Below are 144,179 nucleotides of genomic sequence, written 5' to 3'. Positions count from 1 at the left end.
ACAACAAAAGGAAAGTGTTGACTGAACATATATACTGGCGTCCTCACTCTTTTATGTTAGTGTGACTGTAAATGGTCCAAGTCGGACCGAAATGTTGTCGTAATCTTCTCCCATGTGCGGGTTATTTGTGTATTGTTCCAGTCACAGTATTGTGCCTTTTTGCTCTTTCTTTAAGTAGAAGTTTGTAAGGTTTAGCCGCCATCTTACGTGTTCATGGGAAAAGAAATTTGCAATACTGCCGGAGAACCAAAGCTGAAGTCTTTCATTTGAGAGTCATAATAAGGAAGGCAGCAGCTTCCTCCGCGTGCCAGCTGCCCAACAAGCTCTTGCTGGGAGAGGCTGGTAACTCAGAGTTAGAAAAGGAGAGAGGATACCTTAAAAATAATGAGAGAAATTGGGAATATACGGTATCAAATGTCCGAATTTCTAAAAAAACGAAACACTCGCGTGTAGTGAACAATAACACCTTAATACATGTTCAGCATTCTGTGCTGATCAGTGTTGAACATTCCGTGCTGTATGTCTGACCTGTCTGACACAGTACACAACATGTCTGACACATTACACAACCTGTCTGACACAGTACACAACCTGTCTGACACAGTAGACAAACTGTCTGATACAGTACACAAACTGTCTGACACAGTAGACAAACTATTTGACATGGCCAGGAGCTGGCCAAGAGTTGCGAATCAACTCCCTGCAACCACACATAGACGAGTATAGTACCCAAAATAACACAGCGAAGACCCACTCTATTTACCATGCTTGTCTAACACATATTTTTATCGTTTCACTGGGATATTCACTTGAGAAGTGATCCACAGACGCCTGTGACCACAGACGAGGGTATAGTCATTCAACTAGGTGACATGGTAAACAATTATCAGAAAAAAAGTTTGTACATGAGAAGTGTACTACCACCTGAAGAGTATTGATGTACTGACAACCTACACTGGTCGTAGGTTTTTCTTTTTTCAATATACGAATCGTTTGGTGATAGATGGAGGGAGGGAGGGAGGAAGGGTGAGAAGTGGATGGGAGGTGGGTGGTGGGTGGGCGTGAGTCAGGCAGAAGAGGGCGGCTTCACACAAGGGCGCCGCCACGCATGACTCAAGGCAGCCATGGGTGTTGGAGGTCAGGAAATGAAGTGCAGGTGGTGAGGAACTTTTGTTTCTGTTTAAGTGGTTACCACTTTGTGATTGGGTTGGATACTGTTAAGGTGGTGTAAGCGAGTAAGATGGTGTGGGTAAATCTGGAAGACTGAGTTATGGGTGAATATGGGTAAGTTGTTCCAAGGTAGTTCTTTCACATTATTTCATTCTCAGTCTTGAGACTCAGTCCCTGGACCCATTATGGGCCTCTGTTACAATATAACTATGGGTTGACTACCATTCACGAGATGGTCATGGGTTGACCACCATCCACGAGATGGTCATGGGTTGACCACCGTCTATTGGATGACCACGGGTTGTCCACCATCCACAGGATGCTCATGGGTTGACTACCATCCATGGGATGGTCATGGGTTGACTATCGTCCACTGGATGGTCATGGGTTGACTACCGTGGACGGTCATGGGTTGACCACCATCCATGGGATGGTCATGAGTTGACCACCATTCACGGGATGACCATGGGTTGACTACCATTCACTGGATGACCATGGGTCGACCACCATTCACTGGATGACCATGGGTCGACCACCATTCATGGGCTGACCACCATTCACTGGATGACCATGGGTTGACCACCATTCACGGGATGACCATGGGTTGACCACCATTCATGGGATGACCATGGGTTGACCACCATTCACTGGATGACCATGGGTTGACCACCATTCATGGGATGACCATGGGTTGACCACCATTCATGGGATGACCATGGGTTGACCACCATCCACTGGATGACCATGGGTTGACCACCATTCACGGGATGACCATGGGTTGACCACCATTCACTAGATGACCATGGGTTGACCACCATTCACGGGATGACCATGGGTTGACCACCATTCACGGGATGACCATGGGTTGACCACCATTCACTGGATGACCATGGGTTGACCACCATTCACGGGATGACCATGGGTTTACCACCATCCACTGGATGACCATGGGTTGACCATCCACTGGATGACCATGGGTTGACCATCCACTGGATGACCATGGGTTGACCACCATTCACAGGATGACCATGGGTTGACCACCATTCACTGGATGACCATGGGTTGACCAGCATTCACGGGATGACCATGGGTTGACCACCATTCACTGGATGACCATGGGTTGACTACCATTCACGGGATGACCATGGGTTGACCACCATTCACGGGATGACCATGGGTTGGCCACCATTCACGGGATGATCATCATTCACGGGATGACCATGGGTTGACCACCATTCACGGGATGACCATGGGTTGACCACCATTCACTGGATGACCATGGGTTGACCACCATCCACTGGATGACCATGGGTTGACCACCATCCACTGGATGACCATGGGTTGACCATCCACTGGATGACCATGGGTTGACCACCATCCACTGAATGACCATGGGTTGACCACGGGTTGACCACCATCCACTGGATGACCATGGGTTGACCACCATTCACTGGATGACCATGGGTTGACCAGCATTCACGGGATGACCATGGGTTGACCACCATTCACTGGATGACCATGGATTGACCACCATTCACGGGATGACCATGGGTTGACCACCATTCACGGGATGACCATGGGTTGACCACCATTCACGGGATGACCATGGGTTGACCACCATTCACGGGATGACCATGGGTTGACCACCATTCACGGGATGACCATGGGTTGACCACCATTCACGGGATGACCATGGGTTGACCACCATTCACGGGATGACCATGGGTTGACCACCATTCACTGGATGACCATGGGTTGACCACCATCCACTGGATGACCATGGGTTGACCACCATCCACTGGATGACCATGGGTTGACCATCCACTGGATGACCATGGGTTGACCACCATCCACTGAATGACCATGGGTTTACCACCATTCACGGGATGACCATGGGTTGACCACCATTCACGGGATGACCATGGGTTGACCACCATTCACTGGATGACCATGGGTTGACCACCATCCACTGGATGACCATGGGTTGACCACCATCCACTGGATGACCATGGGTTGACCATCCACTGGATGACCATGGGTTTACCACCATCCACTGGATGACCATGGGTTTACCACCATCCACTGGATGACCATGGGTTTACCACCATCCACTGGATGACCATGGGTTTACCACCATCCACTGGATGACCATGGGTTTACCACCATCCACTGGATGACCATGGGTTGACCACCATTCACTGGATGACCATGGGTTGACCAGCATTCACGGGATGACCATGGGTTGACCACCATTCACGGGATGACCATGGATTGACCACCATTCACGGGATGACCATGGGTTGACCACCATTCACGGGATGACCATGGGTTGACCACCATTCACGGGATGACCATGGGTTGGCCACCATTCACGGGATGACCATGGGTTGACCACCATTCACGGGATGACCATGGGTTGACCACCATTCACGGGATGACCATGGGTTGACCACCATCCACTGGATGACCATGTTGACCACCATCCACTGGATGACCATGGGTTGACCATCCATTGGATGACCATGGGTTGACCACCATCCACTGAATGACCATGGGTTTACCACCATCCACTGGATGACCATGGGTTGACCACCATCCACTGGATGACCACGGGTTGCACAATAAACCAACCACTTACAACGTATGGTTTATTTTTATATTTTACTGAATAAAATGTATGGTTTATTTTTTTATATTTTACTGAATAATTAATGCTAAGATACGAATAATTTAAACCTGACAGTACAGAGCTGAGACCATACATTTTACATACGTATAGAGCTGCGTCCAAACATGCTAGGTATAGTGCTGCACCAGCAACATTTCAGCATATTCACTGAGGTCAGATGAGAAGAGTTTAAAGAGCCTTCACATTTATGATGACAGAAATCTTGATGTGTTTACACTGGAGTTTGAACATCGCTTGTTTTCACCTAAGTGTGTTCGTGGGGGTTAAGTTCTGGCGCCTGTGTCAGGCACAGCAATGAAGGATTGGCTGACAATTATATGACTGGAGAGCAAAACGCCGAGACGCAGGGTATTACAAAGACACTCGCAACAGAGTAAGCAAAGAATAAAACGACACAACCGCCACTTGGGGTTAAACAATTACAAGGCAACGTTTCGCTCAAAGACAACCTGAAAAGGTGACATATATCTTTTGCCTTACACAAATAACCCGCACATAGGAGTGAGGAGGTTACGACGACGTTTCGATCCGACTTGCACCATTTACAAAGTCACACTAACAAAAAGGAAAGGAGGGAGTATATATAGGCCAGCAGACAGGGACGGGACAAGGGAGGTAGCAGGAAAGGAAGTAGCGAGGTAGAGGTGGTGGTGGTGGTGGTGGTGGTGGGTAGTAGTAGTAGTAGTAGTAGTAGTAGTAGTAGTAGTAGTAGTAGTAGTAGTAGTAGTAGTAGTAGTAGTAGTAGTAGTAGTAGTAGAGTCAGTTAAAGACTAAGAAAGGGAACCCACAAAGGGTAGGAACAAGAATACAGAGAGGGGGGATAACAATGGACCAAACACCCACGGCAGAAGAAAGAAACCCCAAAGGAGAAAGAGAAAAGAGGGAAGGGGAAGAGGGAGAAGAGGAAAAAAGAATCAGGATAAGGCACGGGTGTTCTGAAGTTTGCAGCATTTTACAATGTAATGGGAAAGGAAGGCATCTACAGAGACAAAGCCACGACTAAGATTCATACAAGGAAACTTGTGTATAAGGGATGATTCAACCAGACGACGACTGTGAAAGTTAGAAGTAGGGTAGATAGTTTTAGCAGAAGACCAGTCAATAAGATAACTGTGATCTCTGACATGACGGAAAAGAGCATTGTTGGTGTCGGCAAGTCTAACACTACTTTTGTGCTCCTTGAGTCTGTCAGAAAGACAACAGACAATTTCTCCAAAGTACTGAAGAGGACAAGAGGAACAAGAAATAGAGTAGACGTCAGGAGCATCTATTGAGGGAGGAGAGGTATGAACTAGATTGGTGCGAAGAGTGTTAGTCTGGCGAAAAGTAAGTTTGATGTCCAAGGAACGGAGAGAGTTGTTGAGATTAGAAAGACTGGAAATATAGGGAAGGCAGAGGACAGGAGAGTTCCCAGGAGTAGAGAGTTTGGGAGAGAAGAAAGTCAGTTTAGCACGTGAGAAGGCAAAGTCTGTGAAATGGGAAGGGTAGCCAAGACGGGAAAATGACTTTGTAAATGGTCCAAGTTGGACCGAAACGCCGTCATGAACTCCTCTCTCCTATGTTAGGGTTATTTGTGTACTGTTTCAGTCACTGTATTGTGCCTTTTTGTTATTTATCTTTTGTCTTCTATTTAGGTATTCTTGACCCACTGGAGTACCTTACCTACAGCATCCGCTTGGTCCTCTAATTTATGACGATCAATAGTTGAATACCATTTCAAGTGTTCTCCTGCAGTCCAAAAATACGTAGTCGACCCACAACCGTATTTTCTCCATGATTTAAGCTAATGTCATAGAATTCCGGGAGGGTCGTGAGACAGACTTTGCTTTCCCTAAAAATCGTGCTGACGTTCTCTGATAAAGTTCCCTCCCTCAGGGTTCTGGGCCAACCTCTTCCTCATTTCTTTGGATAATATACACGTCTGTGATACTGGTATGTAATTCAGCGTGTGTGTGTGTGTGTGTGTGTGTGTGTGTGTGTGTGTGTGTGTGTGTGTGTGTGTGTGTGTGTGTGTGTGTGTGTGTGTGTGTGTGTGTGTGTGTATTCGCGCGCGCGTGTAAAAATGCAATGCCATCCCAGACATTCAGACGAACCTGACGGGCATTTTAATTTAGGTGATAACAACTGGTGGAACACCTGCAGGAGGCACTATCACGCAGCGCACTGAAGGTCGCCGCCTATTCACGTCCTTAATTTCCTCTTCCAACCCCCCTCCCACTTACTGAACGTAACGCTCATTACTGCTTCTCGCTCTTAATGCCAATGATCGTCTCGGATTCATTAACTCGCCCCTCAATCATCTTCTTGTTCCTCTTATTTACGTTCCTCCGGAAGCCTGTCAACTGTAATTATTAGACTGAATCAAATCGTTTGCACTTAGTGCCAACAGTTATGGCCCACACTTAGTGCCAACAGTTATGGCCTACACTTAGTGCCAACAGTTATGGCCCACACTTAGTGCCAACAGTTATGGCCCACACTTAGTGCCAACAGTTACGGCCCACACTTAGTGCCAACAGTTACGGCCCACACTTAGTGCCAACAGTTACGGCCCACACTTAGTGCCAACAGTTACGGCCCACACTTAGTGCCAACAGTTATGGCCCACACTTAGTGCCAACAGTTACGGCCAACACTTAGTGCCAACAGTTACGGCCCACACTTAGTGCCAACAGTTACGGCCCATAATGTAGGGCGCCCCCAGCTTCATTATTCCGCTGTCGGATTCAAACGTCAACCAACTGGGCGAGAGGTTGACTCCAGTCGACCTGATATATTTGCACCTCTGGTTGAAGTCAGTCTCTCGCCAACAGGCTGAGTATATGCATACACTGACCTCACTTATGCGAGATACTGTATAAGCCAACTGCAGTGAGTGATATCTATTGGTCTATCACTCATTAATATTTTGCTGCTCTATCGCATTCTGCATATAATGTAGGGAGTGCATAGGCACTCAAAACTACCCTCTTCATATACATGTACTTTTTTTTGCCTTTCTTGTTGCTTATGTGGGGGCTTGAATTATGGCTAGGTACTAAAGGTCTTTCTTAGTGTACCTGTATTCGTAATACAAAGGCAAACACACGCCAGACATTTGTAAGCAGAGTTTGTGTAGAGTTGTGACTCATCTTGAGTATACCTGGAGAGGGTTCCGGGGGTCAACGTCCCCGCGGCTCGGTCTGTGACCAGGTCTCGCCTACAAGTCCACACTTATAAGGATCCAAGATCAGGTAGCTAATATGATGTGAACCAGATCATGATGATGTGAACCAGCTCCTGCTTTGTAAAGCATTCCACAAAGATGAGGTAGCTAATATGATGCGAGCCAGCTGATGGCTTGAGAGGGTCTGGTTGGCTAAGGCATTCCACAACTGAGGTAACTACCCAAGCCAGCCAACCCTCCCTCTGAACACTCAACCTGAACACTGATGGTTGATCAGGGCAGCAAGGGTGGTCGACTGACAGCTACATGGCTCCGGCCCACCGTGTTCTCCGCTGGCTGACACGACCTGCAGCTTCGTGGTTTTGTGGCGAAGTGTAGAATGCTGAGCGATTGTACAATAACCTAACATATATATAATGGCAACATTAAAGAGTAAAGCTTGGAGACGACACGCACAGAGGCACTAATGAGACGCACACAGGCAAGCACACAGGCGGTGATGACACGCACACAGCCACAACACTGCGTGACATAATGCACATTATCACTAACATCTATCTTAAACCACTATCATTGTGGGTGATCAGGCAAATCTTGCGTTAAACAACATTCCTGAAGAACAGTTAGAGCAGTAGGGAAGTGTGTGAGTGTGTCTGAGGTGTGTAGTAAGTGATCTTGTGACCTTGGTGGCTGCGGTCTGGCGGAAGAGACCGCTGTGATCACTGTTGTGGTTACTGTTGTGGTTACTGTTGTGGTTGCTGTTGTGGTTGCTGTTGTGGTTGCTGTTGTGGTTGATGTTGTAATTGCTGTTGTGGCTGATATGAATGTTGTTGTGGTCGATGTGGTTATCTTTGCGGATGATGTGGTTGATACTTTCTTGGTCGCTGTTGTGGATACTGTTGTAATAGCTGTTGTGGCTGTTGTAGTTGGTATTTTGGTCGTTGTTCCAGTTAGTGCTGTTGATGTGGTAAATGTTGTGGGCAGTATTGTTATTCCGCTTGCGGGCGCTATTGTGGTTACCGCTGTTGCCTTTGTGGTTACTGTTGGTGCCTCTGCGATTACTGTTACTGCTGTTGCTGATGTGGTTACTGTTAATGCTGATATAGTTACTGTCATTGCCGTTGTGGTTACTGTTGCTGCCGTTGTGGTTACTGTTGCTGCTGGTGTGGTTACTGTTGCTGCTGGTGTGGTCGCTGGTCTGATTACTGTTCACGCTGATGTGGTTGTTATGGTCGCTATTGTGGTTGTTGTGGTCGCCGCAGTACCAGCAGCAGGTGAAGTCAATCAGTAGCAGCAGCAGGTGGAGTCAACCAGTAGCAGCAGCAGGTGGAGTCAACCAGTAGCAGCAACAGGTGGAGTCAACTAGTAGCAGCAGCAGGTGGAGTCAACCAGTAGCAGCAGCAGGTGGAGTCAACCAGTAGCAGCAACAGGTGGAGTCAACCAGTAGCAGGGGGAGTCAACCAGCAGCAGAGGGAGTCAACCAGCAGGTGGAGTCAACCACCAGCAGCAGCAGCAGGGGGAGTCAACCAGCAGCAGCAGCAGCAGGTGGAGTCAACCATCAGCAGCAGCAGGTGTGCAAGAAGCGGAACATCCTGCCTGCCCTCACCCACCATGAACTCCCCGGCCGCAGGAAGTCACGCCAGAATTGTGCCTTATGAGGAAATTGTTCCACGTGGGCGCCAGTCAGACGTCCACCAGCTTGTATACAGCTGAGTATTGAGCCAGTCAGACGTCCACCAGCATGTATACTGCCGAGTCTTGAGCCAGTCAGACGTCCACCAGCATGTATACTGCCGAGTCTTGAGCCAGTCAGACGTCCACCAGCTTGTGTACTGCTGAGTCTTGAGCCAGACAGACGTCCACCAGCTTGTATACTGCTGAGTCTTGAGCCAGACAGACGTCCACCAGCTTGTATACAGCTGAGTCTTGAGCCAGTCAGACGTCCACCAGCTTGCATAGTGCTGAGTCTTGAGCCAGTCAGACGTCCACCAGCTTGTATACTGCTGAGTCTTGAGCCAGACAGACGTCCACCAGCTTGTATACAGCTGAGTCTTGAGCCAGTCAGACGTCCACCAGCTTGTATAGTGCTGAGTCTTGAGCCAGTCAGACGTCCACCAGCTTGTATACTGCTGAGTCTTGAGCCAGTCAGACGTCCACCAGCTTGTACACTGCTGAGTCTTGAGCCAGTCAGACGTCCACCAGCTTGTATACTGCTGAGTCTTGAGCCAGTCAGACGTCCACCAGCTTGTATACTGCTGAGTGTTGAGCCAGTCAGACGTCCACCAGCTTGTGTACTGCTGAGTCTTGAGCCAGACAGGCGTCCACCAGCTTGTATACTGCTGAGTCTTGAGCCAGACAGACGTCCACCAGCTTGTATACTGCTGGGTTTTTAACCACACAGACGTCCACCAGCTTGTATATTAATGGTCTTGAACCAAGCAGATGATCATCTAGCGAAATGCCTTGCTATTTTCTCTGTTTGGTCTTCCTACCTCTTCAGCAAAATGCCCTCTCTGTCTGAGAAAAACCATCCATCCAATACTTTCTTGCTTAATCTTTTCCGTCGTCACAAACATCTGTGCTGACTATCGTTTAGGATGCTGTTTACTATCTTTTTAAAAGGTGTCATATCCAAGGGCTTTTAGATTTCCAGTAGTGGTTAGCTGAATGTCTCTGCTCCGTCTCTCAAGACCCGAGAAGGCACACTGTCAGTTCCTATTGCTTTCAATATTTCCAGTTCACCTAGCTTCTTCACGTCATTTCCTCTTGTTCTACAGCCTTCATGGTCTGCCCTCTTTATTGCTCTAAGGCACTGCACTAATTGAAACACTTATTTAATTTTTCAAAGACCTCCTCGTCATTCCTTGCCAGCTTTCATTTATTTTTTTTATTTTTGCTTCCTTAGGTGCTATCCCTTGGTCCTATACTGTCATCTTCAGTCAAATGTTGCCATGTATTTGTTTCGTTTCTGACTTCACATTTAATGCTACGTCGATCTCATATAGTTGTTTTGCCTAGTCATTACATTTTCTTGCTTCTCGTTCATCTGCTCCCTGCCACATTTTCTTTTGTCCTCTGCTTTCCGTATTTTTTCCAGGCTCTGGTATTTTCTGTCGTCGCATCTCTATAACTGAAGGTGAATATATTCTCTTAGCTTTTTTGTTTCATCTACTTTTGGGAATAAATTTCTCCTCTGTTTCCCGGCACTTATATGCTTTACTATCCATCGTCTTATCAATTGTTTTATCTTCTACTTCCCTTTCCCACTGAACCTCATTCAGCAAGACTTTTGCACAGACTCCTCTTCTGCAACCTGCTGTGCGTGTGTGTGTGTGTGTACTCATCTATTTGTGGTTGCACGGGTCGATTCATAGCTCCTGGCCCCTCCTCTTCACTGATCGCTACTAGGTCCTCTCTCTCTCCCTGCTCATGGAGCTTCATCAAACTTCGTTTTAAAACTAATTATGGTTCCTGCCTCCACTACGTCACTTTCTAGGCTATTCCACTTCCTGACAACTTCATGACTGAAGAAATACTCCCTAACATCTCTTTGACTCATCGGAGTCTTCAGCTTCCAATTGTGAGTGACCCCCTGTTTCTGTGTCCCATCTCTGGAACATCCTGTCTTGTTCACCATGTCAATTCCTCGCAGTATTTTATATGTCGTTATCATGTCTCTCCTAATCCTCCTATCCTCCAGTGTCGTCAGGCCAATTTCCCTTTTCTTCGTAGGACACTCCCCTTAGCTCTAAGACTAATCTTGAGTAGGTGCTACCTACTCCAATATGGGCTTGATGAACGATTCCTTATTGAGGCATCGGAACGCTATTCTTAGGCTTGCCAGGCGCCCATATGCTGCAGCAATTATCTGGTTGATGTGCGCCTCAGGACATGTGTTCGGTATTATTCTCACCCCAAGATCGTTTTCCTTGAGTGAGGTTTGCAGTCTTTGGCCACCTAGACTATACTGTGTCTGCAGTCTTCTTTGTCCTTCCCGATCTTCATGGCTTTGCATTTAGCAGGGATAAATTCAAGGAGCCAGTTGCTGGACCAGGCTTGTAGCCTGTCCAAGTCTCTTTGTAGTCCTGCCTGATCCTCATCCGATTTAATTATCTTAATTTACTTCACATCATCTGCAAACAGGGGCACTTCTGTGTGTATGCCTTCTGTAATGTCATTCACATACACCAAAAACAGCACAGTTCCTAGGACTGACCCCTGTAGAAACCCGCTCGTCACAGGCGCCCACTTTGACACATCATCAAGTACCATGACACGCTGTTGCCTCCCTGTCAGATATTCTCTGATTCATTGCAGTGCCTATCCTGTTATGCGTGCCTGATCTTCTAGCTTTTGCATTAACCTCTTGTGAGGAACTGTGTCGAAGGCCTTCTTGCCGTCCAAGAAAATGCAATCTATCCACCCCTGTCTCTCGTCGTACTTCCGTTACCTTATCATAAAACTCAAGTAGGTTTGTGACAGGATTTTCCTTCCCTGAAACCGTGCTGGTTGTCGTTTATAAGCTTGTGTCTTTTTAGGTGGCATATGTCAAGTTCCTGCCCATGCTCCAATGACAGGGAGAACCTAAACGGAGATGGAGAACTGAGGTAAAGGTGAGGTAGGATTTAAGAGGAATGAAGTACACGAAGAGAAGCCTGAGGTAGAAAGGCTGGAGCGGGAGGAAAACTGAAGAGGTACAAATATGAAGGAAAATTGAATTACCGGAACAAGGAGGAAAACTGCAAGAGGAGTACAAGAAGAAAGAAAAACTGATGGAAGGATACAAGGAAGACTGAAGGAGGGGTACAAGGAAGACTGAAGGAGGGGTACAAGGAAGGATAAGAGTGAAGGAATACAAGAAGGGATGAAGACAAGAGATATAAAGAGGGAGGAAGACAAGGGGTACAAAGAGGGATAAGACTGAAGGAGTACAAGAAGGAAGACAAGGGGTACAAGGAGGAAGAAAATGGGTACAAGGATTAATAAGAATGAATGAGTTCAAGAAGGGAGGAAGGCAAGGGGTGCAAGGAGGGAGGAAGAAGCTCAAGCAGGAAGTAACAATCACGTTGTTGTGGTCATGGCAGACGAATTGACATATTTGTGTTTAGGTTAATGCCTTGCAGTGTCTTGTGCGCGCGCGCGTGTGTTTGTTTGTTTTACATTTCTTGAGCCTATATTCCATTTGTGAAATGCAGATGAATGGAAGAAACACATGAACAATCGTCGTGATGCTGCTGATGTTAGTCACACCCATCTACAACTCTATTACTGAACCAATGCTTTCTTGACCTGACGATAAAAATGTCATGACCTTCACCTGAGAAGCTTACCCTTTCTCCCTATATCAAAATACTTCCTTAAATTTTTTGTTATCTTCTGAAGAGGAATCCAGCTGGGAGTCGAAATAAACAGACCAACTTCATTTTCAGTGTTTCTGCCAAATAAAAATGTGTGTGTGGTGCCACACACACTGAAACTACAGTTATGGTTATGATTATTATTTTATTACTGCGAGGTTATCGAGTAAAAAAACATTTTTAATGTTAATAAAAAACTAATGAACAAAACTCTATTTATTCTCATATACAGTAAACATGCATCCTTGGCACACGGTTTGACAATATCTGAAATAAATCAATATTAATTTTACGGAATAGCAAAAAAAAAAAAAATGTACTCAGTTGCCCTAAACTTTGGGGTCACTGAGGCCAGGAAAAAAAAATACTGAAAGAAAATAAGAAATAATGCTTAGTAAACATTTTTACCATGCAATTTAGTCAGTAAATGTGCTTTACAGAATGAGTCTCTCTCTCAGTGTCTAAATGATCATGTGTCTTCCTAATCTTTCGTTTATTTTCAGTGCCAGGTAGTTTATCAAGATCAGGAACTTCTAGCTGGGAACTTAAACGACACAGTATTGGGCATCTTCCTGCCCTTCACTGGTTCAGTTTTTCTGTGGTATTTTATTTTCCACTTGACACCTAGAGAAGTATTCACTTTAGTTACAAAATGATGAGAGCACTATCAGTCTGGAAACAAACAAGTGCAGAGTCTTCTTTCTTAACATCTAACGGTACTGCTGAGTCTTCTTCTGAATCTTGGTACCGAAGATCACTGGAATCAACCTCAGGATGTGCAGCATCTTCAATGTCCGACTTTTCACTTTCTGATGGAGATTTTAGTGGCCTTTCCCTGCGTTTTCTTGTGCATTTAATACTGGTAACAGTGCTTGTTGAAGCTGCCTGACTTGCCTCAAGGTCTGCCAGTGTAACGCTGCCACCACCTTCAATAAAAGGATGCTTCTGAGCGAGGCTGAGTGTACCTGACACAAGACTATCGATTCTCTTGTAGATATTTTAAGAGGTCAGGACTCACAATTTTCCCTATTCTGATAATCCTCGGGATCATCACGCTGGATGTTTCTGAGTATACATTCAGGGTCCCAAGGATGTATGCCACAAGACCTGAATCCCGCAAGCGCAAGAAATTCCTACTTATTTTCTGCTTTCTGCATGAGCCGATTCACAAGTCTAGGGATCATTCATTATGGAAGTGTGGTTATATTTCTCCCAGCGTCCATCCTGCCAGTCTATTAGAACATTCCGCCACACTTTCTTCAGAGAACCGCCAACAGCATCATCTAGAGGCTGGAGCATGCCAGTGAAACTGGGAAACAGAAACACTGTACATTCAAGTATTATTTTCCTCTACTAGATTTACCACTTGGATGAGACTTGGGAAGATATGATATCTTCAATTAACAATTTGGGTTAGTCCAGTGGTAGCTTGCGGTTACAGAACTTGATTAAACGCTTTTGGAATCAATCTATGAACAAATCAGAACCACACCAGCCAGATTTTGACCAATTATAGTGAGCCTCAAGCAGCCCTCCAAGCAGCCACGTAACTTGAATGCGTTCTGCTTTGTTTACCTGGAGAGGGTTTCGGGGGTCAACGCCCCCGCGACCCGGTCTGAGACCAGGTCTCATGGTGGATCAGGGTCTGATCAACCAGGCTGTTACTGCTGGCCGCACGCAAGCGGACGTACGAACCACAGCCCAGTTGGTCAGATACTGACTTTAGGTGCCTGTCCAGTGCCTTCTTGAAGACAGCCAGGGGTTTACTGGTAATCCCCCTTATGTATGCTGGGAGGCAACTGAACAGTCTTGGGCTCCGGACACCTATTGTGTTCTCTCTCAATGTACTCGTGGCACCCCTGCTTTTCATCAGGGGAATGTTGCATCTCCTGCCGAGTCTTTTGCTTTCATAGGGAGAGATTTTTGTGTGCAGGTTTGGTGCCAATCCCTCCAGGACCTTCCAAGTGCATATTATCATGTATCTTACTTACCTGCGTTCGAGGGAATACAGATCAAGGGTCTTCAACCGTTCCCAGTAGTTTAGGTGCCTTATCGTACTTATGTGTGCCGTGAAAGTTCTTTGTACACTCTCCAGGTCTGCAATGTTGCCAGCCTTGAAGGGGGGCCGTTAGTGTACAGCAGTATTCCAGCCTAGAGAGCACAAGCAATTTGAAGAGAATCATCATGGGTCTGGCGTCCCTATTTCTGACCTAATACCTTCCCAACAGCAGTGACAGCAAACATTAAAGGAGTTGACAGTTTTGTGGTACTCATGATTTGCTCAGCGTGCTTAGCACCTTGTCTGAACAGCACGAGTGTTCTCATAGGATCATCAGTAATATCTGTTTCATCAAATATTACTGATGGAACGCCATCAATAGCCAAATGTATGGAACTACCTTTCTTTCCGACGCGGCACCTCTCTTGAAGCTGATGGCACTGTGTCAGGTTGCAATGACACTCAAGGAAAGCATATGCCAAGTCCTTACATGTCAAATTATCACTAAATACAGGAATGTTTCTCTTGTCTATTCAAATGATCTTGAGTGAGGTTGCGCAAATCGTCTGTTGTAAAAGCTAGGCCAAAATCTCTTAAAGTTGCAACATTCTGGACTATTATTGTAGATGAATGGTTCACAGAACTGCAACATATTTGGGCTATTATCATTATTATTTACTGTTTTTATATATTTTTCATGATTAATACAAGCAGTATGGCTCTGATACAGGAAGTAATGGTACGAGGAACCTCGTGCACAGCTACTTTGTACTGAAGTTATTGACGAAGCTGAAGCGTGTCGTGTGGGAAAGACCCGGTGATGGATGGGATTATCACCTGAGTATCTGCTAACACCTGCACCAGCTGCTGGTACAGTCACGACACACTATGCTTACCACCTGAGTATATGCCAACACCTGCACCAGATGCTGGTAATGCCACTGCTTGACACCTGAGTATCTGCTAACACCTGCACCAGCTGCTGGTACAGTCACGACACACTGTGCTTACTATCTGAGTACATGCCAGCACCTGCGCCAGATGCTGGTAATGCCACTGCTTGACACCCAAGTATCTGCTAACACCTGCACCAGCTGCTGGTACAACAACGACACACAGTGGTTGTGAGCGCATGCAAACACTGTTTTATACAGACGCACGTATACGACATACACTATGAGGGACCAGACTCGTGCGTGTGTACCAAGGCACGAACTTCAACTTACATTAACCACAGCACTGATTCCATCACAGTGAGATCTGATGTATGACTGATGTCGTCACACACACCTCTAGTGTCGCTACTACACTGTCAGCTTGCCTCACCACCTTGGCCCAAATTTGAAACAAAAAATATAAGAATGACATTAATGATAACTTGATGGCCACACACGAACACCTCTACAAAACTACAAGAACACCTCTACAAAATCACCCCTCTCCTCTCAGTAGAGTAGAGCTTTTATAAATCACACGCAGACTTACATTCAACACACAAATACTCCTGCAAGGAGAGGTGGAAGTCGGGGTTTGATCCATGTAAAGGTGAAGGTCGTATTAATACTGGCAGGCAGAGATGTCACCTGATCAAGAATTACAGTGTGGAAAAACAGTGGAAATTAAAATGAGTCAAGTCCTTAGACTGTTAATGAGGTTCGACCTACTCGGTGCATGCTGGAATGTTGCCTGGTTACAGGCAACATCCTAGCTTGCCAGGTTACAGGCAACATCCCAGCACGTCTGGTTACAGGCAACCTACCAGCACGCCTGATTACAGGCAACATCCCAGCTCGCCAGGTTACAGGCAACATCCCAGCTCGCCAGGTTACAGGCAACATCCCAGCACGTCTGGTTACAGGCAACATCCTAGCACGCCTGGTTACATAAGAACATAAGAAAGAAGGAACACTGCAACAGGCCTACTGACCCATGCGGAGCAGGTCCATGTCCCCCCCCGATTAGACCAATGACCCCCCCCGGATTAGCCCAATGACCCACCCAATCTGGTCACCTCCACTCAAGGATGGAGCACGGCACCAGACCCAGCAGCACAAGCTAGTCAGGTCCAACTCACACCCACCCACACCCACTCATGTGTTTATCTAACCTATTTTTAAAACTACACAACGTTTTAGCCTGAATAACTGTACTCGGGAGTTTGTTCCAGTCATCCACGACTCTTGTTACCAAACCAGTGCTTTCCTATATCCTTCCTGAATCTGAATTTTTCCAACTTGAAACCAATGCTGCGAGTCCTGTCTTGGCTGGAAATTTTCAGCACGCTATTTACATCCCTTTTATTTATTCCTGTTTTCCATTTATACACCTCGATCATATCCCCCCTCATTCTACGCCTTTCGAGAGAGTGCAGATTCAGGGCCCTCAGTCTATCCTCATATGGAAGATTTCTGATACATGGGATCATCTTTGTCATCCTCCTCTGTACGTTTTCCAGAACATTTATATCCATTCTGTAATACGATGGCCAGAACTGAGCAGCATAGTCTAAATGAGGCCTAACCAAGGATATATAGAATTGAAGAACAACCTGAGGACTTCTATTATTTAAACTTCTAGATATGAAGCCAAGAATTCTGTTAGCTTTATTGCGAACACTAATGCACTGTTGTCTTGGTTTTAGATTACTGCTAACCAGAACTCTTAAATCCTTTTCGCAATCAGTAGTATTAAGATCTACATTATTTAGTTTATATGTGGTATGGTTATTTACGTTGGTTTAGAAAGACACGTAAGCAAACACTATAACATATTTATTAGAAAACGTTTCGGTCCTGGGACCTTGATCACTTCTAACATACAGAGGTAGAAAGAAATTATATATATAGGCGGAGAGTGAGATGTGACGCACGTGACCTGAGGAATGTCATAAGAACATAAGAATGGAGGAACACTGTAGAAGGCCTACTGGCCCACGCGAGGCAGGTCCCCATCAAAACAACCTCTACCTATGATGAGGACGGGTAGACGATGAAATCATGTGACTCCTGTGTTGTTGGGTTGGTGCTGCTTAAGTATCATGTATGCCAATGTTTTTGAAATTTTGTAGTTTCCAGTGTTGCGTTCTATAGTGTCGGTGACGGCGATTAGTGAGGCTTCTAGGCACCGTCGGCGTCTGAGGTCTGGTTCGGTGAGAACGAGTTGTGCCTCGTTCCAGTTCATCAAATGCCCCGTGGAGTCTCTGTGGAGGACACAGGCGTACCTTACATCGTCTCTGTTAGAGGCATTTCGATGTTCATTCAGGCGGACTGCAAGATCTCTGCCTGTCTCGCCTACATATTTCTTGGGACAGAACCCACAGGGGATAGTGTAGACGCCTGCTGTAGAAGTTAGAGGTGTGGGGCTGCGTTTCGTAGTGAGGTCTTTGATAGATGATGTGTTTATGGTGGAAACGTTGATGTTACTCATAGCAAGTGCCCGGCGAGTATTCGTGGCAACATCGCCACATGGGAGTACTATGAACTGTTTAGGGGGCTGTTCCATGGGCGGTTTGTTGAGGATAGCTTGTGCCTTGAGTCTGCAATCTTGGATGAAGAAAGATGGGAAGCCATGCTTTTGTTTTTAACATTCAGGTTGGAAATTCGGGAGAGAAGGTCACCTGAGTGTTTGAGGTGGGCTTGACTGATGGTGCCCAGAAGCGCTGAAAGGTATTTGGCAAGGTGGCCGGCTAGTCTGTGTGGTGCACTCCCTATGCCCGAAGTGATAGGCCGTAGTAATCAAGCCCACCTCAAACACTCAGGTGACCTTCTCTCCCGAATTTCCAACCTGAATGTCAAAAACAAAAGCATGGCTTCCTTCGATGTCACAGCCCTCTTTACCAACGTTCCTACTGACGCTGCAATCAACATTCTGAGACAGAGGCTCACTGAAAACCACGACCTCCCTTTACCTCTTCTAGATTTCATCAATCTAGTGGAACTTTGTGTTAATTTCAACTTCTTCAAGTATCAGGACAACTGTTACAAACAATACTTTGGGATGGCAATGGGCAGCCCGCTTAGTGCTGTGCTTGCCAACCTCTTCATGGAAAACCTGGAGACAGAGAAATTCAGCACCCTCATTCCCAACACCGTTACCTGGCTCAGATACGTTGATGATATATTGGTTTTCTATCCGAGACGTCTCAATATCCAGGCCCTTCTCAACAAGATCAATGCAGTTGAACCATCAATAAAGTTTACACTTGAACTCGAAAATGATGGCAAACTTCCTTTCCTCGACGTTCTACTGTGCAGATCTCCCGACAGTGACAAACTTCTCTTCAAAGTGTATAGAAAACCTACCAACAAGGACGATCTTATACATTTTTATTCACACCAAGACACCCGCACTAAGAGAGGAGTCCTCATTGGCTTCTTCTTGAGAGCTCTTCGCATCTCCATCCCTTGTTTTCTAGAAGAAGAATGCACTTACATAACACAAGCCTTTACACGTCTTCAGTTCCCATCTTTCTTCATCCGAGATTGCAGACTCAAGGCACAAGCTATCCTCAACAAACCGCCCATGGAACAGCCCCCTAAACAGTTCATAGTACTCCCATGTGGCGATGTTGCCACGAATACTCGCCGGGCACTTGCTACGAGTAACATCAACGTTTCCACCATAAACACATCATCTATCAAAGACCTCACTACGAAACGCAGCCCCACACCTCTAACTTCTACAGCAGGCGTCTACACTATCCCCTGTGGGTTCTGTCCCAAGAAATACGTAGGCGAGACAGGCAGAGATCTTGCAGTCCGCCTGAATGAACATCGAAATGCCTCTAACAGAGACGATGTAAGGTACGCCTGTGTCCTCCACAGAGACTCCACGGGGCATTTGATGAACTGGAACGAGGCACAACTCGTTCTCACCGAACCAGACCTCAGACGCCGACGGTGCCTAGAAGCCTCACTAATCGCCGTCACCGACACTATAGAACGCAACACTGGAAACTACAAAATTTCAAAAACATTAGCATACATGATACTTAAGCAGCACCAACCCAACAACACAGGAGTCACATGATTTCATCGTCTACCCGTCCTCATCATAGGTAGAGGTTGTTTTGATGGGGACCTGCCTCGCGTGGGCCAGTAGGCCTTCTACAGTGTTCCTCCATTCTTATGTTCTTATGACATTCCTCAGGTCACGTGCGTCACATCTCACTCTCCGCCTATATATATAATGTCTTTCTACCTCTGTATGTTAGAAGTGATCAAGGTCCCAGGACCGAAACGTTTTCTAATAAATATGTTATAGTGTTTGCTTACGTGTCTTTCTAAACCAACTTGTCGGTATTTATTACCAAGGTTTATACCATGGTTATTTACCTCTCCAACATTTAGAACTTTGCATTTGTCAATATTAAACTGCATCTGCCACTTCTCCGACCATTGCATCAGTTTATTCAAATCATCCTGGAGTGCTCTAGTGCCCTCATTAGAATGAATTGGACGGCCTATTTTGGTGTCAGCAAATTTGCTTATGTCGCTATTTATTCCCTCATCTATGTCGTTTATGTAAATTGTGAACAACAACGGGCCCAACACTGACCCCTGAGGAACACCGCTTGTGACGTGCCCCCATCCTGATTTCTCCCCATTTATGCAAACTCTCTGCTGCCTATTTGTCAGCCATGCCTGTACCCAGGAAAAAAATTCTCCTCCTATTCCGTGCGCCTTAATTTTCCTCAATAGCCTCTGATGTGGAACTCTATCGAAAGCCTTACTGAAGTCCATATACACAATATCATATTCATTACCATGATCTACCTCCTCAAACGCCTTAGTGAAAAAAGTTAGTAAATTCGTAAGACAGGAAAGCCCCTTTGTAAAACCGTGTTGAGATTCATTAATCAATCTGTGCCTATCAAGATGGCTACGAATTGATTCCATAAATTTTCCCACTGTGGAGGTAAGGCTTATTGGTCTATAGTTCGAAGCCAAGGACCTGTCACCTGCCTTGTAAATAGGTACAGTGGACCCCCGGTTCGCGATGCTATCGGTATCCGATAAATCCGGTAACCGATGCATTATATCGCAGAAAATTTGCCTCGCTTCCCGATACAAAACCCGGTATGTGATGTGGTTCGTACGGGACGTGTCCATGTGTGGCCTGAACTGCCCCGTGTGTGCCAGTGTTTACAAGCCAGCCAGTGTGCGCGCATCTAGGGATACATTCGGTACATTCCATATATCCACATTATCACTGTTTTTGGTGCCTGTTTTTGGAAAATAAGTCACCATGGGCCCCAAGAAAGCTCCCAGTGCCAACCCTTCGAGACCAAGGGTGCTAATGACTGTTGAAATGAAGAAAGAGATAATTGCAAAGTACGAAAGTGGAGTGTGCGTGTGTCGGAGCTGGTCAGGTTGTATAGTAAACCCCAATCAACCATCTCTACTATAGTGAGCAAGACAACGGCAATCAAGGAAGCTGTTCTTGCAAAAGGTACAACTGTGATTACAAAACAGCGACCGCAAGTGTTAGAAAATGTTGAGAGACTGTTATTGGTGTGGATAAATGAAAAACAGATAGCAGGAGATAGCATCTCTCAAGCAATCATTTGTGAAAAGGCTAGGCAGTTGCATGACGATTTGGTAAAAAAAATTGCCTGCAACTAGTGGTGATGTGAGTGAATTTAAGGCCAGCAAAGGTTGGTTTGAAAGATTTAAGAATCGTAGTGGTATACATAGTGTGATTAGGCATGGTGAGGCTGCCAGTCCTAGTGGCATTAAAAGAAGAAGGGAAGTAACCCCGGAAAAGGACTTGCTACCTCAAGTCCTAATGGAGGGGGATTCCCCTTCTAAATTCTAACACCATCCACACTCTCCCCTCCTCCCATCCCATCAATCATCACCAGATCTTCATTAAAGGTAAGTGTCAATTATTCTTTCGTTATTTATTGTTATTGTTGTTATTAAGTTTAATGCAATAGAATAGTAATTACAATATTTCATGTGGTAAAAGTTTTTTTTTCATACTTTTGGGTGTCTTGCACGGATTGATTTGATTTCCATTATTTCTTATGGGGAAAATTGATTCGCTTTTCGATATTTTTGGTTTACGATGAGCTCTCAGGAACGGATTAGTATCGCGAACCGGGGGTCCACTGTATTACATTTGCCATTTTCCACTTATCAGGTACTATGCCAGTTTGTAGTGATATGTTAAAAAGATTAGCCAAAGGTATGCTAAGTTCCTCTTTACATTCCTTTAACACCCTTGCAAACAGTTCACCAGGACCTGGGGATTTGTTAGGTTTTAGTTTCTCTATTTGTCTGAGGACCATGTCACTAGTTACCGCAATCGTGCATAGTTTATTATCATCCTGTTCTACATAATCTATTATTTCAGGAATATCGCTAGTATTTTCCTGGGTGAAAACTGAGAGGAAGTAGGTATTGAGAATTTCACACATATCCTTATCACTGTCAGTGATCTGACTAGAGTTACTCTTAAGTGGACCAATCTTGTCCCTAATCTTACTTCTGTATACCTGAAAGAACCCTTTTGGGTTAGTCTTTGAATCCCTTGCGATCTTAGCCTGGTTACAGGCTAAGATCGCATGTAACATTTATGCCAATGGTTTTGCTATTTGGAAGCATACTGATTTAACTCTACAAAACCTAGGAACAACATCACAGAGCATCAGCAGCAGGAACAAACCCAAGACGGCACTGCTACACACCTTACCACAACTACCGGCACTGCCCACCACCACCACCACCACACTACCTACCGGCACACTACCCACCAACACACTACCCACCAGCCGGCAGGTCATCACTAGTCTTCAGACCATTTAAGGGATACAATCATTGCAAGACATAATGTTTGCAACAGGTAAGTGTCCCTTCCCACACGCTGATAGTCCCACGCTCATACATTTTATCCGCGGACACACTCCTGAGTGTTTTTCTTACGGATTTTTAAGAGCGTTCCACTGCTGTGACGAACCAAAACAAGTTGATCACTGAACTTATTACTTAGGTAAACAGACATATATGCATCTTAATGACATATATTAAGGCAACGTTTCGCCCACCAGGGAGCTGAGAGGATGGTATACCTAGAGAGGGTTTCGGGAGTCAACGTCCCCGCGACCCGGTCCGAGACCAGGCCTCGTGGGCAATAATGATAGAACAGATGGTCGTGTCGTGTGCTTGAAGTAAAATCTGTCAGAATCTCTGAGATAATGAAGCTCTCTCTGTCTATTCTGTATACGTGTTGGAGTCAGCCTTCATAGCTGTGTGCAGGGAGACGATCCTTGTATCTGTACAGGGATCATCTGCCCCCCGTGGCCCGGTCTCAGACTAGTGATCCTACATGACTGCAGATAACTTAAAAATCATACAAAATTTAACTAAAATTGGTCTCGCGTGAATATCTTTTACGCTATATTTTGTAAATGGTCCAGTGTTCGCTGCCACTAACACTGGATCACTACACTGACACTAAACCACTTACACTGGTCCAGTGTTAATAACAGCAAACAATGGACCACTAACATTGATCCAATAACACTAGACTACTAACACTGGTCCAATGTTACTGGCAGCTGCGCTGAAGCACACCCTAACACAAACTCGATAAGAATTAGGAGGCGGGTCTCGCCTTAACTTTATACACACACACACACACACACACACACACACACACTTAAGCAGAGGTATGATAAAGCTCACGGTTCAGGGAGTGACCTAGTAACGACCAGTGAAGAGGCGGGGCCAGGAGCTAGGATTCGACCCCTTCAACTTCAACTAGGTGAGTACTAGCTAAGAGGTATGTCTTACGAGGAGAGGTAACGCGAAATCGACCTAACGACACTGAAGGACAGGAGGGATAGAGGGGACGTGATAACGACATAAAATACTGAGAGGAAATGACAAGGTGGATAGAGACAGAATGTTCCAGAGATGGGACACAACAACAAGGGGTCACAACTGGAAGTGGAAGACTCAGATGAGTCACAAGGATGTTAGGAAGTATTTCTTCAGTCACAGAGTTGTCAGGAAATGGAACAACCCTGGAGAGTGATGTAGTGGAGGCTGGATCCATAAACAGCTTTAAGAAGAGGTATGATAAAGCTCATGGAGCAGGGAGAGAGTGGACCTAGTAGTGACCAACGAAGAGGCGGGGCCAGAAGCTGTGACTCGGCCCCTGCAACCACAAACAGGTGATTAAAAATAGGTGATTACACACACACACCATCAACAAAGTACTAAAGACGGGACACCACGAGTATCGTTTTGCCTAGATGCAAATAAATAATTACATACATCAACCTTCACAAACATCAACCCCACATACCCCAGCTATACACAGACCACAGATAAACAGAGGAATGAAATACAAAAGACAACGGTCTAGAGTCGGTGAAAAATACAGAGTAGCCTCACTTACAATGCTCCTCCTCATAGTACGATTTTTTTTTGTAAATGCGAGAGAAGCATCTAAAACTTAATACCGCGTGGAAAGGCCTTCATAATAGATTGGTTGGTTAATAGGGGTTTAAAACCTATCGACTATACTGGGATCATTCAGGCTGTACATAACCTCTTCACCCTAAAATAAGGATAAAAGTAAATTCTGAGCGTAAATACACAGAGAAATACATTTCTCAGTGTATACATTCATCGTGCCTTCACAGTACGCACTTCTCAAAGGAGAATGAAACTTACGACAACGTTCCGGTCCAACTTGTACTACTGACTAGTCACAGTATTCTTCCAGTCACGGGACTGTGCACATTTTCAATCGCATTCACGGAAGAATCACGCTATATAGAGGAGTTTTATAAGAGGTGTTACTGTAAACGAGAGGAATTTACTAGAGGCAGGAAGGCATCAGGTGCCTCGCTCACAACTGAGACGGAAGTGCTGCTGTGTCATTATGAACAAGGCCGAGGAGAGAATGAGTGGCAGCACTTACAACACTTATTACAGGAGAAACACTAAAAAAGCTTATTACTGTTATCACAGAATAATGACTTTTAAACAACAGTTACCACACTACAATCACTTAGAACAATTACCAGTTAAAATAACACGTACTAGAACTACTTAAAACAACTTACCACACAAGAAACACTTACAACAGTTACCACTTGAAACAAGTTATCATTTAAAATAAGACCACTTAAAACAACGGTTACCAGAGGAGAGCCATTTAAAATAACAATTATCATAGGAGGACCACTTAAAATAACAGGTACCACAAGAGAACTACTTATAAACAAGTTACCACAAGAAAGACCCACTTTTAAACAACAGTTACCACAGAAGAACCACTTATAAAGTCACCGCAGAAGTAAGTTTTTATTTAGGCTTTACAAACGTGTATGTCCTAGGTGTTAGGGATGACATATATTGTACATTATGTAGATTGAGCCTAGAACTAGCCAATAAATTAAAAAAAAAAAGGGGGGGGGGGTTATGGAACAACCCACTAAACTCAAACAAATTATTTAAAACAAAAGTTATTCTCTATCACAAATAAAAATAGCAAGTTCAAATAAGCCCACACACCAGCCCACACACCAGCCCACACCTGCCCACACACCTGCCCACACACCTGCCCACACACCTGCCCACACACCAGCCCACACACCTGCCCACACACCAGCCCACACACCTGCCCACACACCTGCCCACACCTGCCCACACACCAGCCCACACCTGCCCACACACCCGCCCACACACGAGCACACACCTGCCCACACACCTGCCCACACACCAGCCCACACACCTGCCCACACACCTGCCCACACACCAGCCCACACACCAGCCCACACACCAGCCCACACACCAGCCCACACACCAGCCCACACACCAGCCCACACACCAGCCCACACACCAGCCCACACACCTGCCCACACACCTGCCCACACACCAGCCCACACACCTGCCCACACACCAGCCCACACACCTGCCCACACACCTGCCCACACACCAGCCCACACACCTGCCCACACACCTGCCCACACACCAGCCCACACACCAGCTCACACACCAGCCCACACACCAGCCCACACACCAGCCCACACACCTGCCCACACACCAGCCCACACACCAGCCCACACACCAGCCCACACACCAGCCCACACACCAGCCCACACACCAGCCCACACACCTGCCCACACACCAGCCCACACACCAGCCCACACACCATCCCACACACCAGCCCACACACCTGCCCACACACCAGCCCACACACCAGCCCACACACCAGCCTACACACCAGTCCACACACCAGCCCACACACCAGCCCACACACCAGCCCACACACCAGCCTCCACACCAGCCCACACACCAGCCTCCACACACTAGCCTCCACACCAACCCACACACAAGCCTCCACACACCAGCCTTTAGACACACCAGCCTCCATACACGCCAGCTCACACACCAGCTTCCACATACACCAGCCTCCACACACACCAGCCTCCACACACACTAGCCTCCACACACACACCATCATCCACACACACCAGCCTCCACACACACTAGCCTCCACACACACTAGCCTCCACACACACCAGCCTCCACACACACCAGCCTCCACACACACTAGCCTCCACACCAGCCTCCACACACACCAGTCTCCACACCAGCCTCCACACACACCAGCCTCCACACCACCCTTCATACACATCAGCCTCCACATCAACTTCCACACACACCACCCTCCACACACACCAGCCCACACACCAGCCTCCACACACACCAGCCCACACACCAGCCTCCACACACACCAGCCTCCAAACACACCAGCCTCCAAACACACCAGCCTCCAAACACACCAGCCTCCACACACACCAGCCCCACACACCAGCCTCCACACACATCAGCCTCCACACACACCAGCCCACACACCAGCCTCCACACACACCAGCCTCCAAACACACCAGCCTCCAAACACACCAGCCTCCAAACACACCAGCCCCACACACACCAGCCTCCACACACATCAGCCTCCACACACATCAGCCTCCACACACATCAGCCTCCACACACACCAGCCCACGCACCAGCCACCACACACACACACACACACACACACACACCAGCCCACACACCAGTTTGGAACCCACACCTAGCCAAGCACGTAAAGAAACTAGAGAAAGTGCAAAGGTTTGCAACAAGACTAGTCTCAGAGCTCAGAGGTATGTCCTACGAGGAGAGGTTAAGGGAAATCAACCTGACGACACTGGAGGACAGGAGAGATAGGGGGGACATGATAACGACATACAAAATACTGAGATGAATTGACAAGGTGGACAAAGACAGGATGTTCCAGAGATGGGACACAACAACAAGGGGACACAGTTGGAAATTGAAGACACAGATGAATCGCAGGGATGTTAGGAAGTATTTCTTCAGCCACTGAGTAGTCAGGAAGTGGAATAGTTTGGGAAGCGATGTAGTGGAGGCAGAATCCATACATAGCTTTAAGCAGAGGTATGATAAAGCTCACGGTTCATGGAGTGACCTAGTAGCGGCCAGTGAAAAGGCGGGGCCAGGAGCTTGGACTCGACCCCTGCAACCTCAACTAGGTGAGTACACCAGCCTCCACATACACCAGCCTCCACATACACCAGCCTCCATACACACACCAGCCTCCACACACACCAGCCTCCACACACACCAGCCCACACACAAGCCTCCACACACACACCAGTCCACATACAAGCCTCCACACACCAGCCCACACACCAGCCTCCACATACACCAGCCCACACACCAGCCTCCACACACATCAGCCTCCAGAAACCAGCCCACACACCAGCCTCCACACACCAGCCCACACACCAGCACCCACACACCAGCCCACACACAAGCCTCCACACAGCAGCCTCCAGAGACCAGCCAACACACCAGCCTATACAGACTAGCCCACACACCAGCCTCCGCACACGAGCCTACACACTAGTTTAGACACACCAACCCCCACACACCAGCCCCCACACACCACCCTCCACACACCAGCCTCCACACCAGCCTCCACACACCAGCCCACACACCAGTCTCCATACACCAGCCCACAGACCAGTCTCCACAGACCAGACCGCATACCAGCCTCCACACACCAGCCTTCACAGATCAGCCTCCACACACCAGCCTCCACACACCAGCCTCTACACACCAGCCTCCACACATCAGCCAACACACACCAGCCCCCACACACCAGCCTCCACACACCAGCCTCCACACACCAGCCCACACACCAGCCCACACACCAGCCTCCACTCACCAGCCTCCAAACACCAACCCCCACACACCAGCCCCCACACACCAGCCCCCACACACCAGGCCCCCCACACACCAGCCTCCACACACCAGCCTCCACACACCAGCCCCCACACACCAGCCTCCGCACACCAGCCTCCACACACCAGCCTCCACACACCAGCCCCCACACCAGCTTCCACACACCAGACCCACACCCGCTGTGGCATGCGCCGAGTAGGTTACATTTTATTTTATTCGACGTTCGCCACAACCACTGGCATGCCCTCCCAACCAATGAACTGGCAATTCAAAGCACAGCATCTCTAGGGCCCCACTGTCTGTTTGTATACGCTGAAAATTTGAGTTCCTCTTGTTTTCAGGAATTAAAAGTACTGTATTATTGACTGTTGGTAAAGAGGTGACATGCAACCTTAATGACTCTTGTGTAGCGATAGGCTTTAAACCCAGCTTTAAGAACCCTTGGAGTAGTTGAAAAGCTTCAAGCCTAACCAGTTTAGCGTTATGATTATAATTGAACCCTAGCCTGAATAACCCTTGTAATAGATAGGCTTTAATTAAAGCCCAACTGACCAACCTAGTACTATTATTTTTATATTCATGGGAAAAGCGATAAACCCGTATGGGTCGTACAGCGCTGGGGAATATAGGAAGTAATCAGTGTTGATCCGAGGGAAGGGAGGTACGTCAAGGCCAGAACCAACAAAAACTTCTCTAATGAGGGTTTCCGCCGACGCTGGTCCACACGCAAGGCTCTGGCCCGACGCTGGTCCACACACAAGACTCTGACCCAGTTCCGGTCCGCACACGCACAGCTTGTCCTCTTAAATTAAAATCACGAATATCATTTCACTGTCGTTAAGAGTCAAATGGAAGACTGATCAAGCACCTTAAACTGTATGCGAAAACTCTACAAAGATGCTCATGGAATTAAAACGATGGGATGATTCACCGAAGCATACCGCATCGGTTACCGTGACGAGTGTTAAAATAATAACACATAACAAGGCGTCACTGGAGGTATCAGAAAGGGTAGACAGCAGAGTGGTAGACTTAGTGCTATGCTTAATATGTAGACTCCAGTGAAATGTAAGACTAGCACACCGAGATAATACAAAATTGTCGTGTAGTTTGAACAATGTGCGGGACATCGGTAGGCACGGTAAGTGGGCTATCATTGTATGAAGGATCAGGATGTGGTTCGAGACATCGTAAGTGATGGCCAGGGACAGGAAGATCGACTATGTGTCTAAGTTTAGTTTCTGGGAAGAACTGGGATAGAAAGTGGAGCTCATCCCGATTTTTCCAGTAGCCTGTGTTTCACTACAATATCGACATAAAGGAAAAAATATAAAAACTGGATCAAGAGGTGGTTATTAAGTTAGGCATTTAAAGCCAATAAGCGGTGGTAGTGTTTTTGTTTGTGGTATTTTATGTCAGAATATAAATTTTGTTTTTCTGGCTTGGATCTTTATCATATAACACACTCAGTGGAGCCTTTTGTTATAAGACTTCCCTTGGCTTCTAGATCCACCCCGTAAAAAAATTAAAGACATCATTTGACGTTATAGCAGGGTACCCACACGGCGCAAGTAACAGTGACTGGAGGTAAAACATTATTAAGGAAACCGTGCACTAGCTTAATGGACAATGCTACATGCTTTAATTAAAGTCCAACTGACCAACCTAGTACTATTATTTTTATATTCATGGGAAAAGCGATAAACCCGTATGGGTCGTACAGCGCTGGGGAATATAGGAAGTAATCAATGTTGATCCGAGGGAAGGGAGGTACGTCAAGGCCAGAGCCAACAAAAACTGACGTAAGAACTCTGTGATCGCGGGTTCTATCCCCACCCGTGGTATGGTTTGTTTTCAAGAACTAGAAACATGAAGCTGAAAAGGTGCAAACGAGAATTATGTAATTTTGCTGCCATTACTCCCAGAAGGGATTCCTTATTTAATACTGAGGAAAGCGCTCGTTGTATTGCCGGAATCTGCGAGGAGGTTTGCAGTCTCGTGTCCTGGGAGAAGCTGCCATATAAGAATAACGTTATGTAAAATTTTAATCGCTTTCCATTCCTAGGGAAGAAAGACGGTTTTGGATGAGGAGAGCTGTGGCTCCAATTCCTCAGAGCAAGAATCCTACACCAGCATCAAGGTTGGCCCCTTCAATAGTAGGGCAAAAATTATTGCTTGTGGGCCCTCACTAGTGGAAACTCCAAGAAAACATTTTTCCTCTTATAACTGCATTTTTCAAACATGTGGTCTCATATGTTGTAACGCATAAAATATTACTGTTGCTCGAGTGCATCTTAGGCTCTTCCATAATATTACCTTAGTGTATATATATCCCTCTTTTATCATTAATGGCGAAATTATTAAAATACTACCTGGTAGTTTCCAAAATTCAGTTATAATCCCTTTGTAGGTTTAGCGCTTCATTTTTTTATTATAATAATAATCAGTTATAATCAAATATCTCTTCAAATTTGAAAATTATTTAGGCTAGCTATAATAAACTGTAATTAAATATAATTAGTACAGGTGGTATTTTAGTGACAACAAACTGACAAGCTCATGAATAAGACACATGAGCAACACTTGGGTAACTTTAATGAGGGTAAAGTAGGGCCAGCCTATACATGCATAAATAAACACTTGCTTACCTCTACACCTACAAAAGGTAACTGGTAAGGCACTTGTGTCCCATTCCATGTGTCGTGACGGTGGCAGAGAAATGTGAAGGTTCTGCATTAATATTCAACCACCGGATAATGTATTTCTTCTTCCCGATACATGAAGGTTGCTCCCAGGTGTCTCCTGATAACTGCAGTTGGTGCGTGGTGGTTGAATCATGCACGTACGTTGAATGTTCATGGAAATAATTCCTGACCCGATTCATACTGAACGAACGTGACATTTTTATATTTACACTAGGCAACCCAAGGCTTGAGTTATACATTTTTTTATTACTATCATTTATATTCACATAAAAAGGTCAAACCCGTAATGGCCACAAAGCACCATTAAGTTGGAGGAAATCAGGCTTGAGTCAAAGGATAGCTCTAATGTAATTGATCAAGAACCCTTGAGCATCAAGGCTTCCCTCCCTTCCCCCCTCTTTAAGAGAAGCGTTTCAATTATATTTCTTTATGAAAAAAATTACATTTCTTGTTGTAACACCACTGACCATTACATTCCAATATATAGAAGTAGGCGTGAATGTTTTATATGGTGGCGGGATGTGTATTGTCTGAAACCAGATTAGGTGAGAATTCTAATAATTGATTACTTCTGTGTAGCAATAAGTTCACCAAATATACCTTGGTTCATTACAACACTGCTGTATGACCCTAGTGGGTTTAGCGCTTCTTTTGTTATTATAATAATCAGTACAACACTCGGCAGCAAGCATCTGTACATTGATCAGTGAATACAGATACCAATATGCAGCACAGACAGAGACTCACGAGCAGTGTACACTGTACTTCACATATCACTGTCCAATGTGCCTCAGTCGTGTACACTGGGGCTCGCACAGCAGTGTACACTGTACATCACAGCCGTGTACTGTACTGTGCGCATCGAGCCTCTTACGAGCAGTGTACACTGTGCCTCACACATCAGTGAACACTGTGTCTCACAAGAAGAGTACACAGGACCTCACGGTGAACTACATCTCACAACAGTGTGAACCCACGTTACTCACAAGCAGTGCACACTGTAAATTACACAGGAGTGTACACAGATCACTTACGAGCAGTGTACTGTTTTTTGCATAACAGTGAACAATGTACCTCGCATAGAAGTGATCACTGGGCATCACTTACGAGTAGTGTACACTGCACTTTGTACAGCAGTGTACACTGAGCATCACTCATGGCCAGCGCACTGCATCTTACAGCAGTGTGCATCCACATGACCCATGAGCAGTGCACACCGTACCACGCACAGCAGGGTGCTGTATCTCACAGCAGCGAACACTGTACCTCGCACAGCAATGTACACTGCCAGTGTACACCGAGCATCACTCACGAGCAGTATACAACACACCTCAACCCGTCACGCGTGTCATTCACACTGACAACCACAACAGCCACAGTCAGGAGGCGTGAGCCACAGTACGATAACCGCGGCCATGCCCACTGCCGGCAGCACCATGCACAGCATCCCCTTATCATTCCAGTGTTACTATCAGTGATTACTCATCAGGGAAGTGGTGAACCTGTAGGAAGGGGAATTGGCAGGTAATCATGTTTTAATCCAGGGAAAGCGAAGGTAGTTCCAGTTCCATGAATGATTAATGAACTGAGAATTAAAAATGGGACACCATGCAGCTAGAAACAGGTACTTACAAACTGAAAATGGGACACTATGCAGCTAGAAACAGGTAATTACGAATAGGTAATTATAAACAGGTACTGTACTTACAAATAGGTAATTGCTATTATCTAGGTATCCTCCCTGGCTGGTTGGTTAATGGGCGTTTAAAGCCTATCGACTACAATAGGGTCACTGAGGCTGCACGGTAATCTTTTTCACCACCAGACAAGAATAATCCTTAAAACTGGCATCGGCTGTCAGTATATGTACTCTGAGAGAAACATAACTTTCAGGTGAATAATAAATAAATAAATATATATATATATATATATATATATATATATATATATATATATATATATATATATATATATATATATATATCCCATGTCCTCCCTCTCTTGTAAGTATATTATAAATAAATTCAAACCTCGTTTCACGAATAATACAACAGTTTTCCAAGAGAGCGTACTGAAATAAGGATGAATTATTATGCGAGAAATTACCTGCATGAGGTTTACAGGGTATTACCTGAATTATTATATGCAAGTAATTTGGATGAGGTAAGTGGGACTTAGTCACAGTAAGTCGCAGAACTGTCACTCCCTCGATGCCCACTTCATCACTACTCTCACAAAAAGCTAGACCTGACATTAAATTAATAATTACAATATTAAAATGTGTGGACTGTATACTTTGGTTTACTTGCTGGGTACACAAAATATAACTATTAGTACAATACATATATTACAATGGTGTTATTAGAAAAGAAATTCGTATTACTACTTACCATTTAATTACTGGATCACATTTTTTATTTGTAACACGCCCTAACGCTACCCCAATAGCTAGAATTTACGATGGCGAATGCAAAACTACTATACATTATGGGTAAGCATCACTTAGCTAAGGTGTGCTGCTGGGAAGGATCGGAGTACCTTGTTTCTTCGTCCTTGTAGCCAAATTGTGAGGGTTTTACACATTTTATTCCAGTTCTTCAGCGGAAAAATGTCAGCAATTTCTAAATTATGGACTGAGTTCGATATAAACCAATTACATTGATTACATTGCACAATTAACAGACCAATGTTCACACATTCAGTTTCACTATGGCGTCTCCCCGTCCGCCTTGCGGCTGTTCCACATCCTCCCCCTCACTCGAAATTTCTCGAAGAGTCAGGTCAGCATCACATTTTAATACACAGTTATTATATTATTGAAATTTACACATGCTGAATTTAGGAAAATTCAAAATTTTCCACAAAGCTGTCATAAAGTTCTCTCTACAAGTGTGACTTCCTCGGGGAAATACGATTGGATGTGTTATGTTAATCAAGGGGAAGCGCTAAACCCGGAGGATTATACAGCGCCTGGGGGGGGGATGTGGAAGGCATTCAGGCTTAATTCGGGGAACTGGAGCACAGATCCAATTCCCTAAATCAAGAGCCCCTCACCAACATCAAGGAACCTTCCTTGAGGGGAAATACGATTGGAAAAGTACATAAACAATGGATAGCGCCATCTGTGAAGGCTTTTCACCTGCTGCTAAACTTTGGATGTAATTATTTCAGTCGCATTTATAAAAAATCCCACTATATAGAGGAGCTTTATGAGAGAGCTATTATTTTTTTCTTAATCTTTGAAGCCTCGTCGCAAATTCATGCAGTCACTTCCACTAATGAAGAGAATTGTCTGTTTGTGTCCAATGCAGTCTTCAATATAATGGTTTTATTACCATACCTGGAGGTTATTCAGGGGATCAACGCCCCCGCGGCCCGGTCCATGACCAGGCCTCCCGATGGATCAGGGCCTGATCAACTAAGCTGTTACTGCTGGCCGCACGCAGTCCGACGTACGAGACACAGCCCGGCTGATCCGGCACTGACTTTAGGTATCTGTCCAGCTCTCTCTTGAAGGCAGCCAGGGGTTTATTGGCAATTCCCCTAATGCTTGATGGGAGGCTGTTGAACAGTTTTGGGCCCCGGACACTTATGGTGTTTTCTCTTAGTGTACCAATGGCGCCCCTACTTTTTATTGGCGGCATTTTGCATCGCCTGCCCAGTCTTTTACTTTCGTAGGGAGTGATTTCTGTGTGCAGATTTGGGACCATTCCTTCCAAGATTTTCCAAGTGTAGATTATGATATATCTCTCCCTCCTGCGTTCCAACGAGTACAAGTCAAGTGCTTCCAAGCGTTCCCAGTAGTTAAGGTGCTTGACAGAACTTATACGTGCAGTAAAGGATCTCTGTACACTCTCTAGATCTGCGATTTCACCTGCTTTGTATGGAGATGTTAATGTACAGCAGTATTCCAGCCTAGAGAGAACAAGTGATTTGAAAAGGATCATCATGGGCTTGGCATCTCTCGTTTTGAAAGTTCTCATTATCCATCCTATCATTTTCTTTGCACGTGCGATCGTGGCACTGTTGTGATCCTTGAAAGTGAGATCCTCAGACATTACTACTCCCAGGTCCCTTACATTATTTTTCCGCTCTATTGTATGGCCGGAGTCAGTAGTATACTCTGTTCTAGTTATTATCTCCTCCAGTTTTCCATAACGGAGTAGTTGGAATTTGTCCTCATTGAACATCATATTGTTTACCGTTGCCCACTGGAAAACTTTGTTTATATCTTCTTGGAGGTTAACCGCGTCCTCAGCAGATGACAGCCTCATGCAGATCCTAGTATCATCCGCAAAGGATGATACGGTGCTGTGGTGTATATCTCTGTTTATGTCTGATATGAGGATAAGGAATAAGATGGGGGCGAGTACTGTGCCTTGTGGAACAGAGCTCTTCACTATGGCAACCTCCGATTTAACTCTGTTGACCACTACTCTTTGTGTTCGATTTGTTAGGAAGTTGAAGATCCATCTCCCCACTTTCCCAGTTATTCCTTTAGCACGTATTTTATGGGCTATTACGCCATGATCGCATTTGTCAAATGCTTTTGCAAAGTCTGTGTATATTACATCTGCATTCTGATTTTCTTCCAGTGCATCCAAGGTCATGTCATAGTGATCCAGTAGTTGTGAGAGGCAGGAGGAATGACTATTGAGACAACTATTGAGGCATGATTATAGCATGCTTGTGTCCAGTGGCGGGTACAAGCTTGATTAATTAGACACATGTGCAACTCCTCAATAAAGGTACCCAAGAGTTGTACATGTGTCTAATTAATCAACGTGTCGGTTCCCTGAACCATTCATCTACAGGGTACAAGCTTGACAAATATAAACATCGGAACTCGGAGTACATTTTGTGTGGATTCATTAATTTCCTTTTCACTGAGAAAGAGGCAAAGATGTAGTATAATGTGATCCTTTATAGACGTTTCGCTCACACAGTAAGCTTTTTCAGATCACGGAAACATCTCTTAATTTCTTTCTTACAGTGGTCATGGATAGTGATATAACTACCCAGATGGTTCCCACGTATTGCACATTCGTGGGGAACACTAAACCCCTGGGGATCATGCACCAACTGGAGAGTGGAAGGAAATCAGATTTGATCCGAGGAAGGAGGGCAGCAGCTCCAGTTCCACGGTTCAACAGCCCTTCACAAGCATTAAGGGATCCCCCTCCCAAGTCCTTGAACGGAGCCAAGACCTTTGCTCTTATAAACACATACTCTTATACTTAAGACTTTCCACAAAGTGTGAGAACAATAACAACTCAAGAACCCCAAGTGAACTGTATAGACCCTCGACCTGAACCATAAACACCGGGGGGCTAGTCTGAGGGACTGATTACTTCATCTTTCACTGTCTCCAGTGTATAGTTTTTCAAGGCTGAGGGACTGATTACCTCATCTTTCACTGGTGTATAGTTCTAGGTTGAGGGACTGATTACCTCATCTTCCACTGTCTTCTGTATACCATCTATCTGTATTGAACTGACAAAGCCTCTGTGTGGCTAAGCGTCTTCAAATATAAGATACCCAGGTGTTGCACACGTGTCTGATTCATCAGTAATACAATAAAATTAAGAGCTAAACCCGTATGGGTCATGCACCCCCCCCCCCCCACAGTCGCAAGACCATAGAGAGTGCAGCAGCAGTCAAGTCCTTCAACCATGGATGGGTTTAGCGCTTAGTTTTTATTATATAGAATAATAATTCAACCATGACTCAATCATAATTACTGTTACTTTAAGCAAATATGTTTAAATTTTTAGTCACATTGTTTTCTAATTGTAACATATAGGTAATGTATTTATTTTTGTTCACGAAAAGCGATAAACCCGTTAGGAAAACAGCGCTGAAAATTCAGTTAGGAAATAACTTTTTTACGTAAAACTCACAATTAGTATTTATGCATGAATGCATTATTATTAATAATTATTAATTCTTATCTATTATAATTATTTATTATCATATTCGTAAGATTATTATTATTATAATCAAGGGGAAGCGCTAAACCCGGAGGATTATACAGCGCCTGGGGGGGGGATGTGGAAGGCATTCAGGCTTAATTCGGGGAACTGGAGCACAGATCCAATTTCCTAAATCAAGAGCCCCTCACCAACATTAAGGAACCTTCCTTGAGGGGCATATTCGTAAGAAAACTCTAAAATAGTATGGGTTATCAAGCTATAATATGGCCGCTCACCCCAACGCTCACAAATTAAATGGCTATATATTATTTGTGTGATGGCAAGTGTCTGAAGTGTTGAAGTGTTCCAGGTGATCATGACATGACTCACCCGCCTCACCACAAGTGTTTCCTGCTGAATAAAATACCTGCTCTCAACCCGTGTGTGAATCCCATTCTTTATATTATTATTATTATTATTATTATTATTATTATTATTATTATTATTATTATTAGAAGTAGTAGTAGTAGTAGTAGTAGTAGTAGTAGTAGTAGTAGTATATTTCTTCTATTATTATTATTATTATTATTTACTGCGCAGTACTGTATGACCCTGGTGGGCTTAACGCTGTTTCGATTGTAATATTTATCACATTATTTTTATTATTATTATTATTATTATTATTATTATTATTATTATTATTAATATTATTATTATCTGTATATTTCGGATGTAATACTTATTTTAATATGAAAAAAATCGCTAAACTCATGCCAGATGTAATGAACCTTGACTCAACAAATCGTAATGACACGATTGCAAACAAACCATACCCCCGGCCGGGATTGAACCCGCGGTCATAGAGTCTCAAAACTCCAGCCCGTCGCGTTAGCCACTAGACCAGCTAGCCACAATAAGATTCATCCAACTAGGTATATTTCTACACCATAGGAAGGTTAGCACAGGCACCACTTGCATTTGTGGTCACAGTGGTGCCTGTGCTAACCTTCCTATGGTGTAGAAATATACCTAGTTGGATGAATCTTATTGTGGCTAGCTGGTCTAGTGGCTAACGCGATGGGCTGGAGTTTTGAGACTCTATGACCGCGGGTTCAATCCCGGCCGGGGGTATGGTAATGAACCTTGAGCGTACAAGACTTGTGTAACCTGGAGGTGGGCAGCACACTCACCTCACACACCTGGAGGTGAACAGCACACATACCTGGAAGTGGGCAGCACACTCACCTAACACACATGGAGGTGGACAGCACATACACACCTGGAGGTGGGCAGCACACTCACCTCACACACTTGGAGGTGGGCAGCATACTCACCTCGCACACCTGGAGGTGGACAGCACACACATACCTGGAGGTGGGTAGCACACTCACCTCACACACCTGGAGGTGTGCAGCACACTCACCTCACACACCTGGAGGTGGACAGCACACACACACCTGGAGGTGGGCAGCACACACACACGTGGACGTGGACAGCACATACACACCTGGAGGTGGGCAGCACACTCACCTCACACACCTGGAGGTGGGCAGCACACACACACCTGGAGGTGGGCAGCACACTCACCTCACATACCTGGAGGTGGGCAGCACACTCACCTCACACACTTGGAGGTGGGCAGCACACTCACTTCACACACCTGGAGGTGGACAGCACACACACACACACACCTGGAGGTGGGCAGCACACTCACCTCACACACCTGGAGGTGGGCAGCACACTCACCTCACACACCTGGAGGTGTGCAGCATACTCACCTCACACACCTGGAGGTGGGCAGCACACTCACCTCACACACTTGGAGGTGGGCAGCACACTCACCTCACACACCTGGAGGTGGACAGCACACACACACACGCACACACACACACCTGGAGGTGGGCAGCACACTCATCTCACACACCTGGAGGTGGGCAGCATACTCACCACAGACACCTGGAGGTGGGCAGCACACTCAACTCACACACCCGGAGGTGGGCAGCACACTCACTTCACACACCTGGAGGTGGGCAGGGTACTCACCTCACACACCTGGAGGTGGGCAGGACACTCACCTCACATACCTGGAGGTGGGCAGCACACTCACCTCACATACTTGGAGGTGGGCAGCGCAGTCACCTCACATACCTGGAGGTGGGCAGGACACTCACCTCACACACCTGGAGGTGGGCAGCACATTCACCTCACACGCCTGGAGGTGGGCAGCACACTCACTTCACACACCCGGAGGTGGGCAGCACACTCACCTCACACCTGGAGGTGGGCAGGACACTCACCTCACACACCTGGAGGTGGGCAGGACACTCACGTCACACCTGGAGGTGGGCAGCACACTCACCTCGCACACCCGGAGGTGGGCAGGACACTCACGTCACACCTGGAGGTGGGCAGCACACTCACCTCACACACCTGGAGGTGGGCAGCACACTCACGTCACACCTGGAGGTGGGCAGCACACTCACCTCACATACCCGGAGGTGGGCAGGACACTCACGTCACACCTGGAGGTGGGCAGCACACTCACCTCACACACCTGGAGGTGGGCAGCACACTCACCTCACATACCTGGAGGTGGGCAGGACACTCACGTCACACCTGGAGGTGGGCAGCACACTCACCTCACACACCTGGAGGTGGGCAGCACACTCACCTCACATACCTGGAGGTGGGCAGCACACTCACCTCACATACCTGGAGGTGGGCAGGACACTCACCTCACACTGAAATTAGTAATTAAGATAAACCTGAGTGGACTCATCCTATTGTGACATTCCTAGGGGAATGCTTAACCCGCAAGGGTTAAGCATTCCCCAAGGAATGACCGAGGAAGAGGGAGGGCAACTCCAGTTCCTGGGATCAGGAGCCCAACACCATAAACAATAGCAGTCGTCTTGAAAGGGTTGCCTCGTCAGGTTTAAAACACTTGAGTTGAATCTGAAATTTTGGCAGCAATATATTGTATTGTGCGTGACAAATTCAAGTCTTAGAATAATGGTAATAACTACTTAGTACATGAACTTTAATTTGTTCAAAGATAACTTATCAGTTTCACGCGTCATGTGTTCCCGAGATGATAACATCCTCGGCCTAGCCTCGCACCACGCCTCTTAAATTGATGAGAAAAGGTTAGAAGACTAGGCTGTTTTATTAAAATTTCCAGTAAATTGTCCATGCAAAAAAAAAAAAATCCTGTCGTAGTTATAAGATCATTTTAAAGGCTGCTCGAAATGCTCTGCATAACTAGAATTTTATCTAAAGAATGCCAGTAATAGCACCTCTTCCGTATCAATTGTAAACCATACTGGGTTTAGCGCTTGAATATGTAATAGTGTAAACCATACTTCGTAGAAATAAAGTTTATCATTTATCAGAAACGTAAGTAGAAGTGCAAAAGATTTGCCTTCTGTCTTACATGTTTATGAGATAGAGAACACCAGTACTCCTGCTATAGCGCAAAACATTTAACAGGCTTCTGATTCTAACTGAAGACGTATTAAGAATTTATTACTCCTGGAGTTTACCTGGAGAGAGTTTCGGGGGTCAACGCCCCCGCGGCCCGGTCTGTGACCAGGCCTCCTGGTGGATCAGCGCCTGATCAACCAGGCTGTTGCTGCTGGCTGCACGCAAACCAACGTACGAGCCACAGCCCGGCTGATCAGGAACTGACTTTAGTTGCTTGTCCAGTGCCAGCTTGAAGACTGCCAGGGGTCTGTTGGTAATCCCCCTTATGTGTGCTGGGAGGCAGTTGAACAGTCTCGGGCCCCTGACACTTATTGTATGGTCTCTTAACGTGCTAGTGACACCCCTGCTTTTCATTGGGGGGATGGTGCATCGTCTGCCAAGTCTTTTGCTTTCGTAGTGAGTGATTTTCGTGTGCAAGTTTGGTACTAGTCCCTCTAGGATTTTCCAGGTGTATATAATCATGTATCTCTCCCTCCTGCGTTCCAGGGAATACAGGTTTAGAAACCTCAAGCGCTCCCAGTAATTGAGGTGTTTTATCTCCGTTATGCGCGCCGTGAAAGTTCTCTGTACATTTTCTAGGTCGGCAATTTCACCTGCCTTGAAAGGTGCTGTTAGAGTGCAGCAATATTCCAGCCTAGATAGAACAAGTGACCTGAAGAGTGTCATCATGGGCTTGGCCTCCCTAGTTTTGAAGGTTCTCATTATCCATCCTGTCATTTTTCTAGCAGATGCGATTGATACAATGTTATGGTCCTTGAAGGTGAGATCCTCCGACATAATCACTCCTAGGTCTTTGACGTTGGTGTTTCGCTCTATTTTGTGGCCAGAATTTGTTTTGTACTCTGATGAAGATTTAATTTCCTCATGTTTACCATATCTGAGTAATTGAAATTTCTCATCGTTGAACTTCATATTGTTTTCTGCAGCCCACTGAAAGATTTGGTTGATGTCCGCCTGGAGCCTTTCAGTGTCTGCAATGGAAGACACTGTCATGCAGATTCGGGTGTCATCTGCAAAGGAAGACACGGTGCTGTGGCTGACATCCTTGTCTATGTCGGATATGAGGATGAGGAACAAGATGGGAGCTAGTACTGTGCCTTGTGGGACAGAGCTTTTCACCGTAGCTGCCTCGGACTTTACTCTGTTGACGACTACTCTCTGTGTTCTGTTAGTGAGGAAATTATAGATCCATCGACCGACTTTTCCTGTTATTCCTTTAGCGCGCATTTTGTGCGCTATTACGCCATGGTCACACTTGTCGAAGGCTTTTGCAAAGTCTGTATATATTACATCTGCATTCTTTTTGTCTTCTAGTGCATTTAGGACCTTGTCGTAGTGATCCAGTAGTTGAGACAGACAGGAGCGACCTGTTCTAAACCCATGTTGCCCTGGGTTGTGTAACTGATGGGTTTCTAGATGGGTGGTGATCTTGCTTCTTAGGACCCTTTCAAAGATTTTTATGATATGGGATGTTAGTGCTATTGGTCTGTAGTTCTTTGCTGTTGCTTTACTGCCCCCTTTGTGGAGTGGGGCTATGTCTGTTGTTTTTAGTAACTGAGGGACGACCCCCGTGTCCATGCTCCCTCTCCATAGGATGGAAAAGGCTCGTGATAGGGGCTTCTTGCAGTTCTTGATGAACACAGAGTTCCATGAGTCTGGCCCTGGGGCAGAGTGCATGGGCATGTCATTTATCGCCTGTTCGAAGTCATTTGGCGTCAGGATAACATCGGATAGGCTTGTGTTAGTCAAATTTTGTGGCTCTCTCATAAAAAATTCATTTTGGTCTTCGACTCTCAGTCTGGTTAGCGGCTTGCTAAAAACTGAGTCATATTGGGACTTGAGTAGCTCACTCATTTCCTTGCTGTCATCTGTGTAGGACCCATCTTGTTTAAGTAGGGGCCCAATACTGGACGTTGTTCTCGATTTTGATTTGGCATAGGAGAAGAAATACTTTGGGTTTCTTTCGATTTCATTTATGGCTTTTAGTTCTTCCCGCGATTCCTGACTCCTAAAGGATTCTTTTAGCTTAAGTTCGATGCTTGCTATTTCTCTGACCAGTGTCTCCCTGCGCATTTCAGATATATTGACCTCTTTTAGCCGCTCTGTTATTCTTTTCCGTCGCCTGTAAAGGGAGCGCCTGTCTCTTTCTATTTTACATCTACTCCTCCTTTTTCTTAGAGGAATAAGCCTTGTGCATACATCGAGTGCCACCGAGTTAATCTGTTCTAGGCATAAGTTTGGGTCTGTGTTGCTTAGTATATCTTCCCAGCTTATATCGGTTAGGACTTGGTTTACTTGGTCCCACTTTATGTTTTTGTTATTGAAGTTGAATTTGGTGAATGCTCCCTCGTGACTAGTCTCATTTTGTCGGTCTGGGGCTCCATGCATACATGTCTGAACCTCAATTATGTTGTGATCTGAGTATATTGTTTTTGATATGGTGACATTTCTTATCAGATCATCATTGTTAGTGAAGATGAGGTCTAGTGTATTCTCCAGTCTTGTAGGCTCTATTATTTGCTGGTTTAAATTGAATTTTGTGCAGAGATTTAAAAGCTCGTGTGAGTGTGAGTTTTCATCAGAGCTGCCTCCTGGTGTTATTACTGCAACAATATTATTTGCTATATTCCTCCATTTTAGGTGCCTTAAGTTGAAATCCCCCAGGAGCAAGATGTTGGGTGCAGGAGCTGGAAGATTTTCCAGACAGTGGTCAATTTTTAACAGCTGTTCCTGGAATTGCTGGGATGTTGCATCCGGAGGCTTGTAGACTACCACAATGACTAGGTTTTGGTTCTCGACCTTTACTGCTAAAACTTCCACTACGTCATTTGAGGCATTAAGCAGTTCTGTGCAAACAAGTGACTCTGCAATGTACAGGCCAACCCCCCCCTTTTGCCTGTTCACTCTGTCACATCTGTATAGGTTGTAACCTGGGATCCATACTTCGTTGTCCAAGTGATCCTTTATGTGGGTCTCAGTGAAAGCCGCGAACATTGCCTTTGCCTCTGCAAGCAGTCCACGGATGAAAGGTATTTTGTTGTTTGTAGCTGGCTTTAGACCCTGTATATTTGCAAAGAAGAATGTTATCGGACTGGTGGTATTGTTGGTACTGGGGGGGGATTTTTTTTCCGGCATTAGTATCTGTATCTGTTGGTTTGGAGTGGAGGCCAAACCAACTCCAAACCAACAGATACAGATACTAATGCCGGAAAAAAAATCCCCCCCCAGTACCAACAGAATGTAGTAAATGTAGTAAAGTAAGCTAGTCACGAGAGTACATAAACAAGTATGCAATTCAAACGAGGCAGATAAGTGGTAAACTTGAAAATAGTAGAGCAGGTAAGAGAAGAGAAAGTGTGATGGGTGGCCACTCACTGACCCTCATTCCAACATCTCACTCTTCCTCCTACCTAACTTCCAAATATGAAAAAAAGACGAGTGCAAAACAAACTTTTTTTGTGAAAACTTTTCGCTGTATATAAAGATTTGTCAATAACGTGATAAAAATTCTACATGTCAGTAAAGACGCACAAGCAGTGTGGTTATCTGTATCAGCATCTCCACACTACACCTTGAATAACCACTCCCACGCCCAGACTACCGCCAAGTACTTTTGTTGCAACAGATTCCTTTCCTTTTGTGAAGTATTCCTTAACTCGTGTATCTGCTGAAGAGAACTTCAGATGGAAGTCGAAATATACAGACAATCTATTGCTTCAACTTCCGTCCATAGTAGATGGGAAAGATTTGAAAAGCATATTTATAAATGCCCTAAGATTTCAAGTCTTCCCATCTGGTAAGAATTACACACACACACACACACACACACACACACACACACACACACACACACACACACACACAATCGCCAATTTATTAAGTACACCTGCTCGTTACTGCAAATATCTAATCAACCAGTCACTTGGCAGCACTTCATTACATAGGGGCATTCAGACATGGTCAAGAAGTTCAATTATTGTTAAGACCAAACATCAGAATGGGAAGAAATGTGATTCATCTAATTGACTTTGACTGTAGAATGATTGTTGGTGCTAAACGGGGTAAACCATACCCCCGGCCGGGATTGAACCCGCGGTCATAGAGTCTCAAAACTCCAGCCCGTCGCGCTAGCCACTAGACCAGCTAGCCACAATAAGATTCATCCAACTAGGTATATTTCTACACCCGCGGGTTCAATCCCGGCCGGGGGTATGGTTTATTTGCAATCGTGTCATTACGATTTCTTAAGTCATGTTGACGGCAGTGAAGGGACTTGAGCTAGAGTTCGTCACGGCCACGCTAGCTGGAGATTCGTCTGTAAAAACTTGCATTTGTGGTCACAGAGGTGCCTGTGCTAACTTTCCTATGGTGTAGATTATTATTATTATAATCAAGGGGGAAGCGCTAAACCCGGAGGATTATACAGCGCCTGGGGGGGGGATGTGGAAGGCATTCAGGCTTAATTCGGGGAACTGGAGCACAGATCCAATTCCCTAAATCAAGAGCCCCTCACCAACATCAAGGAACCTTCCTTGAGGGGCCTATGGTGTAGAAATATACCTAGTTGGATGAATCTTATTGTGGCTAGCTGGTCTAGTGGCTAGCGCGACGGGCTGGAGTTTTGAGACTCTATGACCGCGGGTTCAATCCCGGCCGGGGGTATGGTTTATTTGCAATCGTGTCATTACGATTTCTTAAGTCATCTAAACGGGGTAGTCTGAGTATTTCAGAAACTGCTGGTATCCTGGGATTTTCACACACACGCCTCTAGCGCAGCGTTTCTCAACCAGGGTTCCGTGAGAAATAGTGATAAATAGGCTAATCATATGTAAATGCATTTTTGAGTCATTTTAGTTATCTTACTATACACGTACGGCATATTCTTGGAAAATTCTTGGGTATTATAATAAAGTCTTCAACCTATTATCATTTAAATCATTATTATAATCAAAAAGAAACGTTAATTAAGCCACAAGGGCTATACAGCGCTGCTATTATCATTTAAAAATATAATAATCATAGAAAATATATTTAGCGACGTCTATTCGGCACCAGTGTGTGAAACCGCCTTTAGAGGTCAGTGGACAGGAGCTGTACGTGACGGATTCGTGTATCAAGTGACTCACTGAGTTTTCAACCTCACTGCAATTTTCACCCTCTTAAATGTGTGAGCAAGCTTTTTCTAATTTAACAAGCATCAAGAGCAAAGACAAATCGTCTCCTTTCAGTTGAAGATGAAATCCGTGTGTCAATCTAAAATTCGACCCCGAATTAAGTATTTGTGTACCAAAAGACAACTACAGCTTTCACATTAGTGAAACAAATTTCATGATCTAAATTGGCTTCAAAAATAACATTTCCTTAATCCCACATACTTGTTCATATGACATTTTGCCTTGATTAATCTTATTCCTTTTCAACATTGTCAATAAACGATTAAGTTACTGTAATAATTGCTGACCTAGAGAATGTACAGAGAACCTTCATGGCACGCATAACTGCGATAAAACACCTCAGTTACTGGGAACGCTTGAAGTTCCTAAACCTGTACTCCCTAGAACGCAGGCGGGAGAGGTACTTGATCATATACACTTGGAAAATCCTAGAGGGATTAGTACCAAACTTGCACACGAAAATCATACCCTATGAAAACAAAATTATTATTATTATTATAATCAAGGGGGAAGCGCTAAACTATGAAAACAAAAGACTCGGCAGACGATGCAACATCCCCATAGTGAAAAGCAGGGGTGCTACTAGCACAATAGCAGCGCTGTATAGCCCTTGTGGCTTAGCGCTTCTTTTTTATAATAATAATAATAATACTAGCACAATAAGACACAACACAATAAGTGTCATGGGTCCAAGACTATTCAACTGCCTTCCAGCAGTTATTACCAATAAACCTCTGGCTGTCTTCAAGCAGGCACTGGACAGCCACGTCAAGTCAGTACCTGACCAGCCGGGCTGTGGTTCGTACGACGGTTTGCGTGCAGCCAACAGTAACAGCCTGGTCGATCAGGCCCTGATCCACCATGAAACCTGGTTACAGACCGGGCCACGGGGCGTTGACCCCCGGAACTCTCTCCAGGTATACTCCAGTTATATGTTATATATTATGCATGAACAACCATTGTCAAAAAAGTGAAATTGCAAGCGATTTCGTGACTTCTCACATTATCAAGGAACTAAAAAAATGAAACTTTAACTAGGAAGGCATATAAAGACCAGACTACACCTCCCTGCCACCCACAACACCACTCATTGACTATGATGATGTAGGTAGGTAGTCAGTGATCTGTGAAAGAGCTTATATTCTACCCAAAAATTTGTCTGATTTACTTTAAATTCTTCCCAAATTTTATTAATTATAAATGAATCCAATTTATATAAACCAAAAGCAATATTCATATTATTTTCAAAACTACTTTTTATACAACATGATTCTATTATATTACTGTCGACCATGGACTTGCTTGATATAACTTTCTCAGCCTTTTGAAAACAAATAGAAGCGGACAAGATTCTAATGCTCTGTTTATTCATGTGAGAGATTTTAACCATCCAGTTGATTTTAAAAAGGTTGAGAAAATTATAAGTGGGGATAAATCCATAGGGGGTCATATACGGCCTGGGGGAATGGAAGGTATTCAGGCTCTATCCAGAGAGATCATAAGTCCCGTTCCTTGGATCAAGAACCCTCCCACCGCCATCAAGGCACCTACCTACCTTCCTTCAGGAGGAACGGAACCTGAGTGGGCCACATTCCGATTTCTCCCCATTTAAGCAAAAAAACTCAGTCCTTTTTTTATTAGCGATGAACTAGTTAGCCGCGGCTGGTTCCACCGGTTGAAATACCTGGGTGAGAAGTTGATAAATTATTGTATTCATGGGGGAAAGTGCTAAACCTGTAGGGATTATACAGTGTCTGGGGAGTTGGGGGTAATCTGGTTTGATTCGAAGAGGGTAGATCCAATTCACTGCATCAAGAGCATCAAGGTACTCTTGAAGAGTAAAGCAAAGTTATTAGACAAGAACGACCCCGTGTGAACACTGTGTTTACTTACTGACTAAAATATGTTAAAAATTATAGCTTGTAGTTAACATAGAGTTTGTGGTCCCTTAACGGAACAACAGTTCTGTGTTAACTAGATTAAGGGGCCATCAGTCCATCAGTGCTGTGTTAACACAGAATTGGTGGTCTCTTAATCTAGTTAACATAGAACTGGTCTCTTAATCTAATTAACACAGAACTGGTCTCTTATCTAGTTAACAAAGAAAGAACTGATGGTCGTATCTTGCACCAAGAATCTTCCCGTTACTAGGCAACAAGGCACCCCCTTCACCAGGCATCAAGGCACCCCCTTCACCAGACATCAAGGCACCCCCCTTCACCAGGTATCAAGGCACCCCTTCATCAGGCATCATGGCACCCCTTCATCAGGCATCAAGGCCCCTTCACCAGGCATCAAGGCACCCCTTCACCAGGCATCAAGGCACCCCTGTTAAAGATGGAAAGTGATGTATACAAGAAAAAACTCAGGCCTAAATAAATTAAAACTTAAAGACTAGTTAGTGAATGACACGTTCAATTTCCCTCGACCTGGAGGCAATGGAACTTGATTTTCCAGGGGAAATTGAGGAACTTGACGGCCTTGGCAGAACCAGGCTGCTGTTGTCTCTAATTATAAACGACTTATTACGACCGTACCCAGATCTAACGTAGTTCATTACCGCTGTAACTTACCTAGCTAACAAAATACTGAGGCTCAGTCCCTGGACCCATTATGTGCCTCTGTATACTTTTGACTACCGCCCACAGGCTGGGTATGGGGTGACTACCGCCCACAGGATGGATATGGGGTGACTACCATTGTTGTTTTACCATTATTGTTTTGTCACTGTTGTTTTAACATTGTTTTATTATTGTTTTTTAAGATCTGGTACGATAAGACTCACGAAACTAGAAGAGTGAACCTAGTAACGACCAGATAAGAGGCGGGGCCAGGAGCTGAAACTCGACCCTTGCAACTACACACAGGTGAGTACATTATTATAATCATGGGGGAGCGCTAAACCCATAGGATTACACAGCGCCTGGGGGAGGATGGAAGGTATTCAGGCTCAGTTCAGGGAACCGGAGCACAGATCCAATTCCCTAGATCAAGAGCCCCTCACCAGTGTCAAGGAACCTCCCTTGAGAGGACAGGTGAGTACAGATGTGTGAAAGCACACATACACAAGTTTCAGGAAGCGCTAAGCCCTTGTGGGTCAGTCAGCTTTTCCAACTGAGCACGCCTGAGATTAATCTCTGGCATTCTTCCTTCAAATTTTCCTTGATTGCTTTGTAACTTAGGTGGCCCTGTATAACATAGATTAGATTATAATTAGTTTTTAACATTCTTCAAGAAGAAGAGGAAAAGAAGCAACAGCAGCAGCAGCAGCAGCAGCAATAATAGTAACAGCAGCAGTAGCAACAGCAGCAGCCGCAACAGCAGCAGCCGCCGCCGCAACAGCAGTAATAGTAACAGCAGCAGCAACAACAGAAATAACTGCAGCATTAGCAGCAATAGTAGCAGCAGCAGCAACAACAGCAGCAATAGCAGCAGCAGAAGCAGCAGTCGTCGCTACAGCCGCAGCCGTCGCCGCCGCAGCAGTAGCAATCGTAACATTACGGAACACTTTGACCACAAAGGTCACTCAGAGTTCACAGCCATAAAATAATACATACAACGCATAATAAAAACAAGGAAAACATGAACCAACCAAGCCTTTAGAAATTAAGAACTTAATGGCTTTTTAATTGATGTTAATGTCAAAGACTCAATAGTTCCCCGAAGTCCCTACAGGCACCTCAGTATGCATAGGTTACCTAGAGAGGGTTAGGAGCACCTACAAACAGGTGGCCAGGGGTGAGATGTGCGTTTCTGATCCTAGAGCCAGAGCCAGGCTGTGTAGCACGTTTCGTAAATGTTGGCGAGGCTTTACAAGTGATCTCTGGAATTAATCTGGTGGAACGGTGAGAAGGGGCGGGAGCGCTAACTAGTAAGAGTCATACAGCGTAATGGGGATAATGGGAAGCAATGCGGTATGATCTTATAAAGGAAAGGGTAGTTCAAGTACCTTAGATCAAGAGCCTTTCACCGGCATCAAGGCACCCCTCTTGGACTCCCGGTGATAATGGTAGCAATTACAGCGGTTGGAGAAAATATTCGGCAGGTATGATAGAGAGACGAGAGGTACGACTAAACTGACGAGAGTAAGACGACTGATCTAGGTAGTGGATATGACGGGTCACCGAACTTGCTGAAACAACGCGTGTTGGTGGCCTGATAACAGTGACACACGTCGTGAACTCTTGCTGGTGTTTTCTTTTTCTTTTCCTCGGGGCGATCATTACTGTTAATAGTGGTCACATTAAACGCTAAGAGCTACAAAGCATTGTGATTTGAAAAGAAAAGAAGGATAGTGTGTAGTCAAAGGTTAATGATAACTTGTGAGCAGATTCGTGCGGAAGCAAGTGCTGAGTTAGGCAACAAAAAAAAATTGTGGCACACAAACCCAGCTTTCACAAAACGAGTGGCAGCAGCAGCAGCTGTGGTGGTCGTACCCGGACGGACGCTGCTGAACGCAGTGCTCTCACTAGCCTCTCAGTAACGTCTTGACTATAGTGGTGAGTGGTCGCCGCATCTCCTGCAGGATGTAATAATATCCTACATCAATTTTCACACCTTATGACCTAACCACAGCGGCTGTACTTCACGTCCTCCGCCACACGCATGTCCACTTACAATATCGTTCGTGACCGCCTAAATGTAACTTAATGCGTGTAAGAATGTGTATTATACGTACTAATAAGAAAGTAATACTACAGGATCATTGTAGTAGGCCTGACGGCTCATGCTAATAGCAAATAGTGAATAAGTTGAAACTGCTAGTGATTGTTAAGGTTTTGTCCTGTGACTTGAAAGAACAAATATCTTTGTGATAGTGAACTAAACGCTACATTGATAATGAACAAAAAGTGAAGACGCTACTAATAGATTACATCAAATATTATGCATTCATTCACCTCACAACTGAGAAGTGTGATGAATGCTTCAATAAAACAGTGTACTATATATTATTGTTAATGTCGTGGGAAAGCGCTAAACTCGTAAAGATCCTCCACCATCACCACCTGGCCTCAATTATGGAAAATTTAATTAAGGAGAGGGGAGGGGGATGCAGATTAAATATCGGTGTTGGTGCGTTGAATCCTATATCTTGAACGTTAACGTGGCAGCTTTGGAAAGTGTTCAGCCATTGATGGTGGTTACGGCCAACATTCTGGCCTGGTACAGTCTATACTAGGCTGGTACACTGAGTTTGCTGCAACTTGTGTCGGCATTTTAAAGTTTTGACATCGACAATAATACTCATGTTGTCTGGGGAAATAATTTTTTTTTTAATAAATACCGACGATGGTGAATAATTACTGTGCGTGATTATACTGCTAATTACTGTGCATGATTATACTGCTAATTTCGCGTGATTACACTGCTAATAATTGTACGTAATTATACTTCTAATTACTGTTCGTGATTATAATGCTATGTGCATCATTACACTGCTAATTGCTGTGCGTGATTATACTGTTAATAGTACGATTTTTTTTTTTACATTTGTCGAATGCTGAGAAGTCGACCAATATGAGAGTATAGTTGAACACCCCCACACACAAACACGAGTCACTCCAGGAGCTGTGAATCGACCCCTGCAACCATAAATAGGTAAGGACAGACACACCTGTTTATTACCAATCAAAAACTCTGCGTATAATACACACTGATATAAACATACCCCAGTGTATGTAACACAATGATTACACGCATGGGTCATACGGCACCTGGGAGCGGGAGGTCAGCAGCTTTGATCCAAATGTAAGAATTGCTTCAATTTCCTTGGATGAAGAGCCCTTCACCAGCATCAAGGCGCTGCCCTTAAAGTTTAACACTTTAAGGTTGCTGGAATACCAGTATATCGGAACATAATCACTGGACACTTAAAATTGACACTAACACAGTGTGGTAGGTACCTCACTGTTCAGTGTACACACGTCATCACTGGTGGGCTTTAACTGTCACTAACTACTTACAACTACCGCAGCCCCGGCAGTGACCTAGTGACTGCCGCAGCTGCGGTAGTGACCTACTGGCTACTGCAGTCGTGGCAGTGACCTAGTGATTACTGCAGTCGTGGCAGTGACCTTGACGTCTGCCTAATCATCACCACTGACTGTGTCATCTCATGACACCGAGTTAATTGACTTACGTGGTGACACCACAACTACAGTTCAGGATGACACCACCAGTACAGTCCAGGATGACACCACTATTACAGTCCATGATGACACCACCACTACAGTCCATGATGACACCACCATTACAGTCCACGATGACACCACCACTATAGTCCAAAGTGACACTGCCACTACAGTCTATGATGGCACCAACCCTATAGTCCATGATGACACCACCAGTACAGTCCAAGATGACACCACCACTACAGTCCATGATGACATCACTACAGTCCATGATGACGACACCACTACAGTCCATGATGACACAACCACTACAGTCCATGATGACACCACCACTACAGTCCATGATGACACCACCATTATAGTCCATGATGACACCACCACTACAGTCCAGAGTGACACTGCCACTACAGTCTATGATGACACCACCACTACAGTCCAGGGTGACACCAGTACAGTCCAGGATGACACCACCTCTACAGTCCATGATGACACAACCACTACAGTCCATGATGACACAACCACTACAGTCCATAATGACACCACTACAGTTCATGATGACACCACCACTACAGTCCCGAGTGACACCACCACTAGTCCACGATGACACCACCACTACAGTCCACGATGACACCACTACAGTCCATGATGACACCACTACAGTCCATGATGACACCACTAGTTCATGATGACATCACCACCTCAGTCCAGAGTGACACCACCACTACAGTTCGGGATGACACCACCACTACAGTCCAGGGTGACACCACCACTACAGTCCATAACACCACCACTACTACAGTCCATGATGACACCACACCCACTACAGTCCATGATGACACCACCACTACAGTCCAGGGGACACCTCTACAGTCTATGATGGCACCACCACTACAGTCCAGGGTGACATCACAACTACAGTCCATAATGGCACCACCACTACAGTCCAGGGTGACATCACCACTGCTCTCCATGATAACACCACCAACACTACAGTCCATGATAACACCACCAACACTACAGTCCATGATACCACCACCACCACTACAGTCCATAACACCACCACCACTACAGTCCACGATGACACCACAACCACTACAGTCCATGATGGCACCACCACTACAGTCCAGGGTGCCACCACCACTACAGTCCATGATCACACCACCACCACTAGTCCATGATGACACCACAACCACTACAGTCCATGATGGCACCACCATTACAGTCCAGAGTGACAACACAACTACGGTCCATGATGGCACCACCACTACAGTCCATGATGACACCACCACCACTACAGTCCATGTGACACACCACCACTACAGTCCATGGTGACCACCACTACCACTACAGTCCATGATGGCACCACCACTACAGTCCATGATGACACCACCACCACCACCACCACTACAGTCCATGATGACACCACCACCACTACAGTCCATGGTGACCACCACTACCACTACAGTCCTGGGTGCCACAAAGAAAAAAGAGATGTCGTAGACACAATAAGAGAACATTGCATCAACATCCTTAGGCTCAGACTGTTTAAGACTTTCCACAAGATATCAGAATCTATATTGCAGGAAGAAATGTAGAGGTTTTCAATCAGGCTGTGATGGGCATGTGGGCCAGCGAGCCGCCAGCAGTAACAGCTTGGTTGATAAGGCAAACACCAGACAAGCCTGGTCCAGGGCCACCCTGCGAGAGGAGGATTATTATAATCAAAACCAAACGCCAAACCTACTAGTGTCACACAGCGCTGTGTGCGAGTAGGAAAATTCTTTGAAAGTCATTCAGTGCATATAGACAAGCACAAATAGGAAGCGCGTCTGTTTCGCGGTTAGCAGGAGGGTCAAAGCCTAGAACGACGTCTTGCGCAAAATGACCCACATTGGTTTAGTGCTTATAATAAAATTAAATGGTATGGTATGGTATACTAAAATAACCAGGCCTGAAAATCAATTTAAGACTGTTCAAAAAAACCACTTACTCGCCCAGGACTAAATAATCAACACTCAATATTTAACATTACCAATAATTCTCCCAATTACTTAAATCTTAAAACTTAAGGACAACATACAGTATATTGATCTTCTTGTTTGTTATACACTATAATGCGATAAATTTGTACAACTATAATGATTTAATATCGAAATATTCAAATTTCATTGTTTCAAATACTCAATTGTACTTCATATTGTAAATTGTTTACGGCAATTTTACCACTAAACCTTTCATTGCTTGTTAATTTTAAGCCTGCCCATAATGCTCTACATACAAGGGGCTTTTGGCATGTACACCCAACTACTATAATTCCTTGTACAACTATGTATCATGTCCAAATAAACTATATGAATATGAATGAATGGTGTGGTGAGAGTATGTTGTGAGAGTATTGTATGGTGAAAGTATGGTGTGGTGGGAGTATAGTGTGGTGAAAGTATGGTCATATATTCTTATGATGGTGTAGCAGTATACAAGATATAGAACAGCAGAAGCGTGGGGGCGGGTGGGGGGGGGGGCACAGAGGCGTCGTCATCGTCTCGACTTTCTCTCTGTGGGCCCCGCCTCCTTCCTTTTTCTGGCCTACTAACCTTCCCTCTCCTCTTATCCCACCTCACTTACTTCCCTCCCCTCCCTTTATCCCAGCTCACCTTCCCTCCCCTCCTTTTAACCCAGTTCACTTACCTTCTCTCCCCTCCTCCTTTTATCCCAGTTCACTTACCTTCGCTCCCCTCCTCCTCTTATACCAGCTCACTTACCTTCCCTCCCCTCCTTTTATACCAGCTTACTTATCTTCCCTCCCCTCCTTTTAACCCAGCTCACTTACCTTCTCTCCCCTCCTTTTATCCCAGTTCACTTACCTTCTCTCCCCTCCTCCTTTTATCCCAGTTCACTTACCTTCCCTCCCCGCCTTTTATCCCAGCTCACTTTCCCTCCCCTCCTCCTCTTATACCAGCTCACTTACCTTCCCTCCCTTCCTACTTTTATCCCAGCTCACTTACTTTCCCTCCCCGCCTTTTACCCCAGCTCACTTTCCCTCCCCCCGCCTCTTATACCAGCTCACTTACCTTCCCTCCCCTCCTTTTATACCAGCTCACTTACCTTCCCTCCCTTCCTACTTTTATCCCAGCTCACGTACCTTCCCTCCCTTCCTCTTATCCCAGCTCACTTACCTTCCCTCCCCTCCTCTTTTTACCTCAGCTCACTTACCTTCCCTTCCCCCAGCTTACTTCAACCATGCCACCCCGTCTTTCCTGCATGGAGTCACCCATGCCGGAGTGACTTGGAATAAACAGGTTTATGTAAACTGGAAGTATTCTGAGGTTACTGTAACCTGCGTCTTGTCTAGTTTTACAACCGAACCCGTATACATCCACGGAAAAGTGCTAACCCCGTAGGGGTCATGTAACTTTCCAACTATACCACGAGCTTTCTTTTTTTTTTTAGTATCATCTACTTGAAATCTTTAACCCAACTATTTAAACTTGAGTTTTCATAAATTTATTCTACCCTCCATGTAGATTACTATATTCGCGGCTCTCATAGGAAGCGTTAAACCCATAGGGGTCACAAAGTGCTAAAATTTAGGTATTCCTCCAATAGGGGATACCTATTATTGGGTGTCATTTTTCTGTCTTCTTCTGTGGCTTTGTGCGATACTTAAGAATGCCTCTTATGATCATATTTCACCTTTAAATGCTAGGGCACCTTCAGATTGTAACTGGCCTGTGTAAGCACCAATTTTATAGGTTTTAACACATCCCTGAGGGGCTAAAAAAAAAAACGAAGAAAGGAAAGAGGGCTACAAAAGAAAGAAGTAAGGAGAAAGTCTGCAGACAAGGTGAAGGTTATACAGAAGGCAGGTCAAGAGAAAAGATGTGAAAGCAGAGGTCTGGTTAGGTCACGAGTGTTCTAAGATTATATGAACTGGCAAGAGTATTTAGAAAGGCAAGCATGTACTGAAACAAAACCGGAACTAAGATTTATATTAGGAATGGTGTGTGCATCAGGGCCAATTTAATAAGACAGCATCTGTAAAAGCTAGAAAAAGGATATGCACTAGCAGAGGACGAGTTTTATAGGATGGTTGTGGTCCCTAACATGACAGAATAGTGTTGTTATTGTCAGCAAGGTGAACACATCGTCACAGACATGTTATATTTTTCTCTCCAAAACAAAACCTCCTCGAGGGAGGCTCCTTCATGCTGGTAAGAAGCTCTTGATCCAAAGAAACGGACCTGTCCTCCTCCTCCTTGGTCTGTACCCGAGTTCCTCACATTCCTCAGGCATTGTATGGCCCACACAGTAACAACACTAACCCGATGCAGAATATTCTGTATTTGTCATAAACATTGTATCTAACCAGTATGACAGAATTACCATTAAGCTATGTGCTTGGAGGTCCTGGCTTTTTCTGATAGTGGTTTGACTACAAACACCTTGCTGATTATGAATGTGGACCAAAAACTCTGCCAACGATCTCAGATGCACTGAGACAGTACATGTACTATACAGTGGTACCTTGTCATATGAGTTTAATTCGTTCTGTGACCAAGCTCTTAATTCAATTTGCTCGTATATCAAATCAATTTTCCTCATTGAAGTTAACTGAAATACCGTTAATCCATCCCAGCTCCCAAAAAACCACCCCCCTTTTTTTTGTTACCTGTTTTTAAATAAGAAAAATGTATTTATAAATAATAAATATTGTATACTCCACCCACGACCACTACTCCACCCACCACACCATCTCTACTACACCCACCACCATATCTACTCCACCCACCATTATCACTACTTCATCCACCACCCTCACTACTCCACCCACCACCATATCTACTCCACCCACCACCTTCACTACTCCACCCACCACCATATCTACTCCACCCACCACCTTCACTACTCCACCCACCACCCTCATTACTACACCCACCACACTCATTACTCCACCCACCATTATCACTACTTCATCCACCACCATCACTACTCCACCCACCACCATCACTACTCGACCGACCACCATCACTACTCCACCCACCATCACCACTACTCTACTCACCACTATCACTACTCCACCAACCACCATCACTACTCCACCCACCACTATCAGTACTCCACCCATCTTAATGTTTCTGGACAAAATCCGAGTGTTGAAATGGAGGTTACTGCTTCCCCAGATTTATATGAGAACCAAACAAGGGACGAGGTGCCTCACTACAATCTGGGATTAGTGTGAGAGTATTATCCTTCCACTTATGTCTAGGAAGAGCATGTGAGATGGGACAAAGTACCTGAGATTCCTCTGCTAGCTTCTGCACTGGTCGGACGTACCTGCTCCCGGTTGGCTGTGTGCTTTGCTTGCTCCTGATTGGCTGCATGCTTTGCTTGCTCCTGATTGGCTGCCTTTCGATCCACTTGATGGAAGAAGCTTTTGGTGTTGTTTGTTAAGGAGAAATAGCATTGATTTCTGTTATAAGAAAGACATTGCTGATTGGTTGATTTCTGGAAACTCTTCATCTTGGCTCCAGGACTTGGTGCGTCGCTGGCTGCCTGCCCCAGGGCAGACTGTTGGCCTCTGCACTCTTGCAGCTGGGTGAAGTCTTCCCACCTCAGCCTGTTGGATGTTACCTGCTGGTATATTGTTCAAGAGCATCACGACCACACCTATGCACTCTGTGTATGTGTAATCTTTTGCATACAGACATCCTCTTACTCGTGTTCTGTTGTGAAGGCATCTTTGAGAATTAGACAGCTTTTTTTTAAACCAATATCTTTTTTTTGTGTGACACGGGTTTAGCTCTCTGTTGTGCCGTAATCTCCTCAGAGGCCAGTCAAGCCCTCTTCATTGAGGTGGTTAAAGATCCCCACACAGTGGATCGGCTTGGCTATATCGCTCTGGAGACACCAGCACCTTTCTCTCTCCTCTAAAATTTTCTTCTTTTTTTCTGGATCGGCTGGACCTGCTCCTGCGTCGGTGGGAGTATTCGTCTGGTCCGGTGCCCGTGGCTGCATTCCTTGTAATTAACGCATGGGACGCCTAATCTTGGCAGGTACACTTACAACACAAACATGATCTGTCAGAATTACGCACTTGACGCCCCTTAGACGCCACTCACGATTCAGGCAGCATTCCACCTGTGCTGTTGTCACCATGGCAACTGCACAGAGACCCAGTTTTCCGACAATGGCCTTGATGTTAAAGTACTCTAAAGCTGACAAGGATACGATTGACTATGCCTCTACCTTTTTCAATATTACCCAGGCTCGAATGATAAACATCTTTAAGACTCATACCGGATGTAAGGTAAATCTTGATCCTGTCAACTATGATCTATGTACAAGTAAGGAAGTCCGAGAAAAGCTCTTTCAGGCAGGTTTTGTTATCGATTGGGCTCCTGATCAAAAGGCCAGGAGTACAGTCGTGGCAAAATTTGTTGACTCATCACTGCTAAACGATTACACCCAGAACAAAGACGCCTTGATGACAGACATTTCAACTCAAAATGAAGTCACAGTTGAGGAACTTTTCCATCCTGAACGCTCTAATATCCTTAAGATCAGATGTTCCACTCCTGATGAGGCTGATAAACTGTTCAAACATGGTGTTCGAGCTAACTACTTTCTTATTCCACCTACTTCATTGTTTCTACCTAACTATGTCGCTATTCACCAGTGCTACAAATGTCTTGAGTTTGGACATCTAAAGAATACTTGTGACAAGCAACAGCTGTGTTCCAGGTGTTCTTCTCTAGGCCACACATGGCAAAAATGTTCCAACACTCCAAAATGTTTGCACTGTTCTCAGGCACATTCTGCTACTTTTTTCAACTGCCCAACTCGTAAGGATTATGTTTCTTCATTACGGAAAGACCAACCTCTGAACCTCCCAAACCCAGTCTTGACTCCACGTTCACAAACACAGACAACATTCTCATCCACTTACCAACAAAACTCTTATGTTCCTCCTGCTACCACTTCTACAACTTATCCTTCCTATGCTGCTGCTGCACAAACCAACCTTCCCTCGGCCTCTTCATCCTCAAAACAATCTAATATCCTTGAGACCATTGTGCTCACGGCTGTATACTGTCATAAAGCATTTAAAAGTGCCAACTATTCAACGATGCTGAATGATCTTTTGAAAGCCAACAACTTTGACACCATCATTTTCCCTCCTGATTTCTTTCTTCCTAAGGATGAACTTTTTCCAAACTGCTCTCTCTCCCCTCCAGGAAATCCTCTTCAAGCTTCTACTCAGGCAGACCCTTCTCCTTCCACCTATATGCCACAATCCTGTCCTTCTACTCCTTCCACCAGCTCTGGCTCTAACACCATACGATCTCAACCTCCTTCTTCCTCTACTCGTCCTTCTCGTTCTCTTACTCCAAAGTCTCGAACTACTACTGTGGAACAACGGTGTGACCTCTCTCCTGGATTCACCCAATGTCTGGATACATATAATCATTTAATGTATCAAACCCAGCCCTCGACCTCTCCCTCTCGCTCCTACTCTTCTTCTCATATTAACAATACACCTAGTCCCACCTCCCACTCCATGCCCCTCTCACCTTCCCCTTCCCGTTCCCAATCCAGAAACCGTAAATCACAACTGCAAAAAAAAAGATCAGGTGCTGGAAAACACTTACAATCTCGTCCTTCAAATAACCCCAACCATGGCTCTTAAGGTTATTCAATTTAACATAAGAGCTTATAACGCAAACAAATACATTCTTGCTGACCTCGTTGAATCAGAACAACCAGACGTGTTGCTATTAAACAGCACGTGTGTACGTGATGATCAACGTATCAGACACTTAGGATATACAGCCCGTCAATCTCCTGCTGAACACTGGAATGGCGTAGCTATTCTTGTGAAGAGTACAATAAAACATGAGTTCTTATCCCTTCCATTTACATATTCTCACAGCATGGCTGTGAAAATTTACACGATACACGGACCAATCATCCTGTACACGACATATACCAGACCCCATCAAAACATTAACATTCATGATTTAACCATTCTTTTTAATCATACACATCTCCCTGTTTATCTACTTGCCGACCTAAATGCCAAACACACAGATTTCCATGACAACTACACAAATCTACGTGGAAGGCAACTTCATACACTTGTAACACAGAAACATCTCATACACCTTGGACCTTACTTCCCAACAGTCTTTACACACCTTGGCCAAGGCACCCCTGATAAAATTTTTACAAACAGAGCTAGTAATCGCTTACATCACTACACAACACCAGGACCACTCTCTGGATCTGACCACATTCCTATCATTTTGCATATTTCCTCAAATCCTATACTCATTCCAGTTCGCTCCTCTCCAGCTTATTCTCAGGCAGACTGGGATCTGTTCAAACAACGCTTAAACACTCTTGATCTCACACACAACTATAACAATAGACCAGTATCAGACATAGACACACAAATTCAACGCATTCAACAATCAATTACCCAAACTGCTACAGAGGTTACCCCAATGACACACCACAAAGTACGATACTCTTTTCGTCCATCAGAAAGAACAAAAAGATTACTCACATGTTACAGACACCGTTTCTTAGCAAACCAAAACAGACTCAATATCATCCGATGGGACCTCACTATTTTACGTACACATATCATCCATAGCCTAGATGATGACCACGCCCGGCATTGGCAATCAATTATAAATCATACAGATGTTCAACGTACAAGAGATCCAAAAGCATTCTGGTCATCCATTCGGAAACTTACAGGCACCCCTCGATCCACAACCTTTAGACACATAAACAGCAACAACAGACAGATCTCTGACCCTGCTGAAGCGGTACATATTTTCAAAGACATATGGGAAAACATCTTCCACCCACATCCACCAGACCAAGCTGCCATAGCACACACATTAGACGTAGAAAGATGGGTATCCAACCATGAAGATTTAACAAATCCTGACCCAATCATAAACCTAAATACCCTATCTTCCACACATCCTCTAAACTCTCCTTTTACTGTTAATGATGTTCACTCCTTACTAACTCACCTTCCAAAAAAAGCTCCAGGAGCTTCAGGTCTGTCACATACAGTCCTTCGTCACCTTCCACTTTCTGTTGCTTCTGCTATCACTGACCTCTTTAATGCCTCTCTAGCATCTGGCTATTTCCCTCCATTCTTTAAATCTGCAACTGCATGTCTCATACCAAAACCTGGGAAAGACTTGACTGACCCCAAGAACTATAGACCAATCAGCCTTCTTGAAATTTTAGGTAAGACCTTTGAACGACTAGTAAATATGCGACTCAGGACTCACCTAGAGACACATAACTTGCTTACTGAAAGACAATTCGGTTTCCGACAAAAACGATCTACCCAAGACGTTTTGAATGTGATCCTGAACTATATACGTATCAATAAAGCCCAGAACTGTACCTCCGCCCTCGTAGCCAAAGATGTAGAAAAAGCTTTTGACACTGTTTGGCATGAAGGATTAAAATACAAACTTTGCACTTCCTTTGACTTAACTTTAAATATGATGAAATTATTATGTCATTTTTTAGATGGCAGAACGATGCGTATACGGTTCAGAGATCATTATTCTGACTATTTCACATTAAAAGCTGGTGTACCCCAAGGCTCTGTCCTATCTCCCACCCTATATATACTCTACACGAATGATTTACCAGAACCTCTTTACCCTAACACAATTACCCTTTCCTACGCTGACGACATCACTCAACTCACAACACATGAAAATTTTCGTTTCCTTGTACGCAGAACACAAAGAGAGGTCGACAGGATTACCGACTGGGAATTATTATGGCGCATCAAAACCAACCCCAATAAGTCAAAAATCACTTACTTCCATAGAATGCGAGATGTCCCCACTCCTGTCGAACTCAAAACAAGCACCTCCCGTACCCCCATCCCACGCTCTTTCAAGACAGTTGTCCTTGGTATTACCCTCGACCACACACTGAGCTTCAAATCACACATCACTACAAAGACCATACTGGCGAGAACTGCACTCTCAAGGCTACATAAGCTGCGAGGAGCCAGTCCCAAGACAAAACTACATCTTTATAAAGCTCTCATTCGTCCTCTACTCTCATACTTTCCACTCGCTTTGACGTCAATTGCCAAGACAAACGCACTAAAATTTCAACGTATCCAGAATCGTGCATTACGTTGGGTGTTGGGAGTGAGGTGGGACGAATTTGCCACTAGTGAATCTCTCCACCTCACGACAAACACACCAGCTTTGAACGTGTACTGGAAGACACTTAGTGACAAACAACTTGACAGATTTGAAACATATCATGACTACTGGACTACTTACTTAGATGATACTCTCAGACGTCCTTACAATGATGTAAATCTTTTTCAATCATTGAATGATCCGGCACCTCCACCAACATACACATAACTTGTCTGATTTTTGCTAAAATATAAAAATAACTTAAAAAGTGCCATTGCCGTATAGCTGTGTCTTTGTGCGTTTTTAGGGCTGAAGTGCTTGAGATTGCGTTTTGCGTCGCCTTTGCAACAACATGTCCCTGAACCATATCCAGTCATTGCAGATTGAAGTGCTTCCGGTCAGTTGCTGTCAGCACCCGCAGAGTCCCTGTTATTTTTATGTCGTCTTCGTTATTGTTTATCCAGGCTTAGCAGTTGGGTCTAGTCCTGACTCTTCTCTCTTCAACTCAAGACATTCCTCTCACCATCTATTCTTCGCACTGTCCCCACTTGCCCCTCGCCCCTCGGGGTCCTTACCTGTGAGTCCTATCCTATCCAGTGTGACCTAAGTGTCAGTAGAAGTAGCAAGATGTACCTGAAATTTATATATGCAAGTGCTAGTATGGAAAATGTAATTCCCTGGAGGAGATAGAATCCTTCATAGGGGGTTCCTTGCAGTGGTGAAAAGCTCTTGATCTGACCAAAAAAAAAGCCTTACTCTCTTTCCACAGATTAAATAATAAAGTGGGAAACTGGAAGGTCCTGTACTACTTAAAGTGCAAAGGAGTACAAATTCATTGTCCTATGTACTACAATGTCCAGGGGTCTTTATTTTTGCTGACAATGTAACATGACTAACAATGAATGCAAAGAATGATGGAATAAGAGGAATGAAAACTCCGGATTACTTGCAATGCATTTTCAAAGTAGGCCACAATAAATAAAAGCAAACAGAAAACAATCAGGACAGAAGAAAAAAGTGCATATAACAATGTAGTGAAAATAAATGATCACATTATCATGACAAAGAGTGCTGCATCCCACATCCCTGGATTATTATTATTATAATCAAAAAGAAGCGCTAAGCCACAAGGGCTATACAGCGCTGCAGGGTAGGGAAGGAAGTGAGGGTACTGGGTGGCAGAAGGGGGGAGGGATGATCAGTAGGTTACAGAAAACAGCGGGGCAGGGGATAGTGTGGGGGTAGAGGGTAGCAAGAGATTGAGGTAGAAAGGGCTGAAGGTATCAGAGTTTGTGAAGTCAGTTGTTGTCAAAAAGTCAATGAGAGAGTCCGGATGAAAGGTGGGTCCATCAACGAGAAGGGAAGGTAAAGAGAGAGCAGCGGAGCGAAGACAATGACGGAGGTAAATTCTGCGTGCTCGTTGATAAAGTGGGCAGTCTAACAGAATGTGGCTTACATAATGGAACCTGACAATTCTCACAGAGAGGAGCAGGGCGCCTCTCCATGAGATATCCATGAGTAAGACGAGTATGGCCAATGTGAAGACGGGAGAGAGTAGTCTCCCAACCTCGACACTGGTGACAAGAAGACGGCCAGTAACCTATACTCGGTTTAATAGATTGAAGTTTGTTACCGAGCATAGTAGACCAACGTTGTTGCCAACGGGTGTGAAGGTGGGTAGCTATTGCAGCAAAATAATCCGTAAATGGAATACCTCTATATGAAACTGGTAGGTCATGTACTGCTGACCGCGCAGCAGTGTCTGCCTGTTCATTGCCCTGTACGTCAACATGACCAGGGACCCAACAAAAAACAATATCTTTATGCTTGGTAAAGATGCGGCGTAGCCAAAGTTGGATACGGAGGACTAAGGTGTGAGGTGTATCAAATTTCTGTATAGCCTGTAAAGCACTAAGGGAGTCTGAGACAACCACAAATGATGACACAGGCATAGATGCAATATGGATAAGTGCTGCAAGAATGGCATACAATTCAGCAGTAAAAATACTAGCCGAAGATAGTAAATGCCCTCATATGACGCTGTCCGGAAACACTGCTGCGAATCCTACGCCGTCAGAAGACTTAGAGCCATCTGTGTACACTGCAATGGCATGAGAATGAGAGTGGAAGTGGTCAAGAAAAAGAGAGCAGGAAGCGACCGTAGACAGTTGGGCTTTCGAGCAAGGGAGAAAGAACAGTCTCGAACAGCTGGAACCTCCCAGGGGGGAAGGGAAAAGTGAGATGCTACATGAACATAGAAAGGTGGTAATTGAGGAGAAGACAAGAGCGAATGTAGGTGAAGAGAGAAGGGATGGAGTAAACAGGGGCGGCGAACAAATAAAGAATGTCTACTAATATCAGTGACCATTCTACAAATGGAAGGATTGCGGATATCATGAGAGCATACATAGTAGCGAAGGCAATGGGCATCACGGCAATCGGATAAGGATGGAATGTTCGCTTCTGCATAGAGGCTCTCAACAGGGGAAGAGCGAAAAGCACCAAGGCATAAACGTAATCCTTGGTGATGAATGGGGTTAAGGCTAGAGAGAGTAGCAGGAGAGGCCGCTGAATAGATCTGGTCACCATAATCAAGTTTCGATAAAATGAGGGTGGAATGTAGGCGAAGGAGAGTTCGACGATCAGCTCCCCATGAAAGATGAGCAAGGGTTTTAAGAAGGTTCAGCTGGCTGTGACAAGTTGCCTTCAGAGAGGTAATGTGAGGTTTCCAGGATAACCAACGGTCAAAGAGGAGGCCCAGAAACCTGACTGTATCACGTTCAGGGATACGGGAGCCATAGAGGTACAAAGGATGATCGGAGATGACAGAGCTTCTAGTGAAAGTAATTTGGTGAGTTTTGGTACTGGAAAATTTAAACCCATGTGTAGTGGCCCAATTGGAAACACGGTCGACCGCATGCTGGAGAGAAACTGTAATGAGGTGACAGTCAGCGCCTGCACAGGCAATAGCGAAGTCATCAACATAGAGTGATGACCAAATATTTGATGGAAGACTAGAGGCCAAATCATTTATAGCAAGGAGAAAAAGTGTTGTGCTCAGAACACATCCCTGGGGGACACCTTCAGCTTGGATAAAGTCCGGGGAGAGCACATTATTAACCCAAACACGGAAATGTCTGTCAGTTAAAAAGTTCTTAAGGAAGGATGGTAGATTGCCTCGGAGGCCTAAGGAGTGGGCTTGGGCCAAAATATTATACCTCCAAGTTGTGTCATATGCCTTCTCAAGGTCAAAAAATATGGCAATAACTGAGTGGTTATTCGCAAAGGCATTACGAACATACGTATCCAAGCGTAGTAAGGGGTCTATGGTAGAACGTTCCTTACGAAAGCCATATTGACGAGTGGAGAGACTGTTGTGTGTCTCTAAATACCACACTAAACGTCTATTTACCAGGCGTTCCATCATTTTGCAAACTGCACTGGTAAGAGCAATGGGATGTTAGTGGGAGGCTTCATGTCCCGTAGTGCCCGGTTTGCGGAAAGGGAGAACAATGGCAGATTTCCATGGCTGTGGAAGAACTCCTTGTGACCATATAAGATTGAAAAGGCGTAATAGGACTGCAAGGGCTGACTGATGTAAATGTTGTAGCATACGAATATGAATGTTGTCGGGCCCAGCTGCCGATGATCGGCAAGCTGAGAGTGTTGCCTCCAGTTCTTGAAGTGTAAAAGGCACATTATACTGTTCTTCTCTGAGAGAAGAAAAGTCCAAGGGTGCTAACTCTCTGGCAGACTTTGAGGAAAGAAACGAGGGGCATAGATGGAGCCCCTGAGAAATACGGACCAGATGATTGCCAATTTCATTGGCAACATCTAGTGGGTTTGCTGTATCAACACCAGGAACGCACAGAACAGGAGCCGGGTCAGGAGAATATTTACCACTCAGTTTTCGTACTTTTTTCCAGACTGCACTCATAGAGGAAGCAGAGGTGATGGTGGAGACATAATCTCGCCAGCAAGTGCTTTTAGCGTCACGGATGACATGGCGAGCGACCACACGCTTCTGCTTAAAATCAAGAAGTCTCTCCATGGTTCTATTGTACCGGTACCTGCCCCACGCAGCGCATTTCAAATGTACTGCACGAGCACAAGCAGGAGACCACCAAGGCACGCATTTCTGAGAATGCCTGCCCGAAGTTTGGGGTATAGAATGAGAAGCTGCAGTTAAAACGGAGGACGAGAAGAGGTGTAAAAGCTCATCAACGGAGGACAAAGAAGGAACCTCACTAAAAACAGTTAGTTGTGAGTAAAGGTTCCAATTTGCCTGATCAAATTGCCATCGTGGGATACGAAGAGGTGGTGAATATGAAGGGGAAGTAAGAATGATTGGGAAATGATCGCTGTCATGTAAATCCAGGAGAACAGACCAGGTGAAGTCTAATGCGGCAGAGGAAGAGCAGACTGAGAGATCGATGCAAGAGAGAGTGTGAGTCCGAGGATCAAAATGGGTGTGAGTACCTGTATTTAAAACATGGAGGGGGTGGGTAGCAAGAAAAGCCTCTAAGTGAATGCCACGGGAATCACAGTGAGACCCCCCCAGAGGAAATGATGGGCATTAAAATCGCCAAGTAACAGAAGCGGTGGCGGTAATGACGAAACAAGAAAGGCAATATCTGGAATAGATAATGCCCGAGAAGGAGAGAGATATAAAGAACAGAGCGTATACCACCTATGCAAGTGGATACGGGCTGCTGTGTAATGCAGCAAAGTACGAACAAATAGCTGGTGGTATGGAATATCAGTGCGTAGAAGAAGGGCACTTTCATTAAAGGTCCCATCAGGAAAAGGATCTGAAGAATACAATAAATTATAGCCTGAGATGGGATAGATAACAGCAGAGTGTAATTTTGGTTCCTGTAAGCAAACACCAATAGGGGAAAACTGGGAGAGTAACATCTGAAGCTCACCTCAATTACCCCTGAGGCCGCGTATATTCCACTGTAAATAGGCCATGATTGGCAATGATAAAGATACCTGAAATCCGCAGGTAAGGGTTCCTACGGACTAGAGGGGTTAGAAAAGTCCACATGCGGAGGCAGCGGAAAACGTTCAAGCAGCGAAGGAACGGTGTGCTGCGAAGAAAGGAGTTGCGCAGATGGAGGAGAGGAGAGAGAAGGAACAGAGGGTGGATCAGTGTCCATTGATGGTTTGGTCTCTGCACCAATACATAAAGGTGGTGACCCTACAGATTTAAACAACTATAGGCCAATATCAAACTTACCATTGCTATCCAAAATCTTTGAGAAACTCGTGCACAGGAGACTATATTCATTTATAACGGCACAAAACATACTCAATCCCTACCAATTTGGATTCAGGAAAAATAAAAGCACTAACGATGCAATCATGAAAATGCTAGATCTGCTTTACACAGCATTGGAAAATAAAGAATATCCACTAGGAATTTTTATTGACCTAAGAAAAGCTTTTGACACAGTAGACCACGACATCCTACTCCACAAACTTGACCATTATGGTATAAGAGGCCATGCGCTTGCATATTTCAAATCTTACCTTACTAATAGGTATCAGTATGTCACCATTAAAGACACAGCATCAACAACACAGCCACTTGATACTGGAGTTCCGCAGGGAAGTGTCCTTGGTCCCCTGCTCTTCCTCATATACATCAATGATCTTCCAAGCGTATCTCAACACCTGAACCCCATTCTCTTTGCTGACGACACGACTTATGTCATCTCTCACCCTAATCTTGCCACCCTCAACACCATTGTTAATGAGGAGCTGATCAAAATATCGACTTGGATGACAGCCAATAAACTTACGCTTAACGCTGACAAAACCTACTACATTATGTTTGGTAGCAGAGCTGGAGATGCGCAAATTAACATTAAGATCGACAACACTCTAATTGCCAGGCATAATGAGGGCAAATTCCTAGGCCTATACCTCGACAACAACCTGAACTTCAGCACCCATATCCAACACATAACCAAAAAAGTATCCAAAACGGTTGGGATCCGCTCCAAGATACGATACTACGTGCCGAAAACTGCCCTTCTCGCACTATACCATTCACTTATATATCCATACCTCACCTATGCTATCTGTGCTTGGGGTTCAACTGCAGCAACACACCTAAAGCCAATAATAACCCAACAAAAAGCCGCAGTAAGAATAATCACTAAATCCCATCCCTGGCAACACCCCCCCCCCCCCACTCTTCATAGATCTAAACTTACTCTCTATTCAGTACATCCACACTTACTACTGTGCAGTCTACATCTACAGGACCTTAAATTCCAATATTAACCTTGACCTAAAACGCTTTCTTGATAGTTGTGACAGAACCCACAGGCACAACACCAGACACAAACATCTCTATGACATTCCCCGTGTCCGACTAAACCTTTACAAAAATTCAATGTATGTCAAAGGCCCCAAAATCTGGAACACCCTACCTGAAAATTCTAAAACTGCAGACACATTCATCACCTTCAAAACTACCATCAGAAAACATCTTATCTCCCTGATACACCCTGTCAACTAATTATATGAATATACCACCTTGTGGTTCACACTTACACTCACTTACCCATTTGACCATAAACAGAAATATCAATCTCAATCTCAAAATAATGAATCTTAACTAGTCATAAGTTGGCCTGTGATACTCCAATACTGAAACTATGTATAGTGCCAAAACAAAAGCATTCACATTGCTAAACTCCCAAACTAGTATTTAGTCACTTAGCCATAATACCAACTTACCTCATAATTTTGTAATATTTTAAACTTAAGATTTAATCTAAGTCTGCCCGAAATGCCTAGCCATGCTAGGTGTTCTAGTGGTACACTGTAATTATTATTTTACTACATGTAAACCACACAATAACCAAATTCTGTAAACTCAGCATTGTAATCCTTATAGAGAATAAACTTTGAATTTGAATTTGAATATATTCAGAGATTGCTTCAAGTGTTTCGGAATTCAGAGACGTTGTATGGGAGACAATACTGGAGATGGTAGGGGAAGGATGAGTAAAGATTGGAACTGTAATGGACTGTACCAAGGTAGGGGGGGCGAAAGGGTGGAGGGAACTGGAGAAGAAGCGTGGAAGGGGACAGAAGAGGCAGAAACCTGGGAGGTGGCATTAGAGGAAGAAACTTGGGAGGGAACAGGGGAGGAAGGTACAGTACGAGGAGGAGGAGGGTGAACCTCTACACTTGTAACAGAGCCAGTGAGAGGGGAAGAACCAGGTACAGAGACAGGGAAGGTAAAATGAGGAGGTGGAAGGAGGGGTTAAAGGACCTTTTTTTTTTGACTTCTGAGAAGTAGAGGGACGATTGGGAGGAGGTGTCGTACGAGATCTCGTCGATGCCGAGGCTTGTGAGGGAGAACACGAAGAAGCGAGAACAGACTGAGGCATTGAAGTAGGGACGTTTGAGCCCAGGACAGCAAAAGAATTAAATACAGGAGTGACTATGGGAGAGGTAACCACAGAGGAGGCTGCAGAAGATGGGACCCCAGAAGTGGGGGGACGTTTTGAAACATGGGAATAAGAAACACGAGGTAGTCTCCCTTGGAGGCGGAGATGAGAAACTGCCATGGCATAAGGGAGACCTTCTGCCTCTTTGAGGTAACGGATTTCCCGCTCATTTAAGTAGACTTGGCAACGGCGAGAGTACGAAGGGTGAGCCTCATGACAATTAAGGCAAGAGGGAGGTCGATTGCAAGATGTATTAGAATGGTCATTGGCACCACAGACTGGGCATTCGGCTATAGATCTGCAATATTTCGCTGGATGGCCAAATCGCCAGCAATTTCTACACTGTTGTGGTGTAGGGATCACCTTTCGAACTTGTAACCGATGTCCTGCTACATAAACTGAGGATGGGAGTTCACGGCTGTCAAAAGTTAAACGAGCCACATTGCTAGGGTATTGTCTCCGCCCACGGGCAGGAAGAACATAAGTATCTACCTTGAGGATTGGGAGATCTTGGAGTTCCAGCTGTTCAAGAATGTCATTGCCACATGTCTGAAAATTTTGTTGAACTATGGTATGAGGCAGAATGACGGTACCACTACAAGAATTGAGGGAATGATGTTTTTCAATAGTGACAGGAACAGTATCGATATGGGAAAGAAGAGAAAGATCATGAGCTTGGGTAGCATTCTGTACAGTGATGATGCACGTACCGCTCTTTACCAACATGGCGTAGGAGTGCCTTGCCAATACTGTGGTTGGAAAGTAGGCAATAGAGGAAGTCGGTCGTAAAGTGAAGAATTTAGTCCATTGTGCATTCTGAAACTGAGCGTGGAAAGGGAGTGCAGGACGTGTTGATCTTTTCTGAGAAGAACGAGAAGGTGGAGAAGTATCATCAGCAGGTAATTGTCGTTGGCGTTTAGGAGTGGGACCAGAGTTGGTCCGACGTGGAATGGGCCGGCGATTCGAAAATTGCCGCACCGTAGAGGGAGAGGCCGGAAGCATAGTCAAAGGAGAGCGGAGGTCAGATAAATCGAAGGAGTCAGTCAAGACCTCAGTACCTGAAGCGGGTGAGGAAACAGCACCGGCAAGAGGTACAGAGGCATTAGGAGTGTCCGAAGAGTGGTCCAAAGACGAGGCGGGGTCAGAACGGGGTGCGGTATCAAGAAGGTGCCCGGGGGTAGCAGGTTCATGGACTAGGGCTTCCATGGTTAGGTTACTTCTTTCTTTTTGTTTTTAAGAAAAAAAAAAGAAAGAAGAAAATAAAATAAAAAAAGAATAAAAAAAAAAAGAATAAAAAAAGGGGGGACTGGGGAGGGATAGTTCCTGGGAGGAATGAAAGGGCCAGAAGTCTCCCTCTGCGCCCAAGAGGACCTCAGCACAGCAAGTAGTGCAGATGCGGCATGGGACCCGTGCCATACCCTACCCATCATGCCAGTAAACCAGCAATCCGGGATAGCAACCTCACATCTGCCGAGCTACCTCGGTGGACAAAAGAGAGGGTGGCCGGATATCCGCACAAAGCATACCTCCTTTGGCCACCACCCCCAGAATCCGAAAGGCAGCCTCCAGAGATACACCCGTCACCCGAAAGATACCCAAAGCCACTCCTCGGGAGACCGGAGAGGGTTTGGGACAGCCCCAGGCGATCCAGATTTCACGGCAAACTACACCACCGCCAAGAACCTCAACAGAATGGGATAGACCCCAGTACCCTTTCCCCTACCCAGGAATTAGCGTGCCTGTGGGGAAAAAAAAAAAAAAGAGGAGGAGGAGAAGGAAAAGAAAAAGGGAGGATGGGATAAGGGAGGGGGGATTGGGGGGTAATTAGGTTCGGTCTGAGGAAGGAGACCAACAGGTCTAATTCCTCAGACCAAGAGCCTCTTCACCACGCCAAGGAGCCCCCCTTGAAGAGGCCCACATCCCTGGAGGATTTGGAGTCATCAGTATACACAGCAGTATCATGTGAGTGCAATTAAAATGCTAAAGAAAGAGTGAGTATTGATACATAAGACTGAGAATGTAGGAGGGAGTGGGACATACTAGTCTGACTGCTCAACCAGGGTGACAAGGAAAAGCAATTAATAATGGAAAAGAAAGGGAAGAAGACTAAGGGATGCAACAAAAGTCTGAAGGCAGAGACTGAAGGGATCTGAAAAAGTGGGGAAATCCTGTATAATATGTATGTATGTAAAAAAACCATACCACGCCCGGGGATAGAACCCGCGATCAGAGAGTCTCAAAACTCTGATCGCAGGTTCTATCCCCGCCCATGGTATGGTTTGTTCGCAATCGTGTCATTACGGTTTCGTGAGTCATGTATGTATGTAAGTTTATTCAGGTATACAGAAATACAGTTACACAGATTATCATACATAACAGCATATGTGTAGAGAATGTAGGATAACCCAAAAAAGTCAGACAAAGTGACTTATTTCCACTGGAGCCCTTTTAATACCTTATTATTATACTCTGAAGGAGATAATATCTTATTATTATACTATAAAGAAGATATACTAGGAATACGGTAAAAAGAGTTATGTATTTACATTTACATGCGTATTAGCTAAAAAAATAAAAAATCATTCTCCTCCCTTTCTGTGGCTACATTCATTAGGTACCTTTTGGCTCTCTTCTTGAACTGGCTCATGCTATGACTGGTTTTGACATGTGCAGGCAGTCTGCTCCATTCCTTTATTGCTGTACAATAGAAGGTGTTTGGAGTCTGGCCACTGACTGTGGGTACTACAAAGTTGTGCTCTCTCGCCTTAGTACAGTGGACCCCCGGTATTCGATATTAATCCGTTCCCGAGAGCTCATCGAATACCGATAATATCGAAAACCGAATCAATTTTCCTCATAAGAAATAATGAAAATCAAATTAATCCGTGCAAGACACCCAAAAGAATGAAAAAAAAAAATTTACTACATGAAATATTAAGTTTAATGCAATAGAATAATTACAATAACAATAAAATAATTGACACTTACCTTTAATGAAGATCTGGTGATGATTGATGGGATGGAAGGAGGGGAGAGGTGTTAGTGTTTAGAAGGAAAATCCCCTTCCATTAGGACTTGAGGTAGCAAGTCCTTTTCCAGGGTTACTTCCCTTCTTCTTTTAATGCCACTAGGACCAGCTTGAGAGTCACTGGACCTCTGTCGCACAACAAATCTGTCCATAGAGCTCTGTACCTCCCGTTCCTTTACGATTTGTCTAAAATGGGCCACAACATTGTCATTGTAATAGCTGTGTTAGGGTGATTTTCATCCATAAAGGTTTGCACTTCAACCCACTGTGCACACATTTCCTTAATTTTTGAAGTAGGCACAATGTATTCCACAACTGGTATAGGCTTCTCAGGGTTAGCCCCAAACCCTTCAAAATCTTTCTTAATGTCCATACTAATTCTCACCCTTTCTACCACAGGGTTGGCACTAGAAGCTTTCTTGGGGCCCATGGTGACTTATTTTGCAGAAACAAGCACCAAACACAGTGATAATATGGATAATATGGAATGTACCAAATGTATCCTTAGATGCGTGCACACTGGCTGGCTTGTAAACACTGGCACACAAGGGGCAGTTCAGGCCACATGTGGACAGGTCTCGTACGAATCGTATCGAATACTGGGTTTTCAACTGAATACCGAGGAAAATTTTTTGTGATATAATGCATCGAATACCGGATTTACCGAATACCGATGCCATCGAATACCGGGGGTTCACTGTACTATGATTTCTTTGGTACCCAGCCTTGACAAAATTGGCAGCAAGATATTCTGGACACTGTGAGCAATTTTATAAACTTGATTTAACTTCAGTTGCTTTACTTTGTCTTCAACATTCAGCATATCCAATTGTTGTAATTCATCCTGGCCGACATGTTCTTTTGGACTCAGGTCCAGGATGAACTGGTACTACAGTACGAATAATTATAGTGTATCTTTGCAATGAAACTGATAGTATCTTCAGTGGAATATTCAAAATATTGTGTGAATGCTAACATATCTTTTCTTTTCAGAATAATGATGGGGAACAGATAGTTATGATTACTTTATTTATATAAAAACTCAATATGGACAAAAAACTACATGAAGTTTAAAAATACAGAACATTAATCAAAATTAATCACTTCTAAAATGAGGACAAACATGGTGGCGAAGGTGACACTAGTGATTGTGGTGGTAATGACACTCGCCTCACCAGCACATGCCTTTGTAAACCAATTGTTGGAGGACTTGTATGATATCATCTATGACAGATTTGTTAAGCCTGTAGTGGAAACTGTAGTAGGAGGCGGCACTGGATTAGTGTTCAATGCCCTCACATTTAACTTCCTAGGCTTACGGCCAAACATAGAAAGAATTTTTACGACTGTGGTGATAGAAGGAGGAGGGGTCCTTATCAGTACCATCGCTGAAATCATATATCTTATTGTATTGGGAATCATAGAAACAATCATCTGGATCATAGCAGAAACAGTTGAAGTAATAACGGACATAAAAATAAATATAATATATAGTACCCTCCAGCTCTTACTTGAGTTTATCAGTCCAGGAGGTCTTGGCTTGTTTGGCTTGAGAGAGATCAGTGGACGTTTGAACAATAAAATTGCCTACAGCGCAGACACCCCTGCCAGTAATGAATCAGGTGAGTCAGTGACTATTTGAATATGCATTTTTGTCAGTATGTATGTTTTACTATGGTGTTTGTGTTTTTTGTATGTATGTAATGACCAGTGTGTAGTTACAAGAGCAGAACTATGCTGAGGTGTCTCAGCTTCATTAGTTTGTTGGGTAATTTTTTTTTATTTTTCATTAATTACAGAACACTACTTCCTCTTGGATCCCATTTCAATTTGCTCTCAGTAATAATAGTGTCAAAAAATCTCCTTTATCAGTTTATTTTTTCTCTTTTGAACATAGGTGGTAAAAAATTTTTGAATAGCATTTCCCCATCCATATAACTGAAAGGTCTTGGAAGTTTGTAAATACGTATAGATAAAAAGTTTTTCACTGATTCATGTGTGTGTTTGTGGTTATAATGTGTTCTTTACAATCACCCATAAATCTTCCTCCATTATGTGGTTTTAGAATTTCATTATGCAATCTTTAACCCTTTGAGGGTCGACAGGCCCTCTCCAAGACTCGTTCGTTCTCAGAGTTGGCCAAATTTAAAAAAAAAAAATTATTTTTTTCTTATGAAAAGATAGAGAATCTATTCCCGATCATATTGACACCAAAAGTATGAAATTTGATGGAAAACTTGCGGAATTATACTCTTGCGAAGTTAGCGGTCGCGATGATGTTTATACATCGGCGATTTTGCCCGCTTTGAGCCCTATTTTCGGCCAATTCCAGTGTACTAGTCGACAAAAATCATAACTACAGTATTTCTCTAGAACTCTATTTTTTCTATTGAATGAGTACAAGTTACCCATTTACTGATTTCAACTATCCAATACAGTGGTCAGAATTTAGCAATTTTGCCAATTTCACACAAATTTCAAAGATGCCAATTTCCAAATAGGGTCCAGAATAAACAAGAAAGACATTCCTAGCACTAAAATAACATTTCCTCTGTTCGTTAGTCACATCCCCATGCCCCTCTTATATTTCTTTGGCTTTCCACTTTCAGTTTTTATTCTTACAAAAAATAAAATAAAATGCAGACTGCTGCATTAGTGTAGAAATGATATAAATAATATCAGCGCACTTGTGAAAGAATATTAGACTCACCAGTTGACGTGTATTGGACGCTTGGCATGATTTGTTTACTTTTGAACTTTGGTAAAAATCGAACATTTCTGCTACTTTGAGCTCAATTTCAAGGTACTTTTCATTGTAAAACCAGTCAAAATCATCTCAATTTCTGTAATATGTCTTCCATTCTATAAAATGAGACCAAGAAAACTAGAATACAACAATAAATACCATACGAAAAAACAGTGCAAAGTCACCGTTTTATTCCAAAAACATGGTCAAAGTTTTTTTTTTCTCATTATGCACTGTGTGCTGCAGGATTTTTTTTATACTGCACACAATGACCACATAGACCCATTCTTTCATATGTATGCCTACCAGCTTTCTCCCACTAGATTTGAGGGCGCTAGAATTTAGGCGTACTAGTACGTCAAAAACCCTGGGTCGTAAGCCATACTAGTATGGCCAAAACCCTCAATGGGTTAATCTTCATGGGGTCAATTTTTACTTTCCTCCATTTCCATTTTGTGGCATTAATCTTAGTTAAATTCTATATTCCAATTATCATTTCATTTCCTCAATTTATCCAAATCTTCTTGCACATCCATTAAGTAGGTCATCAGGCTAAGGGTTAAGTGAATGTAAAAGGTCACTGCCAGATGTGAGGACCATAGTATTTTTCAGGAGGAAGATAGAAGATGAAGATACATGAATTAGCCTCTGCTTTACCTCCTTAGTGTAAAGGTTGACGAGATGGAGAAGAGGTGACTAAAATGCCGGGTGCAAGGGGCTAGTAACCCCTTCTCCTGTATACATTACTGAAGTTCAACCCTTTCAGGGTCAAGAGGCCCTCTCCTAAACTCTTTCTCAGGGTCGAAAATTTTTCGGAAAAAAAAAAAAAAAAATTCTTATGAAATGATAGAGAATCTTTTCCCATTCATAATGACACCAAAAGTATGAAATGTGATGGAAAACTTATGGAATTATGCTCTCGCGAAGTTAGCAGTCTCGACGATGTTTATGCATTGGCGATTTTGCCCACTTTAAGCTCTATTTTCAGCCAATTCCAGTGTACTAGTCGACAAAAATAACTATTTCACTAGAACTCCATTTTTTTCTATCGAATGAGCACAAGAAATCACCCATTTACCAATTTCAACTATCCAATAAAGTGGTTAGAAATTGGCAATTTTGCCAATTTCACACAAATTTCAGATGATGCCAATTTCCAAATAGGGTCCAGAATAAACAAGACAGACATTCCTGGCACTAAAATAAATTCTCTGTTCGTTAGTCACGTCCCCAGGCCCCTCTTACATTTCTTTTGCTTTCCACTTTGAATTTTTATTCTCATAAAAAATAAAAGATTTACTGTTATGCAGACTACTGCATTAGTGTAGAAATGGTATAAATAATATCAGCGCACTTGTGAAAGAATATTAGACTCGCTAATTGATGTGCATTGGACGCTTGGCATGATTTGTTTACTTTTGAACTTTGGTAAAAATTGAACATTTCTGCTACTTTGAGCTAAATTTCAAGGTACTTTTCATTGTGAAACCAATTAGAATCATCTCAATTTCTGTAATCTGTCTTTCATTCTATAAAATGAGACCAGGAAAACTAGAATACAACCATAAATACCATACAAAAATACAGTGCAAAGTCGCTGTTTTAATCCAAAAGCATGGTCAAAGCTTTTTTTCTCATTACGCACTGTGTGCCTCAGGATTTTTTTTGTACTGCGCACACTGACCACATAGACCCATTCTTTCATAGGTAGGCCTACCAGCTTTCTCTCGCTAGATTTGAAGGCGCTTGAATTTAGGCGTTCTAGTACGTCAATAACCCTAGTGCGTAAGCCGTACTAGTACGTCAGAAACCCTGAAAGGGTTAGGAGAAAAACTTTTGTTTTTCTTTTTGGGCCACCCTGCCTCAGTGGGATATGGCTGGTTGGTTTATTGAAAGAAGAATAATAAATTTATTTCTTTTCTGCAGTATACAGGTAGTGTAATTTATTTCTTTTCTGCAGTATACAAGTAGTGAAGTTTACATGTAATAAAATATTGTTAGGCACAAAAGAAAGCCACTAGTATGTAGTGCATTGCAAGTACTTTGGTGCATTTCTGTGCATTTGGAGCATACAGATTTCCGTGAATGGCAATTGCAAGGGGGTTTGTTCAGTGTACACAAGATTATAATCTTTACATGGGATTACATACACTCCAGATGTGTCTTGAGAAATGTAAGGTACAATTTTGGTGACATTTTTTCCTGAAATTATAAATGTTTTAATGTTAAGGTATGAGTAAGGGCTTTTCATACATAACATTATTGTCTAGGGATGGGACATTACCGGAATTTTTGCCAATGCCAGTACAGTACTCAGTTTTAGGCCATTATCAATACTGATACCATAAAAATGAGCTAACACCCACCAGTACTGATACTGGTACTCAAAAGTAGCCTCTACCCACCAATACAGATATTTTAACATACCCCTATTATTGTCTGTAATCATATTGACAAATTTACAATAATTTTTGTTGGCCCAATGTAATCCTATTTATATAAACCAGTCAGGGTATCCCAGATACAACCTGACTGGTGATGGCATTCTTTTCTTCAAATCAAATCAAATCAAATCAAGTTTATTCTCTATAATGATTACAATGCTGAGTTTACAGAATTTGGTTATTGTGTGGTTTACATGTAGTAAAATACTAATTACAGAGGGGGCCACTAGAACACCTAGCATGGCTAGGCATTTCGGGCAGACTTAGATTAATTCTTAACTTTAAAATATTACAAATTATGAGGTAAGTTGGTATTATGGCTAAGTGACTAAATACTAGTTTGTGAGTTTAGCAATGTGAATGCTATTGTTTTGGCACAATACATAGTTTCAGTATTGGAGTATCACAGGCCAACTTATGACTAGTTAGGATTCATTATTTTAAGATTAAGATTGATATTTCTGTGTTTATGGTCAAATGCGTGAGTGAGTGTAAGTGTGAACCACCAGGTGGTATTCATGTAATTAGTTGACGGGGTGTATCAAGGAGATAAGATGTTTTCTAATGGTAGTTTTGAAGGTGATGAATGAGTCTGCAGTTCTAGAGTTTTCAGGTAGGGTGTTCCAGATTTTAGGGCCTTTGACATACATTGAATTTTTGTAAAGGTTTAGTCGGACACGGGGAATGTCATAGAGATGTTTGTGTCTAGTGTTATGCCTGTGGGTTCTGTCACAACTATCAAGAAAGTGTTTTAGGTCAAGGTTAATATTGGGATTTAAGGTCCTGTAGATGTAGATTGCACAGTAGTAAGTGTGGATGTACTGAACAGGGAGCAAGTTTAGATCTATGAAGAGTAGGGGGGGGTGTTGCCAGGGATGGGATTTAGTGATTATTCTTACTGCGGCTTTTTGTTGGGTTATTATTGGCTTTAGGTGTGTTGCTGCAGTTGATCCCCAAGCACAAATAGCATAGGTGAGGTATGGATAAATAAGTGAGTGGTATAGTGTGAGAAGGGCAGTTTGCGGCACGTAGTATCGTATCTGGCAATTAGAGTGTTGTCGATCTTAATGTTAATTTGCGCAACTCCTGCTCTGCTACCAAACATAATATAGTAGGTTTTGTCAGTGTTAAGCGTAAGTTTATTGGCTGTCATCCAAGTTGATATTTTGAGCAGCTCCTCGTTAACAATGGTGTTGAGGGTGGCGAGATTAGGGTGAGAGATGACATAAGTCGTGTTATCAGCAAAGAGAATGGGGTTCAGGTGTTGGGATACGTTTGGAAGATCATTGATGTATATGATGTATGAACCATACCTAGACGCTTTGTCTGTTTGTTTACATAGTGCGTGGGGTGGCCAGCAGGGCTACCACACCTTATTTCTTACAGTAAATACTACTCACCTTTTGCGCTACATTAAGACTACAAATATGTTGAGGTAAATAATGAGTGTACTCTGTGTGTATTTTACTTTTTATTGTTTTTAATGCCTAGTTCTACTGTTAACATAATGTGTGTTAGTGTAAACTTGTTATCTGGCATTTACATGTATTTATAAGTGGAAAAAATGGCATTCTGCTTTCTGGCGATGTCTGCTTTCCGGCAGTAGCCTGGAACCCAACCTGCCATAAAAGTGGGGCCCTACTGTATGTACAGTGGACTCTCCCTTTTCGTCTTTAATTCATTCCAGAGAGTCTGACGAAATGTGAAATCAACTTAAACTGAAACCATTTTCCCCATAAGAAATAATGTTAATCCAATTAATCCAATTCAGCTTGATGAGCAGCGGCAGCAGCAACCTCCAAGCTCCGTACTTTTCTCCAACTATCAGAGCCACCAATGCTCCTATGATGACCTAGTTACAAGCAAAACTGCACTACCCAACGTAGCACCCAGAATGACCAAAGATTACCAACAGTGAAACCTACAAATCGAAAATATTAGAGATCAAAGGAAGACTGCCCACAAACCAAAAGCAACACCCCGCTGCCAGCCGAACAACGTAACCCTAAGCTTTGTATAACTACTTCTTCTTAACTACAACAATTCCTGTAGTATTATGAGGCGCAATCTAAGAGGAAACAGCACCAAGGCCAGCAAGAAAACACCGAAAAATCAACTATTCAACAAGTGTAGCCAGGAGGACGCCGGCCCAGCAACCACCCCACTCACCACCGCTCAAGGCGACACCACAACAATAACAACAAATATGGCTGCCACCAGCCCATCCTCCCCTCTCTTCCCCGGATTCAACCTACCAAGTAGTCTCTCAGGTATGACCAACGATCCAGATACCCTAAAGACATGCATCTCCACCTTAGTTATTGAAAATATGAATCTTCGAGAGACACTAACAAAACAAGACACCAGGATGACACAACTCGAGAACAAAATCCTCAGTCTTGAACAAAAGTTATCAACACCAGGAATGACTAACTGTGACAAGACCATCCAAACAGTCATAGATAGCCATACCCAACAAATAATATCTCTTAATACAAAGGTTGAAGAAGCAGTAAAAGAATGGAAGAACAACTTAGATAACCAGTTCAGTGACTACTTTGCTCTCCAAGAAGATAAAACTGAGCAAGATAAACTATTGGACGCAGTAATAGTTAACAGTCCACTTTTTCCCAGTGATATGAACCAAACAAACAGTAAAGAAATTACTCTGCAGATCATAAAGGACCAAACAAGTGTTATTGTACCAGAGTCAGAAATAAAAGAAGCCAGGTTACTAGGATCCCATGGTAGAAAAAGTGTTATGCTTAGATTCCACTCACATGACAGGAAAAAAGACTTAATAATTGCATCTATTAAAGTAAAGAAAGAGGTATACATAAACGAGTGTCTTACCAAAAAACGTCAGAACCTCCTGTATAGAGTCAGAAAACTTAAGCGGGAGAATAATGACACAATACACCAATGCTTCACACGGGATGGGAAAATTCTAGTTAGGAAAACAAATGTAGGTCAACTGTACACAATCACGAACGAGAATGATCTATCACGATTTCTCAGGGATACTGATCTTACAGAGAATAACTAAATGTCCAACCTAAAAGCCTACGTAATGTAGTGTATGTTTTGCTCCATTATTGTTCAAATTTCGTAGTACAATCTCTTAGTAATTAAATAATCAACTACCTCATTTTGTGATTTTACTAGTAAGCATAAGTCACCTTATCTAATTTTCTTATTTACTATTGTTTGCTTAAACATTAGCTGAATCGATACTTTCTCTGTCCATATTACTACCTCATATTTTTTTAAATACTATCAATTGATATTACTTACTAAAATTAATAATTACCATTTTTACTATCAATACAATTTACTCTTAACATTTTTGACATCATTTAATAACCATTACTTGTCTAATTACCTTAACCAGTTTTAATACCACATTTACTATCTTAGAGTACTCTTAATTACCTTGTACTGCCAAATAACCTCTAGTATAACTACCAGTGCAATTTTGAATGAAATAAACATTACTTTTTCACTTATTTTGTAATCATTATTACTTACTAAAATTTTATTAAACACCATATTTACTACCAGTCAATTTTACTTTTGTACATTAATCATTATTTTATACTTCCCATAACATTTTGTTGCCAAATTTCCAAGTTTGTATATTCAACTCCAACCTTTATATTATCCTTTGTACCCATGTACCTGTGTACCTGTGTATCTGTGTACCTGTCTACCATCTTACTATCATATTATAACCAAGACATTGCCATTGTTATTTTTTACTTATTATTCTTTTGGTACTTTAATTTGTGAATTTTATTTTGTCAATTTAAATCTAGTTATACTCTTGATCTTGTCAACAACCTATACCAGACCCTAGTGCAATTGCAAGTACCATTTCAATTTGTATTTTTATATTATAAGTTTATATTATAAGTCCTACTCTAAGATTGTTTTCATATCTTAGTGACTATATTGTGTGTGCAATTAGTGTATATTTCAATTATATTATTGTTCAAGGCCCTTAACTATCTTTTGCTAACTAGTACCAACTACCTCATATATTTTTTTTTCTACTTTTTTTTTATTCTTTTGCTACCTTAACTTGTATATTTTATCTTGTCAATTTAAATCTAGTTATACTCTAATTCTTGTAAACAACTTATATAAGACCTTAGTGCAATTACAATTGAGAGTCTTGTGCCTTTTTTATATCATTAGATTAAACTCAGTTGTACTATAGCTCATTCTAGCTCAATACATAGTCAATACCAAATTCATTATATTAGACCATAGTGTAATTACTAGTGAGAGTCTGGTGCTATTTTTAATTTGTATTTTTATATTATTAGATTAAACCTAGTTGTACTATAGCTCATTCTAGCTCAATACATAGACTATACCAAAGTCATTACATTAGACCTTAGTGCAATTACAAGTGAGAGTCTTGTGCTATTTTTAATTTGTATTTTTATATTATTAGTTTATACCTAGTTGTACTTTAGCTCATTCCAGCACAACACATAGACAACACCAACTCCATTATGTGTATTAGTGACTATACTCTACATGACCAAAATGCTATAGCTATATACTTGTCCAAACTTCCCACCACTACAGATATCAGTACTAAAACTCAACCCACAACTCAGGATATAAATAACCATAATTTAAACCTAGAAGATGATTGATCACGTTGACCCTGATCTAAACCTCCATAATCTGACACACAATCAAAACCTATTGGAAAGTAACTGCCTTTACTACACAGCATCACAAGCCAGCACTATCCTAAACAATGCTAAAAGTCTATCAGTACTTAACTACAACATCAGGTCCTTAAGCAAACACTATGATGACCTCCTGGCACTCCTTGAATCACTAAAGACACCCTTCTCCTGCATTATTCTTACTGAGACCTGGCTTAAGCAGGACACAATAGATATCTACCCTCTACCAGGATACACAGCAATCCACAACTGCAGACCATACCAAGTTGGGGGTGGTATTGCAATCTATTACTCTAACCAATTATCTTGTATTAGCACCACTTGCTTTAGTGATGAATATGGAGAATACATTTTTGCTAATTTTACTGTAAAAAACCTTAAGACGCCTATAACAATCGGTGCCATTTACCGGATACCCCACACAAACATCCCAAATTTCAGTGAGAAACTAAAGGCACTAATAACAAACAGACAAATGAATAAGCACCACCTTCTCTTAGCTGGAGACTTCAACATCAACCTTGGCCTACTAGATGATCAGCCTGTAACTGATTTCATCAACAATATGAACAACACACTTCTCATACCAACAATAACTAAACCAACCAGGCTCACTGAAACAAGTGCAACCATAATAGACCACATATGGACCAATATACTAGCCCCCCTTAAATCAGGGATAATCACAGATAGCACTACAGACCACTACCCTACCTTCCTCTTGACAAACATTAGTAAACCACCACTTGAATACAACAAAGTTTCATTTAGACTCCATGATGAGGCCTCAATAAGGAAGTTCACAGCTGACCTAGAGACTGTTGACTGGCCTACAGAATTCTCCAAGGCCAATGGTATTGATGACTGGACAGACATTTTTCTTAACAAATTACTTAGACTATACAACAAACATTGTCCTATAAAAACGAAACAGATCACAAACAAACGGCTTGGTTGCCCATGGCTAACCAGCACCATTCTGAAATCCATTGATAAGAAACACCAATATGAAAAGCAATATAGACAGGGCTTAATACACAAAGATATTCTTAAACACTATTCATCAGTCCTCACCAAAGTAATAAAGAAAGCCAAACAACTATACTACTCCAGTAGATTCACTGACACAAGAGGAGATATAAAAAAGACCTGGAAAACACTCTCTCAGATTCTAGGGACCCACAAACTGAAAAAAAAACAAGAATATTGCCCTAACTAAACCTAATGAAACACCACTGCATCCCACTGACACAGCTAACAAGATAAACGACTTCTTCTCAACCATAGGTTCTAATCTCGCCAATAAAATCCCACGCACCAATGCCCATGCCGGGGACTACCTAGATGGGAATTTCCCAAATTCCTTCTATCTTGCTCCAACTGAGCCCATGGAAGTCACCGAGATTATAAAGTCACTTAAAAATAACTCAGGGAATCTGTCTCATGTCCCACCATTATTGTACAAGAGAGCGGCCCATGTCCTCTCGCATGCTATCTCATTACTTTTTAACAAGTCACTAGAAACTAGCACCTTCCCGAAACTACTCAAGACGGCAAGGGTTACACCAATACATAAAGGTGGTGACCCTACAGATTTAAACAACTATAGGCCAATATCAAACTTACCATTGCTATCCAAAATCTTTGAGAAACTCGTGCACAGGAGACTATATTCATTTATAACGGCACAAAACATACTCAACCCCTGCCAATTTGGATTCAGGAAAAATAAAAGCACTAACGATGCAATCATAAAAATGCTATATCTGCTTTACACAGCATTGGAAAATAAGGAATATCCACTAGGAATTTTTATTGACCTAAGAAAAGCTTTTGACACAGTAGACCACGGCATCCTACTCCACAAACTTGACCATTATGGTATAAGAGGCCATGCGCTTGCATATTTCAAATCTTACCTTACTAATAGGTATCAGTATGTCACCATTAAAGACACAACATCAACAACACAGCTACTTGATACTGGAGTTCCGCAGGGAAGTGTCCTTGGTCCCCTGCTCTTCCTCATATACATCAATGATCTTCCAAACGTATCTCAACACCTGAACCCCATTCTCTTTGCTGACGACACGACTTATGTCATCTCTCACCCTAATCTTGCCACCCTCAACACCATTGTTAATGAGGAGCTGATCAAAATATCGACTTGGATGACAGCCAATAAACTTACGCTTAACGCTGACAAAACCTACTACATTATGTTTGGTAGCAGAGCAGGAGATGCGCAAATTAACATTAAGATCGACAACACTCTAATTGCCAGGCATAATGAGGGCAAATTCCTAGGCCTATACCTCGACAACAACCTGAACTTCAGCACCCATATCCAACACATAACCAAAAAAGTATCCAAAACGGTTGGGATCCTCTCCAAGATACGATACTACGTGCCGCAAACTGCCCTTCTCACACTATACCATTCACTTATATATCCATACCTCACCTATGCTATATGTGCTTGGGGTTCAACTGCAGCAACACACCTAAAGCCAATAATAACCCAACAAAAAGCCGCAGTAAGAATAATCACTAAATCCCATCCCTGGCAACACACCCCCCCACTCTTCATAGATCTAAACTTACTCCCTGTTCAGTACATCCACACTTACTACTGTGCAATCTACATCTACAGGACCTTAACCCTTTCAGGGTCCAAGGCCCAAATCTGGAGTCACGCACCAGTGTCCAAGAATTTTCAAAAAAAAATTTTTTATTTTTTCTTATGAAATCGTAGAGAATCTTTTTGTGAAGGTAATAAAACAAAAAGTACGAAATTTGGTGGAAAATTGACGAAATTATGCTCTCGCGAATTTTGATGTGTCAGCGATATTTACGAATAGGCGATTTTGCCGACTTTGACTCCCATTTTAGGCCAATTACATTATTCCAATCAACCAAATTCTTAGCTATTTCACTAGTATTACTTCTATTCTATCGATTGAGCACAAGAAATCGCCAAGTCAACTGTTTCAACTACAAAATAAAGTGATCAGAAATTGTTAATTTGGCCAATTTAACACAAAGTTCAAAATATTCCAATTTCAAAATAGGGTCCAGAATGAACAATGTAGGCATTCCTGGCACTAAACTAACATTTCCTCTGTTCATTAGTTATGTTTTGAGGCTTTACAAATAAATTCCATTTTGATTTTTTATTCACATAATGAATTTTTATTCACACCAAAAAATAGAAGATTTACTGTTATGCAATACTGTAATAATTGTATAAATATCATCACCATATTTGTGAATGTATATTAGACCCACCAGCTGGTGTGTATTAGACGTGTGAGGTCATTTGTTTACTCTTGAATATCGGCAAAAATTTAACATTTCTGCTACTTTGAGCTCAGTTTCAAGCCATTTCCAGTGCTAAAACCAATCAAAATCATCTCTATTTCTGTAATATGTCTTCCATTCTATCAAATGAGACCAAGAAATCGCAAATACAACTATAAAAAACATACGAAAAAACACTGCAAAGTTGCTGTTTTAATCGAAAAATCATGATTTCATTTTTTTTCTCTCATTATACACAGTGTGCTGCAGGATCTGTTTTATGTGGTGCACACATACCACATAGATGTATTCTCTCATATCTAGGCCCAAATGTACCACTCACAGTTTATCAGAGTGAGCTGAGCCCATGGCGTAGATCTACGGTTTGAACCCTGAACGTAAAGCCGTAGATCTACGGGACGGACCCTGAAAGGGTTAATTTCCAATATTAACCTTGACCTAAAATGCTTTCTTGATAGTTGCGACAGAACCCACAGGCACAATACCAGACACAAACATCTCTATGACATTCCCCGTGTCCGACTAAACCTTTACAAAAATTCAATGTATGTCAAAGGCCCTAAAATCTGGAACACCCTACCTGAAAATTCTAAAACTGCAGACACATTCATCACCTTCAAAACTACCATCAGAAAACATCTTATCTCCCTGATACACCCTGTCAACTAATTACACGAATACCACCTGGTGGTTAACACTTACACTCACTCACCCATTTGACCATAAACAGAAATATCAATCTCAATCTCAAAATAATGAATCTTAACTAGTCATAAGTTGGCCTGTGATACTTCAATACTGAAACTATGTATAGTGCCAAATCAAAAGCATTCACATTGCTAAACTCACAAACTAGTATTTAGTCACTTAGCCATAATACCAACTTACCTCATAATTTTGTAATATTTTAAACTTAAGATTTAATTTAAGTCTGCCCGAAATGCCTAGCCATGCTAGGTGTTCTAGTGGTACACTCTGTAATTATTATTTTACTACATGTAAACAATACAATAACCAAATTCTGTAAACTCAGCATTGTAATCCTTATAGAGAATAAACTTTGAATTTGAATTTGAATTTGAATTCCAGCCACCCAAAAGTATTAACAAAAAATAATTTTTTATACATACATTAAATATAGATTTACATACAGAAAAGAATGAGAAATCAAGTATAAAAAACAATAACATGACACTTACCTTTATTGAAGACTCATGTTGGTGTATGGTAGACAGGGAGGAGGGAAGAGGGAGGAAAAATCACTGTTGTTAGGAAGAGGAATCCCCCTCCATAAAGACTTTAGGTAACAAGTCTTTATCCGGGGTTACTTCCCTTCTTTGTTTTTTAATGGCACTAGGACCAGCTTGAGAGTCACTGGACCCCTGTCGCACAAAAACTTGTTCCAGAGAGCTGTTTCTGGTGTCTCTTTAAAATTTGCCTAAAATGGGACATGGCATTGTCATTGTACATGTTGCCGACATGGCTTGCAACAGCTTTGTTAGGGTGATGTTCCTCCACAAATGTTTGCACCCTACTCCACATTTCACAAATTTCCTTAATCTCTGAAAAAGGTACCTTCTCTCTCTCTTCCTCCTCCTCTGAAGCATTTTCCTCAGCTGTGCTCTGTTGCTGTTGCAGATGAAGCTCTTGCAGCTCTTCAGTGGTTAGCTCTTCACTGTGGTCATCCACCAACTCTTCCACATCCTGGCCACTCACATCCAACCCCATGTTATTCCCCAATGCCACAATGCATTCCACAACAGTGTAGGGTAGGGTCAGCCCCAAACCCTTCAAAATCCCTCTCTTGGACACATTCTGGCCACAGTTATCTCCAAGCAGAGCTCATCATCCTGGAAGTCACTCCCTGCTAAACCTTATCTATAAGGCCTATGCAATTGAGGATAGTGAAGTGATCTTTCCAGAACTCTCTTAGGGTCAATTGAGTGTTTGAGGTCACATCAAAGCACCTTTGAAACACTGCTTTGATGTAGAGTTTTTTGAAGTTTGAAATGATCTGCTGGTCCATGGGCTGGATGAGAGGAGTGGTATTAGGGGGCAAGAACTTCACTGTGATGAAATTAAACTCCACCATTTGGTCACCCAGGTCTGGAGGATGACTAGGAGCATTGTCCATTACCAGGAGGCACTTGAGTGGCAATTTATTTTCCAGGAGATATTTCTTCACACTTGGATCAAACACTGCATTGAACCAATCAAGAAAATTTCCCTCATGACCCATGCCTTACTATTAGCCTTCCACATCACACACACATTTACTCTTGGCGAAACTTTGTTTCTTGAACACACTGGGATTTTCAGAGTGATACACCAGTAAAGGCTTCACTTTTAAATCCCCACTAGCATTACCACAGAGCAAGAGAGTTAGCCTGTCTTTCATAGGCTTGTGTCCTGGGAGTGCCTTTTCCTCCTGCGTGATGTAGGTCCTCTTTGGCATTTTCTTCCAAATGAGGCCTGTTTTGTCACAATTGAACACTTGTTGGGGGACGAATCCTTCAACCTTTATGTATTCCTTGAATTCATGCACAAATTTTTCAGTGGTATGTTTATCTGAACTCACTATCTCACCATGCCTTACAACACTGTGTGTGCCACTACGCTTCTTGAATTTTTCGAACCAGCCTTTGCTGCCCTAAAGTCAGTAACATCAGCACTCGTTCAAGGCATTTTCTTTATGAGATTGGCATGCAGCTGCCTTGTCTTTTCGCAAATTATTGACTGCACAATACCATCTCCTGCTAATTGTTTCTTGTTGATCCACACCAACAACAATTTCTCAACATCTTCCAATGTTTGTGATCTCTGTTTATCACTTTTACCCCTTTCACAACATCAGCTTCCTTGACTTTTTTTTTTTAGCTACGATGGAATTGATGGTTGGTGCAGGCTTGCCGTATATCCTCGCGATGTCGATCACGTAACGTTCATATTTTTCAATGATTTCTTTCTTTAATTCTATTGTGTTTCTCACCTTCTTTACCAAAGGACTGCCACTAGCAGCTTTGTTTGGGTCCATGGTGGCTTATTTAGCAGTCACACAGAATAAGCAAGTGCAAAAAATAATGAATTATTACGAAATAATTCCTATGAGCTCGCAGGGTAATGTTCACTCACCCATAAACAGAGCGACCCTGCCTCCCCAGAATGTGTGTGTCAGAGGTTGTGTGCGTGGCACACTCAGACAGGTACCATACCACTGACGAGAACAGAGGAAAGCAACAAGAATGGAGGGAAGCAACGAGAACAGAGGAAAGCAACAAAAACGAAGCCAATATTTTTACTGTACCACCGACGAGAACGGAGGAAAGCAACGAAAACAGAGCCCAATGAAAAGGGAGGGCCCACTGTATATGCATATACACTCATCTGAGTTTTCTTCTATTCTCTTAATAGTTCTTGTTCTTATTTAATTCCTTTTATCCCCATGGGGAAGTGGAAAAGAATCTTTCTTCCATAAGTCATGCATGTCGTAAAAGGCGATTAAAATACTGGGAGCAAGGGGCTAGTAACCCCTTCTCCTGTATAAATTACTAAATGTAAAAAGAAGAAAAACTTTATAGTTTTCTTCTTTTTTGGGTTACCCTGCCTCGGTGGGAGATGACCATTACGTTGAAAAAAAATATTTATATATACAGTGGTCCCTCAATAATCGTCTGGCCTGAAAGTCGTCCATTTCGGAAATAGTCCTGTTTTTTCGTCAAAATATTGGTTCGCAAATGGTCCAGTAACTCGCAAATAGTCCTTCATCCCGGACACGTACTCATGCTCTGAGCCACCTCGGACTTTCCTTCCCAGCCAGTGTGCCATTGTTTACCAGTGAGCGACGGTCCCCTCACATGCTCCAGCGAAATATTTCATAATATTCCATTTATTTTAGTGCTTGCAAGTTATTTAAGTGCTAAATAAGCTACCATGGCTCCAAAGAAAGCTCCTAGTGCCAAGCCTTTGGTAAAGAAGGTGAGAAATACGATTGAATTTAAGAAAAACATCATTGAACAATATGATAGTGGCGTACGTGTGGGCAAACTGGCCAGGATGTATAACAAATCCCGTACAACTATATCTTCCATCATAGCCAAGAAAAAGGAAATCAAGGATGCTGTTGTTGCAAAGGGGGTAAATATGCTGACAAAAATGAGATCACCAGTACTCGAAGATGTTGAGAAGTTATTATTGGTGTGGATAAATGAGAAACAATTAGCAGGAGATAGTCTTATGACATCGCTTATTTGTGAAAAGGCTAGGCAGTTGCATGACGATTTGGTAAAGAAATTGCCTGCAACTAGTGATGATGTGAGTGAATTTAAGGCCAGCAAAGGCTGGTTTGAGAGATTTAAGAAGCGTACTGGCCTGGTCACAGGAGGCCTGGTCACAGACCGGGCCGCGGGGGCGTTGACCCCCGAAACTCTCTCCAGGTAAAACTCCAGGTAAACACAGTGTGGTAAGGCATGGTGAGGGTGCCAGTTCGGACCACAAGGCGGCTGAAAAATATGTGCATGAATTCAAGGAGTACATAAACAGTGAAGGACTGAAACCTGAACAAGTGTTCAATTGTGATGAAACCGGCCTCTTTTGGAAGAAAATGCCAAAGAGGACCTACATTACTCAGGAAGAAAAGGCGCTGCCAGGACACAAGCCTATGAAAGACAGGCTGACGCTAATGTTCTGTGCTAATGCTAGTGGGGATTTCAAAGTGAAGCCGTTACTAGTGTACCATTCTGAAAATCCCAGTGTTCAAGAAAAACAATGTTATGAAGAGTAAATTGTGTGTGTTTTGGAGATCTAATAGTAAGGCATAGGTCACAAGGGACATTTTCGTCGAGTGGTTCAATGAAGTGTTTGGCCCTAGTGTGAAGAATTACCTCCTGGAAAAGAAATTGGATCTCAAGTGCCTCCTAGTAATGGACAATGCACCTGCTCATCCTCCAAACTTGGATGACCTAATTCTGAAGGAGTTTGGGTTCATCACAGTAAAGTTCTTGCCCCCGAATACCACTCCTCTCCTCCAGCCCATGGACCAGCAGGTCATTGCAAACTTTAAAAAAAACTACACCAAAGCAATGTTTGAAAGGTGCTTGAATGTGACCTCAGACACTTGACCCTACGAGATTTTTGGAAAGAACACTTCAGTATTCTCCATTGCGTAAGCCTTATAGGTAAGGCTTGGGAGGGAGTGACTACCAGGACTTTGAACTCTGCTTGGAGAAAATTGTGGCCAGATTGTGTCCACAAGAGGGATTTTGAAGGGTTTGGGGCTGACCCTGATGAGCCTATGTCAGTTGTTAAATCCATTGTGGCACTGGGGAGTTCCATGGGGTTGGATGTGAGTTTGGAGGATGTGGAAGAGTTGGTGGAGGACCACAACGAAGAGCTAACCACTGAGTAGCTGCAAGAGCTTCAGCAGGAAGAGCAACAGATCGCAGCTCAGAATCTTGCTGCAGAGGAGGAGGAAGAGAGATGGAGGAAGGTGCCTTCTTCAGAAATTAAGGAGATTTTTGAAATGTGGGGTAGGATGGAAAGATTTATGGAGAAACATCACCCAGAGAAGGATGTTGCAAGCCATATCAGCAACTTGTACAGTGACAGAGTCTTGGCCCATTTTAGGGAAGTTTTAAAGAGACGCCAGAAACAGAGCTCTCTGGACAGTTTTTTTGCGAGACAGGACTCCAGTGACTCTCAAGGTGGTCCTAGTGGCATTAAGAAACAGACAAGAGAAGTAACCCCAGAAAAGCAATTGATACCCGAGGTGTTGATGGAATGGGATTCCCCTTCCAAACAGTAAATCATCCAATCAGTCTCCTTCTCCAGTCTTCCATACACAAAGAAGAATCATGTATAAATAATATCACCACATTTGTGAACGTATATTAGACCCACCAGCTGGCATGTATTAGACATGTGAGGTCATTTGTTTACTCTTGAATATCAGCAAAAATTTAACATTTCCGCTACTTTGAGCTTGGTCTCAAGCCATTTTCAGTACTAAAACCAATCAAAATTATCTCTATTTCTGTAATATATCTTTCATTCTATCAAATGAGACCAAGAAATCACAAATACACCTATAAAAAACATAGGAGAAAATTACGGTCTCACTTTTTTTTCTCTCATTATGCAGTGCTGCAGGATTTGTTTTATATGATGCACACATACCACATAGATGTATTCTCTTATATCTTTCATTCAACACACCAGCCGTATCCCACCGAGGCGGGGTGGCCCAAAAGGAAAAACGAAAGTTTTTCCTTTTACATTTAGTAATATATACAGGAGAAGGGGTTACTAGCCCCTCGCTCCCGGCAGTTTAGTCGCCTCTTACGACACGCATGGCTTACGGAGGAAGAATTCTGTTCCACTTCCCCATGGAGAATTCTCTTATATCTAGGCCCAAATTTACTGCTTACAGCTTATCAGAGTGAGCTGAGCTCATGGCGTGATCTACGGTTGGGACCCTCAAAGTAAAGCTGTAGATCTACAGCACGGACCCTGAAAGGGTTAAATATGACTGCTTTACTGTGTATAGCAGCAGTAATGTTTTGTAATGAGATTATTATAATAAAAAACAAGTACTAAACCTACAAGGGTCTTTAGAATGAGATACTTTAGAAAGGCTCCAGATGTAAAGATCTTTGTTAGGACATGTGTTTCTTGGGCGTACTTCTAACGTATGTTATAATTGGCCTCACAAAGTAGGTCTATTTATTTATTTTTTTAATTTTATTTTGGCAGCATGTGTGTCTACTTATTCCTTGCTGGAGATGCTGCAGTTTACCCTCTAAATTAGCTTCATCCCATCCTCAGACAGATAGGATGCTCATTTTCTATATTTGTACAGCTTTGTGGTGAATATGGGTTTTGGGTGTAATCATATTATGGAATTTATGAGTATTTTATGTTTTTTACATGTAATTTTTAGAGTTCTATATAGAAATTTGTTATTCATATGAATTATGTTCATAGTTACTCCTACACACCTTGCTTGGTTCTTATCGTATATTAAAATCTGATTAATGTGTTTGTTTCTATAGCTTATTTTGATCAGTTCCCACAATGCTTGCCCTCAGCCATGTAACTTTATAAACAATAGGAACTTTTATTTTACTAGAATTAGTGATAACCTCATATATACTGCATATATTTATTCAACATTTAATAGAAATATTTCAAGCACTTATCTAATTCACACTTTATCCTAACAGCATTAGTGTTGAGACATCACAGAAGTGCGGACACAGACTATAAGCTGAAGCAGGACTTCGAAAATGCAACTTCACGTGACCCTCTGCAGTGTGTTCCTCTTGTGTTCTGTGCCATTTATGCTGACTCTGAAGACCTTGTTTCCACTGAAGAAGCAGCATTTAGGAAAGTCTTCAGGTAGGAGGCATTATCTGCAGATATAGATTCAATTAATCAGTTGTTATAGGCCTATGTGATTATAATGAGTACTCTTATTTTATTAGTATCGTATATTCATGGAGAGCACTACATTCCTAAATACCTGTTTATTATTACCTGTTATTGTGTGGGTTATTTAGGTTTAGTGCAACATGGCAAGGTTAAGCAAAAACATTAGAGACATAAAGGTAACTGTATTAAGGAAAGTACAATGGCAGAAATAAAAAGAGAGAGACTGAAAACCGTAGAGCAAATTATTGTCAGTTAAGGAATCATAGAGAGAATCTACATTAATGGGGAGACTTTCAGAAAAGAAGGTACAGTGGCAAAAATAAAGAGAGACTGAAAACCGTAGAGCAAAATTATTGTCAGTTAAGGAATTTTAGAGAGCATCCACATTAATGGGGAGGCTTTCAGAAAAGAAGGTACATGTAGTATAATAAGTCTTAAGGTGTCTGAAATGAAGTAGACATGTTCACTGGTGAGCAGGAAAATTAATTATGAAACACTGAACTGTCAGCATTACCTGACACTTCATACAGGGGCACAATGCACACCTATGTGAGACAATGATGCAGTAGACTTATGTGCTACAAGGAAAAGTCAAAGCTGATGTACTGTAATTAAGCATAAAGCATTGCCTAAGATAGTTATAAATGACCTGATTAGTTGTATGTAGCTTCCTCAGCTGTTGAGCTGCCAGATTAAGGCTGGGAGGAAAAGTTGAGGGCAAATTGATCATATAAGGCCTGTCAGGTTCTTGGCGAATGCCCACACCCTCTTGGCAAGTGCCAAAACTCTAACACAATAAGATGTCATTTCACATCTATGACTTTAGAAAGATAATTCCTAGATGATTCTTTCAATTACAGAGGATCCTTCCAACATAAGGCAAGCAGAGGATAACTGACCAGTACACAGAATTTTCTATCCTGTTGAGGTAAATCTGATGACAGATTGTTGTCTGATCACGGATCCAGTGGGACAAATAGAAAATAATATATTCTGCTTGGCTACATTATAGTTTTCACCAAAAGGTATACACACTGAGAATGATGATTTACCAGGTATCCTGTTGAGGGACTCAGACCAGCAGGGGACTGAGAAAAGAAGGTACTGACTGTAAGGTGTCTATCACTTTACTAGAGTAATAAGTGCTGATGTTAGCTCTTGAAGTTAAAAAACTGATAGCTCAGATAGCGAGCTACCATTAAAGGGCTCATGTCATAATAAGAAATAACAATGAAAATGGGAGTAAAACAGGCAAAATTGAGTAGAAAATTCTGAGGTAGTTCTTAGGGTGTACAGAGGCAAGCAGAGAAGTGTTAGTGTGATGGTTATGTTCCTGGTGTGTTTGATCAAAGTGGAAACAAGTAGTTTTTCAGATTTGAAGTGAGAAAGTAACACATGAAGGATTTTAGGGAAAATTGGTTAGCCAGACATGAGTTCTGTTGGTGGGAAGCAAAGTCCTTGAAAAATGTGATTTGGTAGATCATTTGAATTGTGATGTCCATGCACTTCTGGCAAACTGGGAAATGAATGATTGTAAATGTATTTCCATCTTTGATTCATATTATCTCTTTAGAAAATGGATGACAAGCTAAAAAAAATTAATAAATAAAAAATCAAGGACCATGGATCAAAGACATAAAACACAAAACAAAGTCATGTGACACTGGTGAAGCAAGGAAGAAGATTAAATGTGAAACTATGCCTGTTATGAAAAACTGGGGGTAATTTGTGATGCCAAAGGGTGGTGCATGCATCATGCTGACAGCACAAGTGTTTGATGTTAGAGAATCAACGAGTCTATCAATTTGAGATAATGAGACAAAGATAAGAGCTTATACAATGAGTAATCCTGAATGTGACACAGTGAAAAGACTGAGGAATAGGTCTACAGCCATCCTTTCCACTCACTTCAGCATGTTAAGCATCCTGAACTTGACTTGAAGGTGAGAAACAAATAATGTACAGTATTAATGTAACCATTTTTTAGCTAATGTACTTTCTTTTAACTGTCTGAACCTCGCTAGAAATCAGATATTTTACAGAGCATCATCAACAAAGTTAGTTAAGAAAATATTTTTGTGACAAAAATATGTATTTGTTAAAGCTCTCTCGGAGTTCTGAAGAATACAACCCTATTTTTCCCACATGCTTTTCAGTCCATACAGTGTTTTGTAGTTCGATCGCAGGTCTGGTGTTTGAATCCCCAGTACTGCTGGAAAACATTACGAAGTGTTTCCATATGACACCTGCTGTCCATGTTCACCCATCAGTATAAAATGGATACCTGGGTGTTAGTCGACTGGTGTGGGTCACATCCTGGGACAAAACTGACCTAATTTGCTCAAAATGCTCTGCATAACAAGCAGCTTTCTATATAGTAGTATGTCATTGATGTTATCTAGGCCTGTATACCTTATACATATACTTGTAGAAATAAAAATATTATTATTAAGTCACAGAAATCATTAGTAGTGTAGTTTTCAAGAATGTAACTCACACAAATTATGATTGTCTCTTGTACATATGTTAGTTCTTCCAGCTCTGGGAATCCTAGCCAGTAAATATATGAGTTCAACTCCCTCTTCAGTAGAGTGAAAGATTGTTCAGCATTGGAGGGAACATCTCTTCTCATAGAAACAGATTAATTTCCAAAAATGGTGAGACGTTGATGTTCTTCGATGTTAATTTGAGAATTTTTAATTTTAGCTACTAGAGTAATGTATGTAACTTGTTTATTTTACATACATTACTCTTTTCCAATGAGTTTCTTAAAAGTTAAAAAAAAAAAAATTAAACTGTATAATGGAAATGTGTCGGTTAATTCAGCTTAATAATGAGAGAGGTTATTGCTTAAGTTCTGAACAATTATTTTAGATTTTAGGTACCAGTTATTACAATAATAATTTTTTTTCTCATTTTTCATATTTTTTCTAAAGATTTAAGTAAACAGTATTATGAGAATGTTGGATGTTTTAGTTTTATGTTTAGTATAACTGGAAATTATTCAGACTTATATTCTGTAATTAATTTTTGATCATGTCTTCATCAGATTACTAAAAATGTAGATAGATTCGGAAATTTGTAAGCCTCACACGGTTGCCTTTAATTAGTAATGAAAGTGTCACCTCAGAGAAATGATTTAATATTTAACCTCCCTGGGTCATTTAATACCCATTGTGCAATAAGCATTTCCTTATATACTGAACACAATTACTACAATTTTAAAAATAAAAAATATTGAAAAAAGTATCAGTACAGTGGACCCCCGCTTTACGATCAGCTCCCAATGCGACCAATCATGTAAGTGTATTTATGTAAGTGCGTTTGTACGTGTATATTTTGGGGTCTGAAATGGACTAATCTAATTCACAATATTCCTTATGGGAGCAAATTCGTTCAGTACTGGCACCTGAACATACTTCTGGAATGAAATAATATCGTAAACCAGGGGTCCACTGTATTGGCCTAAAATTGAATACCGGTATCAATTTTGGTATCGTCCCAACACTAGTAGTAGTTTGTATCTGATGTGTGACATAAAATGACTTGCAGCAAAAGTAAATTAATTGCACAATGAATTCAAAATTAAATTGTGAATTTGGTGTGTTTAGTGATGTGTGGAAATTTGCGGAAGTTTTGTAAAACCTGTTACTATATGTGTCTAACAAGAAGAAAAAAATTGCGTAAAAGTTTTGTGTCAGATGTTTGGAAGGAAAGTGGATGTTGTTTTTCCACATTAATTATACACAAATCAGTTTACGGTATATTATAAGGGCTTTGAAATTTCTCGTGAGATGAACTTATTATGTTTCACTTCATAGTTCTACATTTCATCAAAGTATTATTATGATCATAGTCATGGAAGGTGCTTAACTCATCATAAAATTATTTAACTGTAGGGTATTACCAAATAATCTCACATATTGTCTTTTTCTTTCACCAAACTCTACCAACAGACCATACTTCGCAGGAGAGTCAGTCCCAGACTGGGCACAACCGTATGTTCGTGCGGCAGACATAGGCGCTGCCACAAAATCTTCAGAATCCTGCAGAGAGACATATTCATCATGCGGTTTTTCTCCAAATCATTTAAGGAAACTCATTGCACAAGCAATGAATACAAAAGTTAAATTCACTGAAGACTAAAGTGATAAACTGTGATGAATTTTGCTATTATACTATGACAGAACTGCCATAATTACAAGTATTGTACTGAAGTAAAACAACAGTGCAGTGGGACCCCCTGTATCCTCGGGTCCAGTATCCACCGTTTCAGTTATCTGTGGTTTACCGTGGCCCAAAAATAACCTTTAATTTTGCTTAATAATGGCCTCAAAGTGCAAAAGTAGTGATGGTGGAAGTTCTTCAGAGCTAAAGAGAAGCCATGAAGTGCTTCCCATCAGTGAAAAAGTGATAATTATCTGCTGGTGTGTAATTTATCAATTAAATTACACACAAATGGCATACATAGGGTTCCCTACTATCCATGGTTTCAGCGTCTGTGGCAGGTCCTTGGAACGTACACCCCATGGATACAAGGGTCTTACAGTACTGTGATTTTATTCCTTAACAAATTTGCTCAATGCAAATAGACAAATTTGCATGAATTAAAGTACAGTGGAGCCCTAGTGTTTGAACTTAATTGGTTCCTAGGTGGTGTTGGAACTGCAAAAAGTTCAGTGTCCAAAACAGTATTCCCAGGTTTTAATTATCAGCCCCTCACACTGGAAAATGTTGAACTGACTCTTCCAAAAGTCTCTGAGAGTTAGGTTAGTGTTAGAGGCCACATCAAAACACTTTTGAAACAGGGCTTTTGTGTAAATTTTCTTATAACTGAATTTTAAACAAGTGCTTTTGAACTCCAGAAAAACATTAAAAAATCAGGTAAATTTTTTCTGAACAAAACTGTTAGGACTCTGGTTTGTTCAAGGTCCGATACGTTAAAACACTGAGGTTCCACTGTATTGTACGTACTTAAGATGCAACAAGGGTAGATAGATACTTAATGCTTGATACAGTGTTTTACTCATGAGTGAGATTTATCGAGTACGTGACACAATGAGAAAAATTACAGCTCATACAGGTGTAAATAGTTGTGGATCTCTGCCAAAAGCTTACTGTCTCACATTAGGTTTCCTCCATTCCAAGATGGAGTGTGCTGTGGGAGTCATCAGTGTGAACATACAGTTTTGTTTTATGGTGTTAGTTTGATTATAGATTACTCCAAATATCTACATTTAATTTTGTAATTTTCTTGAAATAGCTTTGTCATATGTTGTGATGTGAGAGTGAGTGCTGCATTGATCATGTTGTCCACTTTACAGGAGTACTTGTACTTTGGTAGGTATATAGGAAGACTCCTAGCAGTTTCTCCAATTTCAAGATGTTATAGATGTCTGCTGCGTAGGGTGTGGAGGCCCTCGTGTTGTCTTGAATTGTTTAGTGGTAACCACAGCAATAATGGTGTTGAATTTGTTTAATATAGGGGTCACTATGCCAAGTCAACACAATGCTGTGGTTGCTACCAAAACTATCCAAAACTTCATGAGGACTGCAGTGCCCTACAAAGAATCTAAGGATGCAGGATTCTGTGCCTACAGAAATGAAAGCATCTGTAAAATGAACAACACAAACAACGCATGTGTGTAAAATCACAACACCCACTCTCACATCATAGCAAGGAACGGAGCCAGGCCACTATTTCAAGAAAAGCACCAAATTAAATGGAAGTACAGTGGACCCCTGACATATGATGTCCCCAGCCTACGTTAAAACTGACCTTCGATGCTTTTCAGCGTAAAAATTAGACCCCAATGTATGTTGAAAAACTCGACCTACAGCATTTGCCCCATACTGCATCCACACGTCTGTCCACCTGAGCGCGCCTCAGCTGGCCTGCCTTCAGTTAGTGTGCCAATGTTTACAAGTCAAAGTGGTCACTCCCACGCATACATTCGGAATATTTGGTATTATTCCAGTGTTTTTAGTGCTTCTAACTGCTAAATAAGCCACCATGAGCCCAAAGAAAGCTTCTAGTGCCAACCCTGTAGTAAAAAGGGTGAGAAATACTATCGTACCACGTCAGCTGCTGCTGCTGCTGTAACAAGGGCTGGTGGTGCTGCTGTAGCACCAGCTGCTGCTGTAGCACCGTCAGCTGCTGCTGTAGCACCATCAGCTGCTGCTGTAGCACCGTCAGCTGCTGCTGTAGCACCGTCAGCTGCTGCTGTAGCACCGTTGTTGGTGTGGCTTATTGAGAATACCGAGAAACAATTAACCTCAGAGGGTTAGCCACCCAGGATAACCCAAAAAAAGTCAGTGTGTCATTGAGGACTGTCTAACTTATTTCCATTGGGGTCCTTAATCTTGTCTCCCAGGATGCGACCCACACCAGTCGACTAACACCCAGGTGAACAGGAAAAAATGCCTGGAACTAGTGCTCTTATTGGTGAATTTAAGGCCAACAAAGGTTGGTTTGAGAGATTTAAGAATCATAGTGGCATACACAGTGTGATAAGGCCTGTTTTGGAAGAAAATGCCAAACAGGACCTACATTACTCAGGAGGAAAAGGCACTCACAGGACACAGTGTCTCATCAGTCATTGCTGCATCTTCAATAAAGGTAAGTGTCATTCTTCATTTAGTAGAGTAGTACATGCACAATATATATTATGCATGTACTACTCTACTATTGTGCATGTATCCTTCTTTTTGTGTGTAGGAAAATATATATTTTATGTGGTAAAAGTTTCTTTTTTTTCATACTTTTGGTGTCTTGCACGGATTAATTTGATTTCCATTATTTCTTATGGGTAAAATTAATTTGACTTACGATAATTTCGTCTTACGATGTGCTCTCAGGAACAAATTAATATCTTAAGTCAGGGGTCCACTGTATTTGGAATCGTCTAAAATCAGATTAACACCATAAAATCAAACTGTGTTATGTTCACACTAGCATCTTCCATAGAACAAATCATCTTGGAACAGTGACTCAGTAAACTGTTCGCAGTACCCCATAACCACTCAGCTTATTTACACCTGCCTACTCCCTGAATACCCTATATATAAGCTGTAATATTTTCATCATGCTTCATACTTGTGGGTGAAAAGTTGAAATCAATAACGATGTCACTGCATTGTCTCTACTATCTACAGTACTGTATTTGAAACTTTTAAAACCTGTGTGTAATTCAGCTATTTTGCCACTTAAATAGCATTAGTTCTTATCAATATTTGTCAAGCAATTCAATCTTGATGTAAAGCAGTTACACTTCAGGAATTTCTGAATTTTTGGTCAAAGATGAAGTGTACCACATGTTATTGTTTTGCTAAATTTTAAACTTTAAGAAAACCATATCAAATATTACTTTTTTCAAAAACAGCATTCGACAGTTTCCTTTTAGATTTTAGGTTACATTTACAGCCGTTTATTTAAATATTTTTTATTAAATCTATAAGTAATATTGAAGGCCACTACTGTACTGTAGTATGACAATGACATATTTTTCTCTCATGCGACACGTGCCAAAATTGGTAAAGAGCCAACGTGCTTTATCATAAAATTATGAAAAAACAGTAGGATATTTATCTATTTAATCTCTCTTAATGAGAAATTCTCTTCTAGGATATGCATTTTATTGTACAAATGTAGTAAACACTTTTAAAATACATGATACATTTTTTACATTGTTCTGTATTTTTACTGTATGAAAGTTTTTCTTTGATCTCAGCTACTCAGACAGTAAGTAATATTGAAAACCTACCTACTTCTTTTGCTTGCATCAACTTTAATCATGTTCCACTTACTTGCCTGCTTGCCTCCTCTTGTACAAGTTAAATTTTGTCAACATTAAAGTGAAGTCACCCTTTGCCAGCACTAAGAATATGTAGAAAGAATTAGAATTTCTCCAGCAAACAAAGAGAATATTATTATTATTATGATTACCATATATTCAAGGGAAATGTTACTGCTAAACCCACATGTGTTGGATGAACAATGAGATAAACTGACAGGAAGTGAAACAGACATTATGTCTGGAGGTTTTTTATAAACATAGTGCCTTTCTTATCACGTACATCATTCAGCACAGCACACCAATAGAAACCATAATGGCAGAAGAAAAACAGGTATAACTGTCCCACCACAAAAGAAAAAATGTTGAATGAATAATGACCAGAAACATTATAGGTATTGTATAAACTGCTAGAGCAGCAAAAGACGGTGTTATCTGTAACCACCAGTTTTAGTCCTGACATTAGAGAACAGTGATAGAATGAGTGATGGTGACAGTATTTCTTCTTTTTTGGTCACCTTACCTCGGTGGGAGACGGCCAGTGTGTTAAAAAAAAAGTTAAGAGAATAATACATGTCACTGTATCCAGCTTGCTGTGGACAAAGAATAAAAAGTCATAATACCATGGCTGGAACAATTCACCCAAAACCTGGACTTGGGAAAGGACCCCCATGATGATGTTTCAGTTTGTCCAGCACCAAGTCCTGGACAAACCTAACATCACCAAAGGGATCCTCTCATAAACACGGGTTTTGGTGAACTACTGCAGGTCCACTAAAAGAAGGGAGAAGCTGACTATCAGGGCATTTAATATGTAACTTTTTATGTAATTCCTGATATTATTCCTACACTTTAATGCCCTTTTCTTTTAAGCACAGAACACATTTCATATGAACGTCTACAACACATTACACATTCTTTGTCTTGCATAATACTGAGTATCACCATCATATTTATAGGAAAGCAATAAACCCATAGGATTCATAAAGCACCTGGAGAATGGAAGGTATCTAGGTTTGATGCAAGGAAGGGAAAGGATGGGTAACTCAAACTCCTTGGATCAAGAACCTTTCACCTGAATCAAGACACTCTTGAAAAGATAATCCAAAATAGGATTCAGGGAGTCCCTGACTCATGAATGAACTGTGTTCATCATTGTTTCAACTTACAAATCAAAGAATGCTTGTGTTTCACACATGTTCCTAACTAGATTGGTGGTTATAAAAAAATGCAATTGGTTCTTAAGTACTTCATCCATAAGTATGTATGTTTGTAACTCAAGGTGTTCCTAAGGACAATATAATGTAATTTTACATGATACAATTTAAAAATTTCATTTCAGGCATCTTGAGTGTAGTAGCACTGAAGCCATGTAAAATGTCAGCTCAAGATACTATACATGAGATTCTTCATGAGTTTGAACTTCCAACTAAATATGTAGACAGGCTTCTAGAGACTTCGCACCAGCCAGATGGGAAAACCAATTAATGTCAACCCTTTAATGACATCAGAGGAACCTTTAGTCTGAAATTGAGCTCTGTACAGCCAGGACAGAAAATGTGCAGTAAGGAATTTTGTGATGTCCGATTGTTGCTAAACAAAATTCCTTACTGCACATTTTTGGTCCTGGCTGTACAGAGCTCAATTTCCAGACTAAAGGTTCCTCTGATGTTATTAAAGGGTTGATATTAATTGGTTCCCCATCTGGCTGGTGCGAAGTCTCTAGAAGCCTGTCTACATATTTAGTTGGAAGTTCAAACTCATTAACAATCTCATTCACAGTATCTTGAGCTGATGTTTTACATGGCTTCAGTGCTACTGCACTTAAGATGCCTGAAATGAAATTTCCATAAACAGTACTCATCTTCCATATAAATATTGCATTACATCTGCTTGCAAAGTATATTAATTCTTGTTGAAAATGGACACAAATGCCTTTACTTGGACACTTATACTGAAAGGTATTCTAAGTGAATGCATTCATGTCTCTCTCCAGCTGTTTGCAGTCATTCTTATTATACATTAATTCTATTCACTTGGCCCTTGTAAAACACGGGGATGCATTCTGAGAGAAATCAGAGTAGTGTAATATGAATCCATGTTATATGACCTCAGTTTTACAGAACAAGTGGAGTGAAGTTCCATAAATAAAGTGTTGGGTAGTTTCCATGGCCATATTGCCTTAAATACAGATGTGATGGTATTAATCTAGTATTGTATTGAAATTGTAAAAGAGGTTCCATGAATCATGGCATCTGCCACCTTCCCCTGACAGATGTTCCTTGCAAGGCTACATCAAATGATACTGAAGTTTTGAGAAGTATTTGGGGCAGATGCCAGAGGGTACAAAAAAGCACATGTGCATAGATGCAAACACAAAATTGGATAGAAAAGTGATCTACACGTATGTCTATTACTGGTGTTATATGTGACAAACAGACAGGTTGCTTTACCTACTATGGTTCATGGAACTCAAACACAGAATTCCTGTGCAAAGAATCAAAATAACTGTATTGGTAATTTATTTTCTAATTTTTATTAAGTACGTAGATATTTCCTTGTATACAAAAGATATATGTATAAATATTTTATTAAAAAGACTGAAATGTTTCATAAGATTATCCCAGGCTGGAGCCCTCCAGCATAATCCTGGTGAAAATTAATTTTTATGCACTGCATTTTCTTAATTCTTCAAATTAAGCTAGAGACCAACAATTGTCAGTTTAGCATGCCTGATGAATCACAGTGACTACAGGCAGGCTCTGCTTTACAGCACTTTGTTTTACACCATTTCTGCTACCTGGAGTATGCCTGGAGAGAGTTCCAGGGGTTAACGCCCCCACGGCCCAGTCTGTGACCAGGCCTCATGGTGGATCAGGGCGTGATCAACCAGGCTGTTACTGCTGGCTACATGTAATCCAACGTACGAACCACAGCCCAGCTGGTCAGGTGCTGACTTAAAGTGCCTGTCCAGTGCGAGCTTGAATACAGCCAGGGGTCTATTGGTAATCCTCATGATGTATGTTAGGAGGCAGTTGAACAGTCTTGGGCCCCTGTGTTGTCTCTTAATATGCTAGTGACACCCCTTCTTTTCATTGGGGGATGTTGCATCGTCTGCCGAGTCTTTTGCTTTCGTAGGGAGTGATTTTCGTGTGCAAGTTTGGTACTAGTCCCTCTAGGATTTTCCAGGTGTATCTCTCCTTCCTGCATTCCAGGGAGTACAGGTTCAGGAACTTCAAGCGCTCCCAGTAATTGAGGTGTTTTATCTCAGTTATGCGTGCCTTGAAGGTTCACTGTACAGCAATTTTCAATTATACCCATTCTTCATGTATTCAGACTTCCTACAATAAATATATTCACCACTCACTATAAGCTAAGGACGAAAATATTTTAAGGTAAGTAATGTGTGTACTGTATATGTATTTGTTAGGCCTAACCCTATTGCTCTTTGAAGGAAAAAACATTAACATGGAAATACTAAGTCACCATCTGACTTTTTTGGGTTACCCTAGATAATTTACACTATGTATGACAACTGTACTTATATATACCTGTACCTATATAAACTTACTTATGCTCAGATAGTGCCAAACTGATCTGTGGTGAAGAAAATTAAGTATAAAAGCCATAAAACAATCATCATTTTAGCAGATGACAGGTGCAGCACCAATGAGGATTTTCAATATCACAAAACTAGACACTCAGAGCTGTGTTCTTCAATTTTCTACCCTGGAACCCAGTGCAATAATATCACATATCCCTCATGACCCCTATTCCATTATTTAATCTTAGAAAATGTTTGACATACACTCTAAAACAAAATAACAGGTAAGGTAATTTAAAGTTTTTGACCCATTAGAATCGAGCCATGCTGTATTAATTTATGGCTATTCATTATATTAATTAAATATACATGTATATGACAAATTAAACTTTTTATACTTTGCAAACTTTGATGTATATAGTAGGAAGTTCAAGTCTGAAAATGGTAATTGCACTATGGTGTCTAAACAGTTGAGAATAAAAAAAAATTATTATTTCACGGACTTGGCAATGAACAGTTTACACTGCTGCCTGTTTTGTATCTGTAGCCATGAACTACTAGCTTGGTATGTCCCATATTACTCAATGCTATACGTATTTGTTTCTGTACTCAGGAAAAAGCTTACAGTATAAGATTAACCTAGAGGGTTAGAAACTCTGGTTACACCAAGGTATACATGTATCCCCAGGTATACCTCAAGAAAGCCAATTAATATGGCTTATTTATATTATGGTCATTTAATCCTCTTCCCTAGGATGCAAACCACAGTCGGCTAACACCCAGGTACCTACTGACAGACTGGTGAACAGATATTACTAATGCAATGCCAATACATTAGCCTAGTAATAATTCCTACTACTTGGACATATGACTAGAATGGACAAGAGATTTATAATCGTAAATTAGTTATAAAAATGATATGTTATTAAATGTAATAGATTCGGTAGCTACAGCATCTTCTTGTGTTCGTAAAGCTAATAATAGATTATGCAGTATCAAGCCCTGCTTAAGAGATAAGATAAGAGAAGATTTTGTTCAGATATTTAGCCCTGGAGGGTTAGCCATCCAGGATAACCCTAGAAAGTCAGCGCATCATTGGGGACTGTCTGTCTTATTTACATTGTGGTCCTTCAGTCTTTTCCCCCAGGATGCAACCCACACCAGTCAACTAACACCTGGGTACCTATTTACTAGGTGAACAGGGACAGCAGATATAAGGAAACACTCGCAGTGTCCCGTAGCTTAATTGCTATCGCACTCAGCTCACACAATGTGGTCTGGGGGTCGATCCTCAGCATGGGTGAAAACATTAGGATGTTTCCTTAAGTCACATGCTGTCCATGTTCACCTGTCAGTAAAATAGGTACCTGGGTGTTAGTCGACTGGTGTGGGTCGCATCCAGGGGACAAAATTGGCCTAATTTGCCCAAAATGCTCTGCATAACAAGGGGCTTTCTATGTAGTAATATGTCAGTGATGTCAGCGAGGCCTGTATACCCTGTACATGTACTTGCAGAAATGAAGATTATTATTATTATTATTATTATTATTTCACCCTTGCTGGGGATCGAACCACAGACAGTATATGAAGCTTCTTGTAATAATAATAATAATTTTTTTATTTCTACAAGTACATGTACAAGGGATACAGGTCTGACATCAATGACAAACTACTATATAGAAAGCCGCTTGTTACGCAGATCATTTCGGGCAAATTAAGTTTTGTCCCAGGATGCGACCCACACCAGTCGACTAACACCTAGTACCCATTTTACCGCTAGATAATCACAGCCAGCAGGTGTATTAAGGAAACACGTACAATGTTTGCACTCGTACTGGAGATATAATGCCCAAAACTAGCCATGAAAGAAAAGGGGAAAAAGTCCATTTGTAAGTAGAAACAGAGACTACAAGTTCCAGAATAAACCAGGCGGATCTCCCTCACCAAACCCCAGCAGCTGGACACTCACACCTCGCCTGTTAGGCAACACACTTACCACAAAAAAAAAAGCTAAAAGAATTATCCGCAGAGTGGTAAAATTGAGCTGATGACCAGGTGCCCCTCCTGTAAAGTGCCCGGCGGGCAAAGCAGATGAGGACAAGTGTCCCAGAGAGAACGGAAAATTTATCACCGATACTCGAGAAAAAGAACTGACCACACCAGACGAAGGCTGCTGCAAAAGTCATACAAGTTATTGTTGTTGTTCTTTGTTGGGTTTATCAGGGACATTGACAACATAATCCGTATCGAGCCCGGCTTCCGACGGTACGAGGAAGATTTGTTGCACAAGGCTGGGCGATGAAAGAAAATGAACAAAAGTTCCTTTGTAAAACAGAGATAGAAACTTGAAGTTTTCAATTAGATCCGGTGGACCCCCTTGCCAAGCCCCAGCAGAGAGGGACGCCCACACCCCCACCCGAGTTCAGTAACCGGCTTCCCACCAAAGACCGATACGGAATTTTCCGCAGAGCGGACAAATGGAGCTAGCTAAAAGTAAGCCGATGAACAGGTGCCCCTCTTACAGTGTCCGGCGGGCAAAATAGATGAGGACAAGCGTCCCAGAGAGAACTGTGGAAATTTATCACCGATACTCAGGCGAGAGAGAGAGACGTCCACACCCGACGAAGGCTGGCGCAGAAATCGTACAAGTTACCATTAACTCAAGAAATCGTAATGACACGAGTTTTGAGACTCTATGACCGCGGGTTCAATCCCGGCCGGGGGTATGGTAAGTTACCATTAAGAACATCCATACTTATTCATGTGCCTACTACATACACACAACAATATATGCAAATATAAACCCTCCACTCAAATTTCTCCTCACCAACCTAAACAGGACACATAACCACAATACAAGACACAGATCTCTTTTTGATATACTTCGTGTCCATATCACACTGTGTAATGACCACAATACAAGACACAGATCTTTTATTTTATTTATTTTTTTTTATTTATAAATTTTAGCATACATACAGAGGTACAAAAAAATACAGGTAAGAGCAGCATGCCAAAGCCACTTATATGCATAGCATTACGGGCTGGCTTAAAATTAACTTAAGATTAACTAAGCAATGATGAAATCAGTGATAAGACATTATTGTAAACAGATAACTATAAAATACAAATGAGTATTACAAAGACAGGTCATATGGTTGCATGCATTGCTGTTCACTCAGGTAGTGTGTTTAAAAAAAAAAAAATAACAAAGTTAGGTTTAACATTTGTGTGATATAATTGTGAGTAACATTTAGGATATACAATTTATATGGTTCAGTTATTCAGTATTTATTTGGTTTTGAGTGAGTAAGTGAACTTTGAGAAGAGACTTGAATTTATAAGCAGGTTTACCTGGAGAGAGTTCCGGGGGTCAACGCCCCCGCGGCCCGGTCTGTGACCAGGCCTCCTGGTGGATCAGAGCCTGATCAACCAGGCTGTTGCTGCTGGCTGCACGCAAACCAACGTACGAGCCACAGCCCGGCTGATCAGGAACTGACTTTAGGTGCTTGTCCAGTGCCAGCTTGAAGACTGCCAGGGGTCTGTTGGTAATCCCCCTTATGTGTGCTGGGAGGCAGTTGAACAGTCTCGGGCCCCTGACACTTATTGTATGGTCTCTTAACGTGCTAGTGACACCCCTGCTTTTCATTGGGGGGATGGTGCATCGTCTGCCAAGTCTTTTGCTTTCGTAGTGAGTGATTTTCGTGTGCAAGTTCGGTACTAGTCCCTCTAGGATTTTCCAGGTGTATATAATCATGTATCTCTCCCTCCTGCGTTCCAGGGAATGCAGGTTTAGGAACCTCAAGCGCTCCCAATAATTGAGGTGTTTTATCTCCGTTATGCGCGCCGTGAAAGTTCTCTGTACATTTTCTAGGTCGGCAATTTCACCTGCCTTGAAAGGTGCTGTTAGTGTGCAGCAATATTCCAGCCTAGATAGAACAAGTGACCTGAAGAGTGTCATCATGGGCTTGGCCTCCCTAGTTTTGAAGGTTCTCATTATCCATCCTGTCATTTTTCTAGCAGATGCGATTGATACAATGTTATGGTCCTTGAAGGTGAGATCCTCCGACATGATCACTCCCAGGTCTTTGACGTTGGTGTTTCGCTCTATTTTGTGGCCAGAATTTGTTTTGTACTCTGATGAAGATTTAATTTCCTCATGTTTACCATATCTGAGTAATTGAAATTTCTCATCGTTGAACTTCATATTGTTTTCTGCAGCCCACTGAAAGATTTGGTTGATGTCCGCCTGGAGCTTTGCAGTGTCTGCAATGGAAGACACTGTCATGCAGATTCGGGTGTCATCTGCAAAGGAAGACACGGTGCTGTGGCTGACATCCTTGTCTATGTCGGATATGAGGATGAGGAACAAGATGGGAGCGAGTACTGTGCCTTGTGGAACAGAGCTTTTCACCGTAGCTGCCTCGGACTTTACTCTGTTGACGACTACTCTCTGTGTTCTGTTAGTGAGGAAATTATAGATCCATCGACCGACTTTTCCTGTTATTCCTTTAGCACGCATTTTGTGCGCTATTACGCCATGGTCACACTTGTCGAAGGCTTTTGCAAAGTCTGTATATATTACATCTGCATTCTTTTTGTCTTCTAGTGCATTGAGGACCTTGTCGTAGTGATCCAATAGTTGAGACAGACAGGAGCGACCTGTTCTAAACCCATGTTGCCCTGGGTTGTGTAACTGATGGGTTTCTAGATGGGTGGTGATCTTGCTTCTTAGGACCCTTTCAAAGATTTTTATGATATGGGATGTTAGTGCTATTGGTCTGTAGTTCTTTGCTGTTGCTTTACTGCCCCCTTTGTGGAGTGGGGCTATGTCTGTTGTTTTTAGTAACTGTGGGACAACCCCCGTGTCCATGCTCCCTCTCCATAGGATGGAAAAGGCTCGTGATAGGGGCTTCTTGCAGTTCTTGATGAACACAGAGTTCCATGAGTCTGGCCCTGGGGCAGAGTGCATGGGCATGTCATTTATCGCCTGTTCAAAGTCATTTGGCGTCAGGATAACATCGGATAGGCTTGTGTTAATCAAGTTTTGTGGCTCTCTCATAAAAAAATAATTTTGATCTTCGACTCTCAGTCTGGTTAGTGGCTTGCTAAAAACTGAGTCATATTGGGACTTGAGTAGCTCACTCATTTCCTTGCTGTCATCTGTGTAGGACCCATCTTGTTTAAGTAGGGGCCCAATACTGGACGTTGTTCTCGATTTTGATTTGGCATAGGAGAAGAAATACTTTGGGTTTCTTTCGATTTCATTTATGGCTTTTAGTTCTTCCCGCGATTCCTGACTCCTAAAGGATTCTTTTAGCTTAAGTTCGATGCTTGCTATTTCTCTGACCAGTGTCTCCCTACGCATTTCAGATATATTGACCTCTTTTAGCCGCTCTGTTATTCTTTTCCGTCGCCTGTAAAGGGAGTGCCTGTCTCTTTCTATTTTACATCTACTCCTCCTTTTTCTTAGAGGAATAAGCCTTGTGCATACATCGAGTGCCACCGAGTTAATATGTTCTAGGCATAAGTTGGGGTCTGTGTTGCTTAGTATATCTTCCCAGCTTATATCGGTTAGGACTTGGTTTACTTGGTCCCACTTTATGTTTTTGTTATTGAAGTTGAATTTGGTGAATGCTCCCTCGTGACTAGTCTCATTATGTCGGTCTGGGGCTCCGCGCATACATGACTGAACCTCAATTATGTTGTGATCTGAGTATATTGTTTTTGATATGGTGACATTTCTTATCAGATCATCATTGTTAGTGAAGATGAGGTCTAGTGTATTCTCCAGTCTAGTAGGCTCTATTATTTGCTGGTTTAAATTGAATTTTGTGCAGAGATTTAAAAGCTCGCGTGAGTGAGTTTTCATCAGAGCTGCCTCCTGGTGTTATTACTGCAACAATATTATTTGCTATATTCCTCCATTTTAGGTGCCTTAAGTTGAAATCCCCCAGGAGCAAGATGTTGGGTGCAGGAGCTGGAAGATTTTCCAGACAGTGGTCAATTTTTAACAGCTGTTCCTGGAATTGCTGGGATGTTGCATCCGGAGGCTTGTAGACTACCACAATGACTAGGTTTTGGTTCTCGACCTTTACTGCTAAAACTTCCACTACATCATTTGAGGCATTTAGCAGTTCTGTGCAAACAAGTGACTCTGCAATGTACAGGCCAACCCCCCCCCCTTTTCCCTGTTCACTCTGTCACATCTGTATAGGTTGTAACCTGGGATCCATATTTCGTTGTCCAAGTGATCCTTTATGTGGGTCTCAGTGAAAGCCGCGAACATTGCCTTTGCCTCTGCAAGCAGTCCACGGATGAAAGGTATTTTGTTGTTTGTTGCTGGCTTTAGACCCTGTATATTTGCCAAGAAGAATGTTATCGGACTGGTGGTATTGTTGGTACTGGGGGGGGATTTTTTTCCGGCATTAGTATCTGTATCTGTTGGTTTGGAGTGGAGGCCATCGACTGTGGTTCCACTCCAGGAATGACTGGATTTGGTGTACGATTTCTGCCATTTCCTGCCAGTTTTTTTTCCTTCCTGGCACTAAAAAACCTCTCCCTCTTGAGTGGCTGTGGCTACCCAGGTTTTCCCATGGCCTGGATGTTTTGTATCTTTTTGTCCCGTTTAGATGGTATGCCTGGCAATTTAAGTTATAGCACAGTCTTTCGTGTACTGAAGAGGTACACAGTTCAGGGTGAAAAAGCTTACAGGAAGGGAGTTTGCATTTTCCTGTTGTCATATGGGCATGGCATTTTCTAGGGTGGTCATAGTTGCACGTCCCATCTGTTTTTCCAGATTTCCCATGCCAGCAGATACCGAGTGCATAGTATGTGCACAGGCTTGGTTTCCGTTTGCCTTGGGTTTCTGTGACTGTATTCCCTGTTGGTGCATGTTTCCCTGTCTTACTTCTATCCTCCCTAGCACCAACAATGGAGCTCCCACCAGTTGTTTTTGGTAATATATCCTCACTATTGCTAGTGGGGTCCTCTTGTTTGCTATTTCCTGCGGTATTTCTAGTTTGCAATATTGGTTTTATCTTATCTTTGACTACACTTGTTTCCCTACTATGGCTCCTGTCCCCTATGAGGTCATTTATATGTATTCCTTCCTGCGTATAATTCCCGACTACCTGGACAAAATCTCCAGCTTCACCATTACTGTCTCCCAGGACAGCATCTCCAGCTTCACCATTACTGTCTCCCAGGACAGCATCTCCAGCTTCACCATTACTGTCTCCCAGGACAGCACCTCCAGCTTCACCATTACTGTCTCCCAGGACAGCACTATCAGCCCCACATTTACTGACTACCAGGACTTCATCTCCAGCCTTACAGTTTCTGACTACATGGCCAGTATCAAGGGCGGTACCATTCAGCCCAGACTTTTTATGTTCCCATTTGTTGTAGAAAGCTTCCAGGTTTTCTATGAAAGCAGCTTTGATGTTGACCTCTTTTAATACCCTTGTGATTTTAGTCCACAGATTTATCTCATTTGGGCATACCCAAAAACACTTCTCTGTTTTAATACTGCTTGTAGCTAGTTCTTGGATATCTGCACAAGGGGCGTGACACCAATTTCCACAAAAATGACAATTTATGCATGTGGAAGCCCGTTTGTTTGACTGACCACAGACTACACACAGCTTCATAATGATTTGAATGGTTGATTTACTGCAATTCTACTAGCAACCTCTTGAATATTCTATTAATAACCTCCTTAAATGAAGCTCTAGCTATTTGTATTTCTGTTTCTAACTGTTTTTGTATATTGGACAGCTTACCGTGCACGTTCCTGGTATATATTTAATGTTTGTGTTTATAAGGGCGCCTACAACCCCATCCGTTTACAGTCTGCTTTATTGTCCAACGAAACCGTTTGAAACCGGTCAAGGGTTCGGACCAGTCAAGGGTTCGGACCAGTCCAGGGTTCGGACCAGTCAAGGGTTCGGACCAGTCGATCTGATCTGATCAGTGGGTCACTTATTTAAACCATACTGGTAGTGTTTCTTTTATATTTACAGGTAATGAATTGATATACTTCGTGTCCATATCACACTGTGTAATAACTCTATGCACATAAAGGGCCCCAAAATATGGAATTCATTACAAGAAGATATTAAAGTAACCCGGTCTGAAAATCAATTTAAGACTCTTCTCAAAAGCCACTTAATCACCCTAGACTAAATGCTAAATACTCAGTACATACTTACTCACCTATGTACTCCCACATCATAACTTCAACAATCACTTTGAACCTTTTATCCATTGTTGACAGGAATATAACTGAATCATTGTTTTCACAAAAAGCATTTTAGAATATATGAATATATCATTTGTCTTATACAAATTTGATTCACTTATAATTAATAATGTACTGTACAACTATGAAATAATTACTATCCTACTGTACAACTATGATATACTCCTTAGTTAAGTAGTCTGTAAGCCAATAATGTTACGTTGACCCATAATGCCTAGCATAATAGAGGCTCTCTTTGCATTGCAACCCACTATTGTAAATACAAAATCTCAATGTACTGTTTGCAAAGACATAAAATAAATAAAGGTGTTAGAAGTTTCTACTTGGTCTACTCTTTTTTCTCCCCTCCCCGAAATATATTTTTTCAAATGAAAAATACATCCCAAGGGAAATCTGGGAAAAAAATTAATATAAATTTGGACTGTATTTAAAATTTAAAGAATGCATATACATTGGGGGAATTTATCTTTAAAACCATAAATTAGTCTGGGGTTGCGGTGTTCATCCCAAACCCCTAAAAATAAAAAAATTTTGGGGTTTCAACAAAAAATTTAGACAGACGCTGGGTTTTTCCCATTTTCCCCTCCCAATCTCAATTATGCAGGACTCAAAACAACAATTTTGGGTCCCATTTGGAAGTTTTTAAACCCCCAATAAAAACCCCGGGAGGGGGCCTTTCTTCCGATTTTTCCCTGTTTTTTTTGCCCATTTTCCAAAACAAGGGCCCCCCTCCCAGAAATCTAACCCATTTTTGGGGGGTTCATTTTTCTATTTACAAATTAATTTTTTTAAAATAAATGTATTTCACTAATTTACATAAAAATACCCCTGTATTTTAAAAAAAAGGATTTTCCTCCGCCAAGGCAGAGTTCTTTTGCAAAAACCTTTTCAAATGGTTTCACAAATTTTTGTACCGCCCTTTGGCAATGGTGGAGGACCTGGGACATATGGGGATTTTGGCACCCAAACCAGGACATATTGAAAGTTTTAAAACCCCCCTTTTTTCCTTTTTATTTCGTGGAATCCAGAAAAGTTTCCCCAATTAAAATTTTAAAGGGTATTTTGTTTACCATGCATTACTTTTTATGGGCATTTAAAAAAAAAAAATTGTTAAATGATGAGTTTGGGGCGAAAAATATTGTATTTAAGTATAATCCCCAATTTCGGCTTTTTTAACCCTACCCTGCCTAATTAAATTTTAAATACAACCTCTTTATTATGGAATTTTTTCTTTTTTTTTCCATCACTAATTTAATTTATTTTTTTTAAGATTTCCCCCCTTCCTCACTTTTCAATATTAGGGTTTGGGGAAAAAATTATATGAGATATTCATCTTTTTTTAAAATTTTAAAAAACCCCAACAATTAATTGATTAGTTTGGGAAAAGAAGAATACCTATTTATATCAATGGCTAAAAAAAAACTATTGGGAAAGGGGTTTTCCAGTAATTTCAAAAAGAAATATACCCCTTTTGTACGGGCCCCAATTGGTTTTTTAAAAACCAGCTTGGTCCTTAAAACCAAAAAGATTTGGAATTTAATAAAGAAAAACCTCTAGACAAGAAATCAGTTGGATTTTTCCTCCCCAGGTAAGATTAAATTTTAAAATAAAACCACCCATATTTATACTTCTTTTGTATCTTTTAATTTCAGCGCTTTTGGCGCACAAAAATTTTTCCCTGTTTCCATTATAAATCCTTTTAAAGGATACCTCATTATCAGCCCAAATTACAGTGTTGCTAATATTTATCTCCTGCAACTTTTTTTATAAAATTTAAAGCTAATTTCACACCCAAAATGGCTGTTAATTCCAACTGAGGGAAAGGGGCCCCGTGATTTAATTGGAGACACTTTGTTAGACATAAAAAAGGAGAAAAAAACTTTTACATTGGGGTGAGCAATGCCCCATACCCCCAAATTTTTTTGAAGCATCAAAAAAATGGGGAATTATTTTTTCCCCCACCCTGGTTTCCCAAAGGGGGGTGGGAACCCAAAAAAAATTTTTTCATAATCCCCAAATTAATTCATCCCACCTGTTTAAATTTCCCTCAGGTAATTTTCCCACCCCAAGAAATTTTTTAAGTTTCCTTGTTTCCTTGTTTTCCCTCTTATAGTAACGGGTGACACAAAACCTGTGGATCAAACATTTGGAAAACCCACAAGCAAGACTCTCTAAGAATTTTATTGGGAAAATTGTAATTATTGGGTTTTTAAACTTTTAAACCCTTTCTCAGTACCCCAATTAAGCCCCAAAACATTACTACTTTTTGGGTACTTCTTTCCCCGGGGAAATTTTTACTTATTTTGTTTTTAATTTGAGAATTATTTCCCTTTTCCTTGAGGCATATTTGCACTTTGCATTTTTGTTAGTTCCCCCATAAGTCATTAACAGTTTCTTTAGTTGGCCCACCCAGGAAATTGTCCACGAAAAATTTTTTGGTTTTCCCTTTTTACTCAGTGGACTTTCCCACGTCGTTTTAAAGGGGTTTTATCGTTTTTGGGAAAGGACGGGTTGGGACCAAATTACGCTCCAAAGGGGGGGAAAGGGTTTTCCCGAGGGCTAAGGGGGGCTTTGGACTCGGCCCTAAAAGCAGGTAAAACCCTGCCTTTTTTAAACCCCCTGTTAGGGAAAACTTTACTTTGGGGGCCGAAAGGCCCCTAATTTTTCCACCCTGAAATTTAATAAAAATTCTCCAATTTTTTCCTTACAAGAACCTGTCATCAAACAGTCATTTTAAATAGGGACATTTTTTACCCCCCATTTTCAATTAAACACAATCCTCAGAGGAGTGGTCTTGGGGAAATTTTTTCATTGATGTGGAAAAAATGACCATCAATTTTGGGTTGCTCAGGGGGAAATTTCATAAAATTTATTAATTAAATTTTTTTTAGTAATTTAATTATTATAAAAGGGGAAAATTTGGTGTCTTACTAGTTTCAAAGGGCCTTTAATTGTCCAATGCCATTCTGTATTTTTGGGCAACCCCGGGTGGTTCAGTTCCACGGAAATTACCCAGTAATTGTCCGGGTTCCAAAATTCCCCAAACTCTAAAATTTCATTTTGAGTAAAAGAATTCCCCACCCCTTTTAATTTACATTTATTCCAATGTGTCCAACCCAAAATTTATGCACTGGCTCCCCCATCCTCTATGGAAAAAAATTTTATTTGGGGCACCCCCTTTTAAAAATAAACACAGTGGGGGTATTTTTAGTTTCCCCTGTAATGCATTTTTTATTAGAGAATCCACCATACATTATGGCCTCCCGCAGTCTTCAAAGGGGGAACCCCCCCTTTTTTTTTACATATTTCCTTTTTTAAAAAGGGGGCCCCATACCTTCTCTATCAAAAAAATTTAAAATTCTAAATCACATTGAAACCAAAAAGGTGCCCAAATTTTTAAATTTTGTGGAAAATTTTTTCTCCAATTTTTCAACCCCGCCCCTTTTTAGATATTTTCTTGGGAGTTATTCAAAACTCGTTTTAAAAGTTTTTTTTCATTGCCCCAAACGCAGTTACATTTAAAAAGGGGACAATTTGGGGGATTTTCTGGGAAAAACCCGATAATTTTTGGAAATTCAGGATTCATTTGTACTTTCATCCAAAGACATTTTGTTTCGGAAAATCTTATGCCCCCTTTGGGCCAATAATGTTTTTCCGATTTATGCCTTAAACATCAATTTTTCCCCAAACCCGGGAAGGGTACTTTAGCAAAAAAACCCTCAAAAATTGGGGAGCAATTTTTAAAAAATTAATGTTTTTCGGGGTTGTCAACATTATCCTTATTAACATTTTTCATGGGCCTTTACACCGGGGGATATGGTGCTTTCTTTGGACATTGATAAAGTTGTTTAATTTGGCAGCAAAGTTTGCATTTGATTACTGGGATCTGATACATCTGTCGTTCTTCCAACCCTTTTTTTTTTATCATTGGGTTTTAAATTTCCCTTTTTGCAATTCTTAGAAAAAAAGGGACCCTTCCCCGAAAAGAATAACCCCTTTTTTTTGAACTGGTTTTTTTATTTTAAATGGGGTACTTTAGGGGGGGGTACTTATTCTTCCCCACCTTTGGAGAATCATTATTTTCTGATTCCCGCTTTGGGTATTAACATGCAACTCTTTTTAGGAGATGAATTTTTTATTTTTTTTGGGGTAATTTTTTTCCCTTTTTGAACTTAAGATACCTCAAGTTTTATTTGCATCTTTTTTAAAAAGAGTTGGTTGGCTGGTCTTTCAACTGAACAAAATTCTTTTAGACCAGTGTTATTTCCTCCAAAACCAAAATAACCTTTGGATAATTTTTCAGAGCCAAACAACTGTTTTCCAATTTATTTTACAATTCCCCCCAAAACCCTCTATTCCTTTGGGGGTTTATTTATTACTTAAAATTTTAGAGGCTCCCAGTTTTTAAATTTTAAAAAATTTTTTTCCCCTTTAAATGTGGGGTCTGGGTTTTTAAATTAACAATGATGTTACTAGATTTAACCTACCTTTTTTCTTTATTCTATAAGTAACCTTTAACAAATCCTTTTCTTTCTTTGGGGGGTCCCTCTCATTGGGGGAAAAGGGTTGTATGAGCATTTAGCATCTCCCCTTTTCGCCTTTGAAGGGAAAAAAATTTAGCCCCAATTTCTAAAATCACTCCTATCATGCCTTTTTAAAATTGATCAAAACCCCCCCAATTTTTTCCCGGATTAAAAAACGGGGAAACATAATTTTGGGAGTTTAAAAAAAAATCTTTTTTTTATTGGGGAAAAGATTAACCTTTCCCGGTTTTTCAAATTTTTTAATTTTTTCAAACCTGACTTTTACAAAAAAAAATTTTTTTTTTTAATTCATAATCTGGTTAATCATAAATCCATTTCTTCTCATCTGCACACCAAAATAACAAATCTCCTTTATATTTTTTTAATATAATTTGTTGAACATATCATTTCTAAAAACCCTCTAAAAAAACAATTTTTAAAACATCCCCGTATTCACAGTTTCTATTCATTAACCAAAATTTGGAAAATTTCCTTTTTTGCCCTTTCCCCCATACCCAATGATGCTTTTTTTCCCAAATTCTAATGGGTTTGTCATCTCATTAAATTCTCATTTTCACCCCGGGGGTTGTAATTTAAAATTTAACAATTAATAACAAATGATTATGTATTTAAAATTTTATTATAAAAATATTACAACACCTTTGAATAAATCTTGCTTCATTGGAAACTTAGACTGGGAAAAGGGAAAATTTTAATAAAATTTTAAAAAGTTTAAAATAAATCCCAGCTATATTGGGAAATTAGCAATTACATGTAAAGGGAAAATTTTAATAAAAAATTTTTTTAAAAATTAATATAAAACCCATCTAAATTAAACCCAGCAATTACAAAATTTAAAGAAATTATAATATAAATTTTTAAAAACATTAATTTTAAAAAATTTTTTAATTTACTTAGTAATTTTCAATACAAGGAAATAATATAAATTTTTTAAAAACATTAATATAAATCCTATTTTCATTTTAAACTTAAAAATTTTTATTGTAATAATTTTAATCCAACATTGTAAATTTTGGGGTTAACATTTTACTTCCTTCTGTCCCTTTCACATATAAATTAAGTAATTAATTCAAAATTAAACCAATTTAACAATTTCGCCCCGTTGATCGGGCCCAAAGACAACTATATGGGAAAAATTTTAAAAAGTCTGGATGAACCTCATAAATACATACCAGGAAATGTAAAAAGATAATTATTATTTATCAAAATAAGAGAAATGGGGGAAAATTTTAAAACAATCTAAAACCAAAAATGTCCCCCCCAAATTCCCCCCACTCTTTTTTATCTCCACAAGTCCTTGGACCCATATTAATTTTTAAAAAATATAATCCCTGGGAAATCTGATAAAAAAATTATAAAATGTGGGCTGTATTTAAATTTAAAAAAAGAACCAATAAATTGAAGGAGAATTTATCTTCTCCTCACCAATTAGTCTGAAATTACTTGGGGTGTTCATACCCCAAACCCCTGTTTTAAAAAAAAGGAAAAAAAATAAATTTTTAACATAAATACATAGACATGACTTAGCTGGGGTTTTGACTTCCCGTCCACTCCTAATGTCACTTTTTTAGGGGCTGCAAATCTAACAATTTCGCCCTTTTGGGATTTTTTAAAAAGGCCCCGCCTCTAGAGCGAAGAAAATTCTTCTGATTCTTTTTTAGTTTTCTTTTTTCCCATTCCAAAAAAAATGGGGGCCTTTCCCCCCGCCGGCCTTAACTCCACCATCGCTGGTTCATTTTTTTTATTTAAAAATTTTCACCACAATGTAATTCACTAAAATTTTCCAAAAGACTGTATTTTTGGGAAAAAATACAGTATTTTCCCACCAGTAGCCTAGAAGAAAGGGAAAATGGGTGCCAGTCAATCCCTATAAAATATTTTGACTTTATTTTTAAATGAAAGTACAATGAAATCTTTTTTTTTAAACCCTTTCCAACACTGTTTTATTTTTCCTTTTTTGCAATTCGGAATAAATTTTTTTTTCAGTAAAAATTTCATTAATAATTTTTTTGTTTAAATAACAGAAGCCCTTACCTAGTCAGTGGGAAAACATTGTTTTTCTTTTTTTAGTTTTGATTCCGTTTTACCTTTGGGGGAAGGGTCCCTCAGGTCTTTACCCAAGGGGGGACCCAAATAAAAGTTCCCCGGTCCCAAAGGGCCCCATAACCCTCAAGGAAATTACCTTGGAAAGGGGGGTCTTCCCGGCTTTTTTAAATGTCTTCTTTAAAAAAGCCCTGTTACCTGGGGCTGGGGGCGGGTTTATCTTCAAAAGTTGGCGGGAAACCGGAAGATGACAAGGGTGACAGGTTAGAAAATGCATGGAACTACCAGCAAAAAACAAGGCTGTTGAAATAAAAAAAGATACGAAATTTGCATTATAAATATTAATTCAAAGGTATTAAGGGCAGAGTAGGTATTCTCTCTTCTCTAATTACTCCAAAAAGTAATAATAGTTTTGAATAACGTAGCTGAATACACATAACTGCCCACTGAAGCCCCAGCTTATTTAGAAGCTTGTGAAGAACTACTGTTATAATCTTTTCAACAGGTTTGGTTAATACTCTCACACTTATAGTGTGAGATTATTAACCAAACAAAGCTTATCATTAAAAACTCGTACTTTTGTACGGATACAAATAGAGACATTTCGTAACAAAAACAGTAAGTTTACAGATAGGCTTGAAACTTTCAGTATTGATGGCCTTTATTGAAAGAAAACTTGGTTTTTACTTTGAGCTATGTAAATTTTAAATTACCAGTTTTATTTACAACCAATGAAGAACAATGACATTACAGGCGGCGCCGAAGGTGGCGCTGCAGGAGTTCCAGTGGGTGGTGGAGGGTGTGAGATGTCTGGGTGCTGGAGGAGAGTGTCTACTGAAAGATTCTTCCTGCCAGTTTCCGCTGCCAAACTTCAACGACTGTTCCCACCCCGCTGCTGTCTGCTGCCAACGTAAATCTAAAGGCTTGATCACTCTTGTTCCACCACTTCTGTGCACACAGAGTTAATACTCTACTTGCTCGTTGTTGCACCACCTATATACGTCCAATGTGAGTCTATGCATTTGTTAACTGTTGTTCCACCACCTCTGTACACCCAGTGAGAGTCTGGACACATATTATCTACATTAACAATAACGCCTCTCTCTTTGATGTATAGCCGGGTTTATGGAATGACTGATTGTCATTAAAAGAGTCTAGCCAGCCTCAGTTCGTGGCAGCTACTCCAATATTATCTTCCGATACCAAATTGAGTACACCAAGTTGGGCAAACCTGTTCGTAACCCGGTTAAGACAGTTGTTTCTCTTGAATGATAAAATATGTTCGCTCCAATTTCACATTTATATGACACATGAATGCGACAACTTTTTTGTGTAAATACCTTGTACATTATTTATATAGCTGGAATTATTTTGTACTTAATCAGCGACTTCCTATTAAGCTTGTAAAGGATGCTAATTATTGTTTTTGTAACCCTTGTACGGTTTTTTTTGGGAGGGAAGGGGAGGATATAGATCTCAGTCTTTCTCAATACTGTATCGACACAGTAATTATATCAGCCAGTTTTTAAATTCAATGATTTTTCTTTGATTGTTAGCTGGAAGTATGAGAGTGACGTAAACATTATCAGTCATGTGTGACACCAAGTATTGTCACCGGGGCAGCACGACCAACCTTAGTTATCTCTCCAGGTGACAACAGTGCAGCAAGAGGCAATCCTCTTGCTCCCACTTATACATTAAAGCTTCATGTCTACAGCCTTAATGTATGTATAACACTTGTCCTTACCCCTCTTGCGGAGTGAACTAATACGTTGGGATAACACGTATTGTTTTCACTTGTAATACTTTACGCATAAGGATGAACACGTATGTTAGTTTTTAGACAAATAACTCACACGTAAGACAGAGAAAAGCTTATGACGATGTAAGCTTTTGACATAAACGTCAACGTAAGCTTATGACGTCGTCGTAAGCTTACGTCCTGCGGGTTATTTGTGTATTGTTCCAGCCAAGGTATTGTACCTTTTTGTTCGTTAGTTTTTCATTCAGCACGTAAAAAAAAAGTGTATATTTACGCTTTATCAGAGCGAACAGGAACCTTGGAACATAACTTCATACATACACCTCATACTTACATACACATCATACATACACCTCATACTTACATACACCTCATACTTACACGTCATACAAACACTTCATACATACACCTCATACTTACATATACCTCATACATACAACTCATACTTATACAGAGAGCATGTTTGTGTGTCACAAAGATCATTATTTTTTATTATTATCACACCGGCCGATTCCCACCAAGGCAGGGTGGCCCGAAAAAGAAAAACTTTCACCATCATTCACTCCATCACTGTCTTGCCAGAAGGGTGCTTTACACTACAGTTTTTAAACTGCAACATTAACACCCCTCCTTCAGAGTGCAGGCACTGTACTTCCCATCTCCAGGACTCAAGTCCGGCCTGCCGGTTTCCCTGAATCCCTTCATAAATGTTACTTTGCTCACACTCCAACAGCACGTCAAGTATTAAAAACCATTTGTCTCCATTCACTCCTATCAAACACGCTCACGCATGCCTGCTGGAAGTCCAAGCCCCTCGCACACAAAACCTCCTTTACCCCCTCCCTCCAACCCTTCCTAGGCCGACCCCTACCCCGCCTTCCTTCCACTACAGACTGATACACTCTTGAAGTCATTCTGTTTCGCTCCATTCTCTCTACATGTCCGAACCACCTCAACAACCCTTCCTCAGCCCTCTGGACAACAGTTTTGGTAATCCCGCACCTCCTCCTAACTTCCAAACTACGAATTCTCTGCATTATATTCACACCACACATTGCCCTCAGACATGACATCTCCACTGCCTCCAGCCTTCTCCTCGCTGCAACATTCATCACCCACGCTTCACACCCATATAAGAGCGTTGGTAAAACTATACTCTCATACATTCCCCTCTTTGCCTCCAAGGACAAAGTTCTTTGTCTCCACAGACTCCTAAGTGCACCACTCACTCTTTTTCCCTCATCAATTCTATGATTCACCTCATCTTTCATAGACCCATCCGCTGACACGTCCACTCCCAAATATCTGAATACGTTCACCTCCTCCATACTCTCTCCCTCCAATCTGATATTCAATCTTTCATCACCTAATCTTTTTGTTATCCTCATAACCTTACTCTTTCCTGTATTCACCTTTAATTTTCTTCTTTTGCACACCCTACCAAATTCATCCACCAATCTCTGCAACTTCTCTTCAGAATCTCCCAAGAGCACAGTGTCATCAGCAAAGAGCAGCTGTGACAACTCCCACTTTGTGTGTGATTCTTTATCTTTTAACTCCACGCCTCTTGCCAAGACCCTCGCATTTACTTCTCTTACAACCCCATCTATAAATATATTAAACAACCACGGTGACATCACACATCCTTGTCTAAGGCCTACTTTTACTGGGAAAAAATTTCCCTCTTTCCTACATACTCTAACTCTAAGATCATGACCTTATATATCTCACATTAACAGAGAGGATAAAGGAGAGGCAGCAGCAGACGGGAGGCAGAGAAGCAGACAATACTGACAACGATGACTGGAAGACAGGACTCCAGGATGAAGAAAACGGTACACATCGTGATGACAGTGAGAAGAGAATAGGAAAGGTAATGCACAGCAAGAAGAAAACAAAAATAAAAAGGGGTGTTAAGCTTCGTGATGAATATAGGAAGAAACATAACCTAACGAAGAATCGGGAGGGGCAAAAAAGAAAAGAAATGGGAGATAAGAAGCTAAAAGACAATGAAATGAGTTTAGGCAGAAGAAAAGAAAACAAGAGAGGAGATGAAGGCAGGAGGATAAAATATAAGAAGGCAAATACGGGCAAGAAAGACGAAGACAATTTTAATAAGTCGAGCAGGAAAGGCGTGATGAAAATCAGGAAGAACAAGGGTAAACAAAACAGTAAAATCAGGAAAGTAAAAAAGGAAGGCGAGAAGATGGCTCAGGAAAACGTAAGGAAAACTCGAGGAGAGAAAGCAAGTATATTAGAGAAAATATGCAGAATAAAGGTAAGAGAAGAATAAATTCGAAACGTCGGACGAAAATAAGGAAAAATAAAGTCATAGGAAAATATAAGAACAAAAGCAAGTTCCTTGAAGCCAGAGATAAGAGTCAGGTAGGCAAGAAAACACTGAAGAAAAAAAGGCTAATGAGAAAGGGGGAGAGACAAAAGGGCAAGAAAAGGGAAAATAATAACAGGTGGAAAGACAATAAAAAGTATTTAAACAGAACTGAAGAAAAGAAGAAAGAAGGTGAAGAAAAGATAGAAGATACAAAGACGAGTACAAACAAGAGAAAAGAAGACAAGCTTAAAAAGGCAATAAGGAAAAGCCCGAAGAAAATTAGGAAAAACAAAAAAGGTATGAAGATGACCCAAGAAAAACGTGAAGAAAATTTAAAAAGGAAAATGGGAATTAAACTGAGTAAGTCAAAAAAGAACGGAAAGCGGCTTAGAAAATATCGTAAAGAAAATACACAAAATAAAAATTCGCAACGAAGGAAGAAAAGTAGAAACAAAGCAGTCAAACCGAGGAATAAAAACAAGAATAGATTCCTTGAAAGCAGAGACGAGAGTGAGGAAGGAATGAATACGTCCAAGGAGGGAAAAGAACTCGGAGGAAAGGTTGTCGGGAAGCTTCCAGGAGACCGCAACACAAGGAGAGACAGAATCAAGGAGAATAATCGCCACGGAGATAAAGCTGGAGGCAGGTTTCACCGAGCGAAGTTCCGACCCGGACGGATGCAGAAGCGGAGAAGAAAAATTGACTCAATCGAGAAGAAGAAGAGGAACATAAAAGTGGGAGGGTACAAGAAAGGCGACCAAACTTTCTCGAGAAATAAACAGTCGAGCCAAGAAGACATGGGCTGCGCGAAGCGAGTGGAGGCTGCTTGCAAGAAGTATGGCGGCAGGTGCCTCAGCCACGGCAAGACATGCAAGACTAATATCAAGTCATTTCAGTTCGGTTCCTGCCAGCTCTGCCGATGCTGCAGAAGCAGTAAGTAGTGTGCTTTATTCTTACAATAGAACAGATTAATATGATGCTGTGAAGTGACGTTCTTGTAGAAATCATTATACCTTGTTGTAGAACCTGTGAGAAGTGCAGCTTGTGGTTGTTGTAGAACCTGTGAGAAGTGCAGTGTTGCAACCCCTGAATGGGTTACAATGATTATTATGTATATATAATGTATATTACCTTTTCATTTAATTTTATATTGCTTATATTTGCGATAATAGCTAAATCGTAAATGTATGACTTTATATTATTATTTGACTGTTATATTGTTATTTGACTTATGTTGTTAGGATGTACATAATATGTGCTCAGTTCAAGTCTTGATTGTCAAACTACTGTAATTATCGCTTGTCGCTCGTTATACTGCCGGCTTCTGAGCTGTGCTGTCCACGGGGCTATCACGTGATCGAGGGGGGGGTGTCCTCACCTCTCGTGAAGTATTCAGTCTGCTCGAGACTCGCTTGGTGGTTGGACAGATTGTCTGTTTCATTATTCTTGTTAGTTCTGTAGAACTCTGTTCACAGAACATTGTATAGACTTAGTGATTTTCGACGTTGTACTGAGGTTGTGTGTCACATAGACACTCTGAACATCTCAGGTCCTTAGCTATAGCTTCTGACCTAATTTTGTACTGGTTTCTGTGTATTGTCACAGTCAGGGTTTTTCCTATGCTGAACTTAGATTCAGTAGTATGGGAGTTTTGTAACTTTTGTGGAGGATCTGCTGATGGTCCCTACTTAGTGTCGTTATATTATCTCCTTGATCCTGATTGTGTCGCAGTCGCTTGTTATATGGCTATTGGGCTTAGCATTCTTTTAATTGTTCAAGCAGACTGTTCTGGTTGCCAGTCGGTCAAGAAGTTATTTTATTTGAGGACTTTGTCAGTCACTTGTTTAAGTCTAGTCGAGTCGTGAGACATAGCGAACTACTTAGAGCACTTACACGCATACACAAACTTACTTGTACATATTTGTAATATCTTATTAAATGTTAATGTACCAGACGGTACTTAAGAATTATAAATGTGATATGTGCTTTCAGCACAATAATATTGAACTCGAGAGATTGATTTTATTTTGATTGCTGTGATTAATTTAATTTGATAATATACCTCTAGACTTAATAAATTTATTAAATTTTAATTTCTCTAGTTAGTAGCCTACCAGTTGTAATCCTGAAGCACTATTGAATAATACTGATTTTTAATGGATAATTGGACAAGGATACTGACTACTTGTTACGAAAACCCAGTAACAGGCTGGATGCTAGAAGGGCAGTCCTTTCTAGTATTCACTGGAGATCTCTAAGCTTTTAGAATCGCGTTTTTTGTAACATGCAGCTTGTGGTTGTTGTAGAACCTGTGAGAAGTGCATCTTGTGGTTGTTGTAGAACCTGTTAGAAGTGCAGCGTGTGGCTGTTGCAGAACCTGTGAGAAGTGCAGCTTGTGGTTGTTGTAGAACCTGTGAGAAGCGCATCTTGTGGTTGTAGAACCTGTGAGAAGTGCAGAGTGTGGTTGTTGTAGAACCAGGAGAAAGCCTGTATTGTACCTGTTGAAACCAAAACAAGTAGTTGTATCTGTTGTATAGTCTAATTATTATAATAATCACGGGGAAGCGCTGAGCGCATATGAATGATACAACTCCTGGGAAACAGGAAGCAATCAGGTTGGATAGAAGAAGAGGATAAGGTAAGACAGCGAAGAGTGTTGTAACTGTTGCATTAACCATGAAGCTTGTAATCTGATGATGTCAAAGACACTATCATAATTATATATGTCGCTACTGTAGTGACTATAGCTATTGTACACACCATGAGACTAGAATTTTAAACCTGTTACAAGTTTTGAGGAGAGTGAGTTGGAACGAGGTGACAACAACAGGGAAAAAGTGAGATGGGTAATGTCATGTTCAGTTACTTGTTAATTTGTTTTATCAACCTCAGCACACGACAGTGTTACAGTTAATCTTATGTTCAGGTTTGTCGTCTAAGAGATACTTGTTTACCCAGTGCATCATCAAATGTTCTAATCTTCAGAACACACTTGAGCTTATATGACCTTGTCCGTCTCCTCGTCTCTCATTACCTTGACCTTAATTCTGGTTGTCACTTTCTATGTCCCATTTCTTTTCTAATCAATGACGCGTGAAATGTGACCTTTATTCCTTACTTTTCAAATCATTTAACATGTGTAAGCTAAGAAAAGGGAAATTCGTGTCTCAAATCATTAATAAGGAAAAAAATCATCAATTAATTTTTACTTGTAGTATAAAAATAAGCTGTGCTGCTTACCGATGAATTTTTCCCACTAGCTTGTAAACCGAAGAAGAAATGCGTGAATACCGGCGGCTCCTGCAAAAAAAATCTTGCATGAAGGGAGAGAAGGAGGTGAAGAAAGGCTGCAAAGGTGGTAAATGCAAGTGTTGCGTCGCAGAGAATAAAGAAGATGAGAGAGAGATAGATAGATAGATAGATACAGAGAGAGAGAGAGAGAGAGAGAGAGAGAGAGGGAGGGAAGATGAAATATGTATTGAAGATTGAGACACTTATGCAATTGTCGGTTTTTTAAACCATTTATCACATTACTGTCTAATATATAAATTCTTGTATAATGCACTTACAGTAAATATGTTTAAAAATGGAGTCAGTAGTACGAATCCCGCTCAGTTATCTAATTTCTAGATGTAAGGACAAGAGGGAGGTCATTCCACAAAACTTTGCTGTCCCTTTAAGTCACTTTCCGTTTATACACTTTAAAATTTTAGTTGAAATCTGAAGAATAAACGATGAGAAACAGTACTACAATTTATCTGGACTCAGCTGAAAAATTCCCAGGTACTTTGCAAAAATATTAAATCAGCCAAATTCATTCACTGCCTTTCTACTTTTCCAAAGTCTCGAGCTTTTTGAATATCTGCTAATTTTAATTTTAAGGAGTAAAGAATATATTTACAGAGGTATTTCTTTGTGTGAATATACACTGAGAGTCTGCATTAATTCCTGTTTTGGGGATTCAGATGTTCTTGAATGTTTGTGTAGAGGTGATAATCAACCTTTATCACCAAAATATAAGCGACAGGCTTTAAGTCTCACTAAATCGACGTTGGTTCGCTAGTTACTGTTGTTGTCTAATTCTTAGTATATATGTACAGAGAATAGGTTGATACATATAAAGGTAATTTTTCCTTGATTAGTGATTGATGTCCCGTTAATATTAGGTCATAGCTTGATTGGGGTCTGGACGATTTTCGTGTGGTTGATAGGCCAGCAAACTAATCAGTAGTTGTCCACGGTCACGTGAAATAAAAGCAATGAGTATGTTATCTTACCCTACAGAGTGCATCATCGCGAAGAAGCGCAAGAAGGAAGGAGGAGTCTGCAAGAGAAAGTGTTTGTTTGGTGAGCTGAAGATCAAGAAGGGTTGTCGAGGAAATAACTGCTCGTGTTGTGTTTCTTCTCAGAGTTAGTATACTTGCCTCGAAATTTTTATGCCCTGAATTAACAATCGGTTTCTTCCCCTCACTCGGGTAAGGTCAAGGGGTTGAGTTGGTCATTATATCTCGTTTACGATAAGATAAGCTTTATTTAGGAGTTTTTACAAATGACTGGAGCTGAACACACCAAACAGCTAAACAGACTCAGCTTTTTCCATTGTGCCACAGCAGTTTACCTTATTAAGTGCCGTTCTACAGGCTGCAGTGTGAAGAAGTGTAAGAAGAAGGGTGGTGTGTGCAAGAGGAGATGCTCCAACAATGAAGTGCAGATCTGTAAGGGCTGTCGGAGACGGAAGCATCTCTGCTGCCTCAAGGAAGGTCAGTTGAAGCTCTCCTGAATGTTCCAGGAAACAACGTAAACGTTTTTACAAAATATTTTGTAATTTGATTTGTCATGCGGTAGTTTTAACTGCCAATTCTCATTATTCTGTTGTCATACGGTAGTTTTAAGTACTACTTCTCATTATTCTGTCATGTGGTAGTTTTAACTACTTCTCATTATTCTGTCATGTGGTAGTTTTAACTACCACTTCTCATTATTCTGTTGTCATATGGTAGTTTAAACTACTACTTCTCACTATTCTGTTGTCAAGCGGTAGTTTTAACTACCAATTCTCATTATTCTGTTAGTTAGGTGATAATTGTTCACAAGTGGGAGGTTAAATTGCTGTCATATTAACAAACAAGAAATAATGATTATTTAAGTCACAAGTTGAGAGTCTTTAAAATTGAAGAATTTTATGTGTATTTAATTAATTTTTTCTTCGAACCCTCCCCCCCCCCAAAAAAAAAAACTAACTAACGACAACGACGACTCTAGCGATGACCCCGGTGATGACCCTGCCGACGACGACCCCAGTGATAATCCCGGCCACGACCAGGGCGACGACCCCAGTGATTACCAGGGCGACGACTCCAGTGATTACCAGGGCGACGACCCCAGTGATTACCAGGGCGACGACCCCAGTGATGACCCCAGGGACGACTACGAAGACGACCTCAGTGATGACCCCGGATACGGCCCCAGTGATAACCCCGGCTACGACCAGAACGACGACCCCAGTGACGACCAAGGCGACGATCCCAACGACGACCCATGCGACCACTCCAACGATCACTCCAACGGCGACACCAGCGACGAATCCAGGAAATACTCCAGCAACAACCCAAGCGACGACTCCAGTAACGATCCTAGAGACAACTTCAGCGACTATAGCGACGCCTCAAGCGACGACCCGAGCAACAAACCTAGCGAATACACAGGCGACAACCCCAGCAACAACACCGGCGACGGCACCGGCGACGACCCCATCGAAGTCAATCAAGAAAACAAAAACGGGATCAAACATCAAGACCACGACTACTACAACAGAACCACCCACCACAACAACAAAATCAACACCCACTAGAACACTATCTACGACCACTACAACAGAATCACATACCACAACTACAAAATCAACATCCACTAAAATACTGTTTACGACCACTATAACAGAACCACCTATCACAACTACAAAATCAACATCAATTAGAATACTATCTACGATCACTACAACTTCAAAATCAACATCCAATGGAATACTGGCTACGACCACTGTAACAGAACCACCCACCACAACTTCAAAATCAGCAACCACTAGAATGCTATCTACGACTACTACAACAGAACCACCCCCACAACAACAACATCAACACGCACTAGAATACTGTCTACGACCACATCAACAGAACTACTAACCGCAACTACAAAATTAATATCAACTAGAATACCATCTACGACCACTACAACAGAACCACCCACGACAACTTCAAAATCAACACCCACTAGAATACTATCCACCACCACTACAACAGAATCACTCACCACAAAAACAAAATCAACACTCACTAAAATACTATCTACGACTACTACAACAGAACATCCCACCACAACTTCAAATTCAACACCCACGAGAATACTATCTACGACCACTACAACAGAACCTCCCACCACAACTACAAAAGCAACACCCACTAGAATGCTTTCTACGACAAGTACAACAGAGCTATTCACCACTACTACAAAATCAGCACCCACTAGAATACTATCTATGACCACTACAACAGAACCACCCATCACAACTACAAAATCAACCCCCACCAGAATACTATCTACCACCACTACAACAGAACCACCCATCACAACTACGAAAGAAACACCCACTAGAATACTTTCTACGACTAGTACAACAGAACCACTCACTACTATCACAACATCAACACCCACTAGAATACTATCTACGTCCACTACAACCGAACCTTCCGCAACAACTTCAATGTTAACACCCACTAGAAGAATATCTACGACCACTACAACACAACCACAGAGCACAACTACAAAATCAACACCCACTAGAATACTATCTACGACCTCTAGCACAGAACCACCCACCACAACTACAAAATCAACATCAACTAGAATACTATCTACGACTACTACAACAAAACAACCCACAGCAACTACGAAATCAACACCCACTATAATACTATCTACAACCACCGCAACAGAACCATCCACAATAACTTCAGAATCAACACCCACTACAACACATTCTTCGAGCACTACAACAGAACCACCAACCACAACTACACCTATTAGAATACTGGCTACGACCACTACAACAGAACCTCCAACCACAACTACAAAATCAACCCCAACCACAATACTACCTACCACCACTACAACAGAACCACCCACCACAACTACAAAAGAAACACCCACTACAATACTTTCTACGACTACTACAACAAAACCACTCACCAGTACTATAAAATCAACACCCACTACAATACACTCTACGAGCACTATAACAGAACCACCAACCGCAACTAGAAAATCAACACCCACTACAATACACTCTACGACAACTACAACAGAACCACCTTCCACAACTACAAAATCAACATCCACTAGAATACTATCTACTACAATTACAAGAGAAACACCCACCACAACTACAAAAGAAACACCCACTACAATACTTTCTACGACTAGTACAACAGAACCACTCACCACTATTAAAAAATCAACACACACTAGAATACTATCTACGTCCACTACAACCGAACCTTCGACCACAACTTCAATTTCAACACCCACTAGAATACTGTCTACGACCACTACAACAAAACCACTCACAACAACTACAGCATCAACACCCAATAGAATACTCTCTACGTCCACTGCAACCGAACCTTCCACCACAACTTCAATGTCAACACCCTTTATAATAATATCTATGACCAGTAAAACAGAACCACTGACCACAACTGCAAAATCAACACCCACTAAAACACTATCTACGACTACTACAGCAAAACAACCCACAACAACTACAAAATCAACACCCACAAGAATACTCTCTACTTCCACTGCAACAGAACCACCCACAGTAACTTCAGATTCAACACCTGCTAGAATACACTCTACGAGAACAACAATAGAACCACCCACCACAACTACAAAATCAACACCTACTACAATACTGTCTATGACCACTACAACAGAACTACTCACCACTACTACAAAATCAACACCCACTAGAATACTATCTACGTCCACTTCAGCCGAACCTTCGACCACAACTTCAATTTCAACATCCACTAGAATACTGTCTACGACTACTACAACAAAACAACCCACAGCAACTACGAAATCAACACCCACTATAATACTATCTACAACCACTGCAACAGAACCATCCACAATAACTTCAGAATCAACATCCACTACAATACACTCAATGACCACTACAACAGAACCACCAACCACAACTACACCTATTAGAATGCTATCTACGACTACTACAACAAAACAACCCACAACAACTACAAAATTAACATCCACTCTAATACTATCTACGACCAGCGCAACAGAACCACCCACACTAACTTCAGAATCAACACCCACTACAATACACTCTACGAGCACTACAACAGAACCACCAATCGCAACTACAAAATCAACACCTATTAGAATACTGTCTACGACCACAACAACAGAACCTCCCACAACAACTACAAAATCAATCCCAACCAGAATACTATCTACCACCACTACAACAGAACCACCCACCACAACTACAAACGAAACATCCACTACAATACTTTCTACGACTACTACAACAGAACCACTCACCACTACTACAAATTCAACACCCACTAGAATACTTTCTACGTCCACTACAACCGAACCTTCGACCACAACTTCAATTTCAACACCCACTAGAATACTGTCTACGACTACTACAACAAAACAACCCACAGCAACTACAAAATCAACACCCACTATAATACTATCTACGACCAGCGCAACAGAACCACCCACACTAACTTCAGAATCAACTACCACTACAATACTCTCTACGAGCACTACAACAGAACCACCAACCGCAACTACAAAATCAACACCTATTATAATACTGTCTACGACCACTACAACAGAACCACCCACCACAACTACAAAAGAAACACCCACTATAATACTTTCTACGACCAATACAACAGAACCACTCACCACTACTACAAAATCAACACCCACTACAATACACTCTACGAGCACTACAACAGAACCACCAACCGCAACTAGAAAATCAACACCCACTACAATACACTTTACGACCACTGCAACAGAACCACCTACCACAGCTACAAAATCAACATCCACTAGAATACTATCTACTACAATTACAACAGAACCACTCACCACAACTACAAAAGAAACACCCACTAGAATACTGTTTACGACCACTACAACAGAACCTCCCATAACAACTACACAATCAATCCCAACCAGAATACTCTCTACCACAACTACAACAGAACCACCCACCACAACTACAAAAGAAACACCCTCTACAATACTTTCTACGACTACTACAACAGAACCACTCACCACTACTACAAAAGAAACACCTTCTACAATACTTTCTACGACTACTACAACAGAACCACTCACCACTACTACAAAATCAACACCCACTACAATACACTCTACGTCCACTACAACAGAACCACCAACCGCAACTAGAAAATCAACACCCACTACAATACACTCTACGACCACTGCAACAGAACCACCTACCACAGCTACAAAATCAACATCCACTAGAATACTATCTACTACAATTACAACAGAACCACTCACCACAACTACAAAAGAAACCCACTAGAATACTGTTTACGACCACTACAACAGAACCTCCCATAACAACTACACAATCAATCCCAACCAGAATACTATCTACCACCACTACAACAGAACCACCCACCACAACTACAAAAGAAACACCTTCTACAATACTTTCTACGACTACTACAACAGAACCACTCACCACTACTACAAAATCAACACCCACTAGAATACTATCTACGTCCACTTCAGCCGAACCTTCGACCACAACTTCAATTTCAACACCCACTAGAATACTGTCTACGACTACTACAACAAAACAACCCACAGCAACTACGAAATCAACACCCACTATAATACTATCTACAACCACTGCAATAGAACCATCCACAATAACTTCAGAATCAACACCCACTACAATACATTCTACGAAAACTACAACAGAACCACCAACCACAACTATACCTATTAGAATACTATCTACGACTACTACAACAAAACAACCCACAACAACTACAAAATCAACACCCACTCTAATACTATCTACGACCAGCGCAACAGAACCACCCACACTAACTTCAGAATCAACACCCACTACAATACACTCTACGAGCACTACAACAGAACCACCAACCGCAACTACAAAATCAACACCTATTGGAATACTGTCTACGACCACTACAACAGAACCTCCCACAACAACTACAAAATCAATCCCAACCAGAATACTATCTACCACCACTACAACAGAACTACCCACCACAACTACAAAAGAAACACCCACTACAATACTTTCTACGACTACTACATCAGAACCACTCACCACTACTACAAATTCAACACCCACTAGAATACTATCTACGTCCACTACAACCGAACCTTCGACCACAACTTCAATTTCAACACCCACTAGAATACTGTCTACGACTACTACAACAAAACAACCCACAGCAACTACGAAATCAACACCCACTATAATACTGTCTACAACCACTGCAAAAGAACCACCCACAATAACTTCAGAATCAACACACATTACAATACACTCTTCGAGCACTACAACAGAACCACCAACCACAACTACACCTATTAGAATACTATCTACGACTACTACAACAAAACAACCCACAACAGCTACAAAATCAACACCCACTATAATACTATCTACGACCAGCGCAACAGAACCACCCACACTAACTTCAGAATCAACTCCCACTACAATACTCTCTACGAGCACTACAACAGAACCACCAACCGCAACTACAAAATCAACACCTATTATAATACTGTCTACAACCACTACGACAGAACCACCCACGACAACTACGAAAGAAACACCCACTACAATACTTTCTACGACCAATACAACAGAACCACTCACCACTACTACAAAATCAACACCCACTACAATACACTCTACGAGCACTACAACAGAACCACCAACCCCAACTAGAAAATCAACACCCACTACAATGCACTCTACGACCACTGCAACAGAACCACCTACCACAGCTACAAAATCAATATCCACTAGAATACTTTCTACGTCCACTACAACCGAACCTTCGACCACAACTTCAATTTCAACACCCACTAGAATACTGTCTACGACTACTACAACAAAACAACCCACAGCAACTACAAAATCAACACCCACTATAATACTATCTACGACCAGCGCAACAGAACCACCCACACTAACTTCAGAATCAACTACCACTACAATACTCTCTACGAGCACTACAACAGAACCACCAACCGCAACTACAAAATCAACACCTATTATAATACTGTCTACGACCACTACAACAGAACCACCCACCACAACTACAAAAGAAACACCCACTATAATACTTTCTACGACCAATACAACAGAACCACTCACCACTACTACAAAATCAACACCCACTACAATACACTCTACGAGCACTACAACAGAACCACCAACCGCAACTAGAAAATCAACACCCACTACAATACACTTTACGACCACTGCAACAGAACCACCTACCACAGCTACAAAATCAACATCCACTAGAATACTATCTACTACAATTACAACAGAACCACTCACCACAACTACAAAAGAAACACCCACTAGAATACTGTTTACGACCACTACAACAGAACCTCCCATAACAACTACACAATCAATCCCAACCAGAATACTCTCTACCACAACTACAACAGAACCACCCACCACAACTACAAAAGAAACACCCTCTACAATACTTTCTACGACTACTACAACAGAACCACTCACCACTACTACAAAAGAAACACCTTCTACAATACTTTCTACGACTACTACAACAGAACCACTCACCACTACTACAAAATCAACACCCACTACAATACACTCTACGTCCACTACAACAGAACCACCAACCGCAACTAGAAAATCAACACCCACTACAATACACTCTACGACCACTGCAACAGAACCACCTACCACAGCTACAAAATCAACATCCACTAGAATACTATCTACTACAATTACAACAGAACCACTCACCACAACTACAAAAGAAACCCACTAGAATACTGTTTACGACCACTACAACAGAACCTCCCATAACAACTACACAATCAATCCCAACCAGAATACTATCTACCACCACTACAACAGAACCACCCACCACAACTACAAAAGAAACACCTTCTACAATACTTTCTACGACTACTACAACAGAACCACTCACCACTACTACAAAATCAACACCCACTAGAATACTATCTACGTCCACTTCAGCCGAACCTTCGACCACAACTTCAATTTCAACACCCACTAGAATACTGTCTACGACTACTACAACAAAACAACCCACAGCAACTACGAAATCAACACCCACTATAATACTATCTACAACCACTGCAATAGAACCATCCACAATAACTTCAGAATCAACACCCACTACAATACATTCTACGAAAACTACAACAGAACCACCAACCACAACTATACCTATTAGAATACTATCTACGACTACTACAACAAAACAACCCACAACAACTACAAAATCAACACCCACTCTAATACTATCTACGACCAGCGCAACAGAACCACCCACACTAACTTCAGAATCAACACCCACTACAATACACTCTACGAGCACTACAACAGAACCACCAACCGCAACTACAAAATCAACACCTATTGGAATACTGTCTACGACCACTACAACAGAACCTCCCACAACAACTACAAAATCAATCCCAACCAGAATACTATCTACCACCACTACAACAGAACTACCCACCACAACTACAAAAGAAACACCCACTACAATACTTTCTACGACTACTACATCAGAACCACTCACCACTACTACAAATTCAACACCCACTAGAATACTATCTACGTCCACTACAACCGAACCTTCGACCACAACTTCAATTTCAACACCCACTAGAATACTGTCTACGACTACTACAACAAAACAACCCACAGCAACTACGAAATCAACACCCACTATAATACTGTCTACAACCACTGCAAAAGAACCACCCACAATAACTTCAGAATCAACACACATTACAATACACTCTTCGAGCACTACAACAGAACCACCAACCACAACTACACCTATTAGAATACTATCTACGACTACTACAACAAAACAACCCACAACAGCTACAAAATCAACACCCACTATAATACTATCTACGACCAGCGCAACAGAACCACCCACACTAACTTCAGAATCAACTCCCACTACAATACTCTCTACGAGCACTACAACAGAACCACCAACCGCAACTACAAAATCAACACCTATTATAATACTGTCTACAACCACTACGACAGAACCACCCACGACAACTACGAAAGAAACACCCACTACAATACTTTCTACGACCAATACAACAGAACCACTCACCACTACTACAAAATCAACACCCACTACAATACACTCTACGAGCACTACAACAGAACCACCAACCCCAACTAGAAAATCAACACCCACTACAATGCACTCTACGACCACTGCAACAGAACCACCTACCACAGCTACAAAATCAATATCCACTAGAATACTATCTACTACAATTACAACAGAACCACTCACCACAAGCACAAAAGAAACACCCACTAGAATACTGTCTACGACCACTACAACAGAACCTCCCACAACAACTACAAAATCAATCCCAACCAGAATACTATCTACCACCACTACAACAGAACCACCCACCACAACTACAAAAGAAACACCCTCTACAATACTTTCTACGACTACTACAACAGAACCACTCACCACAACTACAAAAGAAACACCCACTATAATACTTTCTACGACCAATACAACAGAACCACTCACCACCACTACAAAATCAACACCCACTACAATACACTCTACGAGCACTACAACAGAACCACCAACCGCAAATAGAAAATCAACACCCACTACAATACACTTTACGACCACTGCAACAGAACCACCTACCACAGCTACAAAATCAACATCCACTAGAATACTATCTACTACAATTACAACAGAACCACTCACCACAACTACAAAAGAAACACCCACTAGAATACTGTTTACGACCACTACAACAGAACCTCCCATACCAACTACACAATCAATCCCAACCAGAATACTCTCTACCACAACTACAACAGAACCACCCACCACAACTACAAAAGAAACACCTTCTATAATACTTTCTACGACTACTACAACAGAACCACTCACCACTACTACAAAATCAACACCCACTAGAATACTATCTACGTCCACTTCAGCCGAACCTTCGACCACAACTTCAATTTCAACACCCACTAGAATACTGTCTACGACTACTACAACAAAACAACCCACAGCAACTACGAAATCAACACCCACTATAATACTATCTACAACCACTGCAACAGAACCATCCACAATAACTTCAGAATCAACACCCACTACAATACACTCTACGACCACTACAACAGAACCACCAACCACAACTATACCTATTAGAATACTATCTACGACTACTACAACAAAAAACCCACAACAACTACAAAATCAACACCCACTCTAATACTATCTACGACCAGCGCAACAGAGCCACCCACACTAACTTCAGAATCAACACCCACTACAATACACTCTACGAGCACTACAACAGAACCACCAACCGCAACTACAAAATCAACACCTATTAGAATACTGTCTACGACCACTACAACAGAACCTCCCACAACAACTACAAAATCAATCCCAACCAGAATACTATCTACCACCACTACAACAGAACTACCCACCACAACTACAAAAGAAACACCCACTACAATACTTTCTACGACTACTACATCAGAACCACTCACCACTACTACAAATTCAACACCCACTAGAATACTATCTACGTCCACTACAACCGAACCTTCGACCACAACTTCAATTTCAACACCCACTAGAATACTGTCTACGACTACTACAACAAAACAACCCACAGCAACTACGAAATCAACACCCACTATAATACTGTCTACAACCACTGCAAAAGAACCACCCACAATAACTTCAGAATCAACACACATTACAATACACTCTTCGAGCACTACAACAGAACCACCAACAACAACTACACCTATTAGAATACTATCTACGACTACTACAACAAAACAACCCACAACAGCTACAAAACCAACACCCACTATAATACTATCTACGACCAGCGCAACAGAACCACCCACACTAACTTCAGAATCAACTCCCACTACAATACTCTCTACGAGCAGTACAACAGAACCACCAACCGCAACTACAAAATCAACACCTATTATAATACTGTCTACGACCACTACAACAGAACCACCCACCACAACTACAAAAGAAACACCCACTACAATACTTTCTACGACCAATACAACAGAACCACTCACCACTACTACAAAATCAACACCCACTACAATACACTCCACGAGTACTACAACAGAACCACCAACCGCAACTAGAAAATCAACACCCATTACAATACACTCTACGACAACTGCAACAGAACCACGTACCACAGCTACAAAATCAACATCCACTAGAATACTATCTACTACAATTACAACAGAACCACTCACCACAACTACAAAAGAAACACCCACTAGAATACTGTCTACGACCACTACAAGAGAACCTCCCACAACAACTACAAAATCAATCCCAACCAGAATACTATCTACCACCACTACAACAGAACCACCCACCACAACTACAAAAGAAACATCCTCTACAATACTTTCTACGACTACTACAACAGAACCACTCACCACTACTACAAAATCAACACCCACTAGAATACTATCTACGTCCACTTCAGCCGAACCTTCGACCACAACTTCAATTTCAACGCCCACTAGAATACTGTCTACGACTACTACTACAAAACAACCCACAGCAACTACGAAATCAACACCCACTATAATACTATCTACAACCACTGCAACAGAACCATCCACTATAACTTCAGAATAAACACCCACTACAATACACTCTACGACCAATACAACAGAACCACCAACCACAACTATACCTACTAGAATACTATCTACGACTACTACAACAAAACAACCCACAACAACTACAAAATCAACACCCACTCTAATACTATCTACGACCAGCGCAACAGAACCACCCACACTAACTTCAGAATCAACACCCACTACAATACACTCTACGAGCACTACAAGAGAACCACCAACCGCAACTACAAAATCAACACCTATTAGAATACTGTCTACGACCACTACAATAGAACCTCCCACAACAACTACAAAAGAAACACCTACTACAATACTTTCTACGACTACTACAACAGAACCACTTACCACTATTACAAATTCAACACCCACTAGAATACTATCTACGTCCACTACAACCGAACCTTCGACCACAACTTCAATTTCAACACCCACTAGAATACTGTGTACGACTACTACAACAAAACAACCCACAGCAACTACGAAATCAACACCCACTATAATACTATCTACGACCAGCGCAACAGAACCACCCACACTAACTTCAGAATCAACTACCACTACAATACTCTCTACGAGCAGTACAACAGAACCACCAACCGCAACTACAAAATCAACACCTATTATAATACTGTCTACGACCACTACAACAGAACCACCCACCACAACTACAAAAGAAACACCCACTACAATACTTTCTACGACCAATACAACAGAACCACTCACCACTACTACAAAATCAACACCCACTACAATACACTCCACGAGTACTACAACAGAACCACCAACCGCAACTAGAAAATCAACACCCATTACAATACACTCTACGACAACTGCAACAGAACCACCTACCACAGCTACAAAATCAACATCCACTAGAATACTATCTACTACAATTACAACAGAACCACTCACCACAACTACAAAAGAAACACCCACTAGAATACTGTCTACGACCACTACAACAGAACCTCCCACAACAACTACAAAATCAATCCCAACCAGAATACTATCTACCACCACTACAACAGAACCACCCACCACAACTACAAAAGAAACACCCTCTACAATACTTTCTACGACTACTACAACAGAAACAATACACTCTACGACCACTGCAACAGAACCACCTACCACAGCTACAAAATCAACATCCACTAGAATACTATCTACTACAATTACATCAGAACCACTCACCACAACTACAAAAGAGACACCCGTTAGAATACTATCTACGTCCACTACAACCGAACCTTCGACAACAACTTCAGAGTCAATACTCACTAGAATACTGTCTACGACCACTACAACAGAACCACCCACACTAACTTAAGAATCAACATCCACTACGATACACTCTACGAGCACTACAACAGAACCACCAACCACAACTACAAAATCAACACCTAGTAGAATACTGTCTACGATTACTACAACAGAACCACCTACCACAACTACAAAATCAACCCCTCCAGAATACTATCTACCACCACTCCAACAGAACCACCCACCACAACTACAAAAGAAACACCCACTAGAATACTTTCTACGACTAGTACAACAGAACCACTCACCATTACTACAAAATCAACAACCACTAGAATACAATCTACGTACACTGCAACCGAACCTTTGACCACAACTTCAATTTCGACACCCACTAGAATACTGTCTACGACCACTGCAACAGAAGGACCCACAATAACTTTAGATTTAACACCTAGTAGAATACACTCTACGAGCACTACAACAGAACCACCCACCACAACTTCAAAATCAAGACCTACTAGAATACTGTCTACGACGACTACAACAGAACCAACTACAACAGCTACAAAATCAACACCCACTAGAATACTATGTACGTCCACTATAACGGAACCTTCCACCACAACTTCACTTTCAACACCCATCAGAATAATATCTACGACCACTACAACAGAACCACTGAGCACAACTTCAAAATCAACACCCTCTAGAATACTAACTACGACCACTACAACAGAATCACCCACCCTCAACTACAAAATCAGCATCAACTAGAATACTATGTACGACTACTACAACAAAACAACCGACAACAACTACAAAATCAACACCCACAAGAATACTATATACGGCCACTGCAACAGAACCACCCACACCAACTTCAGAATCAACACCCACTAGATTACACTCTACGAGCACTACAGCAGAATCACCCACCACCACTACAAAATCAACACCCACTAGAATACTATCTACTGCCATAACAACAGAACCTGCTTCCACAACTATTACATCAACCCCCACCAGAATACTATCTACCACCACTACAACAGAATCACCCACCAGAACTACAAAAGAAACACCCACTACAATACTTTCTTCGACTAGTACAACAGAACCACTCACCACAACTACAAATTCAACACCTACTAGAATACTATCTACAACTTCTACAACAGAACCACCCACTGCATCTACAAAATCAACATCCACTAGAATACTATCCACGACATCTTCAACAGAACCACCCACCACATCTATAAAATCAACATGCACTTTAATACTACCTACGACCATTACAACAGAACCACCCACCACAAATACAAACTCAATACCCACTTGAATACTATCTACGACTACTACAACGGAATCCGGAACCATAACTCCAAAATCAACATCCACTAGAATACTATCTACGACCAGCAGAACATAACCACCAACCACAACTTCGAAATCAACACCCACTACAATACTTTCTACGATCAATACAACCGAACCACGCACCACAACTTCAGAATCAACACCCACCAGAATATTAACTTCGACTACTACAACAGAACCACCCACCACATCTACAAAATCAACATCCACTGGAATACTACCTACGACCGCTACAACATAACCACGCATTATATCTACAATTTCAACACCCACTAAAATACTGTCTACAACCACTACAACAGAACCACCAACGACAACTGCAAAATCATCATCTACTAGAATACTGTCTACGACCACTACTATAGAACCACCCACCACAACTACAAAATCAACTCCCACCATAATACTGTCTACGACCACTACAATAGAACCACCCACCCCAACTACAAAATCAACACCCACTAGAATATTATCTACTACCGTAACTAAAGAGAATACGACCACAATTACAAGATCACATACTACAACAATATCTACAACTACTGCTACAGAAACTGTCAACACAACTAAAAAATCATAATAAAAACTACTTCCACTACATTAATTCGATACCCTTTCTATTTTTTCTATTTTAGTACTTTCCAAAACTGCCATAGAAACTACCACCACACAGTCAAAATCATCTACTACTTTAGTGTTTACCACAACTATCACAGAAACTACAACCACAATTACAAAACCAACTATTACAACAGCATCTACCACCACTACCAAAGAAATTACCACGATAACTACCAAATCAACCTCCTCTATACTGATATCTACAACCAGTACCATAGAAGCTACTACAACACCTTCAAAATTATCTACTACATTAGTACCTACCACCATTTCCAAACAAAAACTCCCTCTGCAACTACGAAATCAACAAGCACTATAATGGTATCTACAACCACTACCACAGAAACCACTACAACTAAAAAATCATCTACTACAACAGTATCAACAACCACTATCAGAGAAATTACCACCACAACTACAAAATCATCTACTGCAATGGTATCTACCACAACTTCCACTGAAACTACTACAACGACTGCAAAATCATCTACTAAAACAACATCTACCAAAACTACGAGAGAAATTACCACGACAACTATAAAATCAACCTCCACTGTAGTGGTATCTGCCACCACTACCACAGAAACCATTACAACTACAAAATCACCTACTACAACAATATCTACAACCACTGTAAGAAAAACTACCACAACAACTACTAAATCATCTACTACAAACGTATCTACCACCACTACCACAGAAACTACCACCACAACTTCAGAATCATCCACTACAACAGCACCTACCATCACTGGAAACATAAACACATATGCAGTTTAATGTGATCCTTTATTGACAACGTTTCGCCCACACAGTGGGCTTTTTCAAGTCACAAACAGATCTACCTGGGGTGGAAGGTACGGGAGTATTTATAGTCAGGTTCAGAATGTTGAGGTCAGGTGGAGAATGCTGCATCTGATGATCCACTGGGTGGGGTTATAGAGTCTTGGGTATCTTGGCAGGGGTATTGGACAAGTTATGAGTAGACCTTCTGCAGTATTCTATGTTCTTATGTGGGATAGCGATGAAGAAATTCCTTGGCAAGTGGTTCAGCTATGTTATAGAAGCCATTGTTCTGGTTGAAATTGTTGGTTATAGAGATAAGCGATGATTCCAGGATTCTTCGGTATTGAGTGTTGTCTTCTGTGGCGATAAGTCTTGAGTTTCTGTAGTTAATTAAATGGTTGTGTGAATTGCGATGTTGTACACAGGCATTCCTTGTATCGTCAGTCCTGCTTGCGTATTGGTGTTCTGAAATACGTGTTCGGAGGTCTCTTGATGTTTCGCCCACGTATAATTTGTTGCAGTCATTACAAGGGATTATGTATACCCCTGCAGAGGATGGAAGCTTGTCCTGTCTACTACTGGTGATGCCTTATCTTACTCACTGTAGCCTTATCTTACTTAATGTAGCCTTATCTTACTCACTGTAGCCTTATCTTACTTAATGTAGCCTTATCTTACTTAATGTAGCCTTATCTTACTCTCTGTAGCCTTATCTTACTTAATGTAGCCTTATCTTACTCACTGTAGCCTTATCTTACTTAATGTAGCCTTATCTTACTTAATGTAGCCTTATCTTACTCACTGTAGCCTTATCTTACTTAATGTAGTCTTATCTTATTTAATGTAGCCTTATCTTACTTAATGTAGCCTTATCTTACTTAATGTAGTCTTATCTTACTTAATGTAGTCTTATCTTACTTAATGTAGCCTTATCTTACTTAATGTAGTCTTATCTTATTTAATGTAGCCTTATCTTATTTAATGTAGCCTTATCTTACTTAATGTAGCCTTATCTTACTTAATGTAGCCTTATCTTACTCACTGTAGCCTTATCTTACTTAATGTAGCCTTATCTTACTTAATGTAACCTTATCTTACTCACTGTAGCCTTATCTTACTTAATGTAGTCTTATCTTACTTAATGTAGCCTTATCTTACTTAATGTAGCCTTATCTTACTTAATGTAGCCTTATCTTACTTAATGTAGCCTTATCTTACTTAATGTAGCCTTATCTTACTTAATGTAGCCTTATCTTACTTAATGTAGTCTTATCTTACTTAATGTAGCCTTATCTTACTTAATGTAGCCTTATCTTACTTAATGTAGCCTTATCTTACTTAATGTAGCCTTATCTTACTTAAT

General features: G+C 41.8%; 5 protein-coding genes and 1 long non-coding RNA gene across 21 annotated transcripts; 5 read left to right on the top strand and 1 right to left on the bottom strand.

Annotated features, from left to right (window-relative positions):
- The first annotated feature begins 49,322 nt into the window (after nt 1-49,322).
- LOC128689746 (uncharacterized) lies at nt 49,323-100,211 on the top strand. 4 transcript variants are annotated; one of them, XR_011392306.1, is made up of 5 exons: nt 49,405-49,454; nt 72,750-73,378; nt 92,191-92,365; nt 94,938-95,055; nt 96,355-96,445. XR_011392306.1 is itself a non-coding variant. In XM_053778168.2 (4 exons), exons 2-4 carry the CDS (start codon nt 72,868-72,870, stop codon nt 96,542-96,544), a joined length of 876 nt encoding a protein of 291 aa, XP_053634143.1. In that variant the 5' UTR covers nt 49,323-49,425; nt 72,750-72,867; the 3' UTR covers nt 96,545-100,211. The 4 variants fall into 4 exon arrangements, 3 of the variants coding, with proteins under 3 accessions (XP_053634143.1, XP_053634144.1, XP_069943606.1); XM_053778168.2 differs by lacking the exon at nt 94,938-95,055 and having other exon boundaries at nt 49,323-49,425; nt 96,355-100,211; XM_053778169.2 differs by lacking the exon at nt 94,938-95,055 and having other exon boundaries at nt 96,355-100,211.
- LOC128689747 (uncharacterized) lies at nt 92,116-111,558 on the bottom strand. Of its 13 annotated transcripts, none has more exons than XR_011392312.1 (4): nt 111,520-111,544; nt 100,205-100,274; nt 96,306-96,444; nt 92,116-92,379 (listed from the first exon to the last, which is right to left on the bottom strand). It is a non-coding gene; the product is annotated as an uncharacterized lncRNA (long non-coding RNA). The 13 variants fall into 13 exon arrangements; XR_011392311.1 differs by lacking the exon at nt 111,520-111,544 and adding an exon at nt 106,327-106,383; XR_011392309.1 differs by lacking the exon at nt 111,520-111,544 and adding an exon at nt 106,258-106,343.
- A 7,782-nt stretch (nt 111,559-119,340) lies between these two features.
- LOC138853087 (uncharacterized) lies at nt 119,341-128,861 on the top strand. The gene is made up of 5 exons (XM_070087687.1): nt 119,341-119,593; nt 122,087-123,612; nt 126,964-127,089; nt 127,320-127,439; nt 127,942-128,861. Exons 2-5 carry the CDS (start codon nt 122,613-122,615, stop codon nt 128,859-128,861), a joined length of 2,166 nt encoding a protein of 721 aa, XP_069943788.1. The 5' UTR covers nt 119,341-119,593; nt 122,087-122,612.
- Nucleotides 128,533-132,334, top strand: LOC138853086 (mucin-2-like). Its single transcript, XM_070087686.1, has one exon. The coding sequence runs from the start codon at nt 129,143-129,145 to the stop codon at nt 132,332-132,334; it is 3,192 nt and encodes a 1,063-aa protein (XP_069943787.1). The 5' UTR covers nt 128,533-129,142.
- A 2,102-nt stretch (nt 132,335-134,436) lies between these two features.
- LOC138853085 (mucin-2-like) lies at nt 134,437-137,332 on the top strand (the record flags this gene model as incomplete). The annotated part of the gene is made up of 1 exon (XM_070087685.1): nt 134,437-137,332. A coding segment is annotated over one exon (2,892 nt), but the record flags the coding sequence as incomplete, so codon positions are not given.
- A 1,441-nt stretch (nt 137,333-138,773) lies between these two features.
- LOC138853066 (uncharacterized) lies at nt 138,774-140,474 on the top strand (the record flags this gene model as incomplete). The annotated part of the gene is made up of 1 exon (XM_070087504.1): nt 138,774-140,474. A coding segment is annotated over one exon (1,320 nt), but the record flags the coding sequence as incomplete, so codon positions are not given.
- Between the last annotated feature and the right edge of the window lie 3,705 nt (nt 140,475-144,179).

The sequence above is a fragment of the Cherax quadricarinatus genome, chromosome 22 (genome assembly GCF_038502225.1).
Source record: "Cherax quadricarinatus isolate ZL_2023a chromosome 22, ASM3850222v1, whole genome shotgun sequence".
NCBI classification, from domain to species: domain Eukaryota; kingdom Metazoa; phylum Arthropoda; class Malacostraca; order Decapoda; family Parastacidae; genus Cherax; species Cherax quadricarinatus.
Note: the sequence above shows the minus strand (reverse complement) of the source record. Positions and strands in the feature narration are given on the sequence as shown.

Excerpts from the sequence above, each read along its gene's own strand:
- LOC128689746 (XM_053778168.2), top strand. The coding sequence starts at position 72,868 with ATGAGGACAAACATGGTGGCGAAGGTGACACTAGTGATTGTGGTGGTA. Across the intron at positions 73,379-92,190 it reads CCCTGCCAGTAATGAATCAG|CATTAGTGTTGAGACATCAC; the intron begins GTGAGTCAGTGA and ends TTATCCTAACAG. Across the intron at positions 92,366-96,354 it reads GCATTTAGGAAAGTCTTCAG|ACCATACTTCGCAGGAGAGT; the intron begins GTAGGAGGCATT and ends CTCTACCAACAG.
- LOC138853087 (XM_070087687.1), top strand. The coding sequence starts at position 122,613 with ATGCAGAATAAAGGTAAGAGAAGAATAAATTCGAAACGTCGGACGAAA. Across the intron at positions 123,613-126,963 it reads CTGCCGATGCTGCAGAAGCA|AGTGCATCATCGCGAAGAAG; the intron begins GTAAGTAGTGTG and ends CTTACCCTACAG. Across the intron at positions 127,440-127,941 it reads TCTCTGCTGCCTCAAGGAAG|CGATGACCCCGGTGATGACC; the intron begins GTCAGTTGAAGC and ends CGACGACTCTAG.
- LOC138853086 (XM_070087686.1), top strand. The coding sequence starts at position 129,143 with ATGCTTTCTACGACAAGTACAACAGAGCTATTCACCACTACTACAAAA.